The sequence below is a fragment of the Hemitrygon akajei genome, chromosome 2 (genome assembly GCF_048418815.1).
Source record: "Hemitrygon akajei chromosome 2, sHemAka1.3, whole genome shotgun sequence".
NCBI classification, from domain to species: Eukaryota; Metazoa; Chordata; class Chondrichthyes; order Myliobatiformes; family Dasyatidae; genus Hemitrygon; species Hemitrygon akajei.
Genome location: NC_133125.1, coordinates 214,098,278 through 214,240,728, shown reverse-complemented (window position 1 = coordinate 214,240,728; position 142,451 = coordinate 214,098,278). Strand labels below are relative to the sequence as shown.

Here is a 142,451-nt window from a genome sequence, read left to right as displayed (position 1 = left end):
AGCACCCCGCACTTAAAGACAAACCCGCTGAGTTTTTTGAGCGGAGAAAACGTGAGCAAGTGGGACAAAAGCTAAGTGCCGAGAGCCGCAAAAACTAAATTGTGCAATAGACTGGACATAAGGAACCTGCTTCGAGTATTGCTGTATTCTGGTCGTGTTTAATCCCCCCCTCCCCCCCCGCTGGCGGCCGGTCGGCAAGAATATTGTCAATATTAAACCGGTCCGCGGTGCAAAAAGGGTGTGCACCCCTGGAGTTTATACATTATTTCTACTTCCGGGTTGCAGGGTTTTACTTCCGGTCTTTCCTGCCCCAGTGCGCATGTGTGTAACTAATCAATCTGGGGGTCGATGTCGTCTTTGACTGTGGCCGAGGTAGGGTATCTTGGGCTTAAAAAGGTTGGTGACCACTAAAGTAAAGGCTGATGTAGCAGTATTTCAGTGGAGTAAGGCAAATTACAGTGGTATGAGAGAGGAGTTGGCCAAAGTAGATTGGAAAGAGCTGCTGGCAGGGATGTCAGCAGAGCAGCAATGGTGTGTGTTTCTGGGGAAATGAGGAAGCTGCAGGACGTGAGTATGTTTTCATTTCTTCCAAAAGTGAAGAAATACTCAAATTGTAAAATAGTACACCCATGACTGACAAGGGATGTCAAAACTATTGTAAAAGCAAAAGAAAGGACATACAACAAAGCAAAAATTTGTGGGATGATAGTGGATTGGGAAGTTTTTAAAAACCTAAACAGAGCAACTAAAACAATCATTGGAAAGGAAAAGATGAAATGTGAAAGCAAGCGAGCAAATAATATCAAAGTGGATGGTAAAAGTTTTTTCACGTATGTTAAAAATAAAAGAGAAATGAGAGTGCCAGAAATGAGACCGCCAGAAAATGAGGCAGGAAAAATAATAACAGGGGACAAGGAGATGGCGGATGAACTAAATAACTATTTTGCATCAGTCTTCACTGTGGAAGACACTAACAGTATGCCTGATGTTGTCGTGTGTGAAGGAAGAGAAGTGGGTGCAGTTACTATTACAAGAGAGAAGGTGCTCAAAAAGCTGAAAGACCTAAAGGTACATAAGTCACCTGGACCACAGGAACTGCACCCTAGGGTTCTGAAAGATGTAGCATTAAAGATTATGGTGGCATTAGAAATGACCTTTCAAAAATGATTGGAGTCTGGCATGGTGTCAGAGGAGTGGAAAATTCTTTAAGAAAGGAGGAAGGAAATTATAGACCAGTTAGCCTGACCTCAGTGGTTGAGAAGAAGTTTGAGTCAGTTGTTAAGGATGAGGTGATGGAGCACATGGTGACACAGGACGTCGTGATACAGGACAAGATGGTATAAAATCAGCATGATTTCCTTCAGGGAAAATCCTGCCTGACAAACCTGTTGGAATTCTTTGAGCAGATTACAAGTAGGATAGATAAAGGGGATGTAGTGGATGTTGTATATTTGGAGATTCAGAAGGCCTTTGATAAGGTGCCACACATGAGGCTGCTTCCCAAGTTAAGAGCCCGTGGTATTATAGGGAAGTTGCTGACATGGTTAGACATTGGTCCCTCCCAACTAATCAATGCACACCTAAATTATTGGTCACCTTAGTTGGATTATCTCGCCCAGCCCCATGCTTTAAAAGGTGAGATTTGCCCTTAGCTCGCCCTCTCTTACAGGCAACCACATTGGAGGTAAGTGCATTGATTTATGCTTGGTAAGGTCTATCGTTTGTCCTGATAAGGGAGCCACAACTATCCAAGGTCAAGGGGGATAGCTGTTGTAGTGCCTTTCCCTTGTTCTTTGTTTGTGTAACCGTACCCTGTCCCCACACCGCTTCCTGTGTATTGTAGTTGCTTGTGTTGACCCGACTTGCCCTTGTAAATAAATTCCTTAGTATTAAAACTGTGTGTGTCCAGGCCTCTACTGTTGAGACTCAAAGAACCAGTTATTTTCCATCACAACAGCATATAAAACACTTAAGAACCAATGTTTCAGCGCCGGGTTCGATACAGTGACAGACCACTCCCAAGTGTGCTCTTCACCGTGCCGGTTTGATGTGGAGGATCAAAAACCCAAAACCCAATAATTAAACCACTGCGTTGCTTAGTAATCATTGTAGCTTTCATCGGGGCAGAGCCTTTCTCACTTTATCCTTTAAAATTGTTCCGATCGTTGACCGACTGCAGCCTAACGCTTTACAATGACCGATGGCATTTCACCACTTTCTGGGTAAACATGCCCACCTGCAAGGTCATTTCCGAGTAAGAGATCAACATTGTCTATCGGTAGTTCAGATCGCACCCCTATTGTGACTGGTCCAGATACCAAGTCGCATTTCAGAATTATCTTATGCAAAGGCACGGTCTCAGTCCCCTTTCCAATACCTTTGATAATATTCACCACCATATCACCATATAACAATTACAGCACGGAAACAGGCCTTCTCGGCCCTTCTAGTCCGTGCTGAACACTTACTCTCAACGCCCCCGACTTTCAAATCTCCATCTCAGCACCGAACTCCAAAACACTCTTTCATATCAGTGACTGAAAAGCTCCAGTATCGCTCCAGATTCTCACTGGAACCGGAGTTGATCCCTCCTTCACAGACACAAACCCATTTGAAATAAATCTCTCAAATCCCTCTTGAACTCGGTCAGACCCCTCCTTCTTCAGCGGTGTTTCAACCGTCTGAACGCAGGCATTTGGGGTTCTCTCTCTCTGTGTCCTGTTTTCCCTTTTCATAGCAAAACAATTGGATGCCGCATGACCAGGCTTCCCACAAAAGTAACACTTGAAACTGGGAAAATTTTCTTTTGACTGCTTCCCTTCCTCCTGACTTTTATCACTAGTCCCCGGTTTACTCTCTGGTTTAGCCGGTGGGTTATCTTTGTTATCCCTGCTACTCCTTTGGTAGCTCTTGCTCGGGAAAAACTTTACCTTGTGGGTTAAAGCAGACTCGTCTGCTAACTTAGCAGACTCTGACAGGGTATCAGCCTCTCTCTCATTCAGGTACGTCCTTATGTTGTCAGCGACCCGGGTTCATGTCCCGTTACTGCCTGTCAGGAGTTTGTACGTTCTCCCATGACCACGTGGGTTTCTTCCAGGTGCTCTAGTTGCACAGTCCAAACCTGTACTGGTTGGCAGGTTAATTGGTCATTGTAACTTGTCCCATGGTCAGGCTGGGATTAAATCAGGGGTTGCTGGGTGGTGGGGGTCATTGTAACTTGTCCCATGGTCAGGCTCGGATTAAATCAGGGGTTGCTGGGTGGTGGGGGTCATTGTAACTTGTCCCATGGTCAGGCTCGGATTAAATCAGGGGTTGCTGGGTGGTGGGGGTCATTGTAACTTGTCCCATGGTCAGGCTCGGATTAAATCAGGGATTGTTGGGTGGTGATGGATGTCATTGTAACTTGTTCCATGGTCAGGCTCGGATTAAATTGGGTTGCTGGGTGGTGGGGGTCAAAGGGTCGGAAGGGCCTATTCCGTACTGTATCTCAATAAATAAATTACAGCTGATGAAAGTGCAGTAGACATCGTCTCCATGGAGTTTAGCGAGGGATTGGACAAGGTAGCAGAGAGTTAGATGACATGGGATACGGTACGATCTGGAATAGGATACAGAGTTGTCTGGGTGGAGTCCTGTGACCAGTGGTTGTTCTGCAGGGATCGGTGCTGGGTCCACTGTTTTTCATCATTCATATGAATGATTTGGAGAGAATGTAGGTGAAGTGTTTAGTAGGTTTGTGAAGGACTCTAAATTTGGTGGTTTCATGGACAGTGAAGAGGTTATTTATTTATTTAGAGACAGTGTGAAACAGGCCGTCCCAGATCAACGACCCGCTCCACCCAGCACCCCAACTATTTAAAACCAGCCTAATCACGGGGCAATGTACAATGACCATTTAACCTACAAACCGTTATGTCTTTGTACAAGCGTTACAGAGTGATAGAAACTAACAACACAGGCCCTTCAGCCCATCTGGTCTATACTGAAGCATTTAAACTACCTGCTCCCATCGACCTGCACCGAGACCATGGTCCTCCAACTCCGACCATCCATGTACCGTCCAAACTTCACTTAAATGTTTAAATCGAGCTTGCTTGCACCACTTGGGCTGGCAGCTCGTTCCACACTCTCACAACCCTCTGAATGAAGCAGTTTCCCCTCATGTTCCCCTTAAACTTTTCATCTTTCACCTTTAACCCATGACCTCTGGTTGTAATCCCACTCACCCTCTGTGGAAAAAGCCTGCTTGCATTTACCCTATCTATACCCCCTCATTATTTTGTATACCTCTATCAAATCTCCCCTCAGTCTTCTATGTTACAGGAATAAAGTCCTAAACTATTCAATCTTTCCTCATGACTCAGGTCCTCCAGTCCCAGCTACATCCCTGGAAATTTTCTCTGTACTCTTGCAAACTTATTTACATCCTTCCTGTAGGTAGGTGACCAAAACTGTACACAATATCCCAAATTAGGCGGGCCCAGGTCTCAGACAACTTCAACGTAACATCCACCTACCTGTAACATCACTTTCGATGTATTCTGGACCTGTGTTCCCAGATCTGCTGTAGAACAGAGTCCTCAGTGCCCGACCATTCACTGTGAAAGACCTACACTGGGGTCCTACCGAAGAGCAACAGCTCACACTTGTCTGCATTAAATTCCAGCTGACACTTTTCAGCCCATTTTCCCAGCTGCTCCAGATCCCACTGCAAGTAATGATGGGCTTCCTCGCTGTCCACTCCTCCCCAATCTGAGGGATGAATCCGGAGCACCCGGAGGAAATGTACAAGGTGACAGGGAGAATGTACAATCTCCTTACAGATGGTGTTGGAATTGAACTCTGAACTCTGGAATGCCCCAAGGTGCAACAGTATTGTGTTATCCACTACATAACCCTCTTGCTCATGGTTTATCCAAGATTACAACGAGATCTTGATTAATTGGGTCTCTGGGCCATTGGATGGAATTTGATTTTAATTCAGAGAGATGAGGGTGTTGCATTTTGGAAGGTAAACCAGGACAGGATTTACACATCAATCGGGGGCCCTGGAGAGTGTTGTGGAACAGAGAGACCCTGTACAGTTCTGGTTATCTTTCTACAGGAAGGATGTCATTAAACTGAGAGGGTATAAAACAGATTTACAAGGATGTTACTGGGACTGGAGAGTTTGGGTTATAAGGAGAGGCTGAATATTCTGGGTCTCTCTCATACCCGGTTCCACTGCTATCTCCCGTCTTTCTTTCCAATCGAGGAAAGGTCTCGGCTTGAAACAGCGACTGTACATCTCCCTTATCACACGCTGCTTGACCCGCTGAGATTCTCCAGAATTTTGTGTTTGTTGATCGAGGAAAATCCGCTCTCCATGTCGAGGAAAAACCTCGGGACGATGCCGGTTGTCCATCCGCTGTATTTGGGTAAAACCCCAGGAAAGGGTCCTGTACCCCATCCAACTGCGCCTGAGGCCCAGCGGCCACTCCCCACGGTCCCGGGGCCGCGCTGCCCGAGTCTCCCCCCCGGTCCCCGGGGCCGCGCTGCCCGAGTCTCCCCCCGATCCCCGGGGCCGCGCTGCCCGAGTCTCCCCCCCCCCCCCCGATCCCCGGGACCGCGCTGCCCGAGTCTCCCCCCGATCCACGGGGCCGCGCTGCCCGAGTCTCCCCCCCCCCCCCCGATCCCCGGGACCGCGCTGCCCGAGTCTCCCCCCGATCCCAGGGGCCGCGCTGCCCGAGTCTCCCCCCCGGTCCCAGGGGCCGCGCTGCCCGAGTCTCCCCCCCGGTCCCCGGGGCCGCGCTGCCCGAGTCTCCCCCCGATCCACGGGGCCGCGCTGCCCGAGTCTCCCCCCCCCCCCCGATCCCCGGGACCGCGCTGCCCGAGTCTCCCCCCGATCCCCGGGGACTCTCTAATTCTCTGCTTCGCCCCCCAGTCTCTGTCACCCTGGATGTGGAAACGGCGCATCCGTGGCTCGAGGTGTCTGAGGATCGGAAGAGTGTGAGATGGACCGAGACCCGGAGGGATCTCCCTGACACCGGGAAGAGGTTCACAGTCGGGGCTTGTGTGCTGGGATCGGAGGGATTCACATCGGGGAGACATTACTGGGAGGTGGAGGTGACGGGGAATCGGCGCTGGGGTCTGGGAGTCGCCGCAGAGTCTGTGGAGAGGAAGAGACGGGTCACACGGAGTCCGGAGACCGGATTCTGGATCATCGCGCGGGTTGATGACGTGTTACATCGGGATTATGACGTGATGCGGGTTTACACCTCCCCTGAGTCCCGTCTCCCTGCCGGTCCCATCCCCGGGAGGGTGGGAGTTTATCTCAGTTACGAGTCCGGGACAGTTTCATTTTACAACGTGGAGACCAAGTCCCATCTCCACACCTTCACTGGGAATAAATTCACGGGGAAACTTTATCCTTTGTTCTGGCCTTGGAATGAAAACGAGTGGCTGAGAATGTGCTCCGGTTCCGCTCCGGGTCTGTAAACGGGTCGGATCCGGAACCGGCGTCAGGAGTAAGTCAGTGTAAATATAAATGTGCGGAGAGTGAAATAAACACGATTTGAGAATTATCGATCCATTAATTTTAACTCGTTCACCGCATCCGTCAACGGAACAGAAACACTGCGGATTCAGCAGCAGCCGCGGGCGGCGGGTCCTGAGCTCCCCGGCTCCCCCGGGTGCTAAAGTCCACCGGGACTGACAGGGTAACTGGGGCAAGTGGTGGTGGTACTGACTGGGAGAGGGAGGTCAGGGTGAATCTTGGTAACACGGGACATGTAGTGGTGGTAACACACAAAGCGCCAAAGAATTGGTACAGAAAGGTGGAAGGAAGGGGGAGTAAAAGCTGACAGCTGATCCGGATGAGGGAGGGGTGGAGTGTGGAAATGTGTCAGAACCGGGGAGGGGAGAGGTGGGTGGAGTGAAAAATGATGGAATCTGGTTGGAGAGGAAAGTGGAGACTGGACTAAAGGGAGGGAGGTGGGGAGGAGTGTGTGGGGGATGGGAAAATGGACTTACAGAAGAATATACCATCCTCTGAAACACTGGTTGTTTCCAAATTTACATCCCCATCCCCAGTGACATTCTGGCCATCCGATAAAGGGATGAAGGGGGTCGATGTTTCTGAGTCCCATCATCACAGTACCAGAAATACCCGGGGCTGAGGGCTTGGACCAATTAAAGTCACAGTCCATCTCTGTTTTGGTGAAGGACACATCCATTTCTACATGTGCCGGGACAGCCATACACACCCAGCAGCTTGAGTGTTGGTGGCAGGGAAAGGACACGATCTCATCCAACCGCCATGGTTAGACACCGTCTTACAGTGAGAGGTGTGAATCCACGACGGTTTGTCTCTGACCTTGATGGCTGTGTTAGTGACCAGCAAAACCTGAAATGGTCCTTTAAATAGAGGTTGCAAACAGTTCTTTCCTTCAAATGTCCACACCCTCAGGTTCCGTAGCTTATTGATCAGGACCGTAGTAATGATAGTGTTAAACGCTGAGCTACAGTGAATGAACAGCATCCTGACGGAGGTATCTGTGTTGTCCGGGTGATCCAAGGCCATGTGGAGAGCCATTGAGATTGTGGGTGCTGTAGACCTATTGTGGCAATAGGCAAATTACAGCAGGTCCAGGTCCTTGCTGAGGCAGGAGTTGAATCTAGCCACGACCAACCACTCAGTCACTGTCAATGTGATTGCTACTGGACGATCGTCATTAAGGCAGCTCACACTACTCTTCTTGGGCACTGGTATAATTGTTGCCCTTTTGAAGCAGGTGGAAACTTCGCACCATAGCAACGAGAGGTTGAAAATGTACCTGCCAGTTGGTTGGCACAAGTTTTCAGAACATGACCAGGTAGTCCAACAGGGCCTGCTGCCTGGCGAGGGTCCTTGCTCCGGAAAGCCAGCCTGACATCATCCTCCGAGACAGAGATCACAGAGTCACCAGGTGCACCATTCAAAGCGGGCATAGAAGGCGTTGAGCTCATCTGGTAGTGAAGCATCGGTGCCAGTCATACTATGGGGTTTCGCTTTGTAGGAAGTAATGTCCTGCGAACCCTGCCAGAGTTGCCATGCATCCGATGTTGCCTACAACTTTGCTCGGAATTATTTCGTCACTCTTGAAACAGCCCTCCACAAGTCTGACTGGCTTTCTGGTTCAGACCTGGGTTGCCAAGACTCATACCACAGATCTAGCCCTCAGCAGACGACATACCTCCTGGTTCATCCACGGCTTTTGGTTTGGAAATGTACGGCAAATTTTAATAGGCACACACTCATCCACACAGGTTTTAATGAAGCCGGCATTAAACAACTGCGGCAGACTCATCTGGATTCGAAGATGGATCCCTGAATACAGTCCAGTCCACCGATTCAAAGCAGTCCTGTAGGCACTCCTGTGCTTCCCTTGTCCAAACCTTCTTGGTCCTCACTGCTGGTGCTGCAGTCTTCAGTCTCTGCCTGTACTCCGGGAGTAGAAGTACAGACAGGTGATCAGACTTCCCGAAGTGAGGTTCTGCTGTTTCGTGTTTAGCACAGAATTCATTTCCTTCACTTCCACCATTCCCCCCACCCCCCATTAAACTGTTTACTGCCTGGTCTTCTGTTAACTATCCTCTGTTAAACCGTTCATGGTGTGAAACTCCTCCGTTCACTCTCCCCTCGTCCTTTCTAGCAGAATTTAAGTTTTCTGCCATTGTCTGTGCCTGTATTGCTGCTGAAAGTGTTTCATTGCAACACATGAGCTGCTGGAGATGGTGGGGTGTCTGATTCCTCAGCAGGGTTAGGGGTCAGGCAGCATCTATGAAGGGAGATGGACAGTCATCATTTCCCCTCAAAACCCTTCCTCTGAACAGAACTGGACTGCCTGTTTCCCTCCACAGATACCGCCTGGCCCACTGACACTCCTCCAGCATTTTGTGTGTTGCTCTGGATTCCAGCATCTGCAGCCTGTCGTGCCTCCAGACTGTAACGATGCCTTGTACACACCACAATAAATTCGGCAGGACTTCACCTGATCTCTCTTTGCTTGGAGGACAGCCCTCTTCCCTCCTCCCCAGTCTTTTTGCACAATCAAAATCCCTCACTCCACACATGTCCTGTAGGGAGCATTCATTCCAGTCACATACCGACAGTGTGAGGTACCATTGCACGGGATCGGAAACCATCACAGAGGTTTGAAAACTCAGCCGGCTCCATCGTGGCACTAGCCTCCCCACCATTATGGATATCTTCAAATGAGGCTGCCTCCAGAGTGTGGAGTCCATCATTAAAATCCTCGCCATCCAGGACAGGTTCTCCGATGCCATCAGGGGAAGGTACAGGAGCCTGAAGACACATTTGATGTTTTCGGGACACTTTGTTCTTTCCGCCATCACATTTCTGAATGGACCATCAGCAGTCTCACTACTCTGCACCACGGATTTATTTCTTATTGTAACGTACAGTAAAATTATTTACTGCGCTCTCCTTCTGCCGCAGACCAATAAATTTCACAACATATGTCAGCGATAATAAACCTGATTCTGATTCTAGTTCTTGACGCACACTGGGAAATCCTGTCTTCCTAAAGTGCGGTGAGCAGAATTGGAACCAAGTCTCTATCGCTCAGCTGCGGAGACGTTCCCATTGTTTGTCATTTCCCTGCCAGAGTTTCTGTTCACAGCTTTTGCTCTCAGCTTTCCTGCCTTGCTCACCTGTCATCTCTTTCAGAAGAGATATGACTCACCAGTCTCCCCCACCCCCACGCATAGTGCTGATATATTTTTCTCTTGTCCCCTGTCTCACCCAATAACCTGGCATTCCATTTGTTAATCATTACAGCGCCTTGTGTGGGTTAAGTCTGGTAACACACGACTGTAATTCTATCCCGTTGCCTTCTCATTCTGAAACTTGACTTCCTTCAAAACCTGTTGACCTAAATTTGTTCTTCACTCTTTGATAGCCAGTTTCCAGTCAGCTGCTGTTCAAAGTGTCTTACTGTTGTACTCCAGGGACTATCGGTTCCCTTCCCTGGCCCATTTTGTCCCTCATCCTTCACTCCTGGGTCGGGTGGCTTGACGATCAGCGTAGTGGGGGAAACTCTGGGACGGTGATATTGCCAAGAATCTGAAGTCTCGTCCAGTCCAGAGGGGGTAAGGAAGGCAGCTGTCCTCCCTGAACAGCATTTGTGAATTTAAATTGGCTTTGCCTGTCACACTGAAACATACAGTGAAATGGGTCGTTTGTGTCGGTCACCACACATTCTGAGGCTGTGCTCCGGGCGAGAGTCACCACTCTTCTGGCCCCAACACAGCACGTCCACAACTTACTGACCCCAACCTATACATCGTTGGAATGTGGGAGGAAACCGGAGCATCCGGAGGAAACACACACGGTCACAGGAAGAATCTACAAACTCCTTACAGACAGCAGCAGGAATTGACCCCGGGCACAGGCTCTGAAATAGTGTTACGTTAACTACTGGGCTACCGTGACACCCGAATTGGGTGGATTGATATTACATCCTTAGTCAATAGTGATAAGGTTCGAACTCTTGTGAGATGGGTAAGAGTTAACAGGAATCTGAGGGACAGTGTTTTCACCTGGAGGGCAGTCAGCATAAACCATAGGAAGTATTTCCCAGGTCAGCAATGTCTAATACGAGGGGGCATCATTTTAAGAAGAATGGAGGAAGGTCTGGGGGGTTGTCAGCGGTAGATTTTTACACAGAGATTGGTGGGTGCGTGGAACGCTCTGCAAGGGTGGTGGGGGAGGCAGATACATTCGGGGCATTTAAGATACTCAGACAAGCACGAGGATGAAAGAAAAGTGGAGAGCTATGTGGAAGGAAGGGTTATGTTTATGGTAGAGCAGACTAAAATGTCAGCACTCCATCATTAGCTGAAGCGCCTGTACTGTGCTGTATTTATGGAGAGAAATAAATAGTCGCTATTTTGAAAAATAAAGAAAACAATAAAATTTCTGTTGCAGTATTTTGTGTGTGAGTTGTTCTGAATTTCCAGTGTCTCCAGAATCTCTTGTGTCATTGATTGCCCAAGACCTTTTGGAGAAGAGGTACAGAACCCCGAGGATCCACACTCAATGATTCAGATTCTTCCCCTCCTCCATCAGATCTTTGAACGGTCCTATATGGACACAATATCCGTGACCCCATGAACGATTCAGATTCCGATTCTTTTTATCACACCTACATCAAAACGTACAGAGACATGTGTCCTTTGTTTAAAGACCAACACAGCCGAGGATTTGCTGAGGCAGCTCGAAACTATCACCACACATTCCGCCATAGGGTGCCCAGAATGGTCAGAACAACAACAGAACAAAAACAAGACCACAACAGCAAAACAAACCTCTTTCCCACCCTCTCTCTCACACACACTTCCAACCACAGGACAGGGCACCTCTAGGCCTTCAGTCCTTGGCTCTGTTAGGCTCCCTCTAGGCCTTCAGTCCTTGACTACAACCTCACATCCTGGCTCAGACTCGCAGACAACTGACCTCTGACCCCGGACAATCTAACCCATCGGACCTCTGTATTTTCTTCTTTATTCCTTTTTATTACACTGTATTTACTTTTGTAGTTTATAGTGTTTCTATGTCATCACATTTTACCCTTTTCTCGCTGTTGCCATCAGGCAGAAGGTACAAGTGTCACGACTGGCCACTCCACCACATTCAAAACAGCTCCTACCCCTCAACCATCAGTTTCTTTCACAAAAGGGGATAAATACACTCATTCTGCTTCCGGTGTTCCCACAGCCAATTGTCTCACTTTACAAACTCTTTATGTTGTTATTTCATGATCATTATTTATTGCTAGTTATTTATATTTGCGTTGGCACGGTTTGTTGTCCGTTGATCCTGTTTACATACTGTTCTATAGATTTGCTCAGTGTGCCCACAGAAGAAGAATCTCGGGGTTGTGTGTGGAGACGTGTCTGTACTCTGATCATAAAGTTTACTTTCACTTTGAACTTTGCTGCTGCAAAACCACACATGCAAGCGGTGATGATGAGTCTGTGACCCTGAGGATTGGATTCAGTCCTGGGGAGGAGGGCCAGGCTTCAGGGAAAATGTGCAGGATGTAGAGAGAGTGCAGAAATGTTTGACTGGAATTAGTCCGGGGATGAGAGATGGTCGTTCCATGCATAGTCTGGAGACCCTGGGGTTATTCCACATGGAGCAGAAGAGGATCTGATAGGTAAGACCATGAGGGATCGCGGGAAGGGTTTGGAGAGGATGCGGAAGAGGTTTACCAGGTGTTACGAAAACCCCGTAACCAGGTAACTTACCAGCAAAGATAGATGGATCAGCTGAGTCGGATGCTACTATTTTCAAACGTTTTATTCAATAAGGGCACAAACGTATGGTTAATACAAAACATTCAAATCGTCAAAACTCAATCTAAAACACCGGTGTAACCATAATCAATCAGAAATAAGCTCTTTCGTTGTCTAGGGTATATAATACTGAGTCCAATTGGAAATATAAAGAGTCACTCTGAAGTCTGCAGGCTTTTCTCTTTTGGTTTCACGTGTTGGAGAGAGAGAGAGATAAAACGGAAAAACTTGCCCAAAACATCCGTGGAATCAGGGGAGCGATCTTCCCCGTTGTTAGTTAAAAAGCGATCTTCCGTTGGTTCCAGCCACAAACCCCGCATTCGGAATTTAACGCACGTGGCTTATTTCAAAATGGCTTCCCGTTCCCACGGGAAGCGTTATCGTGCTTCTTGGTGTCTCCTTGGTGCGTCTGAGGGTCGTCCTCTTTCAGACCCTTCTTTATACTGCCTCACGGGATCTCAGGTGTCAATCAGGTTGCAGGTGATGCAATCTCTCTCTCAACCAGCCCACTTTGCCCGAGGGCTTTACAATGTCCCTGCGAGTTGGCACGTCTGCAGTTCCCAGGTGTCTCCTGAGAACAATGCCACAGTCACCAGCTTTTGTCCCAGTGGAATGTCTTTCCATTTCCTGTGTCCATTCAGCCTGTCTCTCTCTCTCTCTTGGGTCATTGACCCCCCTTTCACTAGGGCTCTTGCAATTCTCACAAAGGAGGGGGCTGGTATCATAACACCTCCCCTCTTAAAAAGGTTTTTACCAGCGGTTAAAACCCAGAGTGGTACAGTCTTACAGAAATTTTGAATCTAATACAATACAGCTGCTTTTCTTTTCACTACAGAGTAATACAGTTATACATTCAAGTCAGCATCTAAACAGTTAACAAGTACAGTGCCCCTTTTCTTTAATACCTTAACCTCATGTGCCCTACTAACGCCTGGTAGCATCAAACTTCAGCTCAATAACCACCTTATTTATTTGCTTTCTTCGGCAACATAACTAAGGAGGTGTGATCTTAGCTTACATACATCTACAAAGGTTCATGCAAAAGACAAATTTTTATGCTACTTTCAAACTTAACAGTCAAGCTTCCATGGGTGTTGTCTTTATTATTCACATACTTTGTCAAAATCCCTTAAAACCGGCTTCTGCTATTTTAAAAATCGCGCCCCCATTAACCCTCGCCTTTTTTCCGGTTAATTCCCTCGTGGCGATCTTGGGCACCCTGGCGAAATAAGCTTTCGCCCGCTCCTTTCATAGGAGTTATTTTATCAGCGTGTTCCAAACTTAGACCACCCAATTCCTTAATTTTAGGCCATTTGTCGTTTTTCTCTTCAGGACCCGTCATGCTATTAGTTTCCAATTTAAGATCCGCAAGCGATCTCGCTTTGTTCAGACAGCATTTCAAATTCTGCCTTTTCACAGCACCCTCTTGAATAACAATAGCGTGTGGGGCACCTTTACATTCCAAATCAACCTGTAATTGATTCGCAGGCACCGTGTTACCAAGCCATTGTCTCTGCAGCCTGGTTGCTGCTTCTGACATCAATCCAGACATTAAATTTTCTTCCTTTGATTTGGGAATTACAGATTTCCCGTCTCCCTCCACAACAACAGTTATCTCCCCATTCGTAAACTCCACATTAACTCTGAAGACCCCCTTCTGTACAACCCTCTGGGAACTCACACTTCCCAAGGTTAACCCCTTTTTCCCCGAACCAGGTCTATCTGACTCACGAGGACGGCCGCCCCGTTCCCCTGAATCAAATACCTCAGACTTCCCCTGAGCTCCGTTACCAGGGTCAGCACCACGTGCATCCCCATCTTGGACACACTCAAACGGGATATTGGCCTCTTCCAGGCTTTCAACACCCGTACCTTTTTCAAATTCTAACGTCCCCCGATCCTTCCAGTTACTCTCTAGGCAGCCCCCCGTTGGGGAAGGCGCAACCCTGCGAGCTGAAACAACCTCCTCGGCCATTTCAGCTGACTTCTCCACGGCAAGGGTACCCTTCTCCTCTAAGACTGCCCTCATTTCACTCTCGGGACCATCGAGAACATCTTTAGGACTCTCAACTTCTCCAAACAATTCTGCCAAACCAGACAGATCAACCACGTCCAACTCTGGACGTTTTAACAGCTTTATCCGTTTCTCATCTTTATTTCCTACCTCTAGGACCTTTCTCTTCACTAAGGGGAGGGCTATCTCCTTACCCTTACCCCATTTTACTTTACTACCTTCCGTTTTACCACCCTCTGAACCCTCGTGGTGTAGGGTCGGTAAAAACGTCTGGGCCAATTTCAAACTGCGCGCGGTCCCAGTCGCCGCTCTCGACAGGCTGCGAGTTTCCGCGCATGCGCGATAGCTCGGGGACTCCATGGGCGGGGCCTCAACTATCAGGGCGGTTCCCATCTTCCCACCCGCGAGGTCATTACCCAACAGGAGGTCCACGCCCTCCCCCGGTAACTCCGGCAGGACTCCTAGCTCCACAGGTCCCGACACCAACTCGCAATCGAGAAAGACCCTATGCAAAGGCACGACCGTGATCTGGTTCCCGATTCCTCTCAGGGCAACCTCCCCCGTCCGAGGGCCGAAATTTAACACATTACGGCTAATTAACGATAGTTCCGCCCCCGTGTCTCTCCAAATTCGTACAGGGATGGGGGGGTCCCCTTCCCTCAAAGACACGGTTCCTTCGGAACTAAATGTCTCCCGCCCCTCCGGTACTCCATCTACCTGGGGCCCTCTTGTCAACTTCCTGATTACCACTGCACGCCCGATAGGGATCGCTGCTCTCTCCCTCTCTGGCTCCTTTCTCAGAGCAAAGCACTTTGATGCAATATGTCCCACCTTTCCACAATTAAAACAGTTTAAACCAGGAGATCTCCAGGTTTCCTGTCTGTTATCCTCACTTTTTGTGCTAGCTCCCGGTGGAGTTTCTCCCTTAGCCGGCGGACTGTCCCTACCATTCCGACGGTCTCTCGGGTAACTTTTTGGCGAGGAAAACTTTGTCTTGTGGGTTAGGGCATATTCATCTGCGAGCCTAGCCATCTCTGAGATGGACTGATTCGTCCTCTCACTTAAATACATTCGGATCTCTTCCGGAACGCAACTTTTAAATTCCTCAATCAAAACTAGCTCCCTGAGACGCCCATAGTCCTCGGCCACCTTTTCAGCTGTGCACCAACGATTCAAGAGCACACCCTTCTCATGGGCTAGCTCGGTATACGTTTGATTCCACCCTCTTTTTAAATTTCGGAACCTTTGTCTATACGCCTCAGGTACTAACTCGTAACCTCGGAGAATGGCCTCCTTTACTTGATCATAATTCCCGTCCCTTTCTGTGGGCAGCGCGGCATATACCCGCTGTGCTTTTCCTCGTAACACACTTTGTAACAACGCCACCCATTGCTCTCTGGGCCACTGCTGATTCTCTGCCACCTTTTCAAAGAGCAAGAAATAACTATCAACATCCGTCTCCTCGAACGGGGGGACCAACCTCAACGCCCGACTAATATCAAACCCCTCTTTCTCTCCCCCTTGAGTTCTTCGCTCTTGTTTCCGCCTGTCCAGCTCCAATTCATAGTTCCTCTGTTTCTCTCTCTCTTCTGCTTCTAGCTGCTTTAGTTTGAACACCTGCTCTCTTTCCCTCTCGGCTTCTCTTGCCCTCTCGGCTTCTCTTGCCCTCTTGGCTCTCTCGGCTTCTCTCTCTGCAGCCTTCTGAGCTGCGTCTATTTCTAGCTGCTTTATTTTAAACTCATGTTCCAGCCTTGCTTTCTCCAACTCTGCCTGATTTGTCCCACTCACTAATCTCCTTTCGGGAATATTTTCCAAATCCTCAGCTGTAAACACCTTCTTCCCAACGTAATGCTGTTGTATGACCCTTAGCACTTCCTGCTTTTTCATTGCTGGCTTCACCGCTGTGAGGTCTAAGGCCTGCGCCAAACTTACTAAGTCTGATTTTGTAGCCTTCCCTAGCGCCTCTACCGTCGGGTTTCTCCTAAATTCCGACACATCCATCTTTGCTGGTTTCCCGTCTGACTACCTGCGTAACCAGATTTAAGTTTGGACTTACAGCCCGATTCACTGACCCTCCCGTTTGGTTTCAAATCCGGGACGAGCACCCCACTTGTTACGAAAACCCCGTAACCAGGTAACTTACCAGCAAAGATAGATGGATCAGCTGAGTCGGATGCTACTATTTTCAAACGTTTTATTCAATAAGGGCACAAACGTATGGTTAATACAAAACATTCAAATCGTCAAAACTCAATCTAAAACACCGGTGTAACCATAATCAATCAGAAATAAGCTCTTTCGTTGTCTAGGGTATATAATACTGAGTCCAATTGGAAATATAAAGAGTCACTCTGAAGTCTGCAGGCTTTTCTCTTTTGGTTTCACGTGTTGGAGAGAGAGAGAGATAAAACGGAAAAACTTGCCCAAAACATCCGTGGAATCAGGGGAGCGATCTTCCCCGTTGTTAGTTAAAAAGCGATCTTCCGTTGGTTCCAGCCACAAACCCCGCATTCGGAATTTAACGCACTTGGCTTATTTCAAAATGGCTTCCCGTTCCCACGGGAAGCGTTATCGTGCTTCTTGGTGTCTCCTTGGTGCGTCTGAGGGTCGTCCTCTTTCAGACCCTTCTTTATACTGCCTCACGGGATCTCAGGTGTCAATCAGGTTGCAGGTGATGCAATCTCTCTCTCAACCAGCCCACTTTGCCCGAGGGCTTTACAATGTCCCTGCGAGTTGGCACGTCTGCAGTTCCCAGGTGTCTCCTGAGAACAATGCCACAGTCACCAGCTTTTGTCCCAGTGGAATGTCTTTCCATTTCCTGTGTCCATTCAGCCTGTCTCTCTCTCTCTCTTGGGTCATTGACCCCCCTTTCACTAGGGCTCTTGCAATTCTCACAAAGGAGGGGGCTGGTATCATAACACAGGGAACTGCCTGGATTACACAACACGATAACAGGAGGCTGGGTTGTTTTCCCAGGAGCGACGGAGTCTGAGGGGAGATCTGATAGAGATTATGAGAGGAACAGATAGAGTAGACAGACAGTATCTGTTGTCTAGGGTTGAACTCTCTAATACCAGAGGGCATGCAGTTAAGACGAGGGGGGTATTTTCAAAGGAGATGTGAGGGGCAAGTTTTTTCTTACACAGAGAGTGCTGGGTGCCTGGGGTGGTGTGGGTACATATGGAGCTTTTAAGATATGTTCAGATAGGCTAATTTCATTTCAAGATGGCTGGGGTCCTGTCAGTGATCTACAGTTGCAGTTCAGACTATGGTTCTCCACGGGCAGTGGGTTCTCATCGTGTGGTCCCGCGTTTCAGTATCTCCAGGTGTGGCCTGGAAGACGCGCGCCATTGGACGCAGCCCTGTGGACCACGCGGTTCCTCGCTGATGTCACCGACTGCAGCGTTGCAGGAGACTGAAATAGTGGGACGGTGGGCTGTGTGCACTGCTGTCGGAATGAAGAAAAATTACTTGTAAAGAGTTGTTGAAGGTGAGTCTAGGGTGTGGGATCGGTTCAGAGTTGTGGTGAGTGAGTTGTCCAAGCCGGTTCAAGAGGCTGATGGTTGTAGGGTAACAGCTGTCCACGAACTTGGCAGTGTGGGACCTAAGGGTTCTGAACGTCCCGTTCGATGGGAGCAGAGAGAAGAGAGCATGGTGTGGATGGTTGGAGTCCTTGATGACGGTTGCTGCTTTCTTGTGGCAGGGCTCCGTGTAAATGGTCTCATTGCTGAAGATTAGAACATTTGCAGATGATACCAAGATTGGGGGTGTAGTGGACAGCAAGGAGGACTAACAGAGCTTGCAGTGGGATCTGGTCCAGCTGGAAATCGGACTGGAAAATGGCAGATGGAATTTGGTGTGGACAACTGCAAAATGTTGCACTTTGGTAGGGCCTACCTGAGTGAGGAGTGCAGCAGAACCAAGAGATCTGGGAATACAGGTCAAGTATTTTCAGTTTATTTTGAGTTATTTGAGCATCTGATTCAAATAAACAAACAAGCAAACAACAACAAATGGATCTGACAGACGAGAGTCTGCAGATGCTGGAAATCCCGAGCAACACAAAATGCTGGAGGAACTCAGCGGGAACGGCTGCATTTATGGAAGGAATAAACAGACGATGTTTCCCTTCATCGGGACTGGGAAGGAGGGGGTTAAAGTCGGAATAAGGCGGAGGAGGGTAAGGAGTACAAATGACATCTGATAGATACACCAGGTGAGTCTGGGGTGGGAAGAGGTGAAGGGCTGAAGAGAATCTGACTTTCTTTTCCCCTGCACCCCTTGCAGTACCGGTTCCCAGCAGCAGGTGGGGATGTTCACCGTCAAACTGATCCTTGGACAGCTCACTATCCCCATCTCCTGGTTGAAAGCGGTACCGCCATGAACTGAACGTCCAAACGTTTATCAGCTGGATTGGCGGAATCCTGAGTTCAGAGCATTAACACGATGTCTGAGTGTGGGTTTCTTTCTGCCCCTCCTTCACTCACTGTTCCATTGCCCCTTTCGGCCCATCCATCACTCAGCCTCGCTCACATGATCATTTGTCACCCAAGCAAGGATTGTGTCACCCACCCGGTTGGGAAGGTTAAACGGTGGGGGGAGGGAGGGAGAAACACAGAGTGAGAGGTCAAACCGGGAAGGGGGAGGGGTGAAGTGAAGAGTTGGGAAGTTGATTGGTGAAAGAGGTACAGGGCTGGAGAAGGGGAAATCCAATAGGAGAGGACAGAGGGCCGTGGGAAAAAGGAAAGGGGGAGGAGCACCAGAGGGAGGCGATGGGCAGGCAAGGAGATAAATTGAGAGAGGGAGAAGGGGACAGGGAATGGTGAAGGAGGGGGTGAGAAATCGATGTTCATGCCATCAGGTCAGACGATTCCCAAGTAGAATATAAGGTGTTGCTCCTCCAAACTGAGCGTGGCCTCATCGCGACAGTAGAGGAGGCCATGGATTGATGTGTCGGAATGGGAATGGGAAGTGGAATTAAAATGGGTGGCCACTAGGTGATCCTGCTTTCTCTGGCAAATGGAGCATAGGTGCTTGGCGAAGCAGTCTGCCGATCTATGTCAGGTCTCACTGATGTACAGGAGGCCACACCAGGAGCACCGGACACAGTATACGACCCCGACAGACTCACAGGTGAAGTGTCGCCTCACCTGTTTGGGGCCCTGAATGGTAGTGAGGGAGGATGTGTACCAGACGTTCTGTTTGCCAGGAGGGTGATCAGTGAGGGTGGCGAATAGACAAGGGAGTCGTGTAGGGGGAGAACCCTGCAGAGAGCAGAAAGTGAGGGGGAGGGAAAGATGTGCTTGGTGGTGGGATTGTGTTGGAGATAGTGGAAGTTAGTAGAAGTTACAGAGAATTATGTGCTGGACACAGGCTGGTGGGGTGGCAGGTGAGGACCAGAGGAACCCTATCCCTGGTGGGGTGGCAGGTGAGGACAAGAGGAACCCTATCCCTGGTGGGGTGGTAGGTGAGGACCAGAGGAACCCTATCCCTGGTGGGGTGGCAGGTGAGGACAAGGGGAACCCTATCCCTGGTGGGGTGCCAGGTGAGGACAAGAGGAACCCTATCCCTGGTGGGGTGGCAGGTGAGGACCAGAGGAACCCTATCCCTGGTGGGGTGGTGGGTGAGGACAAGAGGAACCCTATCCCTGGTGGGGTGGTAGGTGAGGACAAGAGGAACCCTATCCCTGGTGAGGTGGCAGGTGAGGACAAGGGGAACCCTATCCCTGGTGGGGTGGTGGGTGAGGACAAGAGGAACCCTATCCCTGGTGGGGTGGCAGGTGAGGACAAGGGGAACCCTATCCCTGGTGGGGTGGCAGGTGAGGACCAGAGGAACCCTATCCCTGGTGGGGTGGTAGGTGAGGACAAGAGGAACCCTATCCCTGGTGAGGTGGCAGGTGAGGACAAGGGGAACCCTATCCCTGGTGGGGTGGCAGGTGAGGACCAGAGGAACCCTATCCCTGGTGGGGTGGCAGGTGAGGACCAGAGGAACCCTATCCCTGGTGGGGTGGCAGGTGAGGACCAGAGGAACCCTATCCCTGGTGTGGTGGCAGGTGTGGACAAGTGGAACCCTATCCCTGGTGGGGTGGCAGGTGAGGACCAGAGGAACCCTATCCCTGGTGGGGTGGCAGGTGAGGACAAGGGGAACCCTATCCCTGGTGGGGTGGCAGGTGAGGACAAGGGGAACCCTATCCCTGGTGGGGTGGCAGGTGAGGACCAGAGGAACCCTATCCCTGGTGTGGTGGCAGGTGTGGACAAGCGGAACCCTATCCCTGGTGGGGTGGCAGGTGAGGACCAGAGGAACCCTATCCCTGGTGGGGTGGCAGGTGAGGACAAGGGGAACCCTATCCCTGGTGGGGTGGCAGGTGAGGACCAGAGGAACCCTATCCCTGGTGGGGTGGCAGGTGAGGACAAGGGGAACCCTATCCCTGGTGGGGTGGCAGGTGAGGACCAGAGGATCCCTAAACCTGGTGGGGTGGCAGGTGAGGACCAGAGGAACCCTATCACTGGTGGGGTGGCAGGTGAGGACAAGGGGAACCCTATCCCTGGTGGGGTGGCAGGTGAGGACCAGAGGACCCCTATCCCTGGTGGGGTGGTAGGTGAGGACAAGGGGAACCCTATCCCTGGTGGGGTGGCGGGTGAGGACAAGGGGAACCCTATCCCTGGTGGGGTGGCGGGTGAGGACAAGGGGAACCCTATCCCTGGTGGGGTGGCGGGTGAGGACCAGAGGAACCCTATCCCTGGTGGGGTGGCAGGTGAGGACAAGGGGAACCCTATCCCTGGTGGGGTGGCAGGTGAGGACCAGAGGAACCCTATCCCTGGTGGGGTGGCAGGTGAGGACAAGGGGAACCCTATCCCTGGTGGGTTGGCAGGTGAGGACAAGGGGAACCCTATCCCTGGTGGGGTGGCAGGTGAGGACAAGGGGAACCCTATCCCTGGTGGGGTGGCAGGTGAGGACCAGAGGAACCCTATCCCTGGTGGGGTGGCAGGTGAGGACAAGGGGAACCCTATCCCTGGTGGGGTGGCAGGTGAGGACCAGAGGAACCCTATCCCTGGTGGGGTGGCAGGTGAGGACAAGGGGAACCCTATCCCTGGTGGGGTGGCAGGTGAGGACCAGAGGAACCCTATCCCTGGTGGGGTGGCAGGTGAGGACAAGGGGAACCCTATCCCTGGTGGGGTGGCAGGTGAGGACAAGGGGAACCCTATCCCTGGTGGGCTGGCAGGTGAGGACCAGAGGAACCCTATCCCTGGTGGGGTGGCAGGTGAGGACAAGGGGAACCCTATCCCTGGTGGGTTGGCAGGTGAGGACAAGGGGAACCCTATCCCTGGTGGGGTGGCAGGTGAGGACAAGGGGAACCCTATCCCTGGTGGGGTGGCAGGTGAGGTCCAGAGGAACCCTATCCCTGGTGGGTTGGCAGGTGAGGACAAGAGGAACCCTATCCCTGGTGGGGTGGCAGGTGAGGACAAGAGGAACCCTATCCCTGGTGGGGTGGCAGGTGAGGACCAGAGGAACCCTATCTCTTGTGGGGTGGTAGGTGAGGACCAGAGGAACCCTATCCCTGGTGGGGTGGCAGGTGAGGACAAGGGGAACCCTATCCCTGGTGGGGTGGCAGGTGAGGACCAGAGGAACCCTATCCCTGGTGGGGTGGCAGGTGAGGACAAGGGGAACCCTATCCCTGGTGGGGTGGCAGGTGAGGACCAGAGGAACCCTATCCCTGGTGGGGTGGCAGGTGAGGACAAGGGGAACCCTATCCCTGGTGGGGTGGCAGGTGAGGACAAGGGGAACCCTATCCCTGGTGGGGTGGCAGGTGAGGACCAGAGGAACCCTATCCCTGGTGGGGTGGCAGGTGAGGACAAGGGGAACCCTATCCCTGGTGGGTTGGCAGGTGAGGACAAGGGGAACCCTATCCCTGGTGGGGTGGCAGGTGAGGACCAGAGGAACCCTATCTCTGGTGGGGTGGTAGGTGAGGATCAGAGGAACCCTATCCCTGGTGGGGTGGCAGGTGAGGACAAGGGGAACCCTATCCCTGCTGGGGTGGCAGGTGTGGACAAGCGGAACCCTAAACCTGGTGGGGTGGCAGGTGAGGACCAGAGGAACCCTATCCCTGGTGGGGTGGCAGGTGTGGACAAGCGGAACCCTATCCCTGGTGGGGTGGCAGGTGAGGACCAGAGGAACCCTATCCCTGGTGGGGTGGCAGGTGAGGACAAGGGGAACCCTATCCCTGGTGGGGTGGCAGGTGAGTACAATGGCAACCCTATCCCTGGTGGGGTGGCAGGTGAGGACAAGAGGAACCCTATCCCTGGTGGGGTGGCAGGTGAGGACAAGGGGAACCCTATCCCTGGTGGGGTGGCAGGTGAGGACCAGAGGAACCCTATCTCTGGTGGGGTGGCAGGTGAGGACAAGAGGAACCCTATCCCTGGTGGGGTGGCAGGTGAGGACAAGAGGAACCCTATCCCTGGTGGGGTGGCAGGTGAGGACAAGAGGAATCCTATCCCTGGTGGGGTGGCGGGAGAGGACCAGAGGAACCCTATCCGTGGTGGGGTGGTAGGTGAGGACAAGGGGAACCCTATCCCTGGTGGGGTGGCAGGTGAGGACAAGGGGAACCCTATCCCTGGTGGGGTGGCAGGTGAGTACAATGGCAACCCTATCCTTGGTGGGGTGGCAGGTGAGGACAAGAGGAACCCTATCCCTGGTGGGGTGGCGGGAGAGGACCAGAGGAACCCTATCCGTGGTGGGGTGGTAGGTGAGGACCAGAGGAACCCTATCCCTGGTGGGGTGGTGGGTGAGGACCAGAGGAACCCTATCCCTGGTGGGGTGGTGGGTGAGGACCAGAGGAACCCTATCCCTGGTGGGCTGGCGGGAGAATGGGGTGGGAGCAGACATCGGGAACTGGAAGAGATGTGGTTGAGTGCAGCATTGATGGTGGAGGAAGGGAAGCTCCTTTCTTTGAAGAGTTTCCATCTTTCTGGAATGAAAAGCCTCTTCCTGAGAGTAGATGTGGCAGAGAGGGAGGAATTGAGAGAAGGGGATGTTGTTTTTACAAGTAACAGGGTGGGAAGAGGTATAATCCAGGTAGCTGTGAGAGTCTGTGGGTTTATAATAGGCATCAGTAAATATGCTGTCTCCAGAGAAAGAGACAGTGAGATCGAGAATGGGGAGGGACGTGTCAGAAATGGACCAGGTAAATTTGAGGGCGGGGTGAATGTTGGAGGCAATGTTGATGAAATCGAAGAGCTCAGAATCAGTGCAGGAAACAACACCAATTCAGTCGTCGATGTAGTGTAGGCAAAGTGGGGGACGGACACTAGGGTTGGCTTGTAACATAAACTGTTTCACAAAGCTGACAAAAAGGTACCCGTGACAAAGCTGGGACCCTTGTGAGTGCCCATAGCTACACCTTTGGTTTGAAGGAAGTGGGAGGAGCCAAAGGAGAAATGAGTGAGAATGAGGACCAGTTCTGCCAGACAGAGGAGAGTGGTGATGGAGGGGAGCTGGTTGGGTCTGCTGTTCAGTAGGAAATGGAGAGCTTTGAGGCCTTCCTGGTTGGGGGTGGAGGTGTATAGTCACAGGACATCCAGAGTGAAAATCAGATGATTGGGGCGAGGGATTGTGAAATCATTGAAAAGATCCAGAGAGTGTGAAGTGCCACTGTTGTAGGGAGGAAGAGACTGGACCAGGAGGGATAAAACAGAGTCGAGTTATGTCGATATGAGTTCAGGGGCAGGAACAAGCTGAAACAATGGGTCTGCCTGGAGAGGCAGGTTTGTGGATCTTGGGTAGAAAGGGGAGGTACAGGAACTATGAGGTTGGAGGCAGTGGATAGGAGATCCCCAGAGCTTACAAAGTCGGTGATGGTGTGGGAGGCAGTGGCCTGGTTCTCCTCTGTGAGGTCCTGTTCGTGGGGTAAGTAAGTAGGAGGTGTCTGAGAATTGTCGCTGGGCCTCAGCGGTGGAGGTCAGTACGCCAGACTACTACAGCACCCCACTGATCCGCGGGTTTGAGGGTGAGGTGAGGAATAGTGCTGAGGGAGTGGAGAGCAGGGAGTTTGGAAGTAGTGAGGTTGGAATTGGAGGGAGGAGTGGGGAAGTGGAGACGGTTGATGTCTCGTCGGCAGTTTGCAATGAAAAGATCCAGATCGGGGTGACCAGGGAGAGGAGGAGGGTTGAGGACGGCAGAAAGGGTAATCGGTCCCCATCCTCCCTCGCCCTTCAGTCTGTCGGATTGCACGGGAGAGAGGTGAGAGCACCAGAGATCCATCAGCAGCTCCGGTCTCCCAGCAGCAGGAGGCGGGTTTCGGAGGCAGCTGCGGACAACAGGCCCCGATCCCCGGCGAGGAAAGGCCGGTCACCCTCAGGCAGCTGCGGACAACAGGCCCCGATCCCCGGCGAGGAAAGGCCGGGCACCCTCAGGCAGCTGCAGACAACAGGCCCTGATCCCCGGCGGGGAAAGGCCGGGCACCCTCAGGCAGCTGCGGACAACAGGCCCCGATCCCCGGTGGGGAAAGGCCGGTCACTCTCAGGCAGCTGCGGACAACAGGCCCCGATCCCCGGTGAGGAAGCACCCGCCAGTAACTTTGTTTATCGCTTGTGCATGTGAACTTTGCGTTAATGAACTTGGGCACAGTTCCTCCAGACTAACACCACTGACCACAAGTCACCAGGAAGGACTCGATGTACACGGTTAACACACACAAAATGCTGGAGGAACTCAGTGGGCCAGGCAGCCTCTATGGAAAAAAGTACAATTTGACACTTCGGACCGAAACGCTTCGGCAGGTCTGGGGGGAGAAAGGCTGAGGAGATTTAAAAGGTGGGGAGGGGAGAGAGAAACACTCGGTGAAGGGGGAGAGGTGAAGTAAGGAGCTGGGAAGTTGATTGGTGAAAGAGGTATAAGGCTGGAGAAGGGGGAGTCTGACAGAAGAGGACAGAAAGCCATGGAAGGAAAAAAGAGGGGAGGAGCACCGTAGGGAGGCGATGGGCGGCAAGGAGATAAGGTGGGAGAGGGAAAAGAGGGATGGGGAATGGTGAAGGAGAGCGATTGGGGGCATTACCAGAAGTTCGAGGGATCCAAGGAGACCTTGCTTTTTGGCTTGACCACAGAGGGCAAAGAGTGGTTGTAGATGGTTCCTATCTGTATGGAAGATGGTGACCAGTGGCTTTCCGCAGGGATCTGTTCTGGGATCCCTCCTCTTTGTGGTTTTAATTATTGACCTGGATGAGGAAGCAGAAGGATGAGTTGGTAAATTTGCTGAGGACACAAAGGTTGGGGTGTTGGGGATAGTCTGAAGGGCTGTCAGAGGATACAGCAGGACATCGATAGGATGCAGAACTGGGCTGAGAAGTGGCAGCTGGACTTCAACTGAGGTAAGTGTGAGGTGGTTCATTTTGGTAGGTCAAATTTGAAGACAGAATGTAATATTAATGGTAAGAATATTGGCAGTGTGAAGGATCAGCGAGACCTTGTCCAGGGGACACTCATATCTGCTGCGCAGGTTGACAGAATGGTTAAGAAGGCGTATGTTGTGTTGGCTTTCATCAACTGTGGGATTGAGTTCAAGAGCCGTGAGGTAATGTTACAGGTATATAAGACCTTGGTCAGACCCCACTTGGAATACTGTGTTCAGTTCTGGACACCTCATTACAGGAAGATTGTGGATACTATAGAGAGAGTGCAGAGGAGATTTACAAAGATGTTGCCTGGATTGGAGAGCATACCTTATGAGACAAGTTGAGTAAACTTGGCCTTGAAGTGACGGAGGATGAGAGGAGACGTGATAGAGGTGTATAAGATTATGTGAGGCATTGATCGTGTGGATGGCCAGTGGCTTTTTCCCAGGGCTGAAATGGCTAACATGAGGGGGCATAGTTTTAAGGTGCTTGGAAGGAGGTACAAGGGGATGTCAGAGGTGAATTTTTCACACAAAGAGTGGTGGGTGCATTGAATGTGAAGTGAAGGTGGTAGAGCCGGATACAATAAAAGCTTTTTAGAGACTCTTAGATATGTACATGGAGCTTAGGGAAATAGAGGGCTGTGTGGTTGGGAAATTCTCGGCAGCTTCTGGAGCAGGATTCATGGCTGGCTCATCATTGTGGGCAGAAGGGCCTATAATATGCTGTGGATTTTCTGTGTTCTATGCTGGGAGGAACCGGTCAGACAGGATCTATGGAAATGGGATTTCGGGCTGAGATCCTTCTTCACAACTGGAAAGGAAGTGGAATGTCCCCAGAATAGAAAGGTGGGGGACGGGAGGGAGGATAGCTGGAAAGGGATAGGTGAAGCCAGGTAGGTTGGAAAGGTAAAGGGTTGGAGAAGAAGGAATCTGATACGAGAGCAGAATGGCCCATAGGGGAAATGGAAGGAGGAGGGGACGCACGGGGAGATGATAGTCAGGAAGGTGAAGGTAAGGGGCCAGAGTGGGGGATAGAAGGAGAAGGGAGAGGGAGGGAATTTTTTTTTCGGGAAGGAGAAATCAATATTCATGCCATCTGTTTGGAGGCGACCCAAACATACTACACGGTGTTTTTCCTTCGGCCTGAGGGTAGCTCCGTCGTGGCACAAGAGAAGGCCGTGGACTGTCAGGTCGGAATGGGAATGAGAATTGGAAGTAAAATGTTCCATCTTTGGCAGATGGAGCAGAGGTGCTTGATGAAGCAGAACCCCAGTTTACAACAGGTCTCACCAATGTAGAGGAGGCTGCATTGGGAGCGGCAGACCAAATAAATGACCCAGCAGATGACGTGTTGCCTCACCTGGAAGGACATTTTGGTTCCTCGAATGGAGGTGAGGGAGGAGGTGAATAGGTACTTTGGCCACGTGCAGGGTTAAGTATCAGGAGTGAGACTAGTGGGGAGAGTGAATGGACAAGGGAGTCATGGAGGGAGTGATCCTTGCGGAAAGTAGAGAAGGGAGGAGGTAAAGATGAATTTGGTGATCGGATACCATGACTATGTGGCTAGGCACAGCTCAAATACCATCCATATACCTGCTGATGATATAACTATTGTTGGCAGAATCTCAGGTGGTGACGAGAGGGTGTACAGGAGTGAGATATACCAACTAATGGAGTGGTGTCGCAGCAACAACCTGGCACTCAACGTCAGTAAGACGAAAGAGCTGATTGTGGACTTCAGGAAGGGTAAGACGAAGGAACACAGAGTGAGCAGTTTGAAGTTCCTGAGTGTGAAGATCTCTGAGGACCTAACCTGGTCTCAACATATTGATGCAGTTATAAAGAAGGCAAGACAGCGATTATACTTCATGTCAACAAAAACACTCAAAAACATCTATAGATGTACCGTGGAGAGCATTCTGACAGGCTGCATCACTGTCTGGTATGGGGGGGGGGGTGGGGGGGAGGGTGCTACTGCACAGGACCGAAAAAATCTGCAGAGGGTCATAAATTTAGTCGGCTTCATCTTGGGTACCAGCCTTCAAAGTATCCAAGACGTCTTCAAGGAGCAATGTCTCTGAGTCAGCGTCCTTTATTAACGAGCCCCAGCACCTAGGACATGCCCTTTTCTCACTGTTACCATCAGGGAGGAGGTACAGAAGCCTGAAGGCACACACTCAGCGATTCAGGAACAGCTTCTTCCCCTCTGCATCCGATTCCTAAATGGACATATTGAACCCATTAACACTACCACACGTTGTTAATATATATTTCTGTTTTTGCACAGTTTTTAATCTATTCAACATACATATACTGTAATTGATTTACATATATATATAGATAGATATTGTACTTCTATATTATGTATTGCATTGAACTGTTGCTGCTAAGTTAACAAAATACAGTACATGACACATGACACATGCCGGTGAGAATAAACCTGATTCTGATTCTGAGATGATGGAGGTTTATGGAGGATGATGTGATGGATGCAGACACTTACGTGCTGGTAGGTTAGGACAAGAGGAACTCTATCACTGTTGAGGCAGAGGGAAGATGAGGTGAGTACAGATGTTCGGGAAATGAAGGAGATGCAGGTAAGGGCAACATCAGTAGCGGAGGAAAGGAAACCCTGTTCTTTACAGAGGAGGACATACCTGATGTTCTGGAAGGGAGAACTGCATTCTGGGAACAGATTCAGTGGAAATGAAGGAGTTTAGAAAAGTTACAGGAGACTGGGTGGGAAGAGGTTGATGCACCATCAATAACTCACGCCGAGACTTAGGAAGTGAGAAATCGGCTTTTATTGACTGAAGGACAACACTACATCCTGGGGAAAATGAGCGAGAGCAGCAGGCCACAGTCGCCTTTATACAGGGGTCTGTGGGAGGAGCCACAGGGGTAGTCAGCAGGGTCTTGGGAGGAGCCACAGGAGCAGTCAGACAGGTATATCTAGTTCACCACAGAGGTATAGTCAAGATACCTGTGGGAATCAGTAGCTTTATAAAATATGTCAGTTGACAGTTTGTTTCCAGAGATGGAGGCAGAGAGAAGGGCAAAGGAGAGGGAGGTGTTTGAACTGGACCAAGTGAGTTCAAGTGCAGGGTGGAAGTTAGTGGCAAAGTTGATGAAATTGATAAACTCAGCATGGGTGCATGAAGCAGCACCAATGCAGTCATTAATGTTTCTGAGGAAGATTTGGGGAGCGTTACTGGGGAAGGCCTGGAATATGGGCTGTTCTTCGACAGGCATTACTGGGGCTCATGCAGATACCCGTGGATAGCCCTCGAGTCTGGAGAAGGTGGGAGGAGCGGTAGGAAAATTGGTGAGGGTGAGCACCAGCCCTTCCAGCTGGAGGGGAACTGGTTTGTTCTTTTATTGAGAAAGAAACAGAGAGCTGTAAGGCCTTCTTGATGGGGGATAGAAGTTATAACTGGACATCCATGGTGAAGATGAGGCGGTCAGTGCCTGGGAATTGAAAATTGCTGAGGAGATTGAGGGCATGAGAAGTGTCGCGGATGTGGGTTGGGAGGGATTGACCTGAAGGGTTTAGAATGGAGTCAATGTATGAGGACAAGTTCAGTGGGGCTGGAGCAGGCAGGGACATAGGCCAACTGTCTATCTCGCTTTTCAGGAATTGTCCCTTTCTGTTGTACTTTACACTGAACCAGGCTCCGCGCTCCGGGTTCATTTATATTCAGACCTCTTTAATGTGTTTCTGATCCCACCCTGACGTGGAAATTGCCGCGATTCCTGCCCAGAGAACACTTGGAGCAACGTTGTTCATTCCCGAGACTGCAGCGCGCCTAGTGGACATTCCCGGTACTGCAGGGTTCAGCAGCTCCCGAACGTGAAAGGATCCTGAACCAGGAAGTACCGGGAGTTAACATGGCTTCGAAAGGACAGGTCGAGAGTTGGACCGAGGAGGTAATTTGTCCCATCTGCCTGGATTTCTTCACCGATCCGGTGTCACTGGAGTGTGGTCACTACTTCTGCCGCTCCTGTATCACACGGTGTTGGGAAAGGGAGGAGAGAAACTCCTGCCCGGAATGTAGAGAGGAGTTTGCAGACCGCACCCTCAAGGTCAATCGGGTTTTAGCAAATCTGTCTGAGAAAGCTCGGAAACTAAACCTGAATCCGAAAGAGGAGGAAAGTAAACTTCACTGCGAGAAACATGAGGAAGAACTGAAGCTGTTTTGTGAGACGGACAGGAAACTGATCTGTGTGATCTGTAGAGATGCACTGGAACACAAGTCTCACAACTTCATGCCGGTTAACGAAGCCCTTAAAATTTACCAGGTAAAACTAATCCGCTTTCGATCGTCTGTTTATGTTGTCTTTTTGTTTTGTCTAATCCATTAACTCTTTAATTCCCAGGATCGGGTTAAATCTTCTTTGGACTCTCTCGTAAAAAGGAAATCAGACTTTCAGGAAATGGAGCAGCAGCAGAAAGAGAAGATTTCTGGAGTTCGGGTGAGGCTTCCTGTGCAGAATTTACAATCTTGTAGTGTAGTTTTGTTCCCTTTAATGCAGAATAGCAGAGTATCGCAGCTCCAGTGCCCTGGGCTCGATCCTAACCTCTGGTGCTGTCTCCGTGGAGTTTGCACGTTCTCTCTGTAGCCAGTGCTTTCTTTTAGCCGACAATCAACTCAATGTGGTATTTACAGACACTGTAGTTGTAAACTGATTTAAACCAGATTGGCAACTGTAATTAACCCTGTGAAGGGGTATTGTATGTGAATCAGGTGGGAGTTAATGGGTCAGTTAGGAAGACTGTGTTTGAGGGAAATGTGATTGAATATCTGGGAACCACTCACTTGCTGCCTGTTATGCCACTGGAGTTTGGGACAGCAATGAAGGTCCTCCATCTCCGGCAGTGTTCATGTCTTCATTCAACATGTCAGTAGCTGCTACTCGGTTTTCACTACTGTCAGTCGTGCAGGTCCTGAGTGGAGACTCAGGAATAACATGGCACTCAGATGTAGAAAGACTTTTCATTGTTTCCGTAACAGTTTTGTTTTACCAGTCAGTAATGTTAGCCCTGAGCTGAACCCATGAACCTGGAGGACCAGTGGACCACTCTTACTCTGGCCTCTACCCTTTGACCTGTTTGACACGGGTGACCCTACCAAGGGTCAAAGCATAAAGCCCACATTCCAGCCAACAGAGTTCTTTGGGTCATTGAGGCACACAAGCCTCCAAACCCAACGGCAAGGTTGTGTTCCTCTTGGATGATAATGGGCTGGACAGACCCTTCCATATCATAAGGAAATACATCAGGGCCAAATAATAAACCAGCCTCTCCTTTCATTCGACAGGAACAGTCACAAAGCGTTCAGTCCCACATCACATCCCAGTTTGATGAACTGCGCCGGATTATCACCGAGAAAGAGCAACGTGCACTCCGAGATCTCAGGGAAGAAGAGGAGAGGATTCTAAATCCAATGGAGAAAAATCTTCAGGAGATTCAAGAGAATTTAAATGCCATCTACAAGGAAATCTCAAAGTTACAGGAACAGATGGATCAACAAGACAATATCATATTCCTCATGGTGAGAGATTTCAGTTTGGTCCTGTAAAAGTACATAGGCACAAAATGATGTATTTTAACTCAGTGTGGGATTTACAGATACTGGAGTTGTAAACTGATTGAAACCAGACGGATGTTTTGACTGTTCAGGGTTGTTGTCTCCAAACCGGCCTCTTACAACATCTGTACATCGCTGGACAGTCTGCATCCTTCTCGGGAATGTTTACTCTGATCGTAGCACTGAGCCAGTGATCACTTCTGTGATTCCCACGTATAATATCCCCTGAGACTCAGAGTAACATCCCATTACAGTCACAGAGTGTGAGTCTGTCTGGTGCAGTGGGTGTGAGGGTCTCTCTGTTGATCAGTGGGAACTGAGGTTGAATTCCAGAATGTGACCTGCACATCGGATTTACCATCTATATCTGGTTTGTATCAGGTTCAGTGTTTTGGAGAATTTTGCACTGTCTTTTGTTTTTCAGAAATATTCTTCATCAGATTATATCCCATTTTCATCAGAGACAGGACTTTCAGTCCATTCTCTCCTATCAGTTTCCCTGGTGCACAAGCCTCCTCCCACCTACTCACCACACCCAGTAACAGTGTCCCCAACTCCATGGTCCCTCATGTGATTATCCAGCTTCCCCATTACAATCAATCTCTGCTGTTCCACTTCAGCCACTCCTGTAGCAGTGAGTTCCACATTCTCTTCACTACATTTCTTGTGGGATTTATTAATGACCAACTGATGTTTTATCTTTGACTTATTGTCTCCACACAAGCAGAAATATTTTCGATCAGATACATTCAGAATTTTAAAACCTGTCCAGTCTCTCCTGTAAGTTCCTTCTCTCAGTTATCGTATAATTCTCATAAATATTCCTTGTACTTTCTCCCATGGTTCAATGTCCCTCTTTCTCCATTCGTGTTAGTGGGAATGAGTTCAGTGGGAATTTTCAGCAGTTTTTAATAACTTGTCTCAGATTGCTGCTGTTCGGATGCCGACAGTCATCTCAGTCAATTGAGATCTGTGTATGATTTATTTCAGGAGGAAGCTCGTCGGAAGAGGAGGTAGGACATGGTCTTTACTGAAACTCTGTATGGATTTGTAAAATAGTTCAAATATCACAAACTGAAGCTCAGTTTATAACCATCTGTATAATATTTACAGGATAAGTGATGATACCCAGATATTGTCAGTGACAGATGGTACCCTATTGGTTGAAAAATTCGATCACCCCTATTTGCTCAACATAGCATCGGAAGAAGTGACTTGCGGCATTAAACACGGTAAGACATAAGATTCATTTGTGCTTGTTTATGAGACACTACTAAGTCGTAATTAAATGCCAAATATGGCTTGTCAATGACCTTCTGAAATTCCAAGTACACCACATCAACTGGTTCTCCTTTGTTTATCTGGCTTGTTATTTCTTCAAAGAATTCGAACTGATTTGTCAGGCAAGATTTTCCCTTGAGGAAACCATGGCCTATTTTATCATGTGCCTCCAAGTTCCCTGACAACTCCTCCTTAATAATCAACTTCACCATCTTCCCAGCCACTGAGGTCAGACTAACTGGCCTAGAGTTTTCTTTATTCTGCCTCTCTCTTCTTGAACAGTGGAGTGACATTTTCAAATTTCCAGTCTTCCAGAACCATTGAAGAATCTAGTGATTCTTGAAGGATCATTACAAATGCCTCCATGATCTCTTCAGCCACCTCTTTCTGAACTCTGGCATGTACACTATCTCGTCCAGGTGACAGCTACCTAAAGATCTTTCCGTTTCCCAAGAACCTGTTCTCTAGTAATGCTAACTTCACGCCCGGCACGTCGCCTGACACTTGGAACTTCCACCATACTGCTAGTGTCTTCCACAGTGAAGACTGATGCAAAATACATCTTCAGTTCATCCACCCTTTCGTTGTCCCCCATTACTACCTCTCCAGCATTGTTTTCCAGCAGTCCGATATCCACTCCTGCCTCTCTCTAATCCAGAGATTAGGACCACCTGGGTACTAATTTCTGGATTGCTGCCTGTGCCACGTGCCAGTGAGGGTAGAAACACGATGATCTGGCAGGTAAATGTGTGGCTGAGAAGCTGGTGCAGGGCGGTAGGCTTCAGGTTCTTGGATCATTGGGATCCCCCTGGGGGAGGTATGACCTGATCAGAAGTGATGGGTTGCACCTGAACCCAAGGGGGACCAATATTCTTGCGGGCAGGTTTGTTAGAGCTATTGGGGAGGGTTTAAACTAATTTTGTAGGGGGGTGGGAACTGGAGTGAAGGGACTCAGGATAGGACGGATGGTAAAAATGGTAATGATAGCCTGCAGTCAGACTGTCAGGAAGGGCAGGCAGGTGATGGGACTCAGTTGCAGCCAACAGGCTGAGTATCAAAACTTTAGGGATGCAGAATCAGAAAGGACAGCAAATACAGTACTCAACGTGTTGTATCTAAATGCACGTAGTATAAGAAATAAAGTGGATGATCTTGTTGCACGATTACAAATGGCCAGGTATGATGTTGTGGCCATCACTGAATTGTGGCTGAAGGATGGTTGTAGTTGGAAGCTGAATGTCCAGGGTTACACATTATATCGGAGTGATAGGAAGATAGGCAGAGGGGGTGGTGTGGCTCTACTGGTAAAGAATGGCATCAAATCAGTAGAAGGATGTGACATAGGATCGGAAGATAGTGAATACTTGTGGGTTGAGTTCAGAAACAGCAAGGTTAAAAAGACCTTGATGGCAGTTATACACAGGCCTCCAACAGAGCTGGGCGGTGGACCACAGATTACAACAGGAAATAGAAAAGCTGTGTCAAAAGGGCAATGTTCTGGTAGTCATGGGAGATTTTAACTTGCAGGTTGATTGGGAAAATCAGGTTGATAATGGATCTCAAGAGTGAGTCTGTTGAATCCCTAAGAGATGGCATTTAAAGCAGTTTATCATTGAGCCTACTAGGGGATCAGCTATACTGGATTGGCTGTTACGTAATGAACCAGAGGCGATTAGGGAGCTGAAGGTAAAAAACCCTGAGGAACCAGTGATCACAGTGTGATTGAGTTTAACTTGAAATTTGATAGGGAGAAAGTAAAGTAGCGGTCGATCTTTGAGACTTTCCCAGTAGATCCCGAAAAAAATTCAAAAATAAATACACAAATACCGTTGAAAGATTGATTCCGGGTTGCGGGGTTTTGTTCCGTTCTTTCTGCCCAGTGCGCGTGTGTGTAGCTCCCCCGCATTACACAGTGTAATTCAACATGTACAAACACACTGGATGAACTCAGCAGGTCGGGCAGTGTCCGTTGAAATGAGCAGTCAACCTGCTGACTGCTGAGTTCATCCAGCTTGTTTGTACGTGTTGATGTGACCACAGTATCTGCAGTGTACTTTGTGTTTACACAGTGTAATTCAGTGGTCCCCAACCACCGGGCCGTGAGGAAACGATATGAGTCAGCTGCACCTTTCCTCACTCCCTGTCTTGCCCACTGTTGAACTTGAACCCATGCGAGGTCATCAGTCGCCTAAACGCAGTGATACCCTCGCGCCAGGAATCACTGGTTCACCTCACGCGGCCGGCGAGAAGTGCTGTTGGTACTGGCCTGGAGCGCGGAGAGGTGGGCGCCTCCTCTAAACCTGTTCACCACACCGAATGCTCGTGGGGAACTCAGTGCTAAAATATTCGCAGACGATCTAATTCGGGCTCAGGGTTCCGTAAGTAGCAGAGCAGCTACCGCGCTGCGATCTGCTGATACAAACTTTTGTCGGCTGATAGATCCTACAAGGGGGGGCGGGCGGGCGCCCTGTCACACTCCCCGCTCTGTCGCTTTCTCCGGACTGGAAACGGCACGGGGACCTCCGGCCCTGACCTTGTCCTCTCACCCCACCCACGACCAGCCGCACCCGGCCAGGGTGTCTGGCGGTGGGCGGGCGGGCGGAGGCTGCAGTTTGGGCCTGGAGGCTGTCTAATGAGGCAGTGAAATCCTCAAAACTGCTTCGGTACCTTGAGTCCAAGCACCCCGCACTTAAAGACAAACCCGCTGAGTTTTTTGAGCGGAGAAAACGTGAGCAAGTGGGACAAAAGCTAAGTGCCGAGAGCCGCAAAAACTAAATTGTGCAATAGACTGGACATAAGGAACCTGCTTCGAGTATTGCTGTATTCCGGTCGTGTTTAATCCCCCCCCCCCACCCCCCGCCGTCGGCCGGTCGGCAAGAATATTGTCAATATTAAACTGGTCCGCGGTGTAAAAAAGGGTGTGTACCCCTGGTGTTTGTACATTATTTCTACTTCCGGGTTGCGGGGTTTTACTTCCGATCTTTCCTGCCCCAGTGCGCATGTGTGTAACTAATCAATCTGGGGGTCGATGTCGCCTTTGACTATGACCGAGTTAGGGGAGCTTGGGCTTAAAAAGGTTGGTGATCACTAGAGTAAAGGCTGATGTAGCAGTATTTCAGTGGAGTAAGGCAAATTACAGTGGTGTGAGAGAGGAGTTGGCCAAAGTAGATTGGAAAGAGCTGCTGGCAGGGATGTCAGCAGAGCAGCAATGGTGTGTGTTTCTGGGGAAATGAGGAAGCTGCAGGACGTGAGTATGTTTTCAATTCTTCCAAAAATGAAGAAGTACTCAAATTGTAAAATAGTACAACCATGACTGACAAGGGATGTCAAAACTATTGTAAAAGCAAAAGAAAGGACATACAACAAAGCAAAAATTAGTGGGATGATAGTGGATTGGGAAGTTTTTAAAAACCTACAGAGAGCAACTAGAAAAATCATTGGAAAGGAAAAGATGAAATGTGAAAGCAAGCTAGCAAATAATATCAAAGTGGATGGTAAAAGTTTTTTCACGCATGTTAAAAATAAAAGAGAAATGAGAGTGGATATAGGACCTCCAGAAAATGAGGCAGGAAAAATAATAACAGGGGACAAGGAGATGGCGGATGAACTAAATGACTATTTTGAATCAGTCTTCACTGTGGAAGACACTAACAGTATGCCTGATGTAGTGTGTGAAGGAAGAGAAGTGGGTGCAGTTACTATTACAAGAGAGAAGGTGTTCAAAAAGCTGAAAGACCTAAAGGTACATAAGTCACCTGGACCACAGGAACTGCACCCTAGGGTTCTGAAAGATGTAGTATTAGAGATTATGGTGGCATTAGAAATGACCTTTCAAAAATTATTGGAGTCTGGCATGGTGTCGGGACTGGAAAATTCTTTAAGAAAGGAGAAAGGCAGCAGAAAGGAAATTATAGACCAGTTAGCCTGACCTCAGTGGTTGAGAAGAAGTTTGAGTCAATTGTTAAGGATGAGGTGATGGAGCACATGGTGACACAGGACGTCGTGATACAGGACAAGATGGTATAAAGTCAGCATGGTTTCCTTCAGGGACAATCCTGCCTGACAAACCTGTTGGAATTCTTTGAGCAGATTACAAGTAGGATAGATAAAGGGGATGTAGTGGATGTTGTATATTTGGAGATTCAGAAGGCCTTTGATAAGGTGCCACACATGAGGCTGCTTCCCAAGTTAAGAGCCCGTGGTATTATAGGGAAGTTGCTGACATGGTTAGACATTGGGAGGCACGGCTTCAGGGAGCCTAGAAGCAGCACACATAATTGTTAACAAGTACTGATGACCAGCTGCAGTTTTTGGCAATGGACCTACACAATCCACTATGACCCTGGAAAATGGTTCACCAAACGCAGGTATCGGCCGAAGTGGTGCCTTAGGGATGGCCTGATTAGGTTTTCCCACCACCTGGCACGTATGACACCCTCTACAGTAATTTGCAATATCTTTCCTCACGTTAGGCCAATAAAATTCCCTCATCATCCTGTGCACTGTTTCCTTTACTCCGAAATGTCCACCTAAAGGCATCTTATGGGCCGGGTTTAAAACTTAAGCCCTGTAAACTTTTGGAACCACGACCTGATGCACAATAGCCCAATCCCCACTTGCAGGCACAGTGGCTGATCTCCACTTAATCATCAACACCCCATCTTTAAGGTAATATCCCACTGACTCTTTCTGAATTTCATCCTCAGAGAGAGCTCTCTCTTTTAAAGCCACAATTTCAGGATCTTTAATTTGTTCTTCTATAAATTCCTTCCTCAATAAAGACGTCTTTCTCATCCTCCTTACTCTCCTCAAAGTCCTGTTGGTTTAGGGACAGGAGGAAAGTCTAGATAAATCAATATTAGCATCAGCAGCCTTTTCCGACATGTTTCTAGTTACTACGCAGGGGGGATACACATCAGCATCTATGGGCGGGCCCTCAGCAGCAGCAGGCTCACTGGCTAGCTGAACTGCTGGGTAAACATGCCCACCTGCAAGGTCATTTCCGAGTAAGAGATCAACATTGTCTATCAGTAGTTCAGACCGCACCCCTATTGTGACTGGTCCAGATACCAAGTCGCATTTCAGAATTATCTTATGCAAAGGCACAGTCTCAGTCCCCTTTCCAATACCTTTGATAATATTCATCACCATATAACAATATAACAATTACAGCACGGAAACAGGCCATCTCGGCCCTTCTAGTCCGTGCTGAACACTTACTCTCAACGCCCCCGACTCTCAAATCTCCATCTCAGCACCGAACTCCAAAACACTCTTTAATATCAGTGACTGAAAAGCTCCAGTATCTCTCCAGATTCTCACTGGAACCGGAGGTGATCCCTCCTTCACAGACACAAACCCATTTGAAATAAATCTCTCAAATCCCACTTGAACTCGGTCAGACCCCTCCTTCTTCAGCGGTGTTTTAACCGTCTGAACGCAGGCATTTGGGGTTCTCTCTCTCTCTGTCCCTTTTTCCCTTTTCATAGCAAAACAATTGGATGCCGCATGACCAGGCTTCCCACAGAAGTAACACTTGAAACTGGGAAATTTTTCTTTTGACTGCTTCCCTTCCTCCTGACTTTTATCACTAGTCCCCGGTTTACTCTCTGGTTTAGCCGGTGGGTTATCTTTGTTATCCCTGCTACTCCTTTGGTAGCTCTTGTTCGGGAAAAACTTTACCTTGTGGGTTAAAGCAGACTCGTCTGCTAACTTACCAGACTCTGACAGGGTCTCAGCCTCTCTCTCATTCAGGTACATCCTTATGTTGTCAGCGACCCGGGTTCATGTCCCGTTACTGCCTGTCAGGAGTTTGCACGTTCTCCCATGACCACGTGGGTTTCTTCCAGGTGCTCTAGTTGCACAGTCCAAACCTGTACTGGTTGGCAGGTTAATTGGTCATTGTAACTTGTCCCATGGTCAGGCTCGGATTAAATCAGGGGTTGCTGGGTGGTGGGGGTCATTGTAACTTGTCCCATGGTCAGGCTGGGATTAAATCAGGGGATGCTGGGTGGTGGGGGGTCATTGTAACTTGTCCCATGTTCAGGCTCGGATTAAATCAGGGGTTGCTGGGTGGTGGGGGTCATTGTAACTTGTCCCATGGTCAGGCTCGGATTAAATCAGGGGTTGCTGGGTGGTGGGGGTCATTGTAACTTGTCCCATGGTCAGGCTCGGATTAAATCAGGGGTTGCTGGGTGGTGGGGGTCATTGTAACGTCCCGTGGTCAGGCTCGGATTAAATCAGGGGTTGCTGGGTGGTGGGGGTCATTGTAACTTGTCCCATGGTCAGGCTCGGATTAAATCAGGGGTTGCTGGGTGGTGGGGGGTCATTGTAACTTGTCCCATGGTCAAGCTCGGATTAAATCAGGGGTTGCTGGGTGGTGGGGGTCATTGTAACTTGTCCCATGGTTAGGCTCGGATTAAATCAGGGGTTGCTGGGTGGTGGGGGTCATTGTAACTTGTCCCATGGTCAGGCTCGGATTAAATCAGGGGTTGCTGGGTGGTGGGGGGTCATTGTAACTTGTCCCATGGTCAAGCTCGGATTAAATCAGGGGTTGCTGGGTGGTGGGGGTCATTGTAACTTGTCCCATGGTTAGGCTCGGATTAAATCAGGGGTTGCTGGGTGGTGGGGGTCATTGTAACTTGTCCCATGGTCAGGCTCGGATTAAATCAGGGGTTGCTGGGTGGTGGGGGTCATTGTAACTTGTCCCATGGTCAGGCTCGGATTAAATCAGGGGTTGCTGGGTGGTGGGGGTCATTGTAACTTGTCCCATGGTCAGGCTCGGATTAAATCAGGGGTTTCTGGGTGGTGGGGGTCATTGTAACTTGTCCCATGGTCAGGCTCGGATTAAATCAGGGGTTGCTGGGTGGTGGGGGTCATTGTAACTTGTCCCATGGTCAGGCTCGGGTTAAATCAGGGGTTTCTGGGTGGTGGGGGTCATTGTAACATCCCATGGTCAGACTCGGATTAAATCAGGGGTTGCTGGGTGGTGGGGGTCATTGTAACTTGTCCCGTGGTCAGGCTCGGATTAAATCAGGGGTTGCTGGGTGGTGGGGGTCAAAGGGCCGGAAGGGCCTATTCCGTGCTGTATCTCAATAAATAAATTACAGCTGATGAAAGTGCAGTAGACATCGTCTCCATGGAGTTTAGCGAGGGATTTGACAAGGTAGCAGAGAGTTAGATCACATGGGATACAGTACGATCTGGAATAGGATACAGAGTTGTCTGGGTGGAGTCCTGTGACCAGTGGTTGTTCTGCAGGGATCGGTGCTGGGTCCACTGTTTTTCATCATTCATATGAATGATTTGGAGAGAATGTAGGTGACGTGTTTAGTAGGTTTGTGAAGGACTGTAAAATTGGTGGTTTCATGGACAGTGAAGAGGTTATTTATTTATTTAGAGACAGTGTGAAACAGGCTGTCCCAGACCAACGACCCGCTCCACCCAGCACCCGAACTATTTAAAACCAGCCTAATCACGGGGCAATGTACAATGACCATTTAACCTACAAACCGTTATGTCTTAGTACCAGCATCACAGAGTGATAGAAACGAACAGCACAGGCCCTTCAGCCCACCTGGTCTATACTGAAGCATTTAAACTGCCGACCTGCACCAGGACCATGGTCCTCCAACTCCGACCATCCATGTACCGTCCAAACTTCTCTTAAATGTTGAAATCGAGCTTGCTTGTACCACTTGGGCTGGCAGCTGGTTCCACACTCTCACAACCCTCTGAATGAAGCAGTTTCCCCTCATCTTCCCCTTAAACTTTTCATCTTTCACCTTTAACCCATGACCTCTGGTTGTAATCCCACCCAACCTCTGTGGAAAAAGCCTGCTTGCATTTACCCTATCTATACCCCTCATAATTTTGTATACCTCTATCAAATCTCCCCTCAGTCTTCTATGTTACAGGAATAAAGTCCTAAACTATTCAATCTTTCCTTATGACTCAGGTCCTCCAGTCCCAGTTACATCCCTGGAAATTTTCTCTGTACTCTTTCAAACTTGTTTACATCCTTCCTGTAGGTCGGTGACCAAAACTGTACACAATATCCCAAATTAGGCAGCCCCAGGTCTCATACAACTTCAACATAACATCCATCTACCTGTAACACCACTTTCGATGTATTCTGGACCTGTGTTCCCAGATCTGCTGTAGAACAGAGTCCTCAGTGCCCAACCATTCACTGTGAAAGACCGACACTGGGGTCCTACTGAAGAGCAACAGCTCACACTTGTCTGCATTAAATTCCAGCTGACACTTTTCAGCCCATTTTCCCAGCTGCTCCAGATCCCACTGCAAGTAATGATGGTCTTCCTCACTGTCCACTCCTCCCCAATCTGAGGGATGAATCGGGAGCACCCGGAGGAAATGCACGAGGTCCCGGGGAGAAAGTACAAACTCCTTACAGATGGTGTCGGAATTGAACTCTGAACTCCGGAACGCCCTGAGGTGCAACAGTATTGTGTTATCCACTACATAACCCTGTTGTTCATGGTTTATCCAAGATTACAACGAGATCTTGATTAATTGGGTCTCTGGGCCATTGGATGGAAACTAATTTTAATTCAGAGAGATGTGGGTGTTGTATTTTGGAAGGTAAACCAGGACAGGATTTACACATCAATCGGGGGCCCTGGAGAGTGTTGTGGAACAGAGAGACCAGGAGGTGATTACCTTCATCAGTCAGAATACTGAGTACAGGATCTGGGACGTCACGTTATGAGTGTACAAGACATTGGGAAGGCCACATTTGGAGCAGAGTAACTCACACAAACTGCTGGAGGAACTCAGCAGGTCAGGCAGCATCTATGGATATGAATAAACAGTTGATGATTTGGGCCAAGGTTTTGTGTGTGTTGCTTTGGATTTCCAGCATTTGCAGACTTTCTTGTCTTTATGATTTGGATCACTGTGTACATTTCTGGTGATCTTTCTACAGGAAGAAAGTCATTAAACTGAGAGGGTATGAAACAGATTTACAAGGATGTTACTGGGACTGGAGGGTTTGGGTTATAAGGAGAGGCTGAATATTCTGGGTCTTCCTCATACCCGTTTCCACTGCTATCTCCCATCTTTCTTTCCGTTCGTGAGGTAATGTCTTGGGTTGAAACATCGACTGTACATCTCCCTTATCAAACGCCGCTTAACCCGCTGAGATCCTCCAGAATTCTGTGTGTGTTGATAGGGAAAAATCCACTCTCCAGGTCGAGGAAAAACCTCGGGAAGATGCCGGTTATCCATCCGCTACGTTTGGGTGAAACCCCGGGAAAGGGTCCTGTCGGTCGCGCTTCCCGAGTCTCCCCCCCCCCCATCCCCGGTGCCGCGCTGCCCGAGTCTCCCCCCGATTCCCGGGTCCGCGCTGCCCGAGTCTCCCCCAGGTCCCGGAGCCGCGCTGCCCGATTCTCCCCCCCCGATTCCCGGGTCCGCGCTGCCCGAGTCTCCCCCAGGTCCCGGAGCCGCGCTGCCCGATTCTCCCCCCCCGATCCCCGGGTCCGCGCTGCCCGAGTCTCCCCCAGGTCCCGGAGCCGCGCTGCCCGATTCTCCCCCCCCGATCCCGGGGCCGCGCTGCCCGAGTCTCCCCCCGATCCCCGGGGCCGCGCTGCCCGAGTCTCCCCCCGGTCCTCGAGGCCACGCTGCCCGAGTCTCCCCCCGATCCCCGGGGCCGCGCTGCCCGAGTCTCCCCCCGATCCCCGGGGCCGCGCTGCCCGAGTCTCCCCCCGATCCCCGGGGCCGCGCTGCCCGAATCTCCCCCCGATTCCCGGGGCCGTGCTGCCCGAGTTTCCCCCAGGTCCCGGGGCCACGCTGCCCGAGTCTCCCCCCGATCCCGGGGCCGCGCTGCCCGAGTCTCCCCCAGGTCCCGGGGCCGCGCTGCCCGAGTCTCCCCCGATACCGGGGCCGCGCTGCCCGAGTCTCCCCCCGATCCCCGGGGCCGCGCTGCCCGAATCTCCCCCCGATTCCCGGGGCCGTGCTGCCCGAGTCTCCCCCCCACCCCCGGTCACAGGGCCGCGCTGCCCGAGTCTCCCCCCGGTCCCGGGGCCGCGCTGCCCGAGTCTCCCCCGATCCCCGGGGACTCTAATTCTCTGCTTCTCCCCCCAGTCTCTGTCACCCTGGATGTGGAAACGGCGCATCCGGAGCTCGAGGTGTCTGAGGATCGGAAGAGTGTGAAATCGACCGGGACCCGGAGGGATTTCCCTGACACCGGGAAGAGGTTCACAGACTGGCCTTGTGTGCTGGGATCGGAGGGATTCACATCGGGGAGACATTACTGGGAGGTGGAGGTGACGAGGAATCGGTGGTGGAGTCTGGGAGTCGCCGCAGAGTCTGTGGAGAGGGAGGGAGAGTTCACACTGAGTCCGGAGACCGGATTCTGGATCATCGAGCGGTTTAATAACGAGATGTGGGTTCGCACCGCCCCTGTATCCCGTCTCCCTGCCCGTCCTATCCCCGGGAGGGTGGGAGTTTATCTCAGTTACTGTCCGGGACAGTTTCATTTTACAACGCGGAGACCAAGTCCCATCTCCACACCTTCACTGGGAATAAATTCATTGAGAAACTTTATCCTTTCTTCTGGACTGTCTATAAAAACCAGTGGCTGAGAATCTGCTCCGGTTCCGCTCCGGGTCTGTAAACGAGTCGGGTCCGAGACCGGCGTCAGGTGTAAGTCAGTGTAAATATAAATGTGCGGAGAGTGAAATAAACACGATTTGAGAATTATCGATCCATTAATTTTAACTCGTTCACCGCATCCGTCAATGGAATAGAAACACTGCAGATTCAGCAACAGCCGCGGGCGGCGGGTCCTGAGCTCCCCGGCTCCCCCGGGTGCTAAAGTCCACCGGGACTGCCAGTGTAACTGGGGCAAGTGGTGGTGGTGCTGACAGGGAGAGGGAGGTCAGGGTGAATCTTGGTAACACGGGACATGTAGTGGTGGTAACACATAAAGCGCAGGAGACGCCGAGCGTGTCAGGTAACATCTATGGAGGGAAACTGACAGGTGAGGGGCGGATCCAGGTGAGGGGTAATAGATGAGAGAGGGGTGATAGATAAGGGAGGGGTGGCAATGTGTCAGCTTCTGGGAGGTGAGAGGTGTCAGTGACAAAGGGCTGAAGATTTTGGAATCTGACAGGAGGGGAAAGTGGACCCCGGAGTAAAGGGAGGGAGGTGGGGAGGAGTGTGTGGGAGATGGGCAGATGGAGAGGTGGGGAGGAGTGTGTGGGTGATGGGCAGATGGAGAGGTGGGGAGGAGTGTGTGGGTGATGGGCAGATGGAGAGGGTGGGGAGGAGTGTGTGGGGGATGGGCAGATGGAGAGGGTGCGGAGGAGTGTGTGGGTGATGGGCAGATGGAGAGGGTGGGGAGGAGTGTGTGGGGGATGGGCAGATGGAGAGGGTGGGGAGGAGTGTGTGGGTGATGGGCAGATGGAGAGGTGGGGAGGAGTGTGTGGGGGATGGACAGATGGAGAGAGTGGGGAGGAGTGTGTGGGGGATGGGCAGATGGAGAGGTGGGGAGGAGTGTGTGGGTGATGGGCAGATGGAGAGGGTGGGGAGGAGTGTGTGGGGGATGGGCAGATGGAGAAGGTGGGGAGGAGTGTGTGGGTGGGCAGATGGAGAGGGTGGGGAGGAGTGTGTGGGGGATGGACAGATGGAGAGGGTGGGGAGGAGTGTGGGGGATGGGCAGATGGAGAGGTGGGGAGGAGTGTGTGGGTGATGGGCAGATGGAGAGGGTGGGGAGGAGTGTGTGGGTGATGGGCAGATGGAGAGGGTGGGGAGGAGTGTGAGGGTGATGAGCAGATGGAGAGGGTGGGGAAGGAGGGGAAAGAGAGGGGGTGATGGGGCTGGTGGAGCAGGAGGAGAGAGACAATTAAACAGGAAAAGTGACAGGGAACGACTTCCAGAAGTTTGAAAGTTCGATGTTGATGCTGCCAGGTTGCCAATCACCCTGACGGAAAATGGGGAGCTGTTCCTCTAATTTACGAGACAAATAGAGTCCGGATCTCTACTTTGAATCAGATATTCAGTTTTGGAGCCAGTTTATATGCAGGAAATGCGGGGAAAAAAGCAGGTTGATCAGGATCTGTGGAGAGAGGAACAGGCTTCACGTTCCACGTTGGTGACCTCTCCCGGAATTGATTCAAACACTGCCTGCTCTGTTGTGGGTTTCAAGTAATTTCTGTTTTGTTTTAGTTCTTCCAGCATCTGATTGAAGAAAAAATGGGAGTGCAGCGTAATTTCCTCCGGAAAGGGGGATAAAGGAGGAGGAATGTTAGTGGCGGAGACAGAGAGAGAGTCTGAGATTTACTCCAGACTCCCCAGGTAGATGCAGGGATGATGTTTCTGTTAACGGGGTCGTCAGGATGAGGAGGCTCAGTGAGGGGACGACCATTCAGAGGTGAATAAATGTATTTACACAGCTCACAATCTAACAGGGCTCTGCATATTTACACAGTAACATGTTGAGAGACGTGGACAGAGTTTTGGATACAAAGTGAATCAGTAGAAACAGCATGAGCTCAGGGAAGTGGTATTGATAATGTCTAATGGGAAAGCAGGTGTGAGGGGCTGAATGGCCTCCTTGCTTCTGTTTCTGATGTTCTTCAGAGCAGTGTACAGACTGACCAGAGGGAGGATAGAAGGGTCCGGGGAATAAATAGAGGTGTAAAGCAGGAGGGTGGAAAGGTGATTAAATATCAATTATTTAAATTGTCAGGAAAATATCTTTGACACTGAAATGGGGGATCTTGATGCAGCAGAAGATTGTGAGGTGTTGGATACACTGGGATTACTCAAACACGGATGCAGGAAAACTTCCTGACTTCCCCCCTGTACAGCCCTGCTCTGATGTGAGGTCCCAGTCTTCCTAATGAGACTAATGGAGGTGACAGCACACACACCGGCCCTTCGACGTAACATGTCCCTGACAACCAAGGTGGCTTCCTCAGCACGTCCCACTTGACAGCATTTGGCCAGCATTCCTCTAAACGTTTTCAATCCAAATGTCCTAAAAATGTTTCAATTCTATTGGCCTCTACCATTTCCTCTGGCAGCTCATCCCATTTACCGACCACCGACTGTGTGGAAAATTTGCCACTCAGGTCCCCTGCTAATCTTTATCCTCTGAGCTTAACTCTTTATCCTCTAGTTTTAGACTCCCCTCCCCTGGGGAAAGACTGTGACCATCAACCTCATCACTGCCCTGCAGGATTTCATAAATCACAATAATGTCAACCCTCAGTCTCCTTTGCTTCAGGAAAACAGTCCAGGTCGATCCAGATTCTCCTGAAGCCCTTGAGCCCCGGTAACATTCCTGTGAATCTTGTCCGCACACATTCCAGCTGAATGTCATCCTTTCTACAGCTCGGTGACCAGAACTACACCCAGTACTCTGAGTGTGGTCTCCCCAATGTCTTGTACAGCTGTAACACGACAAACCATCTCATGTACTTAATCCCCGATCGATGAAGGCCAGCGTACCAGACCCCTTCTTCACTACACTGTCTACCTGTGTCTCTACTCTCAGGAACTATGTACTTGTTCCCCTGGGTGTTTCTATTCTATAACACACCTCAGGGCCCTGACATTCACTGTGTACATTCTGTCCTGGTTTTAACTTTCCAAAATGCATCACTTTGCCCATTTCTATTTTGAATTCTTTCTGCCATTCCTTTGCCCATATTCCCAGTTGATTGAGGTCCTGTTGTAACTTTAGACAAACTTCACAGTCCACATCAAAAATTTCAGTTTCTGTGCCTGTTCCTGTGCTGTACTGTTGTATGTTCTCAGAGAACTTAACATTCTCCTGTTTAGAAGAATGAGAGGAGATCTCGGGGAAGAGCAAAATCATTCAGGGCTCAACAGACAGGATGCAGGGAGGATGTTTCCCCTGTCTGAGGAGTTGAGGGTCAGGGGTCACTGTCACAGGATGGAGTGAACCCTCAGTGACTTCGCAGACTCTGGATCTTTCAATGATTTCACGTTCCCTGGCCCCGAGCATCTTATTTTCACTGTGGATGTCCAGTCCCTGTACACCTTCATCCACCAGCAGGAAGGCCTCAGAGCTCTCTCTTTCTTTCTGGACACCTGTCCCAACCAGTTCCCTTCCACCACCACTCTCCTCCGTCTAGCGGAACTTGTCCTCACTCTTAATAATTTCTGTAATTTCCACCGTCTCCAACAGGATCCCACCACCAAGCACATCTTTCCCTCTCCCCCACTTTCTGCTTTCAGCAGGGATCACTCCCTACACGACTCACGTCCATTCGTCCCTTCCCACTGAACTCCCTCCTGGCACTTCCAGGTGGGGCGACACTTCACCTGTGTGTCAGGTGGGGTCATACACTGTGTTTGGTGCCTCTGATGTGGCCTGTACATCGGTGAGACCCGACCTAGATTGGGAGTCTGCTTCACCAGAAAAAGCAGGATCTCCCAGTAGCCGCCCATTTTAATTCCACTGCCTATTCCCATATGTCCATCGAGGGCCTCCTCTACTGTCGTGATGAGGCCACACTCAGTTGGAGGAGCAATATCTCATATTCCGTCTGGGTAGCCTCCAACCTGATGGTATGAACATCGATTTATCGAACTTCCAGTAATGGCCACCCCTCCTTCACCATTCCCTGTGCCCATTTTCCCTCCCTCACTTCATCTCCTCACCTGCCCATCGCCTCCCTCTGGTGCTCCTCCCACTTTTCTTCCATGGCCTCCTGTTCTCTCCTATAGAACTCACCCTTCTCCAGTCCTGTGTCTCTTTCACCCAATCAACTTCCCAGCTTCCGGTTTCACCCATCACCTCGTGTTTCTCCCCCCCCACCCCCACCACCTTTTGACTGATTCCTCATGTTTTTTTCTCCAGTCCTGCTGAAGAGTCTCGGCCCGAAATGTCGACTGTACTTTTTTTCGTAGATGCTGCCTGCCCTGCTGAGTTTCTCCAGCATTTTGTGTGTGTTGCTCGGATTGAATTGAAATGACTTTATTTCTGACATCCTTCACATACATGTGGAGTAAAAATCTCCGTCTCAATGTGCAATCATAGTAATTTATAATGAACAGAACAGTCAGTGTGATGTTTGATGGCCCGATGGGAGAAGCTGCACTGGAGCCTGTTGGTCCTGGGGTTTATGCTGTGGTACCGCTTCCCGGATGGTGGCAGCTGGATTAGATTGTGGTCAGGGTGACTTGTGTCCCCAGTGATCCTACGGGCCCTTTTTACACACCTGTCCTTGTAAATGTCCTGAATCATGGGAAGTTCACAAGTACGGATGTGCTGGGCTGTCGGCACCACTCTCTGCCGAATCCTGCGATTAAGAGAGGTACAGTTCCCATATACCAGTCAGGATGCTCTCAATTGTGCCCCTGCAGAAAGTTCTTAGGATTTGGGGACCCCTACCGAACTCCCTCAACCGTCTGAGGTGAAAGAAGCGCTGTTGTGTACAGATCACGTGTTTTCCCCGGTGACGTGGATGCTGAGGAACTTGAAGCTGTTTACCCTCTCAACCCCAGATCCAGTGATTCAATAGGGGTTAGCCCGTCTCCATCCCTCCTGTAATCCACGACCAGCTCCTTTGTTTTTGTGACATTGAGGGAGAGGTTGTTTTCTTGACACCACTGTGTCAGAGAGATGACTCCTAACCTGTAGGCCACCTCGCTATTGTTTGAGATTAGGCCAATCAATGTCGTGTCGTCAGCAAATTTAATCAGCAGATTGGAGCTGTGGGTGTCGACACAGCCCTGAGGAGCTCGTGTGTTGAGAGTCGGAGGGGTGGAAGTGAGGGAGCTGCTGGCGATCTGACAGGAAGTCGAGGATCCAGATGCACAAGGCAGAGGTTTCTGAGCTGCCTGTCGAGCCTGGAGGGAATTGTGTTGAATGCTGTAGTCCAGGAACAGCATTCTCACATAAGCATCATTCTTCTCCAGATATGTAAGGACGGTATGTCGAGCAGTGGCTATTGCATCATCTGTTGATCGGTTGTGAATTGTAGGGGGTCCGGTGTGGGTGGTAGCAAGCTGTAGATGTAGTCCTTGACCAACCTCTCAAAGCATTTGCTTATCATTGAGGTGAGTGCAACAGGACGTTAGTCGTTCGGGCATGTTACCTTGGTCTTGTTTGGTACAGGGACGATGGAGGATAATTTGAAGGAGGAAGGTGCTCCACACTGGGAGAGGGAGAGGTTAACAATTTCCAGCACTGCGGATTTTCCCTTGTTTCTCGTTTCACGGTGCAGGATCCCCACCTGCTGCTGGGAACCGGTACTGCAGGAAGAGCAGACCACAATGCTGTAACTCGGCTGGAATGTGGGCATTGGTAGCTGGGCCAACATTAACTGCCCACCGACTGCCCAGAAGAAAGTCGAAATGAGGTACTTGTGGCCCACTCATACACAGACAGATCGCTAAACCGAGGAAGGAATCAGAATCAAATCAGGTTTATTATCACCAGCATGTGTTGTGAAATTGTTAACTTAGCAGCAGCAGTTCAGTGCAATAGATAACATAGAAGAACAAAAGCTAATAAGTAAATCAATTACAGTATATGTATAACCAAAAAAACCGTATAACAATTACAGCACGGGAACAGGTCATCTCGGCCCTTCTAGTCCACGCTGACGCTTACTTTCACCTAATCCCACCGACCTGCACTCATCCCATAACCCTCCATTCCTTTCCTGTCCATATTCCTATCCAATTTTACTTTAAATGACAATACCGAACCTGCCTCTACCATTTCTACTGGAAGCTCTTTCCACACAGCTACCACTCTCTGAGTAAAGAAATTCCCCCTCGTGTTACCCTTAAACTTTTGCCTCCTAATTCTCAAATCATGTCCTCTTGTTTGAATCTCCCCTACTCTCAATGGAAAAAGCCTATCCACGTCGACTCTATCTATCCCACTCATAATTTTAAATACCTTTATCAAGTCCCCCCTCAATCTTCTACGCTCCAAAAAATAATGACCTAACTTGTTCAGCCTTTCCCTGTAACTTAGGTGCTGAAACCCAGGTAACATTCTAGTAAATCTTCTCTGTACTCTCTCTATGTTGTTGATAACATTCCTATAATTCGGTGAGCAGAACTGTACACAATACTCCAAATTCGGCCTTACCAATGCCTTGTACAATTTTAACCTTACATCCCTACTCCTATACTCAATGCTCTGATTTATAAAGACCAACATACCAAAAGCTTTCTTCACCACCCTATCCACATGAGATTCCACCTTCAGGGAACTATACACCTTTATTCCTAGATCACTCTGTTCTACTGCATTCTTCAATGCCCTACCATTTACCATGTATGTCCTATTTGGATTATTCCACCAAAATGTAGCACCTCACACTTATCAGCATTAAACTCCATCTGCCATCGTTCAGCCCACTCTTCTAACTGGCCTAAATCTCTCTGCAAGCTTTGAAAACCTACTTCATTATCCACAACGCCACCTACCTTAGTATCATCTGCATACTTTCTAATCCAATTTACCACCCCATCATCCAGATCATTAATGTATATGACAAACAACACTGGACCCAGTACAGATCCCTGAGGCACGCCACTAGTCACCGGCCTCCAACCTGACAAACAGTTATCCGCCACTACTCTCTGGCATCTCCCATCTAGCCACTGTTGAATCCATTTTACTACTTCAATATTAATACCTAACGATTGAACCTTCCTAACTAACCTTCTGTGCGGAACCTTGTCAAAGGCCTTACTGAAGTCCATATAGACAACATCCACTGCTTTACCCTCATCAACTTCCCTCGTAACCTCTTCAAAAAATTCAATAAGATTAGTCAAATGTGACCTTACACGCACAAATCCATGCTGACTATTCCTAATCAGACCCTGTCTATCCAGATAATATTAAGTAGATTAAAAATTGTGCAAAAGCAATTATATTAAAAAGTTGAGGTTGTGTTCACAGGGTCAGTGTCCATTTAGGAATCGAATGGGAGAGGGGCAGAAACTGTTCCTGAATCACTGAGTGTGTGCCCTCATGCTTCCGTACCTCCTTCCTGATGGTAACAAGGAGAAGAGGACATGTCCTGGGTGATGGGGGTCCATAATGATGGACGCTGCCTTTCTGAGGCACCGCTCCTTGAAAATGTTTTGAATACCATGGAGGCTAGTAGCCAAGATGGAGCTGACTAATTCTACAACTTTATGTAGCTGCTTTTGATCCCATGCAGTCACACCGTCCCCAAACCAGACAGTGATGCAGCCCGTCAAAATGCTCTCCATGGTACATCTATAGAAGTTTTCAACTGGTTTAGGTGACAAACCAAATCTCCTCAAAATCCCGATCAAATATAGCTCCTGTTCTGGTTAGACCAGATTAGATCTTCAGAGATCTCGACACCCAGGAACCAATTGCTCACTCTCTCTGCTTCTGATCCCTCTATGAGGATTGGTTCATGTTCCCTCGTCCTACCCTTCCTGAAGTCCACAATCAGTTCTTTGGTCTTACTGACGTTGAGTGAAAGGTTGTTGCTATAACTCCACTCAACTAGCTGGAATATCTCACTCCTGTACTCCCTCTCGTCACCACCTGAGATCCTACCAACAATGGTTCTATCATCAGCAAATTCACAGATGGCATTTGAGCTTTACCCAGCCACACAGAGAAAGTAGAGCTGTGGGTGAGCACATGTCCCTGTTGTGTGCCAGCGTTGATCGTCAGCGAGGTGGAGATATTATTACCAATCCGCACATATTGTGATCTTCCAGTTTGGAAGTCAATGATCCAGATGCAGAGGGAGATACAGAGACTCAGGTTCCATAGCTTATTGATCAGGACTGTAGGAATGATGGTGTTAAACGCTGAGCTACAGTGAATGAACAGCATCCTGACGGAGGTATTTGTATTGTCCGGGTGATCCAAGGCCATGTGGAGAGCCATTGAGATTGTGTCTGCTGTAGATCTATTGTGGTGATAGGCAAATTACAGCAGGTCCAGGTCCTTGCTGAGGCAGGAGTTGAATCTAGCCACGACCAACCACTCAGTCACTGTCGATGTGAGTGCTACTGGACGATAGTCATTGAGACAGCTCACACTACTCTTCTTGGGCATTGGTATAATTGTTGCCCTTTTGAAGCAGGTGGAAACTTCGCACCATAGTAACGAGAGGTTGAAAATGTACCTGCCAGTTGGTTGGCACAAGTTTTCAGAGCATGACCAGGTAGTCCAACAGGGCCTGCTGCCTGGCGAGGGTCCTCGCTCCGGAAAGCCAGCCTGACATCGGCCTCCGAGACAGAGATCACAGAGTCACCAGGTGCACCTTTCAAAGCGGGCATAGAAGGCGTTGAGCTCATCTGGTAGTGAAGCATCGGTGCCAGTCATACTATGGGGTTTCGCTTTGTAGGAAGTAATGTCCTGCGAACCCTGCCAGAGTTGCCATGCATCCGATGTTGCCTACAGCTTTGCTCGGAATTGTTTCGTCACTCTTGAAATAGCCCTCCACAAGTCAGACTGGCTTTCTGGTTCAGACCTGGGTTGCCAAGACTCATACCACAGATCTAGCCCTCAGCAGACGACATACCTCCTGGTTCATCCACGGCTTTTGGTTTGGAAATGTACGGCAAATTTTAATAGGCACACACTCATCCACACAGGTTTTAATGAAGCCGGCATTAAACAACTGCGGCAGACTCATCTGGATTCGAAGATGAATCCCTGAATACAGTCCAGTCCACCGATTCAAAGCAGTCCTGTAGGCACTCCTGTGCTTCCCTTGTCCAAACCTTCTTGGTCCTCACTGCTGGTGCTGCAGTCTTCAGTCTCTGCCTGTACTCCGGGAGTAGAAGTACAGACAGGTGATCAGACTTCCCGAAGTGAGGTTCTGCTGTTTCATGTTTAGCACAGAATTCATTTCCTTCACTTCCACCATTCCCCCCACCCCCATTAAACTGTTTACTGCCTGGTCTTCTGTTAACTATCCTCTGTTAAACCGTTCATGATGTGAAACTCCTCCATTCACTCTCCCCTCGTCCTTTCTAGCAGAATTTAAGTTTTCTGCCATTGTCTGTGCCTGTATTGCTGCTGAAAGTGTTTCATTGCAACACATGAGCTGCTGGAGATGGTGGGGTGTCTGATTCCTCAGCGGGGTTAGGGGTCAGGCAGCATCTATGAAGGGAGATGGACAGTCATCATTTCCCCTCAAAACCCTTCCTCTGAACAGAACTGGACTGCCTGTTTCCCTCCACAGATACCGCCTGGCCCACTGACACTCCTCCAGCATTTTGTGTGTTGCTCTGGATTCCAGCATCTGCAGCCTGTCGTGTCTCCAGACTGTAACGATGCCTTGTACACACCACAATAAATTCGGCAGGACTTCACCTGATCTCTCTTTGCTTGGAGGACAGCCCTCTTCCCTCCTCCCCAGTCTTTTTGCACAATCAAAATCCCTCACTCCACACATGTCCTGTAGGGAGCATTCATTCCAGTCACATACCGACAGTGTGAGGTACCATTGCACGGGATCGGAAACCATCACAGAGGTTTGAAAACTCAGCCGGCTCCATCGTGGCACTAGCCTCCCCACCATTATGGATATCTTCAAATGAGGCTGCCTCCAGAGTGTGGAGTCCATCATTAAAATCCTCGCCATCCAGGACAAGTTCTCCGATGCCATCAGGGGAAGGTACAGGAGCCTGAAGACACATTTGATGTTTTCGGGACACTTTGTTCTTTCCACCATCACATTTCTGAATGGACCATCAGCAGTCTCACTACTCTGCACCACGGATTTATTTCTTATTGTAATGTACAGTAAAATTATTTACTGCGCTCTCCTGCTGCCGCAGACCAATAAATTTCACAACATATGTCAGCGATAATAAACCTGATTCTGATTCTAGTTCTTGACCCACACTGGGAAATCCTGTCTTCCTAAAGTGCGGTGAGCAGAATTGGAACCAAGTCTCTATCGCTCAGCTGCGGAGACGTTCCCATTGTTTGTCATTTCCCTGCCAGAGTTTCTGTTCACAGCTTTTGCTCTCAGCTTTCCTGCCTTGCTCACCTGTCATCTCTTTCGGAAGAGATATGACTCACCAGTCTCCCCCACCCCCACGCATAGTGCTGATATATTTTTCTCTTGTCCCCTGTCTCACCCAATAACCTGGCATTCCATTTGTTAATCATTACAGCGCCTTGTGTGGGTTAAGTCTGGTAACACACGACTGTAATTCTATCCCGTTGCCTTCTCATTCTGAAACTTGACTTCCTTCAAAACCTGTTGACCTAAATTTGCTCTTCACTCTTTGACAGCCAGTTTCCAGTCAGCTGCTTTTCAAAGTGTCTTACTGTTGTACTCCAGGGACGATCGGTTCCCTTCCCTGGCCCATTTTGTCCCTCATCCTTCACTCCTGGGTCGGGTGGCTTGACGATCAGCGTAGCGGGGGAAACTCTGGGACGGTGATATTGCCAAGAATCCGAAGTCTCGTCCAGTCCAGAGGGGATAAGGAAGGCAGCTGTCCTCCCTGAACAGCATTTGTGAATTTAAATTGGCTTTGCCTGTCACACTGAAACATACAGTGAAATGGGTCGTTTGTGTCGGTCACCAACACATTCTGAGGCTGTGCTCCGGGCGAGAGTCACCACTCTTCTGGCCCCAACACAGCACGTCCACAACTTACTGACCCCAACCTATACATCGTTGGAATGTGGGAGGAAACCGGAGCATCCGGAGGAAACACACACGGTCACAGGAAGAATCTACAAACTCCTTACAGACAGCAGCGGGAATTGACCCCGGGCACAGGCTCTGAAATAGTGTTACGTTAACGACTGGGCTACTGTGACACCCGAATTGGGTGGATTTTTACAACAATCCTGTAAAAATGTCACTGTCACCGATGCTAGTGTTTACTTAAGGCAAGATTTAGTTGATATTACATCCTTAGTCAATAGTGATAAGGTTTGAATCCTTGAGAGATGGGTAAGAGTTAACAGGAATCTGAGGGACAGTGTTTTCACCTGGAGGGCAATCAGCATAAACCATAGGAAGTATTTCCCAGGTCAGCAATGGCTAATACGAGGGGGCATCATTTTAAGAAGAATGGAGGAAGGTCTGGGGGGTTGTCAGAGGTAGATTTTTACACAGAGATTGGTGGGTGCGTGGAACGCTCTGCAAGGGTGGTGGGGGAGGCAGATACATTCGGGGCATTTAAGATGCTCAGACAAGCACGAGGATGAAAGAAAAGTGGAGAGCTATGTGGAAGGAAGGGTTATGTTTATGGTAGAGCAGGCTAAAATGTCAGCACTCCATCATTAGCTGAAGCGCCTGTACTGTGTTGTATTTATGGAGAGAAATAAATAGTCGATATTTTGAAAAATAAAGAAAACAATAAAATTTCTGTTGCAGTATTTTGTGTGTGAGTTGTTCTGAATTTCCAGTGTCTCCAGAATCTCTTGTGTCACTGATTGCCCAAGACCTTTTGGAGAAGAGGTACAGAACCCCGAGGATCCACACTCAATGATTCAGAAACAGCTTCTTCCCCTCCTCCATCAGATCTTTGAACGGTCCTATATGGACACAATATCCGTGAGCCCATGAACGATTCAGATTCCGATTCTTTTTATCACACCTACATCAAAACGTACAGAGACATGTGTCCTTTGTTTAAAGACCAACACAGCCGAGGATATGCTGAGGCAGCTCGAAAGTATCACCACACATTCTGCCATAGGGTGCCCAGAACGGTCAGAACAACAACACAACAAAAACAAGACCACAACAGCAAAACAACCTCTTTCCCACCCTCTCTCTCTCTCACACACTTCCAAACACAGGACAGGGCACCTCTAGGCCTTCAGTCCTTGGCTCTGTCAGGCTGCCTCTAGGCCTTCAGTCCTTGGTGTTGGACAGGCTTCCTCTGGGCCAAACACAGGACAGGCCGCCTCTAGGCCTTCAGTCCTTGGTGTTGGACAGGCTTCCTCTAGGCCTGCCACAGGACAGGCCGCCTCTAGGCCTTCAGTCCTTGGCTCTGTCAAGCTCCCTCTAGGCCTTTGGTCCTTGGTGTTGGACAGGCTTCCTCTGGGCCAAACACAGGACAGGCCTTCAGTCCTTGACTGCAACCCCACATCCTGGCTCAGACTCGCAGACAACTGACCTCTGACCCCGGACAATCTAACCCATCGGACCTCTATATTTTCTTCTTTATTCCTTTTTATTACACTGTATTTACTTTTGTAGTTTATAGTGTTCCTATGTCATCACATTTAACCCTTTTCTCGCTGTTGCCATCAGGCAGAAGGTACAAGTGTCACGACTGGCCACTCCACCACATTCAAAACAGCTCCTACCCCTCAACCATCAGTTTCTTTCACAAAAGGGGATAAATACACTCATTCTGCTTCTGGTGTTCCCACAGCCAATTGTCTCACTTTACAAACTCTTTATGTTGTTATTTCATGATCATTATTTATTGCTAGTTATTTATATTTGCATTGGCATGGTTTGTTGTCCGTTGATCCTGTTTACATACTGTTCTATAGATTTGCTCAGTGTGCCCACAGAAGAAGAATCTCGGGGTTGTGTGTGGAGACGTGTCTGTACTCTGATCATAAAGTTTACTTTCACTTTGAACTTTGCTGCTGCAAAACCACACATGCAAGCGGTGATGATGAATCTGTGACCCTGAGGATTGGATTCAGTCCTGGGGAGGAGGGCCAGGCTTCAGGGAAAATGTGCAGGATGTAGAGAGAGTGCAGAAATGTTTGACTGGAATTAGTCCGGGGATGAGAGATGGTCGTTCCATGCATAGTCTGGAGACCCTGGGGTTATTCCACATGGAGCAGAAGAGGATCTGATAGGTAAGACCATGAGGGATCGCGGGAAGGGTTTGGAGAGGATGCGGAAGAGGTTTACCAGGGAACTGCCTGGATTACACAACATGATAATAGGAGGCTGGGTTGTGTTCCCAGGAGCGACGGAGTCTGAGGGGAGATCTGATAGAGATTATGAGAGGAACAGATAGAGTAGACAGACAGTATCTGTTGTCTAGGGTTGAAATCTCTAATACCAGAGGGCATGCAGTTAAGACGAGGGGGGTATTTTCAAAGGAGATGTGAGGGGCAAGTTTTTTCTTACACAGAGAGTGCTGGGTGCCTGGGGTGGTGTGGGTACATATGGAGCTTTTAAGATATGTTCAGATAGGCTAATTTCATTTCAAGATGGCTGGGGTCCTGTCAGTGGTCTACAGTTGAAGTTCAGACTATGGTTCTCCACGGGCAGTGGGTTCTCATCGTGTGGTCCCGCGTTTCAGTATCTCCAGGTGTGGCCTGGAAGACGCGCGCCATTGGACGCGGCCCTGTGGACCACGCGGTTCCTCGCTGATGTCACCGACTGCAGCGTTGCAGGAGACTGAAACAGTGGGACGGTGGGCAGTGTGCACTGCTGTCGGAATGAAGAAAAATTACTTGTAAAGAGTTGTTGAAGGTGAGTCTAGGGTGTGGGATCGGTTCAGAGTTGTGGTGAGTGAGTTGTCCACGCCGGTTCAAGAGCCTGATGGTTGTAGGGTAACAGCTGTCCACGAACTTGGCAGTGTGGGACCTAAGGGTTCTGAACGTCCTGTTCGATGGGAGCGGAGAGAAGAGAGCATGGTGTGGATGGTTGGAGTCCTTGATGACGGTTGCTGCTTTCTTGTGGCAGGGCTCCGTGTAAGTGGTCTCATTGCTGAAGATTAGAACATTTGCAGATGATACCAAGATTGGGCGTGTAGTGGACAGCAAGGAGGACTAACAGAGCTTGCAGTGGGATCTGGTCCAGCTGGAAATCGGACTGGAAAATGGCAGATGGAATTCAGTGTGGACAACTGCAAAATGTTGCACTTTGGTAGGGCCTACCTGAGTGAGGAGTGCAGCAGAACCAAGAGATCTGGGAATACAGGTCAAGTATTTTCAGTTTATTTTGAGTTATTTGAGCATCTGATTCAAATAAACAAACAAGCAAGCAACAACAAATGGATCTGACAGACGAGAGTCTGCAGACGCTTGAAATCCCGAGCAACACAAAATGCTGGAGGAACTCAGCGGGAACGGCTGCATTTATGGAAGGAATAAACAGACGATGTTTCCCTTCATCGGGACTGGGAATGAGAGGGTTAAAGTCGGAATAAGGCGGAGGAGGGTAAGGAGTACAAATGACATGTGATAGATATACCAGGTGAGTCTGGGGTGGGAAGAGGTGAAGAAGGGCTGAAGAGAATCTGACTTTCTTTTTCCCTGCACCCCTTGCAGTACCGGTTCCCAGCAGCAGGTGGGGATGTTCACCGTCAAACTGCTCCTTGGACAGCTCACTATCCCCATCTCCTGGTTGAAAGCGGTACCGCCATGAACTGAACGTCCAAACGTTTATCAGCTGGATTGGCGGAATCCTGAGTTCAGAGCATTAACACGATGTCTGAGTGTGGGATTCTTTCTGCCCCTCCTTCACTCACTGTTCCATTGCCCCTTTCGGCCCATCCATCACTCAGCCTCGCTCACATGATCATTTGTCACCCAAGCAAGGATTGTGTCACCCACCCAGGTGGGAAGGTTAAACGGTGGGGGGAGGGAGGGAGAAACACAGGGTGAGAGGTCAAACCGGGAAGGGGCAGGGGTGAAGTGAAGAGCTGGGAAGTTGATTGGTGAAAGAGGTACAGGGCTGGAGAAGGGGAAATCCAATGGGGGAGGACAGAGGGCCGTGGGAAAAAGGAAAGGGGGAGGAGCACCAGAGGGAGGCGATGGGCAGGCAAGGAGATAAATTGAGAGAGGGAGAAGGGGACAGGGAATGGTGAAGGAGGGGGTGAGAAATCGATGTTCATGCCATCAGGTCAGACGATTCCCAAGTAGAATATAAGGTGTTGCTCCTCCAAACTGAGCGTGGCCTCATCGCGACAGTAGAGGAGGCCATGGATTGACGTGTCGGAATGGGAATGGGAAGTGGAATTAAAATGGGTGGCCACTAGGCGATCCTGCTTTCTCTGGCAAATGGAGCATAGGTGCTTGGCGAAGCAGTCTGCCGATCTATGTCAGGTCTCACTGATGTACAGGAGGCCACACCGGGAGCACCGGACACAGTATACGACCCCGACAGACTCACAGGTGAAGTGTCACCTCACCTGTTTGGGGTCCAGCATGGTAGTGAGGGAGGATGTGTACCACATGTTCTGTTTGCCAGGAGGGTGATCAGTGAGGAGGGGTGAATAGACAAGAGAGTCGTGTAGGGGGAGAAACCTGCAGAGAGCAGAAAGTGAGGGGGAGGGAAAGATGTGCTTGGTAGTGGGATTGTGTTGGAGATAGTGGAAGTTACGGAGAATTATGTGCTGGACACAGAGGCTGGTGGGGGTGGCAGGTGAGGACCAGAGGAACCCTATCCCTGGTGGGGTGGCAGGTGAGGAGAAGAGGAACCCTATCCCTGGTGGGGTGGCAGGTGAGGACCAGAGGAACCCTATCCCTGGTGGGGTGGCAGGTGAGGACAAGGGGAACCCTATCCCTGGTGGGGTGGTAGGTGAGGACAAGGGGAACCCTATCCCTGGTGGGGTGGCAGGTGAGGACAAGGGGAACCCTATCCCTGGTGGGGTGGCAGGTGAGGACAAGGGGAACCCTATCCCTGGTGGGGTGGCAGGTGAGGACAAGAGGAACCCTATCCCTGGTGGGGTGGCAGGTGAGGACCAGAGGAACCCTATCCCTGGTGGGGTGGTAGGTGAGGACAAGGGGAACCCTATCCCTGGTGGGGTGGCAGGTGAGGACCAGAGGAACCATATCCCTGGTGGGGTGGTAGGTGAGGACAAGGGGAACCCTATCCCTGGTGGGGTGGCAGGTGAGGACAAGGGGAACCCTATCCCTGGTGGGGTGGCAGGTGAGGAGAAGAGGAACCCTATCCCTGGTGGGGTGGCAGGTGAGGACCAGAGGAATCCTATCCCTGGTGGGGTGGCAGGTGAGGAGAAGAGGAACCCTATCCCTGGTGGGGTGGCAGGTAAGGACCAGGGGAACCCTATCCCTGGTGGGGTGGCAGGTGAGGACCAGAGGAACCCTATCCCTGGTGGGGTGGCAGGTGAGGACCAGAGGAACCCTATCCCTGGTGGGGTGGCAGGTGAGGACCAGGGGAACCCTATCCCTGGTGGGGTGGCAGGTGAGGACCAGGGGAACCCTATCCCTGGTGGGGTGGCAGGTGAGGACCAGGGGAACCCTATCCCTGGTGGGGTGGCAGGTGAGGACCAGGGGAACCCTATCCCTGGTGGGGTGGCAGGTGAGGACCAGGGGAACCCTATCCCTGGTGGGGTGGTAGGTGAGGACAAGGGGAACCCTATCCCTGGTGGGGTGGCAGGTGAGGACCAGAGGAACCCTATCCCTGGTGGGGTGGCAGGTGAGGACCAGGGGAACCCTATCCCTGGTGGGGTGGCAGGTGATGACAAGAGGAACCCTATCCCTGGTGGGGTGGCAGCTGAGTACAAGGGGAACCCTATCCCTGGTGGGGTGGCAGGTGAGGACAAGGGGAACCCTATCCCTGGTGGGGTGGCAGGTGAGGACAAGGGGAACCCTATCCCTGGTGGGGTGGCAGGTGAGGACCAGGGGAACCCTATCCCTGGTGGGGTGGCAGGTGAGGACAAGGGGAACCCTATCCCTGGTGGGGTGGCAGGTGAGGACAAGGGGAACCCTATCCCTGGTGGGGTGGCAGGTGAGGACAAGAGGAACCCTATCCCTGGTGGGGTGGCAGGTGAGGACCAGAGGAACCCTATCCCTGGTGGGGTGGCAGGTGAGGACAAGGGGAACCCTATCCCTGGTGGGGTGGCAGGTGAGGACCAGTGGAACCCTATCCCTGGTGGGGTGGCAGGTGAGGACAAGGGGAACCCTATCCCTGGTGGGGTGGCAGGTGAGGACCAGAGGAACCCTATCCCTGGTGGGGTGGCAGGTGAGGACCAGTGGAACCCTATCCCTGGTGGGGTGGCAGGTGAGGACAAGAGGAACCCTATCCCTGGTGGGGTGGCAGGTGAGGACCAGAGGAACCCTATCCCTGGTGGGGTGGCAGGTGAGGACAAGGGGAACCCTATCCCTGGTGGGGTGGCAGGTGAGGACCAGAGGAACCCTATCCCTGGTGGGGTGGCAGGTGAGGACAAGGGGAACCCTATCCCTGGTGGGGTGGCAGGTGAGGACCAGTGGAACCCTATCCCTGGTGGGGTGGTAGGTGAGGACAAGGGGAACCCTATCCCTGGTGGGGTGGCAGGTGAGGAGAAGAGGAACCCTATCCCTGGTGGGGTGGCAGGTGAGGACCAGAGGAACCCTATCCCTGGTGGGGTGGCAGGTGAGGAGAAGAGGAACCCTATCCCTGGTGGGGTGGCAGGTGAGGACAAGAGGAACCCTATCCCTGGTGGGGTGGCAGGTGAGGAGAAGAGGAACCCTATCCCTGGTGGGGTGGCAGGTGAGGAGAAGAGGAACCCTATCCCTGGTGGGGTGGCAGGTGAGGACAAGAGGAACCCTATCCCTGGTGGGGTGGCAGGTGAGCAGAAGAGGAACCCTATCCCTGGTGGGGTGGCAGGTGAGGACAAGAGGAACCCTATCCCTGGTGGGGTGGCAGGTGAGGAGAAGAGGAACCCTATCCCTGGTGGGGTGGCAGGTGAGGAGAAGAGGAACCCTATCCCTGGTGGGGTGGCAGGTGAGGACAAGAGGAACCCTATCCCTGGTGGGGTGGCAGGTGAGGAGAAGAGGAACCCTATCCCTGGTGGGGTGGCAGGTGAGGACCAGGGGAACCCTATCCCTGGTGGGGTGGCAGGTGAGGACCAGGGGAACCCTATCCCTGGTGGGGTGGTAGGTGAGGACAAGGGGAACCCTATCCCTGGTGGGGTGGCAGGTGAGGACCAGAGGAACCCTATCCCTGGTGGGGTGGCAGGTGAGGACCAGGGGAACCCTATCCCTGGTGGGGTGGCAGGTGATGACAAGAGGAACCCTATCCCTGGTGGGGTGGCAGGTGAGTACAAGGGGAACCCTATCCCTGGTGGGGTGGCAGGTGAGGACAAGGGGAACCCTATCCCTGGTGGGGTGACAGGTGAGGACAAGGGGAACCCTATCCCTGGTGGGGTGGCAGGTGAGGACCAGAGGAACCCTATCCCTGGTGGGGTGGCAGGTGAGGACCAGAGGAACCCTATCCCTGGTGGGGTGGCAGGTGAGGACAAGGGGAACCCTATCCCTGGTGGGGTGGCAGGTGAGGACAAGGGGAACCCTATCCCTGGTGGGGTGGCAGGTGAGGACAAGGGGAATCCTATCCCTGGTGGAGTGGCAGGTGAGGACAAGGGGAACCCTATCCCTGGTGGGGTGGCGGGTGAGGACAAGGGGAACCCTATCCCTGGTGGGCTGGCGGGAGAATGGGCTGCGAGCAGACATCGTGAACTGGAAGAGATGTGGTTGAGGGTAGCATTGATGGTGGAGGAAGGGAAGCTCCTTTCTTTGAAGAAAGAGGACATCTCCATCTTTCTGGAATGAAAAGCCTCTTCCTGAGAGTAGATGTGGCAGAGACAGAGGAATTGAGAGAAGGCGATGTTGTTTTTACAAGTAACAGGGTGGGAAGAGGTATAATCCAGGTAGCTGTGAGAGTCTGTGGGTTTATAATAGGCATCAGTAAATAAGCTGTCTCCAGAGAAAGAGACAGTGAGATGGAGAATGGGGAGGGAGGTGTCGGAAATGGACCAGGTAAATTTGAGGGCGGGGTGAATGTTGGAGGCAAAGTTGATGAAATCAAAGAGCTCAGAATCAGTGCAGGAAACAACACCAATTCAGTCGTCGATGTAGTGTAGGCAAAGTGGGGGACGGACACTAGGGTTGGCTTGTAACATAAACTGTTTCACAAAGCTGACAAAAAGGTACCCGTGACAAAGCTGGGACCCTTGTGAGTGCCCATAGCTACACCTTTGGTTTGAAGGAAGTGGGAGGAGCCAAAGGAGAAATGAGTGAGAGTGAGGACCAGTTCTGCCAGACAGAGGAGAGTGGTGGTGGAGGGGAACTGGTTGGGTCTGCTGTTCAGTAGGAAATGGAGAGCTTTGAGGCCTTCCTGGTTGGGGTTGGAGGTATATAGGCACAGGACATCCAGAGTGAAAATCAGATGATCGGGGCCAGGGATCGTGAAATCATTGAAAAGATCCAGAGAGTGTGAAGTGCCACTGTTGTAGGGAGGAAGGGACTGGACCAGGAGGGATAAAACAGAGTTGAGATATGTCGATATGAGTTCAGGGGCAGGAACAAGCTGAAACAATGGGTCTGCCTGGAGAGGCAGGTTTGTGGATCTTGGGTAGAAAGGGGAGGTACGGGAACTATGAGGTTGGAGGCAGTGGATGGGAGATCCCCAGAGCTTATAAAGTCGGTGATGGTGAGGGAGACAGTGGCCTGGTTCTCCTCTGTGAGGTCCTGTTCGAGGGGTAAGTAAGTAGGAGATGTCTGAGAATTGTCGCTGGGCCTCAGCGGTGGAGGTCAGTACGCCAGACTACTACAGCACCCCACTGATCCGCGGGTTTGAGGTGAGGTGAGGAATAGTGCTGAGGGAGTGGAGAGCAGGGAGTTTGGAAGTAGTGAGGTTGGAATTGGAGGGAGGAGTGGGGAAGTGGAGACGGTTGATGTCTCGTCGGCAGTTTGCAATGAAAAGATCCAGAGCGGGGTGACCAGGGAGAGGAGGAGGGTTGAGGACGGCAGAAAGGGTCATCGGTCCTTGTCCTCCCTCGCCCTTCAGTCTGTCGTATTGCACGGGAGAGAGGTGAGAGCACCAGAGATCCATCAGCAGCTCCGGTCTCCCAGCAGCAGGAGGCGGGTTTCGGAGGCAGCTGCGGACAACAGGCCCCGATCCTCGGCGAGGAAAGGCCGGTCACCCTCAGGCAGCTGCGGACAACAGGCCCCGATCCCCGGCGGGGAAAGGCCGGTCACCCTCAGGCAGCTGCGGACAACAGGCCCCGATCCCCGGCGGGGAAAGGCCGGGCACCCTCAGACAGCTGCGGACAACAGGCCCCGATCCCCGGCGGGGAAAGGCCGGTCACCCTCAGGCAGCTGCGGACAACAGGCCCCGATCCCCGGTGGGGAAAGGCCGGCCACCCTCAGGCAGCTGCGGACAACAGGCCCCGATCCCCGGCGAGGAAAGGCCGGGCACCCTGAGGCAGCTGCAGACAACAGGCCCCGATCCCCGGCGGGGAAAGGCCGGGCACCCTGAGGCAGCTGCAGACAACAGGCCCCGATCCCCGGCGGGGAAAGGCCATCCACCCTCAGGCAGCTGTGGACAACAGGCCCCGATCCCCGGCGGGGAAAGGCCATCCACCCTCAGGCAGCTGCGGACAACAGGCCCCGATCCCCGGCGAGGAAAGGCCGGACACCCTCAGGCAGCTGCGGACAACAGGCCCCGATCCCCGGCGAGGAAAAGCCGGTCACCCTCAGGCAGCTGCGGACAACAGGCCCCGATCCCCGGCGAGGAAAGGCCGGTCACCCTCAGGCAGCTGCGGACAACAGGCCCCAATCCCCGGTGAGGAAGCACCCGCCAGTAACTTTGTTTATCGCCTGTGCATGTGAACTTTGCGTTAATGAACTTGGGCAGAGTTCCTCCAGACTAACACCACCGACCACAAGTCACCAGGAAGGACTCGATGTACACGGTGAACACACACAAAATGCTGGAGGAACTCAGCGGGCCAGGCAACCTCTATGGAAATAAAGTACAATTGACACTTCGGACCGAAACGCTTCGGCAGGTCTGGTGGGAAAAAGGCTGAGGAGATTTAAAAGGTGGGGAGGGAGAGAGAAACACTCGGTGAGAGGTGAAACCTGAAGGGGGAGAGGTGAAGTAAAGAGCTGGGAAGTTGGTGAAAGAGGTATAAGGCTGGAGAAGGGGGAGTCTGACAGAAGAGGACAGAAAGCCATGGAAGGAAAAAAGAGGGGAGGAGCACCGTAGGGAGGCGATGGGCGGCAAGGAGATAAGGTGGGAGAGGGAAAAGGGGGATGGGGAATGGTGAAGGAGAGGGATTGGGGGCATTACCAGAAGTTCGAGGGATCCAAGGAGACCTTGCTTTTTGGCTTGACCACAGAGGGCAAAGAGTGGTTGTAGATGGTTCCTATCTGTATGGAAGATGGTGACCAGTGGCTTTCCGCAGGGATCTGTTCTGGGATCCCTCCTCTTTGTGGTTTTAATTATTGACCTGGATGAGGAAGCAGTAGGATGGGTTGGTAAATTTGCTGAGGACACAAAGGTTGGGGTGTTGTGGATAGTCTGAAGGGTTGTCAGAGGTTACAGCAGACATCGATAGGATGCAGAACTGGGCTGAGAAGTGGCAGATGGACTTCAGCTGAGGTAAGTGTGAGGTGGTTCATTTTGGTAGGTCAAATTTGAAGACAGAATGTAATATTAATGGTAAGAATATTGGCAGTGTGGAGGATCAGCGAGACCTTGTCCAGGGGACACTCATATCTGCTGCGCAGGTTGACAGTATGGTTAAGAAGGCGTATGTTGTGTTGGCCTTCATCAACTGTGGGATTGAGTTCAAGAGCCGTGAGGTAATGTTACAGGTATATAAGACCTTGGTCAGACCCCACTTGGAGTACTGTGTTCAGTTCTGGTCACCTCACTACAGGAAGATTGTGGATACTATAGAGAGAGTGCAGAGGAGATTTACAAAGATGTTGCCTGGATTGGAGAGCATATCTTATGAGACAAGTTGAGTAAACTTGGCCTTGAAGTGACGGAGGATGAGAGGAGACGTGATAGAGGTGTATAAGATTATGTGAGGCATTGATCGTGTGGATGGCCAGTGGCTTTTTCCCAGGGCTGAAATGGCTAACATGAGGGGGCATAGTTTTAAGGTGCTTGGAAGGAGGTACAAGGGGATGTCAGAGGTGAATTTTTCACACAAAGAGTGGTGGGTGCATTGAATGTGAAGTGAAGGTGGTAGAGCCGGATACAATAAAAGCTTTTTAGAGACTCTTGGATATGTACATGGAGCTTAGGGAAATAGAGGGCTGTGTGGTTGGGAAATTCTCGGCAGCTTCTGGAGCAGGATTCATGGCTGGCTCATCATTGTGGGCGGAAGGGCCTATAATGTGCTGTGGATTTTCTATGTTCTATGCTGGAGGAACCGGTCAGACAGCATCTATGGAAATGGGATTTCGGGCTGAGATCCTTCTTCACAACTGGAAAGGAAGTGGAATGTCCCCAGAATAGAAAGGTGGGGGATGGGAGGGAGGATAGCTGGAAAGGGATAGGTGAAGCCAGGTAGGTTGGAAAGGTAAAGGGTTGGAGAAGAAGGAATCTGATACGAGAGCAGAATGGCCCATAGGGGAAATGGAAGGAGGAGGGGACGCACGGGGAGATGATAGTCAGGAAGGTGAAGGTAAGGGGCCAGAGTGGGGGATAGAAGGAGAAGGGAGAGGGAGGGAATTTTTTTTCGGGAAGGAGAAATCAATATTCATGCCATCTGTTTGGAGGCGACCCAAACATACTACACGGTGTTTTTCCTTCGGCCTGAGGGTAGCTCCGTCGTGGCACAAGAGAAGGCCGTGGACTGTCAGGTCGGAATGGGAATGAGAATTGGAAGTAAAATGTTCCATCTTTGGCAGATGGAGCAGAGGAGTTTGATGAAGCAGAACCCCAGTTTACAACAGGTCTCACCAGTGTGGAGGAGGCTGCATTGGGAGCGGCAGACCAAATAAATGACCCAGCAGATGACGTGTTGCCTCACCTGGAAGGACATTTTGGGTCCTCGAATGGAGGTGAGGGAGGAGGTGAATAGGTACTTTGGCCACGTGCAGGGTTAAGTATCAGGAGTGAGACTAGTAGGGAGAGTGAATGGACAAGGGAGTCATGGAGGGAGTGATCCATGCGGAATGTAGAGAAGGGAGGAGGTAAAGATGAATTTGGTGATCGGATACCATGACTATGTGGCTAGGCACAGCTCAAATACCATCCATATACCCGCTGATGATATAACTATTGTTGGCAGAATCTCAGGTGGTGACGAGAGGGTGTACAGGAGTGAGATATACCAACTAGTGGAGTGGTGTCGCAGCAACAACCTGGCACTCAACGTCAGTAAGACGAAAGAGCTGATTGTGGACTTCAGGAAGGGTAAGACGAAGGAACACGTAGAGTGAGTAGTTTGAAGTTCCTGAGTGTGAAGATCTCTGAGGACCTAACCTGGTCTCAACATATTGATGCAGTTATAAAGAAGGCAAGACAGCGATTATACTTCATGTCAACAAAAACACTCAAAAACATCTATAGATGTACCGTGGCGAGCATTCTGACAGGCTGCATCACTGTCTGGTATGGGGGGTGGGGGTGGGGGGGGGGAGGGTGCTACTGCACAGGACCGAAAAAATCTGCAGAGGGTCATAAATTTAGTCGGCTCCATCTTGGGTACCAGCCTTCAAAGTATCCAAGATGTCTTCAAGGAGCAATGTCTCTGAGTCAGCGTCCTTTATTAACGACCCCCAGCACCTAGGACATGCCCTTTTCTCACTGTTACCATCAGGAAGGAGGTACAGAAGCCTGAAGGCACACACTCTGCAATTCAGGAACAGCTTCTTCCCCTCTGCATCCGATTCCTAAATGCACATATTGAACCCATTAACACTACCACACGTTGTTAATATATATTTCTGTTTTTGCACAGTTTTTAATCTATTCAACATACATATACTGTAATTGATTTACATATATATATAGATAGATATTGTACTTCTATATTATGTATTGCATTGAACTGTTGCTGCTAAGTTAACAAAATACAGTACATGACACATGACACATGCCGGTGAGAATAAACCTGATTCTGATTCTGAGATGGTGGAGGTTTATGGAAGATGAGGTGATGGATGCAGACACTTACGTGCTGGTAGGTTAGGACAAGAGGAACTCTATCACTGTTGAGGCAGAGGGAAGATGAGGTGAGCACAGATGTTCGGGAAATGAAGGAGATGCAGGTAAGGGCAACATCAATAGCGGAGGAAAGGAAACCCTGTTCTTTACAGAGGAGGACATACCTGATGTTCTGGAAGGGGAAACTGCATTCTGGGAACAGATTCAGTGGAAATGAAGGAATTTAGAAAAGTTACAGGAGACTGGGTGGGAAGAGGTATAGTCAAGCTACCTGTGGGAATCAGTAGCTTTATAAAATATGTCGGTTGACAGTTTGTTTCCAGAGATGGAGGCAGAGAGAAGGGCAAAGGGGAGGGAGGTGTTTGAAATGGACCAAGTGAATTCAAGTGCAGGGTGGAAGTTAGTGGCAAAGTTGATGAAATTGATAAACTCAGCATGGGTGCATGAAGCAGCACCAATGCAGTCATTAATGTTTCTGAGGAAGATTTGGGGAGCGTTACTGGGGAAGGCCTGGAATATGGGCTGTTCTTCGACAGGCATTGCTGGGGCTCATGCAGATACCCGTGGATAGCCCTCGAGTCTGGAGAAGGTGGGAGGAGCGGAAGGAAAATTGGTGAGGGTGAGCACCAGTCCTTCCAGATGGAGAGGAACTGGTTTGTTCTTTTATTGAGAAAGAAACAGAGAGCGGTAAGGCCTTCTTGATGGGGGATAGAAGTTATAACTGGACATCCATGGTGAAGATGAGGCAGTCAGTGCCTGGGAATTGAAAATTGCTGAGGAGATTGAGGGCATGAGAAGTGTCGCGGATGTGGGTTGGGAGGGATTGACCTGAAGGGTTTAGAATGGAGTCATTGTACGAGGACAAGTTCAGTGGGGCTGGAGCAGGAATTCCCTTTCAGTTCTACTTTACACTGAACCTGGCTCCGCGCTCCGGGTTCATTTATATTCAGACCTCTTTAATGTGTTTCTGATCCCACCCTGACGTGGAAATTGCCGCGATTCCTGCCCAGAGAACACTTGGAGCAACGTTGTTCATTCCCGAGACTGCAGCGCGCCTAGTGGACATTCCCGGTACTGCAGGGTTCAGCAGCTCCCGAACGTGAAAGGACCTTGAACTGGGAAGTACCGGGAGTTAACATGGCTTCGAAAGGACAGGTCGAGAGTTTAACCGAGGAGGTTATTTGTCCCATCTGCCTGGATTTCTTCACCGATCCGGTGTCACTGGAGTGTGGTCACTACTTCTGCCGCTCCTGTATCACACGGTGTTGGGAAAGGGAGGAGAGAAACTCCTGCCCGGAATGTAGAGAGGAGTTTGCAGACCGCACCCTCAGGGCCAGTTGGGTGTTAGCAAGACTGGCTGAAAAAGCTCGAAAACTGCACCACCTGAAGCCGAAAGGGAAGGAAAGTAAACGTTTCTGCGAGGAACATGAGGAAGAACTGAAGCTGTTTTGTGAGACGGACAGGAAACTGATCTGTCTGATCTGTAGAGATGCACTGGAACACAAGTCTCACAACTTTATGCCGATTAAAGAAGCCGTTAACATTTACCAGGTAAAAATAACCCGCTTTCGATCGTCTGTTTATGTTGTGTCTTTTTTTTGTCTAATCCATTCCTCCTTTAATTCCCAGGATCGGGTTAAATCTTCCTTGGACTCTCTCATAAAAAGACAAGCAGACTTCCAGGAAATTAAGCAGGAACAGAAAGAGAAGATTTCTGGAGTTCGGGTGAGGCTCGTGAGCAGAATTTCCAATATCCTTGTGCAGTCTTGATCCCTTTAATGAAGAATAGCAGAGTATCGCAGCTCCAGTAACCTGGGATGATCTTCTTCTCTTCGGCGGTTGTCACCCAGCTTAATGGTGCATTACCGCCACCTTCTGCTCTGGAGTGCGGATCAGACGATAGACTTAACAGTTGAAATGCCTTCTCTCTCTCTTTCTCTTTCTCTCTCTCTCTCTCTCTCTCTCTCTCTCTCTCTCTCTCTCTCTCTCTCTCTCTCTCTCTCTCTCTCTCTCTCTCTCTCTCTCTCTCTCATACACACACACACACACACACACACACACACACACTCTAAACTACACTTTATCCTTCCTTATTTGGCCATCCTAGTACCCTATTCCTGCTTATCCATCATAATCCTATAAAAAAAAACCCTGTATCCCTTAAGAAAGCTAAAAGTACCCAGACCTGTACCCTCTCACCCATGCCCAGTAACCCTTTTAATGTGAATTCCTGCACCCCCAATTCCCTTAGATTAATTGTCATCATCTCTCTCTGTATCCTAAACTTCCTGCAACTCAGAATTACATGTTCTACTGGCTCCTCTTCCTGACATTCCTCACACAAACCTGTCTGGTGTTTCCCTATCATTTACAATGTTTTGTTTAGTGCACAGTGCCCCAACCTTAACCTAGTCCACAGTTTCCTCTCTTCTGTATCCACTGCCTACCCTAGTACTTGTAACACTCTTTTGTATTTGATATAAATGCCTCCCTTTCCCCCTCTGTCTCATCTTCCTTGCCACATTTGGATGATTTTTCCCCCAGATTACACACTTAGCCTCTGCTTTGCTGATACTAATGTGCATTTCTATATTTTCTTTCTTTAATGCTCTCTTTGCCAACTCATCCACCTTCTCATTCCCCTTCACCCCTACATGAGCTGGAACCCGTAGAAATTTAACCTGACCTCCCTGATTTGTAACTCTTGTGACTGACTGAAGGACTTCATAAAGTACATCTTGCCGGCTGTTTGAGTGAGAAGACTTTAAACTTGCTAGAACTGAGGATGAATCTGAGCATATCAGTTTGGGCTTTGGCTTTGGCTCAATCAGGGTTCGACGAGAACAGGCAAAGGGGAGGTTGAACAGGGCACGACTGCGCAAGCGCGTGAAAGTCGGTCTCTGAGATCAGCGGGGGAATTTAAAAAGCGAGCAGAGGCTGAGTACGAGCTTCACTCCAGGTGAGGTAAGGCCGAGTAAGCTCCTTTAATTAATCTAATTAGCTTAGGAGTAGGTAATGGAGGCAGCAGTTAGGGCAGTTGAGTGCTCCGTTTGCAGTATGTGGGAAGTCAGGGCGAGCTCAGTTGTCCCTGATGACTACACCTGCAAAAGGTGCATCCAGCTGCAGCTCCTGACAAACCGTGTTAGGGAACTGGAGCTGGAGCTGGATGAACTTCCGATCATTTGGCAGGAAAAAAAAACAGGAGTTACAGGGAGATAGTCAACCCTAAGAGTCAGGAGACAGGTAGCTGAGTGACTGTCAGGAGAGGGAAGGGGAATAGACAGAATGAACAGAGCACCCCTGTGGCCGTTCCCATCAACAATAAGTATACTGTTTTGGATTCTGTTGGTGGGGATGATCTACCAGGGACAAGTTGCAGTGGTTGCGTCTCTGGCACCGAGACTGGACCCTCAGCTCAGAAGGGAGGGAGGGAAAAGAGGAGAGCAGTAGTGATAGGGGATTCAATAGTTAGGGGGACAGTTAGGAGGTTCTGTGGAAGAGATCGAGAATCCCGGATGGTCTGTTGCCTCCCTGGTGCCAGGGTGTGCGACATCTTTGATCGACTTCTCAATATTCTCAAGAGGGAGGTTGAACAGCCGGATGACGTGGTCCATGGAGGGACCAATGACGTGGGTAGGAAGAGTGAGGAGGTCCTGAAAGGTGAGTTTAGGGAGTTCAGCACCAAGTTAAAGGACAGGAACTCCAGGAGAGCAATCTCAGGATTGCTACCAGTGCCACGTGCAGGTGGGTTTGGAAATAGTAAGATAGTGCAGATCAACATGTGGCTGAAGACATGGTGCAGGAGGGAGGGCTTCAGATTTATAGATAATTGGGCAGTTTTCCAGGGAAGGTGGGACAGTTTACATCTGAACTGGAGGGGAAACAAATATTCTTGCAGGTAGGTTTGCTAGAGAGGCTCCAGTGGATTTAAACTAGATACAAGAGGGGGGGGGGAGGGGAACCAGAGTGCAGGAACAGATGTATGGGAGAAGGAAGAAAAAGAAGATAGTAAAGTTGTTTGCACTGTCAGAGATAACTAGAGAGGAAGAGGTGGAGAATTTCTTAAATGCATTTATTTTAATGCTAGGAGCATTGTAAGAAAGGAGGATGAGCTTAGAGCATGGATTGATACCTGGAAATATGATGTTGTAGCTATTAGTGAAACATGGTCGCAGGAGGGGTGTGATTGGAAACTAAATATTCCCAGATTTCATTGCTTCAGGTGTGATAGAATCGGAGGGACAACAGGGGGAGGTGATACATTGCTTGTCAGTGAAAATATTACAGCTGTGCTCTGGCAGGATAGATTAGAGGGCTCGTCTAGGGAGACCATTTGGGTGAAATTGAGGAATGGGAAAGGTGTAGTAACACTTATAGGGGTGTTCTATAGACCACCTAATGGGGAGCAAGAATTGGAGGAGCAAATTTGTAAGGAGATAGCAGATATTTGTAGTAAGCACTGGGTTGTGATTGTGGGAGATTTTAATATTCCACACATAGACTGAGATGCCCATACTGTAAAAGGGCTGGATGGTTTGGAGTTTGTAAAATGTGTGCAGGATAGTTTTTTGCAGCAATACATAGAGGTACCGAATAGAGAAGGGGCAGTGTTGGATCTCCTGTTAGGGAATGAGATAGGTGAGGTGACGGAGGTATGTGTTGGGGAGCACTTCGGGTCCAGTGATCACAATGCCATTAGTTTCAATATAATTATGGAGAAGGATAGGACTGGACCCAGGGTTGAGATTTTTAATTGGAGAAAGGCTAACTTTGAGGAGATGCGAAAGGATTTAGAAGGAGTGGATTGGGACAATTTGTTTTATGGGAAGGATGTAATAGAGAAATGGAGGTCATTTAAAGGTGAAATTTTGAGGGTACAGAATCTGTTTGGTTGAAAGGAAAGGTTAGAAGTTTGAGAGAGCCATGGTTTTCAAGGGATATTGGAAACTTGGTTCGGAAAAAGAGAGAGATCTACAATAAATATAGGCAGCATGGAGTAAATGAGGTGCTCGAGGAATATAAAGAATGTAAAAAAAATCTTAAGAAATTAGAAAAGCTAAAAGATATGAGGTTGCTTTGGCAAGTAAGGTGAAAGTAAATCTAAAGGGTTTCTACAGCTATATTAATAGCAAAAGGATAGTGAGGGATAAAATTGGTCCCTTAGAGAATCTGAGTGGACAGCTATGTGTGGAGCCAAAAGAGATGGGGGAGATTTTGAATAATTTCTTTTCTTCGGTATTCACAAAGGAGAAGGATATTGAATTGCATAAGGTAAAGGAAATAAGCAGGGAAGCTATGGAAACTATGACAATTAAAGTGCTGACGCTTTTAAGGAATATAAAAGTGGATAAATCTCCGGGTCCTGACAGGATATTCCTTAGGACCTTGAGGGAAGTTAGTGTAGAAATAGCAGGGGCTCTGACAGAAATATTTTGTCGTTAGAAACGGGGATGGTGCTGGAGGATTGGCGTATTGCTCATGTGGTTCCATTGTTTAAAAAGGGTTCTAAGAGTAAATCTAGCAATTATAGGCCTGTAAGTTTGACGTCAGTGGTGGGAAGTATTCTTGGAGATGCTATATATAATTATCTGGATAGACAGGGTCAGATTAGGAACAGTCAACATGAATTTGTGCGTGGAAGGTCATGTTTGACAAATCTTATTAAATTTTTTGAAGAGGTTACTTGGAAAATTGACGAGGGTAAAGCAGACATTGCCTATATGGACTTCAGTAAGGCCTTTGACAAGGTTCCGCACGGAAGGTTAGTTAGGAAGATTCAATCTTTAGGTGTTAATATTGAAGTAGTAAAATGGATTTAACAGTGGCTGAATGGGAGATGCCAGAGAGTAGTGGTGGATAACTGTTTGTCAGGTTGGAGGCCGGTGACTAGTGGTATGCCTCAGGGATCTGTACTAGGTCCAATGTTGTTTGTCATATACATTAATGATCTGGATGATAGGGTGGTAAATTGGATTAGTAAGTGTGCAGATGATATGGTGTTGTGGATAATGAAGTAGATTTTCAAAGGTTGCAGAGAGATTTAGGCCAGTTAAAAGAGTGGGCTGAACGATGGCAGATGGAGTTTAATGCTGATAAGTGTGAGGTGCTACATTTTGGTAGGAATAATCAAAATAGGACATACATGGTAAATGGTAGGGCATTGAGGAATGCAGTAGAACAGAGTGATCTAGGAATAATGGTGCATAGTTCCCTGAAGGTGGAATCTCATGTGGATAGGGTGGTGAAGAAAGTTTTTGGTATGCTGGCCTTTATAAATCAGAGCATTGAGTATAGGAGTTGGGATGTAATGTTAAAATTGTACAAGGGATTGGTGAGGCCAAATTTGGAGTATTGTGTACAGTTCTGGTCACCGAATTATAGGAAAGATATCAACTAAATAGAGAGAATACAGAGGAGATTTACTAGAATGTTACCTGGGTTTCAACACCTATGTTGCAGAGAAAGGTTGACCAAGTTAGGACTTTATTCTTTGGAATGTAGAAGGTTGAGGGGGGACTTGATAGAGGTATTTAAAAATTATGAGGGGGCTAGATAGAGTTGATGTTGATAGGCTTTTTCCATTGAGAATAGGGGAGATTCATACAAGAGGACGTGAGTTGAGAGTTAGGGGGCAACCCCAATCATAACTCCACTCCACCACGTCATCAATTGTTCCTTGTAGCTTCCTGATTATATGCTCCATGTTCCTAACTCTTTTCCACAAGGCCCCATCGTCCGCAAACAGTGACCTACCTATATCCACTGGTACCTCTATGAAGACATAATGATGAAAAGTATCAGACTAATCACACTACCCTGAGGTGTACCTATGTTATGCTAAAAAAGATCTAGGCTAAGGAGCGCTCTTGAAGTTGCTGCATCTTTACAACAGATTGTGGGAGGAGGTAAGATTACCAAGTGCGTGGAAAGAAGCAGTAGTAATTCCAATAAGGAAACCTGGCAAAGATCCGTCAAAACACACTAGCTACAGGCCAACAGCATTAACGTCAAATATATGCAAGATAATGGAAAATATGATAACAGAAAAGTTATCATATGATCTTGAGAAGAGAGGAATGCTGGCAAGTTATCAGAGTGGTTTTAGGAAAGGAAGGAATTCCATAGACTCAGTGATAAGGTTAGAGACTGAAATAAGAAAGGCTCGGGCAAATAAGAGTCAGTAGTTGCAGTGTTTTTTGACATAGAAAAAGCCCATGACATGATGCACAAACTGCACGAGATGGGGGGTTGGTGGAAGAGTTTTTAATTGGATAAAAGATTTTTTGTTCAGTAGGAAAATTCAAGTTCAGATTGGGTCAGAATGATCAAATCAGTAACCTGGGATCGATCCTGACCTCCAGTGCTGTCTGCGTGGAGTTTGCACGTTCTCTCAGTAACCGGTACCTTCTTTTAGCCGACAATCCACTGGTGTTTGGAACAGCAATGAAGGTCCTCCATCTCCGGCAGTGTTCATGTCTTCATTCAACATGTCAGTAGCTACTTCTCGGTTTTCACTACTGTCAGTCATGCAGGTCCTGAGTGGAGACTCAGGAATAACATGGCACTCAGATGTAGAAAGACTCTTCATTGTTTCCTTAACAATTTTGTTTTACCAGTCAGTATTGTTAGCCCTGAGCTGAACCCATGAACCTGGAGGACCAGTGGACCACTCTTACTCTGGCCCCTACCTTTGATCTGTTTGGCATGGGTGACCCTACCAAGAGTCAAAGCATAAAGCCCACATTCCAGCCAACGGAGTTCTTTGGGCCATTGAGGCACACAAGGTCAATTATGGAAAACTCTGAACATCCTCTACATAGCACCATCCAGAGACAGAGAAGCAGTTTCAGCGACAGGTTACTATCGATGCAATGCTCCTCAGACAGGATGAAGAGGTCAATACTCCCCAATGCCATTAGGCTTTACAATTCAACCGCCAGGACTTAAGAACTTTTTAAAAGCTATTATTAATGCTTTTTGAGATAGTGATTTAGATGCATATCACATTTTTTTACTGAGTTAAGTATTGCATGTAATTAGTTTTGCTACAACAAGTGTATGGGACATTGGAAAAAAAAGTTGAATTTCCCCATGGGGATGAATAAAGTATCTATCTATCTATCTATCTAAACCCAACAGCAAGGTTGTGGTCCTCTTGGATGATAATGGGCTGGACAGACCCTTCCATATCATAAGGAAATACATCAGGGCCAAATAATAAACTAGCCTCTCCTTTCCTTCGACAGGAACAGTCACAAAACGTTCAGTCCCACATCACATCCCAGTTTGATGAACTGCGCCGGATTATCACTGAGAAAGAGCAACGTGCACTCCGAGATGTCAGGGAAGAAGAGGAGAGAATTCTAAATCCAATGGAGAAAAATCTTCAGGAGATTCAAGAGAATTTAAATTCCATCTACGAAGAAATCTCAAAGTTACGGGAACAGATGGATCAACAAGACAATATCATATTCCTCATGGTGAGAGATTTCAGTTTGGTCCTGTAAAAGTACATAGGCACAAAATGATGTATTTTAACTCAGTGTGGGATTTACAGATACTGGAGTTGTAAACTGATTGAAACCAGTCAGATGTTTTGACTGTTCAGAGTTGTTGTCTCCAAACTGGCCTCTCACAACATCTGTACATCACAGGACTGTCTGCACCCTTCTGGGGAATGAGTTACTGTAATCATAGCACTGAGCCAGTAATCGCTTCTGTGATTCCCACGTATAATATCCCCTGAGACTCAGAGTAACATCCCATTACACTAACAGACTGTGAGTGTGTCTGGTGCAGTGGGTGTGAGTCTCTCTCTGTTGATCAGTGGGAACTGAGGTTGAATTCCGGAATGTGACCTACACATTGGATTTACCATCTATATCTGGTTTGTATCAGGTTCAGTGTTTTGGAGAATTTTGCACTGTCTTTTGTTTTTCAGAAATATTCTTCATCAGATTATATCCCATTTTCATCAGAGACAGGACTTTCAGTCCATTCTCTCCTATCAGTTTCCCTGGTGCACAAGCCTCCTCCCACCTACTCACCACACCCAGTAACAGTGTCCCCGACTCCATGGTCCCTCATGTGTTTATCCAGCTTCCCCATTACATTCAATCTCTGCTGTTCCACTTCAGCCACTCCTGTGGCAGTGAGTTCCACATTATTTTCACAACATTTCTTGTGGCATTTATTAACGACCAACTGATGTTTTATCTTTGACTTATGCTCTCCACACAAGCAGAAATATTTTTGATCAAATTCATTCAGAATCTTAAATTCTCCATCTGATCCTCCTTGACATCATGTCCAGATAAAAACAGACAACCTGTCCAGTCTCTCCTGTAAGTTCCTTCTCTCAGTTATGGTATAATTCTCATAATCATTCCTTGTACTGTCTCCCATGGTTTTATGTCCCTCTTTCTCTGTTTCTGTCAGGGGGAATTTTCAGCAGTTTTTAATAACTTGTCTCAGATTCCTGCTGTCGGGATGCCGACAGTCAGTCTCAGTCAATTGAGATCTGTGTTTGATTTCTTTCAGGAGGAAGCTCGTCGGAAGAGGAGGTAGGATGTGGTCCTTATGAAAACTTTGTATGGATTTGTAAAATAGTTCAAATATTACTGATGCTTACTTTATAACCAACTGTGTAATATTTACAGGATTAGTGAGGATACCCAGACATTGTCAGTGACAGATGGTGCCCTATTGGTTGAAAAATTCGATCACCCCTATTTGCTCAACATAGCATCGGAAGAAGTGATTAGCGGCATTAAACAAGGTAAGACATAAGATTCATTTGTCCTTGTTTATGAGACACAACAAATTTATAATCAGATGCAAAATATGGCTGTAATTATAGGCTGAAGGGAAACTATAGACAATAAGACTCAGGAGTAGAATTAGTCTCTTTGGCCCATTGAGTTTCTCTGCCATTTAATCATGGCTGTTCCTTTCTTCCCCTCCTTAGCCCCTCTCCCCGGCCTGCTCCCTGTAACCTTTGATGCCATGTCCAATCAGAAATCTATCAAGCTCTGCCTGAAGTACACCCAATGACCTGGCCTCTACTGCTGCCTGTGGTGATAAATTCCCTAAATTCACCAACATCTGGCTAAAGAAGTTTCTCTGCATCTCTGTTTAAATGGATTTTCCTCTATCCTGAGGCTGTGCCCTCTTGTCCTAGATTCCCCACCATGAGGAACATCCTTTCTACATCTACTCTGTCTAGGCATTTCAGCATTCGAAAGGTTTCAATGACATTCCCCCTCATCCTTCTGAATTCCAGAGAGTACAGACACAGAAATGTCAAATATTCCTTGTATGACAAACATTTCATTCCCAGAATCGTCATTGTGAACCTCCTTTGAACCCTCTCCAATCCCAGCACATCTTTTCTTAGATGAGGAGCCCAAAGCTGTTCACAACACTCAAGGTGAAGCCTCACCAGTGCCTTATAAAGTGTCAGCATCACATCCCTGCTCTTGTCTTCTAGACCTCTTAAATCAAATGCTAACATTACATTTGCCCTCCTCACCACTGACTCAGTCTGCAACTTAACCTTTAGGGTGTTCTGCACAAAGACTCCCAAGTCTCATTGCATCTCAGATTTTTGAATTTTCTCCCCTCTTAGAATACAGTCTGCAGATCTATTTCTACTACCAAAGTGCATGATCATGCATTTTCCAACATGGTGTTTCATTTGCTGCTTTCTTGCCCATTCTCCTAATCTGTCTAAGTCTTTCTGAAGCCTATCTGTTTTCTCAACACTACTTGCCCCTCCACCAATCTTTGCATCAGCTGCAAACTTAGCAACAAAGCCATCCATTGCATCATCTAAGTCATTTATATACAGCATAAATTGAAGTGGTCCCAACACCAACCCCTGCATACACCACCAATTACTGACAACTAACCAGGATGTGATAATTTTATTCTCACTCACTGCCTCCTACCAATCAGCCAAGGCTCTAAACATGCCAGTAACTTTCCTGTAATACCATGGGCTCTTAACTTGGTAAGTAGCCTCATGTGGCAACTTGTCAAAGGCCTTCTGAAAATCCATATATACAACATCCCCTTTATCTTACGCCGAATCTTCACAAAGAATTCCAACAGGTTCATCGGTCAAGATTTTTGCTTAAGGAAACCATGCTGAATTTGTCATAGCTTGTCCTGTGTCACCAAGTACTCCATCACCTCATCTTTAACAATTGACTCAACATCTTCCCAACCACTGAAGTTAGGCTAACTGGTCATAATTCCCTCTCTGCTGCCTCCCTCCTTTCTTAAAGAGTGGAGTGACATTTTCAATATTCCAGTCGTCTGGCACCATGCAAGAGTCAAATGATTTTTGAAAGATCATTACTAATGGCTGCACAATCTGTACCACTATCTCTTTCAGACCCCGAGTGTAGTTCATCTGGTCTGAGTGATTTATGTAACCTTAGGTCTTTCAGTTATTTGAGCACCTTCTCCCTTGGAAAATTAACTGCACTCACTTAGTTCATCTGCCACCTCCTTGTCCCTTGTTATTATTTCTCCGGCATCATTTTCTAGCTATCCTACATCCATTCTCATCTCTCTTTTATTTTCACATATTTGAAAAAGCTTTTACTATCCACTTTGATATCGTCTGCTGGATTGCTTTCATATTTCATCTTTTCCCTGCTAATGATTCTTTCAGTTGCTCTCTGTAGAGTTTTAAAAACTTCTCAATCATCTCTTCCCACTATTTTTTGCTTTGTTGTATGCCCTCTCTTTTGGTTTTACATTAGTTTTGACTTCCCTTGTGCTATTTTACCATTTGAGTATTCCTTTGTTTTTGGAGTACATCCATCCTGCACCTTCTCATTTTTCCCCGAAACTCACTCCATTGCTGCTCTGCTGTCATCCCCGCCAGCATCTCCTTCCAAATTATTTTGGCAACTCCTTTCTCGTACCACTGTAATTTCCTTTACTCCACTGTAATACTTCTGTCAGACTTTACTTTCTCCCTATTGAATTTCAAGTTGAACTCAATCATTTTGTGATCTCTGCGTCCTCGGGTTTCTTTTACCTTAAGCACCCTAATTGCCTCTGGTTCATTACATAACACCAAATCCAGTATAGCTGATCTCCTAGTAAGCTCAACGACAAACTGCTCTAAAAAGCCATCGCTTAGGCATTCAACACTCACTCTCTTGAGATCCATTTCCGACCTGATTTTCCCAATGGATCTGTATGTTAAAATCTCCCATGACTATCATAACATTACCCTTTTGACACGCCTTTTCCATATTAGACCAAATGATATAGGAGCAGAAGTAGGCCATTTGGGCCTTCGAGTCTGTTCCGCTATTCAATCATGGGCTGATCCAATTCTTCCAGTCATCCCCACTCCCCTGCTTTCACCCCATACCCTTTGATGCCCTGGGTAATCAAGAACCTATCTATCTTTGTCCTAAATACACCCAAAACCTGAAACGGCAAGAGAGGGTCGATGTGGAGAGGATGTTCTCTATGGTGAGAGTATTCAGAACTATAGAGCATAGCTTCAAAATTGAGGGGCGACACGATAGAAGAGAGGTAAGTAGGAATTCTTTTGGGCTGAGAGTGGCAAATCTGTGGAATGCTCTGCCACAGACTGTGGTGGAGGCCAAGTCCATGTGTATATTTAAGGTGGAAGTTGATAGTTTCCTGATCGGTCAGGGCATCGAAGGGTCTGGCGAGAAGGCACGTGTTTGTCATGGAGTGAGATCCAGGATCAGCCATGATGGAACGGTGGAGCAGACACGCTGGGCTGAACAGCATAACTCTGCTCCTATGCTTTATGGTCACAGAACCAGACTCAGTGCCAGAGTCCCACCACCATGGCTCTCCTCTGTTCGGTCAACACCCCCAACAGTATCCAAAATGATATAACTGTTGTTGAGGGGGATGGCCACAGGGGCACTCTACAATGGTTCCTTAACCATTTTCCATAAGATGTAGGAGCAGAAGTAGGCCATTCGGCCCATCGAGTCTTCTCTGCTATTCAATCATGGGCTGATCCAATTCTTCCAGTCATCCCCACTCCCCTGCCTTCACCCCATACCCTTTGATGTCCTGGCTGATAAAGAACCTATCTATCTCTGCCTTAAACACACCCAATGACTTGGCTTCCACTTCCACTCGTGACAACAAATTCCACAGATTTACCACCATCCCATGAAAGTAATCTCTCTGCATCTCTGTTGTAAAAGGACGTCCTTTAATCTTGAAGTTGTGCCCTCTTGTCCTAGAATCCCCTACCATGGGAAATAACTTTGCCATATCTAATCTGTTCAGAATTTTAACATTTGAAATATTTCTATGAGATCTTCCCTCTCCTGAACTCCAGGGAATACAGCTGAAGAACTGCCAGATGTTCCTCATACGGTAACCCTTTCATTTCTGGAATCATACTCATGAATCTTCTCTTAACCCTTTCTAAAATAAGGAGCCCAAAATTGCTCACTATATTCCAAGAGTGGTCTCATGAGTGCTCAACATCACATCCCTGTTCTTATATTCTATACCTCCAGAAATGCATGCTAATATTGCATTTGCCTTCTTCACAACCGACTCAACCTAGTGGTTAACCTTTAGGGTATTCTGCACAAGGACTCCCAAGTCCCTTTGCATCTCTGCATTTTGAATTCTCTCCTATGCTCTTGGAGTCTGTGGTCCACATCTCAGCTACTATTGGGAGGCCTGTATATACCGTTGCATTTTCTGCTTCTGCTTGGTACTGCGCAAGCACTGCCGGACGGCTGTTATAACGCGCAGTCGGTGTGAACGGCATGGGAGTTAAGTTGTAAAGTGACCTTTTTTGACTAGATCCCCTAAATTGATTTGATTGAGTCTATCTTTAAAAATATTAATGCCAGAAATATTGAGCAGGTCTGGCAGCAGAAGATTCCACTCTCTTGTTGATCTTGGGTAGAGGGAGTACTGGTAGCAAATCTTGTTGAATGAAAGGGTTTCCAGTATGTCAGGTCCAGTTTGGTGTCGAGTTGAACTGACCCTGTGACGAATTTGGATGTTTGATGGAGTGATGTTGTGAACTTCTTTGAAAATGAAAATTAACAGTAGTTTAATATGTCGGTTTTCAAGTGGTTCCCATTGAAGGTTAGACAGCATGTTGGTGACACTGGATTTCCTGCTGTAATCGTTTAACACAAAGTGAGCAGTGCGGCGTTGGATTTTTTCGATGGACTTCTTATTGTTAGCTTGATGGGGATCCCATTTGGCCGTGCAATACTCAAGCTTTGGACGGACGAGTGTGTTGTATGCCGTGTCCTCGATGGATTCACTACATGGGTGGAGGTTTCATCATAGGATACCCAGCATTTTGTTTGCTTTGGCTGTAATCTGATTGATGTGGCATGTCCAGTTAAGATCCTTGCTAATTTCAACACCAAGATATGGGTGGTGGGTGACTGTTTCAAGAATCTCTCCACTGATGTATGTCATGTTGATTGGTTTAACTTTGTGACTGACATGCATAGTTGAAGGACATTTGCCATGGAGACTCCCATTGACATAATGAATCAACATCGTTTTGCAGCAGCTGAGCATCTTGGTCATTTTTTAATCTCACGGTAGATTATGCAGTCATCTGCAAAGAGTCTGATTTTGGACTTGACTATATTTGACAAGTCGTTGATGTAAATGAGAAAAAGTAAGGGTGCCAAAACGGTCCCCTGGGGCACTCCAGGTGTTACTGGAGATTCAGGGGACTCTGCCCCCTCGAGAAGCACACTTTGCTGTCTGTTGGTAAGGAACATGTTTAACCAATGTAGAAGGCTGTTGTTAATGCCCACGTGTTCAAGCTTACTTAGCAATCTCTGGTGGGGAACCGTGTCTGATGCCTTACTGAAGTCGAGTATGATCAAGTCTTCTTGGCTTCTATTGTCAAGGATCTTTGCTAAGTCATTGATCAACCCGACAAGTTGTGTGTCACAAGATCTGCCCTGTCGGAACCCATGTTGGTGGTGAGGAAGAATATTGTGTCTGTCTAGATGGTCCATAATGTGACGGTGAATAATTTGTTCAAGAATTTTACAAGGGATGGAAGTGAGTGAAACTGGTCTGTAATTTCCCAGATTTATGCGCTCACCCTTCTTATAAATTGGAACGATATTCGCTTTCAACAAATCGTCTGGTAATGTCTCAGTATCAATAGACTTCTGGAATATCTTTTGCAAAACGGGAGCTAGACTGGAAGCACAACTCTTCAGAATCATGGCTGGTATTTGATCAGGTCCTGGTGCTTTCTTGGGCTGTAATTCACCGAGAGGCTTCTTAACGCCTGTTACAGTTATAATGAGATCTGCCAAGTCTGGGGTATTGCGGGGGAGTAAAGTGGGGTGTTCATTCAAAATTTCCTTTGTAAACACAGAGCAAAACTACTGGTTAAGTGTTTGTGCTTTGTCTGCAGCAAGAGATACAATGCGGCCCCCGGTGAGAGAGAAGAAATTCCACAAACTTCTTGCCTTATAGATTTAATAAAACTCCAGAACGGTTGGTGTTGTCACACTTTAAGCTCTCACCTATTACCTCATTAACATACTGATGGTTTTCTTAACTCAACCCACAAGGATTCAACATCTGACATTTCTAATGTCACATCCTTCTACTGATTTGATGTCATTCTTTACCAGTAGAGCCACACCACCACCTCTGTCTACCTTCCTATCACTCCGATATAACATGTAACCTTGGACATTCAGATCCCAACTACAACCATCCTTCAGCCACAATTCAGTGATGGCCACAACTTCATACTTGACAATCTATAATAGTGCAACAAGATCATCCACCTTATTTCTTATCCTCCATGCATTGAGAGATAACACTGAGTACTGCATTTCTACCCTTTTTGATCTGCATCCCTAATTCACTGATACTCACCCTGCTGGCTGCAATTTTGTCCTGTCATCTGCCTGCCCTTCCTGACAGTCTGACTACAGGCTATCTTTGCTTTTTTTACCATCCTGAGCCCCATCACTCCAGTTCCCAACCCCCTGCCTAATTAGTTTAAACCTTCTCCAACAGCTCTAACAAACCTGCCTGCGAGAATATTGGTCCCCCTCTGGTCCAGGTGTAACTTGTCACTTTTGAACAGGTCATACCTCCCCAGAAGAGATCCCAATGATCCAAGAACCTGAAGCCCCCCTTGCACCAGCTTCTCAGCCATGCATTAATTTGCCAAATCATCCTGTTTCTACCCTCACTGGTCCGTGGCACAGGCAACAATCCAGAAACTACTTCCCGGGAGGTCCTGCTTCTCAGCTTTCTTCCTAGCTCTCTAAATTCTCTTTTCAGGACCTCTTTTCACTGCGCTAACTGCCTATTCACATTTCCATTTCTCCTGACAGACTCCCAGATACTGACCTCCTGCTACTTCGTGGTGACTACTTTCCTGTAACTCTGATTGATTATCTCTTCACTCCCCTCTACAATCCGGTCATCCAGCTGCTGCTCCAGATCCCTAATATAATCTTCAAGCAGCTGCAGCTCGATACACTTCACACAGACGGTGTTCACTGGGAGACTCTGGGTCTCCCAGGACTCCAACATGAAGAACACACAACAGCCATTTACCACACTAGGTACAGTAAGAGGAAAAATGGGAAGTTTAACAGAAGCTTACCCAGAGCCAACGCCTCTTTGGAGCTGAAGCCTCCTTCGAGCTGAAGCTTGACACTCCTACTCTCACCACTGACCGAATCCCAACAATGGCCGCTCCGTTTGTCCCTTCTGTACTTTTAAACAAGTGTCGCCAACCTGCGAGGAACCTCGTTGCTGTGGCCTGCTCGTGCCTCCGATTGTTGTCGGAATTGAAGTTAATTCCAGCACCAACCCCACCTGTTGGGAGGTATCACTGTCACATGGTCAGCTGGAGATGTCAGACCCCTGAACAGACCAACACTGGGGCAAAATATAACCAATTCACGGGACTGTTAGATGAACCACTGCATCCTGATCCCATTCATGCTGGGAAAATATGTCAATGCATGCGCTTGAATCCTGCCACAGTAGCTCTGGAATTAACGTTTCATTAATGTCATTAAAGTGGATAAAATCTGGTATCACTGTGGTGACAGGGATTGTCAGAAAAATACACCAGTCCTTCGAGCCACTCACCCTGTCTGACCTGTCCGTGACCGCAGTCTGATTGACTCAGCTCTGCCCCCTGCTGGACTCGCGAGTCTCACTGTTGTTATCAAACCACCACATTGAAGCATCGTCAGACTGAACCCGGACACACCAATCAGCATTGATCTTGGTGAACGACGGGAGAAGCCCACACAGCATAACTGGTCTGGCAAATCTCCCTCACGCACATGCACAAGGACGATTGATAGAGTGTAGACAGAGCCTCAACATTGCACATTGTTAGTTACACACACACACACACACACACACACACACACACACACACACACACACACACACACACACACACACACACACACACACACACACACACACACACACACACACACACACACCACAACAACAACAGTGAACAGAGATAAAGACAGTCAGAGACACAGACACAAATTTACATTTAAGAATTAAATCTGCCACCTTTATCCAATCTGCCTGTTTCTGTGGCACTGAACTGACGTCACACCAACAGTTCACAGACAGACTCCAGGGTGAGATTCCTCAGGAGGATGATCTGGGAAGGGGTTTGGTAGATGTTGAACCCATGGCCCATCTCATCCCTCTGGGCTAAGATGTCTTCTTGAGTAAATCCCATCACCGTGTGTTTGTCCAATATCCCTCTAAACATTTTCTATCCGTGTACTTGTCTAAATTTATTTTAAAACATTTTAATTATACCATAGACCATAAGAGTAAGATATAGGAGCAGGATTAGGCCATTTGGCCCATTGAGTCTGCTCCACCACTTCATCGTAGCTGATCCAATTTTCCTCTTAGCTCGAATCTCCTGCCAGCTCCCCATATCCCTTCATGCCCTGACCAATCAAGAATCTATCAACCTGCCTTAAATGTACATAAAGACTTGGCCTCTACAGCAGTTTGTGGCAAAGAATTCCACAGATTCACCACTCTCTGGCCAAAGAAATTGCTCCACATCTCCTTCCGAAAAGGATGCTTTCCCCATTTTGAGACTGTCCCCTCTGGTCTTAGACTCTCCCACCACAGGAAACATCCTCTCCATATCCACTCTATCAAAGCCTTTCACCATTCAATAGGTTTCAATGAGATCACCCCTCATTCTTCTGAATTCCAGTGAATACGGACCCAGAACCATCAAACGCTCTTCATACGACAAGCCATTCAACCCTGGAATCATTTTCACGAACTTCTTTTGAACTCTGTCCAGTTTCAGCTCATCCTTTCTAAGATAAAGGGTCCAAACCTGCTCACAATACTCCAAATGAGGCCTGACCAATGCTTTATAAAGCTTCAACATTACAACCTTGCTTTTATGTTCTAGTCTTCTTGAAATGAATCCTAAAGTCACATTTACCTTCCCCACCACAGACTCAATCTGCAAATTAACATTTAGGGAATCCTGCACAAGGACTCCCAAGTCCCTTTGCACCTCAGTTTTTCTATATTTTCTCTCCATTTGGAAAATAGTCAGGCCTTACATTTCTTCTACCAAAGTGCATGACCATACACTTCCCGACACTGTATTCCTCTGCCATTTCTTTGTCCATTCTCCAAAACTGTCTAAATCCTTCTGTAGCTTCGCTACTTCCTCAAAAGTACCTGCCCTTCCACCTATCTTCATATCGTCTGCACACTTTTTAACAAAGCCATTAATTCCATCATCCATATCATTGATAGATAATGTAAAAAGAATTGGTCCCAACACAGACCCCTGTGGAACACCAGTAGTCACGGGCAGCCAGCCAGTAAAGGCTCCCTTTGTTCCCACTCTTTGCCTCCTGCCAATCAGCCACAGCTTTGTCTATGCTAGGATCCTTCCAGTAATACCGTGGGCTCGTAGCTTGTCAAGTAGCCTCATGTGTGGCACCTTGTCAAAAGCCTCCTGAAAATCCAAGTACACAACATCAACTGATTCTCCTTTGTTTATCTGGCTTGTTGTTTCTTCAAAGAATTCGAACTGATTTGTCAGGCAAGATTTTCCCTTGAGGAAACCATGGCCTATTTTATCATGTGCCTCCAAGTACCCTGACAACTCCTCCTTAATAATCAACTTCACCATCTTCCCAGTCACTGAGGTCAGACTATCTGGCCTAGAGTTTCCTTTATTCTCTCTCTCTTCTTGAACAGTGGAGTGACATTTTCAACTTTCCAGTCTTCCAGAACCATTGAAGAATCTAGTGATTCTTGAAGGATCGTTACAAATGCCTCCATGATCTCTTCAGCCACCTCTTTCTGAACTCTGGCATGTACACTATCTAGTCCAGGTGACAGCTACCTAAAGATCTTTCCGTTTCCCAAGAACCTGTTCTCTAGTAATGCTAATTTCACGCCCGGCACGTTGCCTGACACTTGGAACTTCCACCATACTGCTAGTGTCTTCCACAGTGAAGACTGATGCAAAATATGTCTTCAGTTCATCCACCCTTTCGTTGTCCCCCATTACTACCTCTCCAGCATTGTTTTCCAGCAGTCCGATATCCACTCCTGCCTCTCTCTAATCCAGAGATTAGGACCACCTGGGTACTAATTTCTGGATTGCTGCCTGTGCCAGGTGCCAGTGAGGGTAGAAACACGATGATCTGGCAGGTAAATGTGTGGCTGAGAAGCTGGTGCAGGGGGCAGGCTTCAGGTTCTTGGATCATTGGGATCCCCCTGGGGGAGGTATGACCTGTTCAGAAGTGATGGGTTGCACCTGAACCCGAGGGGGACCAATATTCTTGCAGGCAGGTTTGTTGGAGCTATTGGGGAGGGTTTAAACTAATTTGGTAGGGGGGTGGGAACTGGAGTGAAGGGACTCAGGATAGGACGGATGGTAAAAATGGTAATGATAGCCTGCAGTCAGACTGTCAGGAAGGACAGGCAGGTGATGGAACTCAGATGCAGCCAACAGGCTGAGTATCAAAACTTTAGGGATGCAGAATCAGAAAGGACAGCAAATACGGTATTCAAGCTGTTGTATCTAAATGCACGTAGTGTAAGAAATAAAGTGGATGATCTTGCTGCACGATTACAGATTGCCAGGTATGATGTTGTGGCCGTCACTGAATTGTGGCTGAAGGATGGTTGTAGTTGGGAGTTGAATGTCCAATGTTACACATTATATCGGAGTGATAGGAAGATAGGCAGAGGGGGTGGTGTGGCTCTACTGGTAAAGAATGGCATCAAATCAGTAGAAGGATGTGACATAGGATCGGAAGATATTGAATCCTTGTGGGTTGAGTTCAGAAACAGCAAGGTTAAAAAGACCTTGATGGCAGTTATACACAGGCCTCCAACAGAGCTGGGCGGTGGACCACAGATTACAACAGGAAATAGAAAAGCTGTGTCAAAAGGGCAATGTTCTGGTAGTCATGGGAGATTTTAACTTGCAGGTTGATTGGGAAAATCAGGTTGATAATGGATCTCAAGAGTGAGTCTGTTGAATCCCTAAGAGATGGCATTTAAAGCAGTTTGTCATTGAGCCTACTAGGGGATCAGCTATACTGGATTGGCTGTTACGTAATGAACCAGAGGCGATTAGGGAGCTGAAGGTAAAAAACCCTGAGGAACCAGTGATCACAGTATGATTGAGTTTAACTTGAAATTTGATAGAGAGAAAGTAAAGTAGCAGTCGCCAGCCCGTTGATCACAATCGACTGGTCGATCTTTGAGACTTTCCCAGTAGATCCCGAAAAAAATTCAAAAATAAATACACAAATACCGTTGAAAGATTGTTTTTGGGTTGCGGGGTTTTGTTCCGTTCTTTCTGCCCAGTTACGCGTGTGTGTAGCTCCCCCGCATTACACAGTGTAATTCAACACGTACAAACACACTGGATGAACTCAGCAGGTCGGGCAGCGTCCGTTGAAATGAGCAGTCAACCTGCTGACTGCTGAGTTCATCCAGCTTGTTTGTACGTGTTGATGTGACCACAGTATCTGCAGTGTACTTTGTGTTTACACAGTGTAATTCAGTGGTCCCCAACCACCGGGCCGCGAGGAAACGATATGAGTCAGCTGCACCTTTCCTCACTCCCTGTCTTGCCCACTGTTCAACTTGAACCCATGCGAGGTCATCAGTCGCCTAAACGCAGTGATACCCTTGTGCCAGGAATCACTGGTTCGCCTCACGCGGCCGGCGAGAAGTGCCGTTGGTACTGGCCTGGAGCACGGAGAGGTGGGCGCCGCCTCTAAACCTGTTCACCACACCGAATGTTCGTGGGGAACCCGGTGCTAAAATATTCACAGACGATCTAATTCGAGCTCAGGGTTCCGTAAGTAGCAGAGCAGCTACCTCGCTGTGATCTGTTGATACAAACTTTTGTCGGCCGATAGATCCTACAAGGTGGGTGGGCACCCTGTCACTCTCCCCGCTCTGTCGCTTTCTCCGGACTGGAACCGGCACCGGTGTTTAATCCCCCCCCCCCCGCCGGCGGCCGGTCGGCAAGAATATTGTCAATATTAAACCGGTCCGCGGTGCAAAAAAGGGTGTGCACCCCTGGAGTTTATACATTATTTCTACTTCCGGGTTGCAGGGTTTTACTTCCGGTCTTTCCTGCCCCAGTGCGCATGTGTTTAACTAATCAATCTGGGGGTCGATGTCTTCTTTGACTGTGGCCGAGGTAGGGGATCTTGGGCTTAAAAAGGTTGGTGACCACTAAAGTAAAGGCTGATGTAGCAGTATTTCAGTGGAGTAAGGGAAATTACAGTGGTATGAGAGAGGAGTTGGCCAAAGTAGATTGGAAAGAGCTGCTGGCAGGGATGTCAGCAGAGCAGCAATGGTGTGTGTTTCTGGGGAAATGAGGAAGCTGCAGGATGTGAGTATGTTTTCATTTCTTCCAAAAACGAAGAACTACACAAATTGTAAAATAGTACAACCATGACTGACAAGGGATGTCAAAACTATTGTAAAAGCAAAAGAAAGGACATACAACAAAGCAAAAATCTGTGGGATGATAGTGGATTGGGAAGTTTTTAAAAACCTAAACAGAGCAACTAAAACAATCATTGGAAAGGAAAAGATGAAATGTGAAAGCAAGCTAGCAAATAATATCAAAGTGGATGGTAAAAGTTTTTTCACGTATGTTAAAAATAAAAGAGAAATGAGAGTGGATATAAGACCGCCAGAAAATGAGGCAGGAAAATTAATAACAGGGGACAAGGAGATGGCGGATGAACTAAATGACTATTTTGCATCAGTCTTCACTGTGGAAGACACTAACAGTATGCCTGATGTAGTGTGTGAAGGAAGAGAAGTGGGTGCAGTTACTGTTACAAGAGGGAAGGTGCTCAAAAAGCTGAAAGACCTAAAGGTACATAAGTCACCTGGACCACAGGAACTGCACCCTAGGGTTCTGAAAGATGTAGCATTAAATATTATGGTGGCATTAGAAATGACCTTTCAAAAATGATTGGAGTCTGGCATGGTGTCAGAGGAGTGGAAAATTCTTTAAGAAAGGAGGAAGGCAGCAGAAAGGAAATTATAGACCAGTTAGCCTGACCTCAGTGGTTGGGAAGAAGTTTGAGTCAGTTGTTAAGGATGAGGTGATGGAGCACATGGTGACACAGGACGTCGTGATACAGGACAAGATGGTATAAAATCAGCATGGTTTCCTTCAGGGAAAATCCTGCCTGACAAACCTGTTGGAATTCTTTGAGCAGATTACAAGTAGGATAGATAAAGGGGATGTAGTGGATGTTGTATATTTGGAGATTCAGAAGGCCTTTGATAAGGTGCCACACATGAGGCTGCTTCCCAAGTTAAGAGCCCGTGGTATTATAGGGAAGTTGCTGACATGGTTAGACATTGGTCCCTCCCAACTAATCAATGCACACCTAAATTATTGGTCACCTTAATTGGATTATTGCGCCCAGCCCCATGCTTTAAAAGGTGAGACTTGCCCTTAGCTTGCCCTCTCTTACAGGCAACCACATTGGAGGTAAGTGCATTGATTTATGCTTGGTAAGGTCTATCGTTTGTCCTGATAAGGGAGCCACAACTATCCAAGGTCAAGGGGGATAGCTGTTGTAGTGCCTTTCCCTTGTTCTTTGTTTGTGTAACCGTACCCTGTCCCCACACCGCTTCCTGTGTATTGTAGTTGCTTGTGTTGACCCGACTTGCCCTTGTAAATAAATTCCTTAGTATTAAAACTGTGTGTGTCCAGGCCTCTACTGTTGAGACTCAAAGAACCAGTTATTTTCCGTCACAACAGCATATAAAACACTTAAGAACCAATGTTTCAGCGCCGGGTTCGATACAGTGACAGACCACTCCCAAGTGTGCTCTTCACCGTGCCGGTTTGATGTGGAGGATCAAAAACCCAAAACCCAATAATTAAACCACTGCGTTGCTTAGTAATCATTGTAGCTTTCATCGGGGCAGAGCCTTTCTCACTTTATCCTTTAAAATTGTTCCGATCGTTGACCGACTGCAGCCTAACGCTTTACAATGACCGATGGCATTTCACCACTTTCTGGGTAAACATGCCCACCTGCAAGGTCATTTCCGAGTAAGAGATCAACATTGTCTATCGGTAGTTCAGATCGCACCCCTATTGTGACTGGTCCAGATACCAAGTCGCATTTCAGAATTATCTTATGCAAAGGCACGGTCTCAGTCCCCTTTCCAATACCTTTGATAATATTCACCACCATATCACCATATAACAATTACAGCACGGAAACAGGCCATCTCGGCCCTTCTAGTCCGTGCTGAACACTTACTCTCAACGCCCCCGACTCTCAAATCTCCATCTCAGCACCGAACTCCAAACCACTCTTTAATATCAGTGACTGAAAAGCTCCAGTATCGCTCCAGATTCTCACTGGAACCGGAGTTGATCCCTCCTTCACAGACACAAACCCATTTGAAATAAATCTCTCAAATCCCTCTTGAACTCGGTCAGACCCCTCCTTCTTCAGCGGTGTTTCAACCGTCTGAACGCAGGCATTTGGGGTTCTCTCTCTCTCTGTCCTGTTTTCCCTTTTCATAGCAAAACAATTGGATGCCGCATGACCAGGCTTCCCACAAAAGTAACACTTGAAACTGGGAAATTTTTCTTTTGACTGCTTCCCTTCCTCCTGACTTTTATCACTAGTCCCCGGTTTACTCTCTGGTTTAGCCGGTGGGTTATCTTTGTTATCCCTGCTACTCCTTTGGTAGCTCTTGCTCGGGAAAAACTTTACCTTGTGGGTTAAAGCAGACTCGTCTGCTAACTTAGCAGACTCTGACAGGGTCTCAGCCTCTCTCTCATTCAGGTACGTCCTTATGTTGTCAGCGACCCGGGTTCATGTCCCGTTACTGCCTGTCAGGAGTTTGTACGTTCTCCCATGACCACGTGGGTTTCTTCCAGGTGCTCTAGTTGCACAGTCCAAACCTGTACTGGTTGGCAGGTTAATTGGTCATTGTAACTTGTCCCATGGTCAGGCTGGGATTAAATCAGGGGTTGCTGGGTGGTGGGGGTCATTGTAACTTGTCCCATGGTCAGGCTCGGATTAAATCAGGGGTTGCTGGGTGGTGGGGGTCATTGTAACTTGTCCCATGGTCAGGCTGGGATTAAATCAGGGGTTGCTGGGTGGTGGGGGTCATTGTAACTTGTCCCATGGTCAGGCTGGGATTAAATCAGCGGTTGCTGGGTGGTGGGGGTCGTTGAAACTTGTCCCATGGTCAGGCTCGGATTAAATCAGGGGTTGCTGGGTGGTGGGGGTCATTGTAACTTGTCCCATGGTCAGGCTCCGATTAAATCAGGGGTTGCTGGGTGGTGGGGGTCATTGTAACTTGTCCCATGGTCAGGCTCGGATTAAATCAGGGGTTGCTGGGTGGTGGGGGTCATTGTAACTTGTCCCATGGTCAGGCTCGGATTAAATCAGGGATTGTTGGGTGGTGATGGATGTCATTGTAACTTGTTCCATGGTCAGGCTCGGATTAAATTGGGTTGCTGGGTGGTGGGGGTCAAAGGGTCGGAAGGGCCTATTACGTACTGTATCTCAATAAATAAATTACAGCTGATGAAAGTGCAGTAGACATCGTCTCCATGGAGTTTAGCGAGGGATTGGACAAGGTAGCAGAGAGTTAGATCACATGGGAGACAGTACGATCTGGAATAGGATACAGAGTTGTCTGGGTGGAGTCCTGTGACTAGTGGTTGTGCTGCAGGGATCGGTGCTGGGTCCACTGTTTTTCATCATTCATATGAATGATTTGGAGAGAATGTAGGTGAAGTGTTTAGTAGGTTTGTGAAGGACTCTAAATTTGGTGGTTTCATGGACAGTGAAGAGGTTATTTATTTATTTAGAGACAGTGTGAAACAGGCCGTCCCAGACCAACGACCCGCTCCACCCAGCACCCCAACTATTTAAAACCAGCCTAATCACGGGGCAATGTACAATGACCATTTAACCTACAAACCGTTATGTCTTTGTACAAGCGTTACAGAGTGATAGAAACTAACAACACAGGCCCTTCAGCCCATCTGGTCTATACTGAAGCATTTAAACTACCTGCTCCCATCGACCTGCACCGAGACCATGGTCCTCCAACTCCGACCATCCATGTACCGTCCAAACTTCACTTAAATGTTTAAATCGAGCTTGCTTGCACCACTTGGGCTGGCAGCTCGTTCCACACTCTCACAACCCTCTGAATGAAGCAGTTTCCCCTCATGTTCCCCTTAAACTTTTCATCTTTCACCTTTAACTCATGACCTCTGGTTGTAATCCCACACACCCTCTGTGGAAAAAGCCTGCTTGCATTTACCCTATCTATACCCCCTCATTATTTTGTATACCTCTATCAAATCTCCCCTCAGTCTTCTATGTTACAGGAATAAAGTCCTAAACTATTAAATCTTTCCTCATGACTCAGGTCCTCCAGTCCCAGCTACATCCCTGGAAATTTTCTCTGTACTCTTGCAAACTTATTTACATCCTTCCTGTAGGTAGGTGACCAAAACTGTACACAATATCCCAAATTAGGCGGCCCCAGGTCTCAGACAACTTCAACGTAACATCCATCTACCTGTAACACCACTTTCGGTGTATTCTGGACCTGTGTTCCCAGATCTGCTGTAGAACAGAGTCCTCAGTGCCCGACCATTCACTGTGAAAGACCGACACTGGGGTCCTACCGAAGAGCAACAGCTCACACTTGTCTGCATTAAATTCCAGCTGACACTTTTCAGCCCATTTTCCCAGCTGCTCCAGATCCCACTGCAAGTAATGATGGTCTTCCTTGCTGTCCACTCCTCCCCAATTTGAGGGATGAATCGGGAGCACCCGGAGGAAATGCACGAGGTCCCGGGGAGAAAGTACAAACTCCTTACAGATGGTGTTGGAATTGAACTCTGAACTCTGGAATGCCCCAAGGTGCAACAGTATTGTGTTATCCACTACATAACCCTCTTGCTCATGGTTTATCCAAGATAACAACGAGATCTTGATTAATTGGGTCTCTGGGCCATTGGATGGAATTTGATTTTAATTCAGAGAGATGAGGGTGTTGCATTTTGGAAGGTAAACCAGGACAGGATTTACACATCAATCGGGGGCCCTGGAGAGTGTTGTGGAACAGAGAGACCAGGAGGTGATTGCCTTCATCAGACAGAATACTGAGTACAGGAACTGGGACGTCACGTTATGAGTGTACAAGACATTGGGAAGGCCACATTTGGAGCAGAGTAACATACAAACTGCTGGAGGAACTCAGCAGGTCAGGCAGCATCTATGGATATGAATAAACAGTTGATGATTTGGGCCAAGGTTTTGTGTGTGTTGCTTTGGATTTCCAGCATCTACAGACTTTCTTGTCTTTATGATTTTGATCACCCTGTACAGTTCTGGTTATCTTTCTACAGGAAGGATGTCATTAAACTGAGAGGGTATAAAACAGATTTACAAGGATGTTACTGGGACTGGAGAGTTTGGGTTATAAGGAGAGGCTGAATATTCTGGGTCTCTCTCATACCCGGTTCCACTGCTATCTCCCGTCTTTCTTTCCAATCGAGGAAAGGTCTCGGCTTGAAACAGCGACTGTACATCTCCCTTATCACACGCTGCTTGACCGGCTGAGATTCTCCAGAATTTTGTGTTTGTTGATCGAGGAAAATCCGCTCTCCATGTCGAGGAAAAACCTCGGGACGATGCCGGTTGTCCATCCGCTGTGTTTGGGTAAAACCCCGGGAAAGGGTCCTGTCGCCCATCCAACTGCGCCTGAGGCCCAGCGGCCTCTCCCCCCGATCCCCGGGGCCGCGCTGCCCGAGTCTCCCACCCCCCCCCCCCCCCCGAGTCTCCCCACGGTCCCGGGGCCGCGCTGCCCGAGTCTCCCCCCCGGTCCCGGGGTCGCGCTGCCCGAGTCTCCCCCCCGGTCCCGGGGCCGCGCTGCCCGAGTCTCCCCCCGATCCCCGGGACCGCGCTGCCCGAGTCTCCCCCCGATTCCCGGGGCCGCGCTGCCCGAGTCTCCCCCCCCCCCCCCCCCACCCCGATCTCCCCCCGATCCCGGGCACTCTCTAATTCTCTGCTTCTCCCCCCAGTCTCTGTCACCCTGGATGTGGAAACGGCGAATCCGTGGCTCGAGGTGTCTGAGGATCGGAAGAGTGTGAGATGGACCGGGACCCGGAGGGATCTCCCTGACACCGGGAAGAGGTTCACATACTTCGCTTGTGTGCTGGGATCGGAGGGATTCACATCGGGGAGACATCACTGGGAGGTGGAGGTGACGGGGAATCGGTGGTGGTATCTGGGAGTCGCCGCAGAGTCTGTGGAGAGGAAGAGAGATGTCACATGGAGTCCGGAGACCGGATTCTGGAGAATCGCGCGGGTTGATGACTGGATGTGGGTTCTCACCTCCCCTCGGTCCCGTCTCCCTGCCGGTCCCATCCCCGGGAGGGTGGGAGTTTATCTCAGTTACGAGTCTGGGACAGTTTCATTTTACAACGCGGAGACCAAGTCCCATCTCCACACCTTCACTGGGAATAAATTCACGGAGAAACTTTATCCTTTCTTCGGGTTTGGATATAAAAACGAGTGGCTGAGAATCTGCTCCGGTTCCGCTCCGGGTCTGTAAACGGGTCGGGTCCGGGACCGGCGTCAGGAGTCAGTCAGTGTAAATATAAATGTGCGGAGAGTGAAATAAACACGGTGTGAGAATTATCAATCCATTAATTTTAACTCGTTCACCGCATCCGTCAACGGAACAGAAACACTGCGGATTCAGCAGCAGCCGCGGGCGGCGGGTCCTGAGCTCCCCGGCTCCCCCGGGTGCTAAAGTCTACCGGGACTGACAGGGTAACTGGGGCAAGTGGTGGTGGTGCTGACTGGCAGAGGGAGGTCAGGGTGAATCTTGGTAACACGGGACATGTGGTGGTGGTAACACACAAAGCGCCGGGGTCTCCCACCGTGTCAGGCAACATCTATGGAGGGAAATGGGCAGGTGAGGGGTGGATCCAGGTGAGGGGTAATACCTGAGGGAGGGGTGATAGATGAGGGACGGGTGGAAATGTGTCAGAAATTGGGAGGTGAGAGGTGTCAGTGACAAAGGGCTGAAGATTTTGGAATCTGACAGGAGGGGAAAGTGACCCCGGAGTAAAGGGAGGGAGGTGGGGAGGAGTGTGTGGGAGATGGGCAGATGGAGAGGGTCAGGAGGAGAGTGGGTGATCGGCAGATGGAGAGGGTGGGGAGGAGTGTGGGGGATGGGTAGATGGAGAGGTGGGGAGGAGTGTGAGGGTGATGAGCAGATGGAGAGGGTGGGGAGGAGGGTGTGGGTGATTGGCAGATGGAGAGGGTGGGGAGGAATGTGTGGGTAATGGGCAGATGGAGAGGTGGGGAGGAGTGTGAGGGTGATGAGCAGATGGAGAGGGTGGGGAGGAGTGTGGGGGATGGGTAGATGGAGAGGGTGGGGGAGGAGTGTGTGGGTGATGGGTAGATGGAGAGGTGGGGAGGAGTGTGAGGGTGATGAGCAGATGGAGAGGGTGGGGAGGAGTGTGTGGGTGATGGGCAGATGGAGAGGGTGGGGGGGAGTGTGTGGTTGATGGACAGATGGAGAGGGTGGGGAAGGAGGGGAAAGAGAGAGGGTGATGGGGCTGGTGGAGCAGGAGGAGAGAGACAATTAAACAGGAAAAGTGACAGGGAACGACTTCCAGAAGTTTGAAAGTTCGATGTTGATGCTGCCAGGTTGCCAATCACCCTGACGGAAAATGGGGAGCTGTTCCTCTAATTTACGAGGCAAATAGAGTCCGGATCTCTACTTTGAATCAGATATTCAGTTTTGGACCCAGTTTATATGCAGGAAATGCTGGAAAAACACAGCAGGTTGGTCAGGATCTGTGGAGAGAGGAACAGGTTTCACGTTCCACGTCGGTGACCTCTCCCGGAATTGATTCAAACACTGCCTGCTCTGTTGTGGGTTTCAAGTAATTTCTGTTTTGTTTTAGTTCTTCCAGCATCTGATTGAAGAAAAAATGGGAGTGCAGTGTAATTTCATCTGGAAGGGGGATAAAGAAGGAGGAATGTGATAGGAGAGGGGAGTGGACCATTAGAGACATCGATGCTCAGGTTGGAACTACCCAGAGAGGTACGGTGAAGGGGAGAGAGACGTGGACATGATATTTTGGAGCCGGAAGTGTGGCAACACATGCAGGCTGATCCCAGCACAATCCTCGGGCAGACTGTGTTGGTCATTGACGCAATGGAGAAATGTAAATGGTGAAGCCCCTGTGTGTATTTGTGTATGATGGAGACAGAGAGAGAGTCTGAGATTTACTCCAGGCTCCCCAGGTTGATGCAGGGATGATGTTTCTGGTAACGGGGGTGTCAGGATGAGGAGACACAGTGAGGGGACGACCATTCAGAGGTGAATAAATGTATTTACACAGCTCACAATCTAACAGGGCTCTGCACATTTACACATTAACTATGTTGAGGAGAGACGTGGATAGAGTTTTGGATACAACGTGAATCAGTAGAAACAGCATGAGCACAGGGAAGTGGTATTGATCATGTCTAATGGGAGAGCAGGTGTGAGGGGCTGAATGGCCTCCTTGCTTCTGTTTCTGATGTTCTTCAGAGCAGTGTACAGACTGACCAGAGGGAGGATAGAAGGGTCCGGGGAATAAATAGAGGTGTAAAGCAGGAGGGTGGAAAGGTGATTAAATATCGATTATTTAAATTGTCAGGAAAATATCTTTGACACTGAAATGGGGGATCTTGATGCAGCAGAAGATTGTGAGGTGTTGGATACACTGGGATTACTCAAACACGGATGCAGGAAAACTTCCTGACTTCCCCCCTGTACAGCCCTGCTCTGATGTGAGGTCCCACTCTTCCTAATGAGACTAATGGAGGTGACAGCACACACACCGGCCCTTCGACGTAACATGTCCCTGACAACCAAGGTGGCTTCCTCAGCACGTCCCATTTGACAGCATTTGGCCAGCATTCCTCTGAACGTTTTCAATCCAAATGTCCTAAAAATGTTTCAATTCTATCGGCCTCTACCATTTCCTCCGGCAGCTCATCCCATTTACCGACCACTGACTGTGTGGAAAATTTGCCACTCAGGTCCCCTGCTAATCTTTACCCTCTGAGCTTAACTCTATATCCTCTAGTTTTAGACTCCCCTCCCCTGGGGAAAGACTGTGACCATCGACCTCATCACTGCCCTGCAGGATTTCATCAATCACAATAATGTCAACCCTCAGTCTCCTTTGCTTCAGGAAAACAGTCCAGGTTGATCCAGATTCTCCTGAAGCCCTTGAGCCCCGGTAACATTCCTGTGAATCTTGTCTGCACACATTCCAGCTGAATGTCATCCTTTCTACAGCTCGGTGACCAGAACTGCACCCAGTACTCTGAGTGTGGTCTCCCCAATGTCTTGTACAGCTGTAACACGACAAACCATCTCATGTACTTAATCCCCGATCGATGAAGGCCAGTGTACCAGACCCCTTCTTCACTACACCATCTACCTGTGTCTCTACTCTCAGGAACTATGTACTTGTTCCCCTGGGTGTTTCTATTCTACAACACTCCCCAGGGCCCTGACATTCACTGTGTATATTCTGAAAATTTCAGTTTCTGTGCCTGTTCCTGTGCTGTAATGTACTGTTGTCACTTTGCCCATTTCTATTTTGAATTCTTTCTGCCATTCCTTTGCCCATATTCCCAGTTGATTGAGGTCCTGTTGTAACTTTAGACAAACTTCACAGTCCACATCAGAAATTTCAGTTTCTGTGCCTGTTCCGTACTGTTGTATGTTCTCAGAGAACATAACATTCTCCTGTTTAGAAGAATGAGAGGAGATCTCGGGGAAGTGCAAAATCGTTCAGGGCTCAACAGACAGGATGCAGGGAGGATTTTCCCCTGTCTGAGGAGTTGAGGGTCAGGGGTCACTGTCACAGGATGGAGTGAACCCTCAGTGACTTCGCACACTCTGGATCTTTCAATGATTTCACGTTCCCTGGCCCCGAGCATCTTATTTTCACTGTGGATGTCCAGTCCCTGTACACCTTCATCCACCAGCAGGAAGGTCTCAGAGCTCTCTTTCTTTCTGGACACCCGTCCCAACCAGTTCCCTTCCACCACCACTCTCCTCCGTCTAACGGAACTTGTCCTCACTCTTAATAATTTCTGTAATTTCCACCGTCTCCAACAGGATCCCACCACCAAGCACATCTTTCCCTCTCCCCCACTTTCTGCTTTCAGCAGGGATCACTCCCTACACGACTCACATCCATTCGTCCCTTCCCACTGAACTCCCTCCTGGCACTTCCAGGTGGGGCGACACTTCACCTGTGTGTCAGGTGGGGTCATACACTGTGTTTGGTGCCTCTGGTGTGGCCTGTACATCGGTGAGACCCGACATAGATTGGGAACATAGTTTCACCCATCACCTCGTGTTTCTCCCCCCTCCCCCACCACCTTTTGACTGATTCCTCATGTTTTTTTCTCCAGTCCTGCTGAAGAGTCTCGGCCCGAAATGTCGACTGTACTTTTTTTCGTAGATGCTGCCTGCCCTGCTGAGTTTCTCCAGCATTTTGTGTGTGTTGCTCGGATTGAATTGAAATGACTTTATTTCTTACATCCTTCACATACATGTGGAGTAAAAATCTCCGTCTAAATGTGCGATCATAGTAATTTATAATGAACAGAACAGTCAGTGTGATGTTTGATGGCCCGATGGGAGAAGCTGCACTGGAGCCTGTTGGTCCTGGGGTTTATGCTGTGGTACCGCTTCCCGGATGGTGGCAGCTGGATTAGATTGTGGTCAGGGTGACTTGTGTCCCCAGTGATCCTACGGGCCCTTTTTACACACCTGTCCTTGTAAATGTCCTGAATCATGGGAAGTTCACAAGTACGGATGTGCTGGGCTGTCGGCACCACTCTCTGCCGAATCCTGCGATTAAGAGAGGTACAGTTCCCATATACCAGTCAGGATGCTCTCAATTGTGCCCCTGCAGAAAGTTCTTAGGATTTGGGGACCCCTACCGAACTTCCTCAACCGTCTGAGGTAAAAGAGGCGCTGTTGTGTACAGACCACGTGAGTTCCTCGGTGACGTGGATGCTGAGGAACTTGAAGCTGTTTACCCTCTCAACCCCAGATCCAGTGATTCAATAGGGGTTAGCCCGTCTCCATCCCTCCTGTAATCCACAACCAGCTCCTTTGTTTTTGTGACATTAAGGGAGAGGTTGTTTTCTTGACACCACTGTATCAGAGAGATGACTCCTACCCTGTAGGTCACCTCGCTATTGTTTGAGATTAGGCCAATCAATGTCGTGTCGTCAGCAAATTTAATCAGCAGATTGGAGCTGTGGGTGTCGACACAGCCCTGAGGAGCTCGTGTGTTGAGAGTCGGAGGGGTGGAGGTGAGGGAGCTGCTGGCGATCTGACAGGAAGTCCAGGATCCAGATGCACAAGGCAGAGGTTTCTGAGCTGCCTGTCGAGCCTGGAGGGAATTGTGTTGAATGCTGTAGTCCAAGAACAGCATTCTCACATAAGCATCATTCTTCTCCAGATACGTAAGGACGGTATGTCGAGCAGTGGCTATTGCATCATCTGTTGATCGGTTGTGAATTGTAGGGGGTCCGGTGGGTGGTAGCAAGCTGTAGATGTAGTCCTTGAGCAAACTCTCAAAGCATTTGCTTATCATTGAGGTGAGTGCAACAGGACGTTAGTCGTTCGGGCTTGTTACCTTGGTCTTGTTTGGTACAGGGACGATGGAGGATAATTTGAAGCAGGAAGGTGCTCCACACTGGGACAGGGAGAGGTTAACAATTTCCAGCACTGCGGATTTTCCCTTGTTTCTCGTTTCACGGTGCAGGACCCCCACCTGCTGCTGGGAACCGGTACTGCAGGAAGAGCAGAACACAATGCTGTAACTCGGCTGGAATGTGGGCATTGGTAGCTGGGCCAACATTAACTGCCCACCGACTGCCCAGAAGAAAGTCGAAATGAGGTACTTGTGGCCCACTCATACACAGACAGATCGCTAAACCGAGGAAGGAATCAGAATCAAATCAGGTTTATTATCACCGGCATGTGTTGTGAAATTGTTAACTTAGCAGCAGCAGTTCAATGCAATAGATCATACAGAAGAACAAAAGCTAATAAGTAAATAAATAAGTAAATCAATTACAGTATACGTATAACCAAAAAACCGTATAACAATTATAGCACGGGAACAGGTCATCTCGGCCCTTCTCGCTTACTTTCACCTAATCCTACCGACCTGCACTCATCCCATAACCCTCCATTCCTTTCCTGTCCATATTCCTATCCAATTTTACTTTAAATGACAATACCGAACCTGCCTCTACAATTTCTACTGGAAGCTCGTTCCACACAGCTACCACTCTCTGAGTAAAGAAATTCCCCCTCGTGTTACCCTTAAACTTCTGTCCCCTAATTCTCAGATCATGTCCTCTTGTTTCAATCTCCCCTACTCTCAGTGGAAAATGCCTTACCACATCAACTCTATCTAACCCCCTCATAATTTTAAATTCCTCTATCAAGTCCCCCCTCAACCTTCTACACTCCAAAGAATAAAGAACTAACTTGTTCAGCCTTTCCCTGTAACTTAGGTGCTGAAACCCAGGTAACATTCTAGTAAATCTTCTCTGTACTCTCTCTATTTTGTTGATATCTTTCCTATAATTCGGTGACCAGAACTGTACACAACACTCCAAATTCGGCCTTACCACTGCCTTGTACAATTTTAACATTATATCCCAACTCCTATACTCAATGCACTGATTCATAAAGGCCAGCATACCAAAAGCTTTCATCACCACCCTATCCACATGAGATTCCACCTTCAGGGAACTATGCCACATTATTCCTAGATCACTCTGTTCTACTGCATTCTTCAATGCCCTACCATTTACAATGTATGTCCTATTTGGATTATTCCTACCAAAATGTAGGACCTCACACTTATCAGCATTAAACTCCATCTGCCATCGTTCAGCCCACTCTTCTAACTGGCCTAAATCTCTCTGCAAGCTTTGAAAACCTACTTCATTATCCAGAACACCACCTACCTTAGTATCATCTGCATACTTACTAATCCAATTTACCACCCCATCATCCAGATCATTAATGTATATGACAAACAACATTGGACCCAGTACAGATCCCTGAGGCACACCACTAGTCACCAGCCTCCAACCTGACAAACAGTTATCCACCACTACTCTGTGGCATCTCCCATCCAGCCACTGTTGAATCCATTTCACTACTTCAATATCAATACCTAACGATTGAATCTTCCTAAATAACCTTCTGTGCGGAACCTTGTCAAAGGCCTTACTGAAGTCCATATAGACAACATCCATTGCTTTACCCTCGTCAACTTTCTTCGTAACCTCTTCAAAAAATTCAATAAGATTATTCAAACATGACCTTCCATGCACAAATCCATGCTGACTATTCCTAATCAGACCCTGTCTATCCAGATAATATTGACGAGATTAAAAATTGTGCAAAAGCAATTATATTAAAAAGTTGAGGTAGTGTTCACAGGGTCAGTGTCCATTTAGGAATCGAATGGGAGAGGGTCAGAAACTGTTCCTGAATCACTGAGTGTGTGCCCTCATGCTTCCGTACCTCCTTCCTGATGGTAACAAGGAGAAGAGGACATGTCCTGGGTGATGGGGGTCCATAATGATGGACGCTGCCTTTCTGAGGCACCGCTCCTTGAAAATGTTTTGAATACCATGGAGACTCGTAGCCAAGATGGAGCTGACTAATTCTACAACTTTATGTTGCTGCTTTTGATCCCATGCAGTCACACCGTCCCCAAACCAGACAGTGATGCAGCCCGTCAAAATGCTCTCCATGGTACATCGATAGAAGTTTTCAACTGGTTTAGGTGACAAACAAAATCTCCTCAAAATCCCACTGAAAAATAGCTCCTGTTCTGGTTAGACCAGATTAGATCTTCAGAGATCTCGACACCCAGGAGCCAATTGCTCACTCTCTCCACTTCTGATCCCTCTATGAGGATTGGTTCATGTTCCCTCGTCCTACCCTTTCTGAAGACAACAATCAGTTCTTTGGTCTTACTGACGTTGAGTGCAAGGTTGTTGCTATAACTCCACTCAACTAGCTGGAATATCTCTCTCCTGTACTCCCTCTCGTCACCACCTGAGATCCTACCAACAATGGTTCTATCATCAGCAAATTCACAGATGGCATTTGAGCTTTACCCAGCCACACAGAGAAAGTAGAGCTGTGGGTGAGCACACGTCCCTGTTGTGTGCCAGCGTTGATCGTCAGCGAGGTGGAGATATTATTACCAATCCGCACATATTGTGGTCTTCCAGTTTGGAAGTCAATGATCCAGATGCAGAGGGAGATACAGAGACTCAGGTTCCATAGCTTATTGATCAGGACTGTAGGAATGATGGTGTTAAACGCTGAGCTACAGTGAATGAACAGCATCCTGACGGAGGTATTTGTATTGTCTGGGTGATCCAAGGCCATGTGGAGAGCCATTGAGATTGTGTCTGCTGTAGACCTATTAGGCAAATTATAGCAGGTCCAGGTCCTTGCTGAGGTGGGAGTTGAATCTAGCCACGACCAACCACTCAGTCACTGTCGATGTGAGTGCTACTGGACGATAGTCATTAAGGCAGCTCACACTACTCTTCTTGGGCACTGGGATAATTGTTGCCCTTTTGAAGCAGGTGGAAACTTCGCACCATAGCAATGAGAGGTTGAAAATGTACCTGCCAGTTGGTTGGCACAAGTTTTCAGAGCATGACCAGGTAGTCCAACAGGGCCTGCTGCCTGGCGAGGGTTCTCCCTCCGGAAAGCCAGCCTGACATCGGCCTCCGAGACAGAGATCACAGAGTCACCAGGTGCACCTTTCAAAGCGGGCATAGAAGGTGTTGAGCTCATCTGGTAGTGAAGCATCGGTGCCAGTCATACTATGGGGTTTCACTTTGTAGGAAGTAATGTCCTGCGAACCCTGCCAGAGTTGCCATGCATCCGATGTTGCCTACAGCTTTGCTCGGAATTGTTTCGTCACTCTTGAAATAGCCCTCCACAAGTCTGACTGGCTTTCTGGTTCAGACCTGGGCTGCCAAGACTCATACCACAGATCTAGCCCTCAGCAGACGACATACCTCCTGGTTCATCCACGGCTTTTGGTTTGGAAATGTACGGCAAATTTTAATAGGCACACACTCATCCACACAGGTTTTAATGAAGCCGGCATTAAACAACTGCGGCAGACTCATCTGGATTCGAAGATGGATCCCTGAATACAGTCCAGTCCACCGATTCAAAGCAGTCCTGTAGGTGCTCCTGTGCTTCCCTTGTCCAAACCTTCTTGGTCCTCACTGCTGGTGCTGCAGTCTTCAGTCTCTGCCTGTACTCGGGGAGTAGAAGTACAGACAGGTGATCAGACTTCCCGAAGTGAGGTTCTGCTGTTTCATGTTTAGCACAGAATTCATTTCCTTCACTTCCACCATTCCCCCCACCCCCCATTAAACTGTTTACTGCCTGGTCTTCTGTTAACTATCCTCTGTTAAACCGTTCATGATGGGAAACTCCTCCGTTCACTCTCCCCTCGTCCTTTCTAGCTCACTTCCTTCACTGCTTTGTAAACCTGATGCAGAATTTAAGTTTTCTGCCATTGTCTGTGCCTGTATTGCTGCTGAAAGTGTTTCATTGCAACACATGAGCTGCTGGAGATGGTGGGGTGTCTGATTCCTCAGCGGGGTTAGGGGTCAGGCAGCATCTATGGAGGGAGATGGACAGTCATCATTTCCCCTCAAAACCCTTCCTCTGAACAGAACTGGACTGCCTGTTTCCCTCCACAGATACCGCCTGGCCCACTGACACTCCTCCAGCATTTTGTGTGTTGCTCTGGATTCCAGCATCTGCAGCCTGTCGTGCCTCCAGACTGTAACGATGCCTTGTACACACCACAATAAATTCGGCAGGACTTCACCTGATCTCTCTTTGCTTGGAGAACAGCCCTCTTCCCTCCTCCCCAGTCTTTTTGCACAATCAAAATCCCTCACTCCACACATGTCCTGTAGGGAGCATTCATTCCAGTCACATACCGACAGTGTGAGGTACCATTACACGGGATCGGAAACCATCACAGAGGTTTGAAAACTCAGCCGGCTCCATCGTGGCACTAGCCTCCCCACCATTATGGATATCTTCAAATGAGGCTGCCTCCAGAGTGTGGAGTCCATCATTAAAATCCTCGCCATCCAGGACAAGTTCTCCGATGCCATCAGGGGAAGGTACAGGAGCCTGAAGACACATTTGATGTTTTCGGGACACTTTGTTCTTTCCACCATCACATTTCTGAATGGACCATCAGCAGTCTCACTACTCTGCACCACGGATTTATTTCTTATTGTAATGTACAGTAAAATTATTTACTGCGCTCTCCTGCTGCCGCAGACCAATAAATTTCACAACATATGTCAGCGATAATAAACCTGATTCTGATTCTAGTTCTTGACCCACACTGGGAAATCCTGTCTTCCTAAAGTGCGGTGAGCAGAATTGGAACCAAGTCTCTATCGCTCAGCTGCGGAGACGTTCCCATTGTTTGTCATTTCCCTGCCAGAGTTTCTGTTCACAGCTTTTGCTCTCAGCTTTCCTGCCTTGCTCACCTGTCATCTCTTTCGGAAGAGATATGACTCACCAGTCTCCCCCACCCCCACGCATAGTGCTGATATATTTTTCTCTTGTCCCCTGTCTCACCCAATAACCTGGCATTCCATTTGTTAATCATTACAGCGCCTTGTGTGGGTTAAGTCTGGTAACACACGACTGTAATTCTATCCCGTTGCCTTCTCATTCTGAAACTTGACTTCCTTCAAAACCTGTTGACCTAAATTTGCTCTTCACTCTTTGACAGCCAGTTTCCAGTCAGCTGCTTTTCAAAGTGTCTTACTGTTGTACTCCAGGGACGATCGGTTCCCTTCCCTGGCCCATTTTGTCCCTCATCCTTCACTCCTGGGTCGGGTGGCTTGACGATCAGCGTAGCGGGGGAAACTCTGGGACGGTGATATTGCCAAGAATCCGAAGTCTCGTCCAGTCCAGAGGGGATAAGGAAGGCAGCTGTCCTCCCTGAACAGCATTTGTGAATTTAAATTGGCTTTGCCTGTCACACTGAAACATACAGTGAAATGGGTCGTTTGTGTCGGTCACCAACACATTCTGAGGCTGTGCTCCGGGCGAGAGTCACCACTCTTCTGGCCCCAACACAGCACGTCCACAACTTACTGACCCCAACCTATACATCGTTGGAATGTGGGAGGAAACCGGAGCATCCGGAGGAAACACACACGGTCACAGGAAGAATCTACAAACTCCTTACAGACAGCAGCGGGAATTGACCCCGGGCACAGGCTCTGAAATAGTGTTACGTTAACGACTGGGCTACTGTGACACCCGAATTGGGTGGATTTTTACAACAATCCTGTAAAAATGTCACTGTCACCGATGCTAGTGTTTACTTAAGGCAAGATTTAGTTGATATTACATCCTTAGTCAATAGTGATAAGGTTTGAATCCTTGAGAGATGGGTAAGAGTTAACAGGAATCTGAGGGACAGTGTTTTCACCTGGAGGGCAATCAGCATAAACCATAGGAAGTATTTCCCAGGTCAGCAATGGCTAATACGAGGGGGCATCATTTTAAGAAGAATGGAGGAAGGTCTGGGGGGTTGTCAGAGGTAGATTTTTACACAGAGATTGGTGGGTGCGTGGAACGCTCTGCAAGGGTGGTGGGGGAGGCAGATACATTCGGGGCATTTAAGATGCTCAGACAAGCACGAGGATGAAAGAAAAGTGGAGAGCTATGTGGAAGGAAGGGTTATGTTTATGGTAGAGCAGGCTAAAATGTCAGCACTCCATCATTAGCCAAAGCGCCTGTACTGTGTTGTATTTATGGAGAGAAATAAATAGTCGATATTTTGAAAAATAAAGAAAACAATAAAATTTCTGTTGCAGTATTTTGTGTGTGAGTTGTTCTGAATTTCCAGTGTCTCCAGAATCTCTTGTGTCACTGATTGCCCAAGACCTTTTGGAGAAGAGGTACAGAACCCCGAGGATCCACACTCAATGATTCAGAAACAGCTTCTTCCCCTCCTCCATCAGATCTTTGAACGGTCCTATATGGACACAATATCCGTGAGCCCATGAACGATTCAGATTCCGATTCTTTTTATCACACCTACATCAAAACGTACAGAGACATGTGTCCTTTGTTTAAAGACCAACACAGCCGAGGATTTGCTGAGGCAGCTCGAAAGTATCACCACACATTCTGCCATAGGGTGCCCAGAACGGTCAGAACAACAACACAACAAAAACAAGACCACAACAGCAAAACAACCTCTTTCCCACCCTCTCTCTCTCTCACACACTTCCAAACACAGGACAGGGCACCTCTAGGCCTTCAGTCCTTGGCTCTGTCAGGCTGCCTCTAGGCCTTCAGTCCTTGGTGTTGGACAGGCTTCCTCTGGGCCAAACACAGGACAGGCCGCCTCTAGGCCTTCAGTCCTTGGTGTTGGACAGGCTTCCTCTAGGCCTGCCACAGGACAGGCCGCCTCTAGGCCTTCAGTCCTTGGCTCTGTCAAGCTCCCTCTAGGCCTTTGGTCCTTGGTGTTGGACAGGCTTCCTCTGGGCCAAACACAGGACAGGCCTTCAGTCCTTGACTGCAACCCCACATCCTGGCTCACACTCGCAGACAACTGACCTCTGACCCCGGACAATCTAACCCATCGGACCTCTATATTTTCTTCTTTATTCCTTTTTATTACACTGTATTTACTTTTGTAGTTTATAGTGTTCCTATGTCATCACATTTAACCCTTTTCTCGCTGTTGCCATCAGGCAGAAGGTACAAGTGTCACGACTGGCCACTCCACCACATTCAAAACAGCTCCTACCCCTCAACCATCAGTTTCTTTCACAAAAGGGGATAAATACACTCATTCTGCTTCTGGTGTTCCCACAGCCAATTGTCTCACTTTACAAACTCTTTATGTTGTTATTTCATGATCATTATTTATTGCTAGTTATTTATATTTGCATTGGCATGGTTTGTTGTCCGTTGATCCTGTTTACATACTGTTCTATAGATTTGCTCAGTGTGCCCACAGAAGAAGAATCTCGGGGTTGTGTGTGGAGACGTGTCTGTACTCTGATCATAAAGTTTACTTTCACTTTGAACTTTGCTGCTGCAAAACCACACATGCAAGCGGTGATGATGAATCTGTGACCCTGAGGATTGGATTCAGTCCTGGGGAGGAGGGCCAGGCTTCAGGGAAAATGTGCAGGATGTAGAGAGAGTGCAGAAATGTTTGACTGGAATTAGTCCGGGGATGAGAGATGGTCGTTCCATGCATAGTCTGGAGACCCTGGGGTTATTCCACATGGAGCAGAAGAGGATCTGATAGGTAAGACCATGAGGGATCGCGGGAAGGGTTTGGAGAGGATGCGGAAGAGGTTTACCAGGGAACTGCCTGGATTACACAACATGATAATAGGAGGCTGGGTTGTGTTCCCAGGAGCGACGGAGTCTGAGGGGAGATCTGATAGAGATTATGAGAGGAACAGATAGAGTAGACAGACAGTATCTGTTGTCTAGGGTTGAAATCTCTAATACCAGAGGGCATGCAGTTAAGACGAGGGGGGTATTTTCAAAGGAGATGTGAGGGGCAAGTTTTTTCTTACACAGAGAGTGCTGGGTGCCTGGGGTGGTGTGGGTACATATGGAGCTTTTAAGATATGTTCAGATAGGCTAATTTCATTTCAAGATGGCTGGGGTCCTGTCAGTGGTCTACAGTTGAAGTTCAGACTATGGTTCTCCACGGGCAGTGGGTTCTCATCGTGTGGTCCCGCGTTTCAGTATCTCCAGGTGTGGCCTGGAAGACGCGCGCCATTGGACGCGGCCCTGTGGACCACGCGGTTCCTCGCTGATGTCACCGACTGCAGCGTTGCAGGAGACTGAAATAGTGGGACGGTGGGCAGTGTGCACTGCTGTCAGAATGAAGAAAAATTACTTGTAAAGAGTTGTTGAAGGTGAGTCTAGGGTGTGGGATCGGTTCAGAGTTGTGGTGAGTGAGTTGTCCAAGCCGGTTCAAGAGCCTGATGGTTGTAGGGTAACAGCTGTCCACGAACTTGGCAGTGTGGGACCTAAGGGTTCTGAACGTCCCGTTCGATGGGAGCGGAGAGAAGAGAGCATGGTGTGGATGGTTGGAGTCCTTGATGACGGTTGCTGCTTTCTTGTGGCAGGGCTCCGTGTAAATGGTCTCATTGCTGAAGATTAGAACATTTGCAGATGATACCAAGATTGGGCGTGTAGTGGACAGCAAGGAGGACTAACAGAGTTTGCAGTGGGATCTGGTCCAGCTGGAAATCGGACTGGAAAATGGCAGATGGAATTCAGTGTGGACAACTGCAAAATGTTGCACTTTGGTAGGGCCTACCTGAGTGAGGAGTGCAGCAGAACCAAGAGATCTGGGAATACAGGTCAAGTATTTTCAGTTTATTTTGAGTTATTTGAGCATCTGATTCAAATAAACAAACAAGCAAGCAACAACAAATGGATCTGACAGACGAGAGTCTGCAGACGCTTGAAATCCCGAGCAACACAAAATGCTGGAGGAACTCAGCGGGAACGGCTGCATTTATGGAAGGAATAAACAGACGATGTTTCCCTTCATCGGGACTGGGAATGAGAGGGTTAAAGTCGGAATAAGGCGGAGGAGGGTAAGGAGTACAAATGACATGTGATAGATATACCAGGTGAGTCTGGGGTGGGAAGAGGTGAAGAAGGGCTGAAGAGAATCTGACTTTCTTTTTCCCTGCACCCCTTGCAGTACCGGTTCCCAGCAGCAGGTGGGGATGTTCACCGTCAAACTGATCCTTGGACAGCTCACTATCCCCATCTCCTGGCTGAAAGCGGTACCGCCATGAACTGAACGTCCAAACGTTTATCAGCTGGATTGGCGGAATCCTGAGTTCAGAGCATTAACACGATGTCTGAGTGTGGGATTCTTTCTGCCCCTCCTTCACTCACTGTTCCATTGCCCCTTTCGGCCCATCCATCACTCAGCCTCGCTCACATGATCATTTGTCACCCAAGCAAGGATTGTGTCACCCACCCAGGTGGGAAGGTTAAACGGTGGGGGGAGGGAGGGAGAAACACAGGGTGAGAGGTCAAACCGGGAAGGGGCAGGGGTGAAGTGAAGAGCTGGGAAGTTGATTGGTGAAAGAGGTACAGGGCTGGAGAAGGGGAAATCCAATGGGGGAGGACAGAGGGCCGTGGGAAAAAGGAAAGGGGGAGGAGCACCAGAGGGAGGCGATGGGCAGGCAAGGAGATAAATTGAGAGAGGGAGAAGGGGACAGGGAATGGTGAAGGAGGGGGTGAGAAATCGATGTTCATGCCATCAGGTCAGACGATTCCCAAGTAGAATATAAGGTGTTGCTCCTCCAAACTGAGCGTGGCCTCATCGCGACAGTAGAGGAGGCCATGGATTGATGTGTCGGAATGGGAATGGGAAGTGGAATTAAAATGGGTGGCCACTAGGCGATCCTGCTTTCTCTGGCAAATGGAGCATAGGTGCTTGGCGAAGCAGTCTGCCGATCTATGTCAGGTCTCACTGATGTACAGGAGGCCACACCGGGAGCACCGGACACAGTATACGACCCCGACAGACTCACAGGTGAAGTGTCACCTCACCTGTTTGGGGTCCAGCATGGTAGTGAGGGAGGATGTGTACCACATGTTCTGTTTGCCAGGAGGGTGATCAGTGAGGAGGGGTGAATAGACAAGAGAGTCGTGTAGGGGGAGAAACCTGCAGAGAGCAGAAAGTGAGGGGGAGGGAAAGATGTGCTTGGTAGTGGGATTGTGTTGGAGATAGTGGAAGTTACGGAGAATTATGTGCTGGACACAGAGGCTGGTGGGGTGGCAGGTGAGGACCAGAGGAACCCTATCCCTGGTGGGGTGGCAGGTGAGGAGAAGAGGAACCCTATCCCTGGTGGGGTGGCAGGTGAGGACCAGAGGAACCCTATCCCTGGTGGGGTGGCAGGTGAGGACAAGGGGAACCCTATCCCTGGTGGGGTGGTAGGTGAGGACAAGGGGAACCCTATCCCTGGTGGGGTGGCAGGTGAGGACAAGGGGAACCCTATCCCTGGTGGGGTGGCAGGTGAGGACAAGGGGAACCCTATCCCTGGTGGGGTGGCAGGTGAGGACAAGAGGAACCCTATCCCTGGTGGGGTGGCAGGTGAGGACCAGAGGAACCCTATCCCTGGTGGGGTGGTAGGTGAGGACAAGGGGAACCCTATCCCTGGTGGGGTGGCAGGTGAGGACCAGAGGAACCATATCCCTGGTGGGGTGGTAGGTGAGGACAAGGGGAACCCTATCCCTGGTGGGGTGGCAGGTGAGGACAAGGGGAACCCTATCCCTGGTGGGGTGGCAGGTGAGGAGAAGAGGAACCCTATCCCTGGTGGGGTGGCAGGTGAGGACCAGAGGAACCCTATCCCTGGTGGGGTGGCAGGTGAGGAGAAGAGGAACCCTATCCCTGGTGGGGTGGCAGGTAAGGACCAGGGGAACCCTATCCCTGGTGGGGTGGCAGGTGAGGACCAGAGGAACCCTATCCCTGGTGGGGTGGCAGGTGAGGACCAGAGGAACCCTATCCCTGGTGGGGTGGCAGGTGAGGACCAGGGGAACCCTATCCCTGGTGTGGTGGCAGGTGAGGACCAGGGGAACCCTATCCCTGGTGGGGTGGCAGGTGAGGACCAGGGGAACCCTATCCCTGGTGGGGTGGCAGGTGAGGACCAGGGGAACCCTATCCCTGGTGGGGTGGCAGGTGAGGACCAGGGGAACCCTATCCCTGGTGGGGTGGTAGGTGAGGACAAGGGGAACCCTATCCCTGGTGGGGTGGCAGGTGAGGACCAGAGGAACCCTATCCCTGGTGGGGTGGCAGGTGAGGACCAGGGGAACCCTATCCCTGGTGGGGTGGCAGGTGATGACAAGAGGAACCCTATCCCTGGTGGGGTGGCAGCTGAGTACAAGGGGAACCCTATCCCTGGTGGGGTGGCAGGTGAGGACAAGGGGAACCCTATCCCTGGTGGGGTGGCAGGTGAGGACAAGGGGAACCCTATCCCTGGTGGGGTGGCAGGTGAGGACCAGGGGAACCCTATCCCTGGTGGGGTGGCAGGTGAGGACAAGGGGAACCCTATCCCTGGTGGGGTGGCAGGTGAGGACAAGGGGAACCCTATCCCTGGTGGGGTGGCAGGTGAGGACAAGAGGAACCCTATCCCTGGTGGGGTGGCAGGTGAGGACCAGAGGAACCCTATCCCTGGTGGGGTGGCAGGTGAGGACAAGGGGAACCCTATCCCTGGTGGGGTGGCAGGTGAGGACCAGTGGAACCCTATCCCTGGTGGGGTGGCAGGTGAGGACAAGGGGAACCCTATCCCTGGTGGGGTGGCAGGTGAGGACCAGAGGAACCCTATCCCTGGTGGGGTGGCAGGTGAGGACCAGTGGAACCCTATCCCTGGTGGGGTGGCAGGTGAGGACAAGAGGAACCCTATCCCTGGTGGGGTGGCAGGTGAGGACCAGAGGAACCCTATCCCTGGTGGGGTGGCAGGTGAGGACAAGGGGAACCCTATCCCTGGTGGGGTGGCAGGTGAGGACCAGAGGAACCCTATCCCTGGTGGGGTGGCAGGTGAGGACAAGGGGAACCCTATCCCTGGTGGGGTGGCAGGTGAGGACCAGTGGAACCCTATCCCTGGTGGGGTGGTAGGTGAGGACAAGGGGAACCCTATCCCTGGTGGGGTGGCAGGTGAGGAGAAGAGGAACCCTATCCCTGGTGGGGTGGCAGGTGAGGACCAGAGGAACCCTATCCCTGGTGGGGTGGCAGGTGAGGAGAAGAGGAACCCTATCCCTGGTGGGGTGGCAGGTGAGGACAAGAGGAACCCTATCCCTGGTGGGATGGCAGGTGAGGAGAAGAGGAACCCTATCCCTGGTGGGGTGGCAGGTGAGGAGAAGAGGAACCCTATCCCTGGTGGGGTGGCAGGTGAGGACAAGAGGAACCCTATCCCTGGTGGGGTGGCAGGTGAGCAGAAGAGGAACCCTATCCCTGGTGGGGTGGCAGGTGAGGACAAGAGGAACCCTATCCCTGGTGGGGTGGCAGGTGAGGAGAAGAGGAACCCTATCCCTGGTGGGGTGGCAGGTGAGGAGAAGAGGAACCCTATCCCTGGTGGGGTGGCAGGTGAGGACAAGAGGAACCCTATCCCTGGTGGGGTGGCAGGTGAGGAGAAGAGGAACCCTATCCCTGGTGGGGTGGCAGGTGAGGACCAGGGGAACCCTATCCCTGGTGGGGTGGCAGGTGAGGACCAGGGGAACCCTATCCCTGGTGGGGTGGTAGGTGAGGACAAGGGGAACCCTATCCCTGGTGGGGTGGCAGGTGAGGACCAGAGGAACCCTATCCCTGGTGGGGTGGCAGGTGAGGACCAGGGGAACCCTATCCCTGGTGGGGTGGCAGGTGATGACAAGAGGAACCCTATCCCTGGTGGGGTGGCAGGTGAGTACAAGGGGAACCCTATCCCTGGTGGGGTGGCAGGTGAGGACAAGGGGAACCCTATCCCTGGTGGGGTGACAGGTGAGGACAAGGGGAACCCTATCCCTGGTGGGGTGGCAGGTGAGGACCAGAGGAACCCTATCCCTGGTGGGGTGGCAGGTGAGGACCAGAGGAACCCTATCCCTGGTGGGGTGGCAGGTGAGGACAAGGGGAACCCTATCCCTGGTGGGGTGGCAGGTGAGGACAAGGGGAACCCTATCCCTGGTGGGGTGGCAGGTGAGGACAAGGGGAATCCTATCCCTGGTGGAGTGGCAGGTGAGGACAAGGGGAACCCTATCCCTGGTGGGGTGGCGGGTGAGGACAAGGGGAACCCTATCCCTGGTGGGCTGGCGGGAGAATGGGCTGCGAGCAGACATCGTGAACTGGAAGAGATGTGGTTGAGGGTAGCATTGATGGTGGAGGAAGGGAAGCTCCTTTCTTTGAAGAAAGAGGACATCTCCATCTTTCTGGAATGAAAAGCCTCTTCCTGAGAGTAGATGTGGCAGAGACAGAGGAATTGAGAGAAGGCGATGTTGTTTTTACAAGTAACAGGGTGGGAAGAGGTATAATCCAGGTAGCTGTGAGAGTCTGTGGGTTTATAATAGGCATCAGTAAATAAGCTGTCTCCAGAGAAAGAGACAGTGAGATCGAGAATGGGGAGGGAGGTGTCGGAAATGGACCAGGTAAATTTGAGGGCGGGGTGAATGTTGGAGGCAAAGTTGATGAAATCAAAGAGCTCAGAATCAGTGCAGGAAACAACACCAATTCAGTCGTCGATGTAGTGTAGGCAAAGTGGGGGACGGACACTAGGGTTGGCTTGTAACATAAGCTGTTTCACAAAGCTGACAAAAAGGTACCCGTGACAAAGCTGGGACCCTTGTGAGTGCCCATAGCTACACCTTTGGTTTGAAAGAAGTGGGAGGAGCCAAAGGAGAAATGAATGAGAGTGAGGACCAGTTCTGCCAGACAGAGGAGAGTGGTGGTGGAGGGGAACTGGTTGGGTCTGCTGTTCAGTAGGAAATGGAGAGCTTTGAGGCCTTCCTGGTTGGGGTTGGAGGTATATAGGCACAGGACATCCAGAGTGAAAATCAGATGATCGGGGCCAGGGATCGTGAAATCATTGAAAAGATCCAGAGAGTGTGAAGTGCCACTGTTGTAGGGAGGAAGGGACTGGACCAGGAGGGATAAAACAGAGTCGAGATATGTCGATATGAGTTCAGGGGCAGGAACAAGCTGAAACAATGGGTCTGCCTGGAGAGGCAGGTTTGTGGATCTTGGGTAGAAAGGGGAGGTACAGGAACTATGAGGTTGGAGGCAGTGGATAGGAGATCCCCAGAGCTTATAAAGTCGGTGATGGTGAGGGAGACAGTGGCCTGGTTCTCCTCTGTGAGGTCCTGTTCGAGGGGTAAGTAAGTAGGAGATGTCTGAGAATTGTCACTGGGCCTCAGCGGTGGAGGTCAGTACGCCAGACTACTACAGCACCCCACTGATCCGCGGGTTTGAGGGTGAGGTGAGGATTAGTGCTGAGGGAGTGGAGAGCAGGGAGTTTGGAAGTAGTGAGGTTGGAATTGGAGGGAGGAGTGGGGAAGTGGAGACGGTTGATGTCTCGTCGGCAGTTTGCAATGAAAAGATCCAGAGCGGGGTGACCAGGGAGAGGAGGAGGGTTGAGGACGGCAGAAAGGGTCATCGGTCCTTGTCCTCCCTCGCCCTTCAGTCTGTCGTATTGCACGGGAGAGAGGTGAGAGCACCAGAGATCCATCAGCAGCTCCGGTCTCCCAGCAGCAGGAGGCGGGTTTCGGAGGCAGCTGCGGACAACAGGCCCCGATCCTCGGCGAGGAAAGGCCGGTCACCCTCAGGCAGCTGCGGACAACAGGCCCCGATCCCCGGCGGGGAAAGGCCGGTCACCCTCAGGCAGCTGCGGACAACAGGCCCCGATCCCCGGCGGGGAAAGGCCGGGCACCCTCAGGCAGCTGCGGACAACAGGCCCCGATCCCCGGCGAGGAAAGGCCGGGCACCCTGAGGCAGCTGCAGACAACAGGCCCCGATCCCCGGCGGGGAAAGGCCGGGCACCCTGAGGCAGCTGCAGACAACAGGCCCCGATCCCCGGCGGGGAAAGGCCATCCACCCTCAGGCAGCTGCGGACAACAGGCCCCGATCCCCGGCGGGGAAAGGCCATCCACCCTCAGGCAGCTGCGGACAACAGGCCCCGATCCCCGGCGAGGAAAGGCCGGACACCCTCAGGCAGCTGCGGACAACAGGCCCCGATCCCCGGCGAGGAAAAGCCGGTCACCCTCAGGCAGCTGCGGACAACAGGCCCCGATCCCCGGCGAGGAAAGGCCGGTCACCCTCAGGCAGCTGCGGACAACAGGCCCCAATCCCCGGTGAGGAAGCACCCGCCAGTAACTTTGTTTATCGCCTGTGCATGTGAACTTTGCGTTAATGAACTTGGGCAGAGTTCCTCCAGACTAACACCACCGACCACAAGTCACCAGGAAGGACTCGATGTACACGGTGAACACACACAAAATGCTGGAGGAACTCAGCGGGCCAGGCAGCCTCTATGGAAATAAAGTACAATTGACACTTCGGACCGAAACGCTTCGGCAGGTCTGGTGGGAAAAAGGCTGAGGAGATTTAAAAGGTGGGGAGGGGAGAGAGAAACACTCGGTGAGAGGTGAAACCTGAAGGGGGAGAGGTGAAGTAAGGAGGTGGGAAGTTGATTGGTGAAAGAGGTATAAGGCTGGAGAAGGGGGAGTCTGACAGAAGAGGACAGAAAGCCAAGGAAGGAAAAAAGAGGGGAGGAGCACCGTAGGGAGGCGATGGGCGGCAAGGAGATAAGGTGGGAGAGGGAAAAGGGGGATGGGGAATGGTGAAGGAGAGGGATTGGGGGCGTTACCAGAAGTTCGAGGGATCCAAGGAGACCTTGCTTTTTGGCTTGACCACAGAGGGCAAAGAGTGGTTGTAGATGGTTCCTATCTGTATGGAAGATGGTGACCAGTGGCTTTCCGCAGGGATCTGTTCTGGGATCCCTCCTCTTTGTGGTTTTAATTATTGACCTGGATGAGGAAGCAGTAGGATGGGTTGGTAAATTTGCTGAGGACACAAAGGTTGGGGTGTTGTGGATAGTCTGAAGGGTTGTCAGAGGTTACAGCAGACATCGATAGGATGCAGAACTGGGCTGAGAAGTGGCAGATGGACTTCAGCTGAGGTAAGTGTGAGGTGGTTCATTTTGGTGGGTCAAATTTGAAGACAGAATGTAATATTAATGGTAAGAATATTGGCAGTGTGGAGGATCAGCGAGACCTTGTCCAGGGGACACTCATATCTGCTGCGCAGGTTGACAGTATGGTTAAGAAGGCGTATGTTGTGTTGGCCTTCATCAACTGTGGGATTGAGTTCAAGAGCCGTGAGGTAATGTTACAGGTATATAAGACCTTGGTCAGACCCCACTTGGAGTACTGTGTTCAGTTCTGGTCACCTCACTACAGGAAGATTGTGGATACTATAGAGAGAGTGCAGAGGAGATTTACAAAGATGTTGCCTGGATTGGAGAGCATATCTTATGAGACAAGTTGAGTAAACTTGGCCTTGAAGTGACGGAGGATGAGAGGAGACGTGATAGAGGTGTATAAGATTATGTGAGGCATTGATCGTGTGGATGGCCAGTGGCTTTTTCCCAGGGCTGAAATGGCTAACATGAGGGGGCATAGTTTTAAGGTGCTTGGAAGGAGGTACAAGGGGATGTCAGAGGTGAATTTTTCACACAAAGAGTGGTGGGTGCATTGAATGTGAAGTGAAGGTGGTAGAGCCGGATACAATAAAAGCTTTTTAGAGACTCTTAGATATGTACATGGAGCTTAGGGAAATAGAGGGCTGTGTGGTTGGGAAATTCTCGGCAGCTTCTGGAGCAGGATTCATGGCTGGCTCATCATTGTGGGCGGAAGGGCCTATAATGTGCTGTGGATTTTCTATGTTCTATGCTGGAGGAACCGGTCAGACAGCATCTATGGAAATGGGATTTCGGGCTGAGATCCTTCTTCACAACGGGAAAGGAAGTGGGAAGTCCCCAGAATAGAAAGGTGGGGGACGGGAGGGAGGATAGCTGGAAAGGGATAGGTGAAGCCAGGTAGGTTGGAAAGGTAAAGGGTTGGAGAAGAAGGAATCTGATACGAGAGCAGAATGGCCCATAGGGGAAATGGAAGGAGGAGGGGACGCACGGGGAGATGATAGTCAGGAAGGTGAAGGTAAGGGGCCAGAGTGGGGGATAGAAGAAGAAGGGAGAGGGAGGGAATTTTTTTTCGGGAAGGAGAAATCAATATTCATGCCATCTGTTTGGAGGCGACCCAAACATACTACACGGTGTTTTTCCTTCGGCCTGAGGGTAGCTCCGTCGTGGCACAAGAGAAGGCCGTGGACTGTCAGGTCGGAATGGGAATGAGAATTGGAAGTAAAATGTTCCATCTTTGGCAGATGGAGCAGAGGAGTTTGATGAAGCAGAACCCCAGTTTACAACAGGTCTCACCAGTGTAGAGGAGGCTGCATTGGGAGCGGCAGACCAAATAAATGACCCAGCAGATGACGTGTTGCCTCACCTGGAAGGACATTTTGGGTCCTCGAATGGAGGTGAGGGAGGAGGTGAATAGGTACTTTGGCCACGTGCAGGGTTAAGTATCAGGAGTGAGACTAGTAGGGAGAGTGAATGGACAAGGGAGTCATGGAGGGAGTGATCCATGCGGAATGTAGAGAAGGGAGGAGGTAAAGATGAATTTGGTGATCGGATACCATGACTATGTGGCTAGGCACAGCTCAAATACCATCCATATACCCGCTGATGATATAACTATTGTTGGCAGAATCTCAGGTGGTGACGAGAGGGTGTACAGGAGTGAGATATACCAACTAGTGGAGTGGTGTCGCAGCAACAACCTGGCACTCAACGTCAGTAAGACGAAAGAGCTGATTGTGGACTTCAGGAAGGGTAAGACGAAGGAACACAGAGTGAGCAGTTTGAAGTTCCTGAGTGTGAAGATCTCTGAGGACCTAACCTGGTCTCAACATATTGATGCAGTTATAAAGAAGGCAAGACAGCGATTATACTTCATGTCAACAAAAACACTCAAAAACATCTATAGATGTACCGTGGAGAGCATTCTGACAGGCTGCATCACTGTCTGGTATGGGGGGTGGGGGTGGGGGGGGGAGGGTGCTACTGCACAGGACCGAAAAAATCTGCAGAGGGTCATAAATTTAGTCGGCTCCATCTTGGGTACCAGCCTTCAAAGTATCCAAGATGTCTTCAAGGAGCAATGTCTCTGAGTCAGCGTCCTTTATTAACGACCCCCAGCACCTAGGACATGCCCTTTTCTCACTGTTACCATCAGGAAGGAGGTACAGAAGCCTGAAGGCACACACTCTGCAATTCAGGAACAGCTTCTTCCCCTCTGCATCCGATTCCTAAATGCACATATTGAACCCATTAACACTACCACACGTTGTTAATATATATTTCTGTTTTTGCACAGTTTTTAATCTATTCAACATACATATACTGTAATTGATTTACATATATATATAGATAGATATTGTACTTCTATATCATGTATTGCATTGAACTGTTGCTGCTAAGTTAACAAAATACAGTACATGACACATGACACATACCGGTGAGAATAAACCTGATTCTGATTCTGAGATGGTGGAGGTTTATGGAGGATGAGGTGATGGATGCAGACACTTACGTGCTGGTAGGTTAGGACAAGAGGAACTCTATCACTGTTGAGGCAGAGGGAAGATGAGGTGAGCACAGATGTTCAGGAAATGAAGGAGATGCAGGTAAGGGCAACATCAGTAGCGGAGGAAAGGAAACCCTGTTCTTTACAGAGGAGGACATACCTGATGTTCTGGAAGGGGAAACTGCATTCTGGGAACAGATACAGTGGAAATGAAGGAATTTAGAAAAGTTACAGGAGACTGGGTGGGAAGAGGTATAGTCAAGCTACCTGTGGGAATCAGTAGCTTTATAAAATATGTCAGTTGACAGTTTGTTTCCAGAGATGGAGGCAGAGAGAAGGGCAAAGGGGAGGGAGGTGTTTGAAATGGACCAAGTGAGTTCAAGTGCAGGGTGGAGGTTAGTGGCAAAGTTGATGAAATTGATAAACTCAGCATGGGTGCATGAAGCAGCACCAATGCAGTCATTAATGTTTCTGAGGAAGATTTGGGGAGCGTTACTGGGGAAGGACTGGAACATAGGCTGTTCTTCGACAGGCATTACTGGGGCTCATGCGGATAACCGTGGATAGCCCTCGAGTCTGGAGAAGGTGGGAGGAGCTGAAGGAAAATTGGTGAGGGTGAGCACCAGTCCTTCCAGATGGAGAGGAACTGGTTTGTTCTTTTATTGAGAAAGAAACAGAGAGCTGTAAGGCCATCTTGATGGGGGATAGAAGTTATAACTGGACATCCATGGTGAAGATGAGGCGGTCAGTGCCTGGGAATTGAAAATTGCTGAGGAGATTGAGGGCATGAGAAGTGTCGCGGATGTGGGTTGGGAGGGATTGACCTGAAGGGTTTAGAATGGAGTCAATGTATGAGGACAAGTTCAGTGGGGCTGGAGCAGGCAGGGACATAGGCCAACTGTCTGTCTCGCTTTTCAGGAATTGTCCCTTTCACTTGTACTTTATACTGATCCAGGCTCCGCGCTCCGGGTTCATTTATATTCAGACCTCTTTAATGTGTTTCTGATCCCACCCTGACGTGGAAATTGCCGCGATTCCTGCCCAGAGAACACTTGGAGCAACGTTGTTCATTCCCGAGACTGCAGCGCCCCTAGTGGACATTCCCGGCACTGCCGGGTTCAGCAGCTCCCCGAAAGTGAAGGATCCTGAACCCGGAAGTACCGGGAGTTAACATGGCTTCGAAAGGACGGGTCGAGAGTTGGACCGAGGAGGTAATTTGTCCCATCTGCCTGGATTTCTTCACCGATCCGGTGTCACTGGAGTGTGGTCACTACTTCTGCCGCTCCTGTATCACACGGTGTTGGGAAAGGGAGAAGAGAAACTCCTGCCCGGAATGTAGAGAGGAGTTTGCAGACCGCAGCCTCAAGGTCAATCGGGTTTTAGCAAATCTGTCTGAGAAAGCTCGAAAACTAAACCTGAATCCGAAAGGGAAGGAAAGTAAACGTTACTGCGAGGAACATGGGGAAGAACTGAAGCCGTTTTGTGAGACGGACAAGACACTGATCTGCCTGATCTGTGCGACTGCGCGGGAACACAAGCCTCACAACTTCATGCCGGTTAACGAAGCCGTTAAAATTTACAAGGTAAAAATAACTCGCTTTCGATTGTCTGTTTATGTTGTCTTTTTGTTTTGACTAATCCATTAACTCTTTAATTCCCAGGATCGGGTTAAATCTTCCTTGGACTCTCTCGCAAAAAAGAAATCAGACTTTCAGGAAATGGAGCAGCAACAGAAAGAGAAGATTTCTGGAGTTCGGGTGAGGCATTTCTGAGCAGAATTTACAATCTTGTTGTGTAGTTTTGTTCCCTTTAATGCAGAATAGCAGAGTATCGCAGCTCAGTAACCTGGGCTCGATCCTAACCTCTGGTGCTGTCTCCGTGGAGTTTGCACGTTCTCTCTGTAACCAGTACCTTCTTTTAGCCGACAATCAACTCAATGTGGGATTTACAGATACTGTAGTTGTAAACTGATTTAAACCAGACGGATGTTTTGATTGTTCAGTAAATTGGCTACTGTAATTAACCCCGTGAAGGGGTATTGTATGTGAATCAGGTGGGAGTTAATAGGTCAGTGAGGAAGACTGGGTTTCAGGGAAATGTGATTGAATATCTGGGAACCACTCACTTGCTGCCTGTTATGCCACTGGAGTTTGGGACAGCAATGAAGGTCCTCCATCTCCGGCAGTGTTCATGTCTTCATTCAACATGTCAGTAGCTGCTTCTCGGTTTTCACTACTGTCAGTCATGCAGATCCTGAGTGGAGAGTCAGGAATAACATGGCACTCAGATGTAGAAAGACTCTTCATTGTTTCCGTAACAATTTTGTTTTACCAGTCAGTATTGTTAGCCCTGAGCTGAACCCATGAACCTGGAGGACCAGTGGACCACTCTTACTCTGGCCTCTACCCTTTGACCTGTTTGACATGGGTGACCCCACCAAGAGTCAAAGCATAAAGCCCACATTCCAGCCAACAGTGTTCTTTGGGTCATTGAGGCACACAAGCCTCCAAACCCAACGGCAAGGTTGTGGTCCTCTTGGATGATAATGGGCTGGACAGACCCTTCCATATCATAAGGAAATACATCAGGGCCAAATAATAAACCAGCCTCTCCTTTCATTCGACAGGAACAGTCACAAAATGTTCAGTCCCACATCACATCCCAGTTTGATGAACTGCGCCGGATTATCACCAAGAAAGAGCAGCGCGCACTCCGAGATCTCAGGGAAGAAGAGGAGAGGATTCTAAATCCAATGGAGAAAAATCTTTGTGAGATTCAAGAGAAGTTAAATTCTATTCAGGAGGAAATCTCTGAGTTACAGACACGGATGGATCAGAAAGACAATGTGATATTCCTCATGGTGAGAGATTTCAGTTTGGTTCTGTAAAAGTACATAGTCACAAAATGATGTATTTTAACTCAGTGTGGGATTTACAGATACTGGAGTTGTAAACTGATTGAAACCAGACGGATGTTTTGACTGTTCAGGGTTGTTGTCTCCAAACCGGCCTCTCACAACATCTGTACATCGCTGAACAGTCTGCATCCTTCTCGGGAATGTTTACTCTGATCGTAGCACTGAGCCAGTGATCACTTCTGTGATTCCCACGTATAATATCCACTGAGACTCAGAATAACATCCCATTACAGTCACAGACAGTGAGTGTGTCTGGTGCAGTGGGTGTGAGTCCCTCTCTGTTGATCGGTGGGAACTGAGGTTGAATTCCAGAATGTGACCTACACATCGGATTTACCATCTATATCTGGTTTGTATCAGGTTCATTGTTCTGGAGAATTTTGCACTGTCTTTTGTTTTTCAGAAATATTCTTCATCAGATTATATCCCATTTTCATCAGAGACAGGACTTTCAGTCCATTCTCTCCTATCAGTTTCCCTGGTGCACAAGCCTCCTCCCACCTACTCACCACACCCAGTAACAGTGTCCCCAACTCCATGGTCCCTCATGTGATTATCCAGCTTCCCCATTACATTCAATCTCTGATGTTCCACTTCAGCCACTCCTGTAGCAGTGAGTTCCACATTCTCTTCACTACATTTCTTGTGGGAGTTATTAACAACCAACTGATGTTTTATCTTTGACTTATTGTCTCCACACAAGCAGAAATATTTTCAATCAAATACATTCAGAATCTTAAAACCTGTCCAGTCTCTCCTGTAAGTTCCTTCTCCCTGTTATCGTATAATTCTCATAAATATTCCTTGTACTTTCTCCCATGGTTCAATGTCCCTCTTTCTCTGTTCGTGTTAGTGGGAATGAGTTCAGTGGGAATTTTCAGCAGTTTTTAATAACTTGTCTCAGATTCCTGCTGTTCGGATGCCGATGGTCAGTCTCAGTCAATTGAGATCTGTGTTTGATTTATTTCAGGAGGAAGCTCGTCGGAAGAGGAGGTAGGACATGGTCTTGACCGAAACTCTGTATGGATTTGTAAAATAGTTCAAATATTACTGATGCTCAGTTTATAACCATCTGTATAATATTTACAGGATTAGTGTGGATACCCACACATTGTCAGTGACAGATGGTGCCCTATTGGTTGAAAAATTCCATCACCCCTATTTGCTCGACATAGCATCGGAAGAAGTGATTGGCGGCATTAAACACGGTAAAACATAAGATTCACTTGTGCTTGTTTATGAGACACTACTAAGTCGTAATTAGATGCCAAATATGGCTTGTCAATGACCTTCTGAAAATCCAAGTACACAACATCAACTGGTTCTCCTTTGTTTATCTGGCTTGTTATTTCAGACTAACTGGCCTAGAGTTTCCTTTATTGTCTCTCTCTTCTTGAACAGTGGAGTGACATTTGCAAATTTCCAGTCTTCCAGAACCATTGAAGAATCCAGTGATTCTTGAAGGATCGTTACAAATGCCTCCATGATCTCTTCAGCCACCTCTTTCTGAACTCTGGCATGTACACTGTCTAGTCCAGGTGACAGCTACCTAAAGATCTTTCCGTTTCCCAAGAACCTGTTCTCTAGTAATGCTGTGCTGCCTTTATGGCAGTTATTTAGTTTATAATATTTTTGCGTAGTAATTTGTTAGCTTTTTTTTTAGTTAAAGTTAGGATTGTTTAAATCAATCGATTTGTCTGTAATACATCGCGGCTGCGATGACGTCACATCCGGGTTCGCCGCGTCTTGTGGGGAATTACCGGTTTGAGATTCACGCAAGGGTGGGGGTCACTCACATGTGCCACCATAACGCTGACTAGGGTCTCTCTATGCACCAAAGACACAGTGAAAGCAACGCTTTTTCACCATGCGTTAATGTGAAGAGTGAACAGTAAATGGTTAATCTTACTGCGGTCTCGTTTGCATTGATTCTGGTTTATCTCGACGTTTACCTCGGCGTTACTTCACACCCGAGCGAGAACGTTACAAATGCTAACTTCACGCCCGGCACGTCGCCTGACACTTGGAATTTCCACCATACTGCTGGTGTCTTCCACAGTGAAGACTGATGCAAAATACGTCTTCAGTTCATCCACCCTTTCGTTGTCCCCCATTACTACCTCTCCAGCATTGTTTTCCAGCAGTCCGATATCCACTCTTGCCTCTCTCTAATCCAGAGATTAGGACCTCCTGGGTACTAATTTCTGGATTGCTGCTGTGCCAGGTGCCAGTGAGGGTAGAAACACGATGATCTGGCAGGTAAATGTGTGGCTGAGAAGCTGGTGCAGGGGGGGGCAGGCTTCAGGTTCTTGGATCATTGGGATCCCCCTGGGGGAGGTGTGACCTGATCAGAAGTGATGGGTTGCACCTGAACCCAAGGGGGACCAATATTCTTGCGGGCAGGTTTGTTAGAGCTATTGGGGAGGGTTTAAACTAATTTTGTAGGGGGGTGGGAACTGGAGTGAAGGGACTCAGGATAGGACGGATGGTAAAAATGGTAATGATAGCCTGCAGTCAGACTGTCAGGAAGGACAGGCAGGTGATGGAACTCAGTTGCAGCCAACAGGCTGAGTATCAAACCTTTAGGGATGCAGAATCAGAAAGGACAGCAAATACGGTACTCAATGTGTTGTATCTAAATGCACGTAGTGTAAGAAATAAAGTGGATGATCTTGTTGCACGATTACAAATGGCCAGGTATGATGTTGTGGCCGTCACTGAATTGTGGCTGAAGGATGGTTGTAGTTGGAAGCTGAATGTCCAGGGTTACATATTTTATCGGAGTGATAGGAAGGTAGGCAGAGGGGGTGGTGTGGCTCTACTGGTAAAGATTGCATCAAATCAGTAGAAGGATGTGACATAGGATTGGAAGATATTGAATCCTTGTGGGTTGAGTTCAGAAACAGCAAGGGTAAAAGGACGTTGATGGCAGTTATACACAGGCCTCCAACAGAGCTGGGTGGTGGACCACAGATTACAACAGGAAATAGAAAAGCTGTGTCAAAAGGGCAATGTTCTGGTAGTCATGGGAGATTTTAACATGCAGGTTGATTGGGAAAATCAGGTTGATAATGGATCTCAAGAGTGATTCTGTTGAATCCCTAAGAGATGGCATTTAAACCAGTTTGTCATTGAGCCTACTAGGGGATCAGCTATACTGGATTGGCTGTTACGTAATGAACCAGAGGCGATTAGGGAGCTGAAGGTAAAAAACCCTGAGGAACCAGTGATCACAGTATGATTGAGTTTAACTTGAAATTTGATAGAGAGAAAGTAAAGTAGCAGTCGCCAACCCGTTAATCACAATCGACTGGTCGATCTTTGAGACTTTCCCAGTAGATCCCGAAAAAAATTCAAAAATAAATACACACATACTGTTGAAAGATTGATTCCGGGTTGCAGGGTTTTGTTCCGTTCTTTCTGCCCAGTACGCGTGTGTGTAGCTCCCCCGCATTACACAGTGTAATTCAACACGTACAAACACACTGGATGAACTCAGCAGGTCGGGCAGCGTCCGTTGAAATGAACAGTCAACCTGCTGATTGCTGAGTTCATCCAGCTTGTTTGTACATGTTGATGTGACCACAGCATCTGCAGTGTACTTTGTGTTTACACAGTGTAATTCAGTGGTCCCCAACCACCGGGCCGCGAGGAAACGATACGAGTCAGCTGCACCTTTCCTCATTCCCTGTCTTGCCCACTGTTAAACTTGAACCCACGCGAGGTCATCAGTTGCCTAAACGCAGTGATACCCTTGTGCCAGGAATCACTGGTTCGCCTCACGCGGCCGGCGAGAAGTGCCGTTGGTACTGGCCTGGAGCGCGGAGAGGTGGGCGCCGCCTCTAAACCTGTTCACCACACCGAATGCTCGTGGGGAACCCAGTGCTAAAATATTCAGACGATCTAATTCGGGCTCAGGGTTCCGTAAGTAGCAGAGCAGCTACCGCGCTGCGATCTACTGAAACAAACTTTTGTCGGCCGATAGATCCTACAAGGGGGGCGGGCAGGCGTCCTGTCACACTCCCCGCTTTGTCGCATTCTCCGGACTGGAACCGGCACGGGGACCTCCGGCCCTGACCTTGTCCTCTCACCCCACCCACGACCAGCCGCACCCGGCCAGGGTGTCTGGCGGAGGGCGGGCGGGCGGAGGCTGCAGTTTGGGCCTGGAGGCTGTCTAATGAGGCAGTGAAATCCTCAAAACTGCTTCGGTACCTTGAGTCCAAGCACCCTGCACTTAAAGACAAACCCGCTGAGTTTTTTGAGTGGAGAAAACGTGAGCAAGTGGGACAGAATCTAAGTGCCAAGAGCCGCGAAAACTAATTTGTGGAGTAGACTGGACATAAGGAACCTGTATCGAGTATCGCTGTATTCCAGTCGTGTTTAATCCCCAACCCCACCACCCCCCCGTCGGCCGGTCGGCAAGAATATTGTCAATATTAAACCAGTCCGCGATGCAAAAAAGGGTGTGTACCCCTGGTGCTTAAACAATATTTCTACTTCCAGGTTGCGGGGTTTTACTTCCGGTCTTTTCTGCCCCAGTGCGCATGTGTGTAACTAATCAATCTGGGGGTCGATGTCAGCTTTGACTATGACCGAGGTAGGGGATCTTGGGCTTAAAAAGTTTGGTGATCACTAAAGTAAAGGCTGATGTAGCAGTATTTCAGTGGAGTAAGGGAAATGACAGTGGTATGAGACAGGAGTTGGCCAAAGTAGATTGGAAAGAGCTGCTGGCAGGGATGTCAGCAGAGCAGCAATGGTGTGTGTTTCTGGGGAAATGAGGAAGCTGCAGGACGTGAGTATGTTTTCATCTCTTCCAAAAACGAAGAAATACTCAAATTGTAAAATAGTATAACCATGACTGACAAGGGATGTCAAAACTATTGTAAAAGCAAAAGAAAAGACATACAACAAAGCAAAAATTAGTGGGATGATAGTGGATTGGGAAGTTTTTAAAAACCTAAACAGAGCAACTAAAACAATCATTAGAAAGGAAAAGATGAAATGTGAAAGCAAGCGAGCAAATAATATCAAAGTGGATGGTAAAAGTTTTTTCACGTATGTTAAAAATAAAAGAGAAATGAGAGTGGATATGGGACCGCCAGAAAATGAGGCAGGAAAATTAATAACAGGGGACAAGGAGATGGCGGATGAACTAAATGACTATTTTGCATCAGTCTTCACTGTGGAAGACACTAACAGTATGCCTGATGTAGTGTGTGAAGGAAGAGAAGTGGGTGCAGTTACTATTACAAGAGAGAAGGTGCTCAAAAAGCTGAAAGACCTAAAGGTACATAAGTCACCTGGACCACAGGAACTGCACCCTAGGGTTCTGAAAGATGTAGTATTAGAGATTATGGTGGCATTAGAAATGACCTTTCAAAAATGATTGGAGTCTGGCATGGTGTCAGAGGAGTGGAAAATTCTTTAAGAAAGGAGGAAGGCAGCAGAAAGGAAATTATAGACCAGTTAGCCTGACCTCAGTGGTTGAGAAGAAGTTTGAGTCAGTTGTTAAGGATGAGGTGATGGAGCACATGGTGACACAGGACAAGATGGTATAAAGTCAGCATGGTTTCCTTCAGGGAAAATCCTGCCTGACAAACCTGTTGGAATTCTTTGAGCAGATTACAAGTAGGATGGATAAAGGGGATGTAGTGGATGTTGTATATTTGGAGATTCAGAAGGCCTTTGATAAGGTGCCACACATGAGGCTGCTTCCCAAGTTAAGAGCCCGTGGTATTATAGGGAAGTTGCTGACATGGTTAGACATTGGGAGGCAGGGCTTCAGGGAGCGTAGATGCAGCACACGTAATTGTTCACAAGTACTGATGACCAGCTGCAGTTTTTGGAAATGGACCTACACAATCCACTATGACCCTGGAAAATGGTTCACCAAACGCAGGTATCGGCTGAAGTGGTGCCTTAGGGATGGCCTGATTAGGTTTTCCCACCACCTGGCATGTATGACACCTTCTACAGTAATTTACAATATCTTTCCTCACGTTAGGCCAATAAAATTCCCTCATCATCCTGTGCACTGTTTTCTTTACTCCGAAATGTCCACCTAAAGGCATCTTATGGGCCGGGTTTAAAACTTAAGCCCTGTAAACTTTTGGAACCACTACCTGATGCACAATAGCCCAATCCTCACTTGCAGGCACAGTGGCTGATCTCCACTTCCTCATCAACACCCCATCTTTAAGGTAATATCCCACTGACTTTCTGAATTTCATCCTCAGAGAGAGCTCTCTCTTTTAAAGCCATAATTTCAGGATCTTTATTTAGTTCTTCTATAAATTCCCTCCTCAATAAAGACGTCTTTCTCATCCTACTTACTCTCCTCAGCCTTACTACCCTCTAAGTCCTGTTGGTTTAGGGACAGTAGGAAAGTCTAGATAAATCAATATTCGCATCAGCAGCCTTTTCCGACATGCTTCTAGTTACTACGCAGGGGGGATACACATCAGCATCTATGGGCGGGCCCTCAGCAGCAGCAGGCTCACTGGCTAGCTGAACTGCTGCGTAAACATCCCCACCTGCAAGGTCATTTCCGAGTAAGAGATCAACATTGTCTATCAGTAGTTCAGACCGCACCCCTATTGTGACTGGTCCAGATACCAAGTCGCATTTCAGAATTATCTTATGCAAAGGCACGGTTTCAGTCCCCTTTCCAATACCTTTGATAATATTCACCACCATATAACCATATAACAATTACAGCATGGAAACAGGCCATCTCGGCCCTTCTAGTCCGTGCTGAACACTTACTCTCACCTAGTCCCACTGACCCGCACTCAGCCAATAACCCTCCGTTCCTTTCCTGTCCATATACCTATCCAATTTTACTTTAAATGACAATACCGAACCTGCCTTTACCACTTCTACTGGAAGCTCATTCCACACAGCTACCACTCTCTGAGTAAAGAAATTCCCCGTTGTGTTACCCTTAAACTTTTGCCCCCTAACTCTCAAATCTCGATCTCAGCACCGAACTCCAAAACACTCTTTAATATCAGTGACTGAAAAGCTCCAGTATCGCTCCAGATTCTCACTGGAACCGGAGTTGATCCCTCCTTCACAGACACAAACCCATTTGAAATAAATCTCTCAAATCCCTCTTGAACTCGGTCAGACCCCTCCTTCTTCAGCGGTGTTTTAACCGTCTGAACGCAGGCATTTGGGGTTTTCTCTCTCTCTGTCCCTTTTTCCCTTTTCATAGCAAAACAATTGGATGCCGCATGACCAGGCTTCCCACAAAAGTAACACTTGAAACTGGGAAATTTTTCTTTTGACTGCTTCCCTTCCTCCTGACTTTTATCACTAGTCCCCGGTTTACTCTCTGGTTTAGCCGGTGGGTTATCTTTGTTATCCCTGCTACTCCTTTGGTAGCTCTTGCTCGGGAAAAACTTTACCTTGTGGGTTAAAGCATACTCGTCTGCTAACTTAGCAGACTCTGACAGAATCTCAGCCTCTCTCTCATTCAGGTACGTCATTATGTTGTCAGCGACCCGGGTTCATGTCCCGTTACTGCCTGTCAGGAGTTTGTACGTTCTCCCATGACCACGTGGGTTTCTTCCAGGTGTTCTAGTTGCACAGTCCAAACCTGTACTGGTTGGCAGGTTAATTGGTCATTGTAACTTGTCCCATGGTCAGGCTCGGATTAAATCAGGGGTTGCTGGGTGGTAGGGGTCATTGTAACTTGTCCCATGGTCAGGCTCGGATTAAATCAGGGGTTGCTGGGTGGTGGGTGTCATTGTAACTTGTCCCATGGTCAGGCTCGGATTAAATCAGGGGTTGCTGGGTGGTAGGGGTCATTGTAACTTGTCCCATGGTCAGGCTCGGATTAAATCAGGGGTTGCTGGGTGGTGGGGGTCATTGTAACTTGTCCCATGGTCAGGCTCGGATTAAATCAGGGGTTGCTGAGTGGTGGGGGTCATTGTAACTTGTCCCATGGTCAGGCTCGGATTAAATCGGGTTGCTGGGTGGTGGGGGTCATTGTAACTGGTCCCATGGTCAGGCTCGGATTAAATCAGGGGTTGCTGGGTGGTGGGGGTCATTGTAACTTGTCCCATGGTCAGGCTCGGATTAAATCGGGGGTGCTGGGTGGTGGGGGTCATTGTAACTTGTCCCATGGTCAGGCTCGGATTAAATCAGGGGTTGCTGGGTGGTGGGGGTCATTGTAACTTGTCCCATGGTCAGGCTCGGATTAAATCAGGGATTGCTGGGTGGTGGGGGTCATTGTAACTTGTCCCATGGTCAGGCTCGGATTAAATCAGGGGTTGCTGGGTGGTGGGGGTCATTGTAACTTGTCCCATGGTCAGGCTCGGATTAAATCAGGGGTTTCTGGGTGGTGGGGGTCATTGTAACTTGTCCCATGGTCAGGCTCGGTTAAATCAGGGGTTGCCGGGTGGTGTGTGTCATTGTAACTTGTCCCATGGTCCGGCTTGGATTAAATCGGGGTTGCTGGGTGGTGGGGGTCATTGTAACTTGTCCCATGGTCAGGCTCGGATTAAATCAGGGGTTACTGGGTGGTGGGGGTCCTTGTAACTTGTCCCATGGTCAGGCTGGGATTAAATCAGAGATTGCTGGGTGGTGGGAGTCATTGTAACTTGTCCCATGGTCAGGCTCGGATTAAATCAGGGGTTGCTCGGTAGTGGGGGTCATTGTAACTTGTCCCATGGTCAGGCTCGGATTAAATCAGGGGTTGCTGGGTGGTGGGGGTCATTGTAACTTGTTCAATGGTCGGGCTCTGATTAAATCAGGGATTGCTGGGTGGTGGGGGTCATTGTAACTTGTCCCATGGTCGGGCTCGGATTAAATCAGGGGTTGTTGGGTGGTGGGGGTCATTGTAACTTGTTCCATGGTCAGGCTCGGATTAAATCAGGGGTTGCTGGGTGGTGGGGGTCATTGTAACTTGTCCCATGGTCAGGCTCTGATTAAATCAGGGATTGCTGGGTGGTGGGGGTCATTGTAACGTCCCATGGTCAGGCTCTGATTAAATCAGGGATTGCTGGGTGGTGGGGGTCATTGTAACTTGTCCCATGGTCGGGCTCGGATTAAATCAGGGGTTGCTGGGTGGTGGGGGTCATTGTAACTTGTCCCATGGTTAGGCTCGGATTAAATCAGGGGTTGCTGGGTGGTGGGGGTCATTGTAACTTGTCCCATGGTTAGGCTCGGATTAAATCAGGGGTTGCTGGGTGGTGGGGGTCATTGTAACTTGTCCCATGGTCAGGCTCGGATTAAATCAGGGATTGCTGGGTGGTGGGGGTCATTGTAACTTGTCCCATGGTCAGGCTCGGATTAAATCAGGGGTTGCTGGGTGGTGGGGGTCATTGTAATTTGTCCCATGGTCAGGCTCGGTTAAATCAGGGGTTGCCGGGTGGTGTGTGTCATTGTAACTTGTCCCATGGTCCGGCTTGGATTAAATCGGGGTTGCTGGGTGGTGGGGGTCATTGTAACTTGTCCCATGGTCAGGCTCGGATTAAATCAGGGGTTACTGGGTGGTGGGGGTCATTGTAACTTGTCCCATGGTCAGGCTGGGATTAAATCAGAGATTGCTGGGTGGTGGGAGTCATTGTAACTTGTCCCATGGTCAGGCTCGGATTAAATCAGGGGTTGCTAGGTAGTGGGGGTCATTGTAACTTGTCCCATGGTCAGGCTCGGATTAAATCAGGGGTTGCTGGGTGGTGGGGGTCATTGTAACTTGTTCAATGGTCGGGCTCTGATTAAATCAGGGATTGCTGGGTGGTGGGGGTCATTGTAACTTGTCCCATGGTCGGGCTCGGATTAAATCAGGGGTTGTTGGGTGGTGGGGGTCATTGTAACTTGTCCCATGGTCGGGCTCGGATTAAATCAGGGGTTGCTAGGTAGTGGGGGTCATTGTAACTTGTCCCATGGTCAGGCTCTGATTAAATCAGGGATTGCTGGGTGGTGGGGGTCATTGTAACTTGTCCCATGGTCAGGCTCTGATTAAATCAGGGATTGCTGGGTGGTGGGGGTCATTGTAACTTGTCCCATGGTCGGGCTCGGATTAAATCAGGGGTTGCTGGGTGGTGGGGGTTATTGTAACTTGTCCCATGGTCGGGCTCGGATTAAATCAGGGGTTGCTGGGTGGTGGGGGTCATTGTAACTTGTCCCATGGTCGGGCTCGGATTAAATCAGGGGTTGTTGGGTGGTGGGGGTCATTGTAACTTGTTCCATGGTCAGGCTCGGATTAAATCAGGGGTTGCTGGGTGGTGGGGGTCATTGTAACTTGTCCCATGGTCGGGCTCTGATTAAATCAGGGATTGCTGGGTGGTGGGGGTCATTGTAACTTGTCCCATGGTCGGGCTCTGATTAAATCAGGGATTGCTGGGTGGTGGGGGTCATTGTAACCTGTCCCATGGTCGGGCTCGGATTAAATCAGGGGTTGCTGGGTGGTGGGGGTCATTGTAACTTGTCCCATGGTTAGGCTCGGATTAAATCAGGGGTTGCTGGGTGGTGGGGGTCATTGTAACTTGTCCCATGGTTAGGCTCGGATTAAATCAGGGGTTGCTGGGTGGTGGGGGTCATTGTAACTTGTCCCATGGTTAGGCTCGGATTAAATCAGGGGTTGCTGGGTGGTGGGGGTCATTGTAACTTGTCCCATGGTCAGGCTTGGATTAAATCAGGGGTTGCTGGGCGGTGGGGGTCATTGTAACTTGTCCCATGGTCAGGCTCGGATTAAATCAGGAGTTGCTGGGTGGTGGGGGTCATTGTCTCCCCCGGTCCCGGGCACTCTCTAATTCTCTGCTTCTCCCCCCAGTCTCTGTCACCTTGGATGTGGAAACGGCAAATTCGCTGCTCGAGGTGTCTGAGGATCGGAAGAGTGTGAGACGGACCGAGACCCGGAGGAATCTCCCTGACACCAGGAAGAGGTTCACAGACTGGCTTTGTGTGCTGGGATCGAAGGGATTCACATCGGGGAGACATTACTGGGAGGTGGAGGTGACGGGGAATCGGCGCTGGGGTCTGGGAGTCGCCGCAGAGTCTGTGGAGAGGAAGGGAGGGGTCACAGTGAGTCCGGAGACCGGATTCTGGATCATCGGGCGGCTTGATGACGAGATGTGGGTTCTCACCTCCCCTGAATCCCGACTCCCTGCCGGTCCCATCCCCAGGAGGGTGGGAGTTTATCTCAGTTACGAGTCCGGGACAGTTTCATTTTACAACGCAGAGACCAAGTCCCATCTCCTCACCTTCACTGGGAATAAATTCACGGAGAAACTTTATCCTTCCTTCGGGCCTTGGGATAAAAACCAGTGGCTGAGAATCTGCTCCGGTTCCGCTCCGGGTCTGTAAACGGGTCGGGTCCAGGACCGGCATCAGGAGTAAGTCTGTTGAAATATAAATGTGCGGAGAGTGAAATAAACACGATGTGAGAATTATCAGTCCATTAATTTTAACACGTTCACCGCATCCGTCAACGGAACAGAAACACTGCGGATTCAGCAGCAGCCGCGGGCGGCGGGTCCTGAGCTCCCCGGCTCCCCCGGGTGCTAAAGTCCACCATGACTGACAGGGTAACTGGGACAAGTGGTGGTGGTGCTGACTGGGAGAGGGAGATCAGGGTGAATCTTGGTAACACGGGACATGTAGTGGTGGTAACACACAAAGCGCCTGGGTCTCCCAACGTGTCGGGAAACATCTGTGGAGGGAAATGGGCAGGTGAGGGGTGGATCCAGGTGAGGGGTAATAGCTGAGGGAGGGTTGATAGATAAGGGAGGGGTGGAGTGTGGAAATCTGTCAGAAACTGGGAGGTGAGAGGTGTCAGGGACAAAGGGCTGAAGATTTTGGAATCTGACAGGAGGGGAAAGTGGACCCCGGAGTAAAGGGATGGAAGTGGGGAGGAGTGCGTGGGTGATGGACAGATGGAGAGGGTGGGGAGGAGTGTGTGGGTGATGGGCAGATGGAGAGGGTGGGGAAGGAGTGTGTGGGTGATGGACAGATGGAGAGGTGGGGAGGAGTGTGTGGGTGATGGGCAGATGGAGAGTGTGGGGAGGAGTGTGTAGGTGATGGGAAGAAGGAGAGGGTGGGGAGGAGTGTGTGGGTGATGGGCAGATGGAGAGGGTGGGGAGGAGTGTGGGTGATGGGCAGATGGAGAGGGTGGGGAGGAGTGTGTGGGTGATGGGCAGTTGGAGAGGGTGGGGAGGAGTGTGGGTGATGGGCAGATGGAGAGGGTGGGGAGGAGTGTGTGGGTGATGGGCAGATAGAGTGTGGGGAGGAGTGTGTAGGTGATGGGAAGAAGGAGAGGGTGGGGAGGAGTGTGTGGGTGATGGGCAGATGGAGAGGGTGGGGAGGAGTGTGGGTGATGGGCAGATGGAGAGGGTGGGGAGGAGTGTGTGGGTGATGGGCAGTTGGAGAGGGTGGGGAGGAGTGTGGGTGATGGGCAGATGGAGAGGGTGGGGAGGAGTGTGTGGGTGATGGGCAGATAGAGTGTGGGGAGGAGTGTGTGAGTGATGGGCAGATGGAGAGGGTGGGGAGGAGTGTGTGGGTGATGGGCAGATGGAGAGGGTGGGGAGGAGTGTGAGGGTGATGAGCAGATGGAGAGAGTGGGGAGGAGTGTGGGTGATGGGCAGATGGAGAGGGTGGGGAGGAGTGTGTGGGTGATGGGCAGATGGAGAGGGTGGGGAGGAGTGTGTCGGTGATGGGCAGATGGAGAGGGTGTGGCGTAGTGTGGGTGATGGGCAGATGGAGAGGGTGGGGAGGAGTGTGTAGGTGATGGTAAGTTGGAGAGAGTGGGGGAGGACTGTGGGTGATGGGCAGATGGAGAGGGTGGGGAGGAGTGTGTGGGTGGTGGGCAGATGGAGAGGGTGTGGAGTAGTGTGTGGGTGATGGGCAGATGGAGAGGGTGTGGAGTAGTGTGGGTGATGGGCAGATGGAGAGGGTGGGGGAGGAGTGTGTGGGTGGTGGGCAGATGGAGAGGGTCGGGGAGGAGTGTGTGGGTGGTGGGCAGATGGAGAGGGTGGGGGAGGAGTGTGAGGGTGACGGGCAGATGGAGAGGGTGGGGAGGAGTGTGTGGGTGATGGGCAGATGGAGACGGTGGGGAGGGGTGTGTGGGTGATGGGCAGATGGAAAGAGTGGGAGGAGTGTGTGAGTGATGGGCAGATGGAGAGGGTGGGGGAGGAGTGTGTGGGTGATGGGCAGATGGAGAGGGTGGGGTGGAGTGTGTGGGTGATGGGCAGTTGGAGAGGGTTGGGGAGGAGTGTGTAGGTGATGGGCAGATGGTGAGGGGGGGGAGGAGTGTGTAGGTGATGGGCAGATGGAGAAGGTGGGGAGGAGTGTGTAGGTGATGGGCTGATGGGGAGGGTGAGGAGGAGTGTGTGGGTGATGGGCAGATGGAGAGGGTGGGGAGGAGTTTGTGGGTGATGGGCAGAATGGGAGGGTGGGGAGGAGTGTGGGTGATGGGCAGATGGAGAGGGTGGGGAGGAGTGTGTGGGTGATGGGCAGATGGAGAGGGTGGGGAGGAGTGTGTGGGTGTTGGGCAGATGGAGACAGTGGGGAGGAGTTTGTGGGTGATGGGCAGAATGGGAGGGTGGGGAGGAGTGTGGGTGATGGGCAGATGGAGAGGGTGGGGAGGAGTGTGTGGGTGATGGGCAGATGGAGAGGGTGGGGAGGAGTGTGTGGGTGATGCCAGATGGAGAGGGTGGGTAGGAGTGTGGGTGATGGGCAGATGGAGAGGGTGGGGAGGAGTGTGTGGGTGATGGGCAGATGGAGAGGGTGGGGAGGAGTGTGTGGGTGATGGGCTGATGGAGAGGGTGGGGAGGAGTGTGTGGGTGATGGGCAGATGGAGAGGGTGGGGAGGAGTGTGTGGGTGATGGGAAGATGGAGAGGATGGGGAGGAGTGTGTGGGGGATGGGCAGATAGAGAGGGTCAGGAGGAGTGTGGGTGATGGGCAGATGCAGAGGGTGGGGAGGAGTGTGAGTGATGGACAGATGGAGAGGTGGGGAGGAGTGTGTGGGTGATGGGCAGATGGAGAGGGTCAGGAGGAGTGTGTGGGTGATGGGCAGATTGAGAGGGTGGGAGGAGTGTGTGGGTGATGGGCAGATGGAGAGGGTGGAGAGGAGTGTGTGGGTGATGGGCAGATGGAGAGGGTGGGGAGGAGTGTGTGGGTGATGGGCAGATTGAGAGGGTGGGAGGAGTGTGTGGGTGATGGGCAGATGGAGAGGGTGGGGAGGAGTGTGTGGGTGATGGGCAGATGGAGAGGGTGGGGAGGAGTGTGTGGGGGATGGGCAGATAGAGAGGGTCAGGAGGAGTGTGTGGGTGATGGGCAGATGGAGAGGGTGGGAGGAGTGTGTGGGTGATGGGCAGATGGAGAGGGTGGAGAGGAGTGTGTGGTGATGGGCAGATGGAGAGAGTGGGGAGGAGTGTGTGTGTGATGGGCAGATAGAGAGGGTGGGGGAGGAGTGTGTGGGTGATGGGCAGTTGGAGAGGTGGGGAGGAGTGTGTGGGTGATGGGCAGATGGAGAGTGTGGGGAGGAGTGTGTGGGTAATGGGCAGATGGAGAGGGTGGCGAGGAGTGTGTGGGTGATGGGAAGATGGAGAGGATGGGGAGGAGTGTGTGGGTGATGGGCAGATGGAGAGGTGGGGAGGAGTGTGGGTGATGGACAGGAGTGGGAAGGAGTGTGTGGGTGATGGACAGATGGAGTGGGTGGGGAGGAGTGTGTGGGTGGTGGGCAGATGGAGAGGGTGTGGAGTAGTGTGTGGGTGATGGGCAGATGGAGAGGGTGTGGAGTAGTGTGGGTGATGGGCAGATGGAGAGGGTGGGGGAGGAGTGTGTGGGTGGTGGGCAGATGGAGTGGGTGGGGAGGAGTGTGTGGGTGGTGGGCAGATGGAGAGGGTGTGGAGTAGTGTGTGGGTGATGGGCAGATGGAGAGGGTGTGGAGTAGTGTGGGTGATGGGCAGATGGAGAGGGTGGGGAGGAGTGTGTGGGTGATGGGCTGATGGAGAGGGTGGGGAGGAGTGTGTGGGTGATGGGAAGATGGAGAGGGTGGGGAGGAGTGTGAGTGATGGACAGATGGAGAGGATGGGGAGGAGTGTGTGGGGGATGGGCAGATAGAGAGGGTGAGGAGGAGTGTGGGTGATGGGCAGATGCAGAGGGTGGGGAGGAGTGTGAGTGATGGACAGATGGAGAGGTGGGGAGGAGTGTGTGGGTGATGGGCAGATAGAGAGGGTGAGGAGGAGTGTGGGTGATGGGCAGATGCAGAGGGTGGGGAGGAGTGTGAGTGATGGACAGATGGAGAGGGTCAGGAGGAGTGTGTGGGTGATGGACAGATGGAGAGGGTGGGGAGGAGTGTGGGTGATGGGCAGATGGAGAGGGTCAGGAGGAATGTGTGGGTGATGGGCAGATGGAGAGGGTGGGAGGAGTGTGTGGGTGATGGGCAGATGGAGAGGGTGGAGAGGAGTGTGTGGTGATGGGCAGATGGAGAGGGTGGGGGAGGAGTGTGTGGGTGATGGGCAGTTGGAGAGGTGGGGAGGAGTGTGTGGGTGATGGGCAGATGGAGAGTGTGGGGAGGAGTGTGTGGGTGATGGGAAGATGGAGAGGGTGGGGAGGAGTGTGTGGGTGATGGGCAGTTGGAGAGGGTGGGAGGAGTGTGTGGGTGATGGGCAGATGGAGAGGTGGGGAGGAGTGTGGGTGAAGGAGTGTGTGGGTGATGGACAGATGGAGTGGGTGGGGAGGAGTGTGTGGGTGGTGGGCAGATGGAGAGGGTGTGGAGTAGTGTGTGGGTGATGGGCAGATGGAGAGGGTGTGGAGTAGTGTGGGTGATGGGCAGATGGAGAGGGTGGGGGAGGAGTGTGTGGGTGGTGGGCAGATGGAGTGGGTGGGGAGGAGTGTGTGGGTGGTGGGCAGATGGAGAGGGTGTGGAGTAGTGTGTGGGTGATGGGCAGATGGAGAGGGTGGGGAGGAGTGTGTGGGTGATGCCAGATGGAGAGGGTGGGTAGGAGTGTGGGTGATGGGCAGATGGAGAGGGTGGGGAGGAGTGTGTGGGTGATGGGCAGATGGAGAGGGTGGGGAGGAGTGTGTGGGTGATGGGCTGATGGAGAGGGTGGGGAGGAGTGTGTGGGTGATGGGCAGATGGAGAGGGTGGGGAGGAGTGTGTGGGTGATGGGAAGATGGAGAGGATGGGGAGGAGTGTGTGGGGGATGGGCAGATAGAGAGGGTGAGGAGGAGTGTGGGTGATGGGCAGATGCAGAGGGTGGGGAGGAGTGTGAGTGATGGACAGATGGAGAGGTGGGGAGGAGTGTGTGGGTGATGGGCAGATGGAGAGGGTCAGGAGGAGTGTGTGGGTGATGGGCAGATTGAGAGGGTGGGAGGAGTGTGTGGGTGATGGGCAGATGGAGAGGGTGGAGAGGAGTGTGTGGGTGATGGGCAGATGGAGAGGGTGGGGAGGAGTGTGTGGGTGATGGGCAGATTGAGAGGGTGGGAGGAGTGTGTGGGTGATGGGCAGATGGAGAGGGTGGGGAGGAGTGTGTGGGTGATGGGCAGATGGAGAGGGTGGGGAGGAGTGTGTGGGGGATGGGCAGATAGAGAGGGTCAGGAGGAGTGTGTGGGTGATGGGCAGATGGAGAGGGTGGGAGGAGTGTGTGGGTGATGGGCAGATGGAGAGGGTGGAGAGGAGTGTGTGGTGATGGGCAGATGGAGAGAGTGGGGAGGAGTGTGTGTGTGATGGGCAGATAGAGAGGGTGGGGGAGGAGTGTGTGGGTGATGGGCAGTTGGAGAGGTGGGGAGGAGTGTGTGGGTGATGGGCAGATGGAGAGTGTGGGGAGGAGTGTGTGGGTAATGGGCAGATGGAGAGGGTGGCGAGGAGTGTGTGGGTGATGGGAAGATGGAGAGGATGGGGAGGAGTGTGTGGGTGATGGGCAGATGGAGAGGTGGGGAGGAGTGTGGGTGATGGACAGGAGTGGGAAGGAGTGTGTGGGTGATGGACAGATGGAGTGGGTGGGGAGGAGTGTGTGGGTGGTGGGCAGATGGAGAGGGTGTGGAGTAGTGTGTGGGTGATGGGCAGATGGAGAGGGTGTGGAGTAGTGTGGGTGATGGGCAGATGGAGAGGGTGGGGGAGGAGTGTGTGGGTGGTGGGCAGATGGAGTGGGTGGGGAGGAGTGTGTGGGTGGTGGGCAGATGGAGAGGGTGTGGAGTAGTGTGTGGGTGATGGGCAGATGGAGAGGGTGTGGAGTAGTGTGGGTGATGGGCAGATGGAGAGGGTGGGGAGGAGTGTGTGGGTGATGGGCTGATGGAGAGGGTGGGGAGGAGTGTGTGGGTGATGGGAAGATGGAGAGGGTGGGGAGGAGTGTGAGTGATGGACAGATGGAGAGGATGGGGAGGAGTGTGTGGGGGATGGGCAGATAGAGAGGGTGAGGAGGAGTGTGGGTGATGGGCAGATGCAGAGGGTGGGGAGGAGTGTGAGTGATGGACAGATGGAGAGGTGGGGAGGAGTGTGTGGGTGATGGGCAGATAGAGAGGGTGAGGAGGAGTGTGGGTGATGGGCAGATGCAGAGGGTGGGGAGGAGTGTGAGTGATGGACAGATGGAGAGGGTCAGGAGGAGTGTGTGGGTGATGGACAGATGGAGAGGGTGGGGAGGTGTGTGGGTGATGGGCAGATGGAGAGGGTCAGGAGGAATGTGTGGGTGATGGGCAGATGGAGAGGGTGGGAGGAGTGTGTGGGTGATGGGCAGATGGAGAGGGTGGAGAGGAGTGTGTGGTGATGGGCAGATGGAGAGGGTGGGGGAGGAGTGTGTGGGTGATGGGCAGTTGGAGAGGTGGGGAGGAGTGTGTGGGTGATGGGCAGATGGAGAGTGTGGGGAGGAGTGTGTGGGTGATGGGAAGATGGAGAGGGTGGGGAGGAGTGTGTGGGTGATGGGCAGTTGGAGAGGGTGGGGAGGAGTGTGTGGGTGATGGGCAGTTGGAGAGGTGGGGAGGAGTGTGTGGGTGATGGGCAGATGGAGAGTGTGGGGAGGAGTGTGTGGGTGATGGGAAGATGGAGAGTGTGGGGAGGAGTGTGTGGGTGATGGGCAGATGGAGAGGGTGGGGAGGAGTGTGTGGGTGATGGGCAGTTGGAGAGGGTGGGAGGAGTGTGTGGGTGATGGGCAGATGGAGAGGTGGGGAGGAGTGTGGGTGAAGGAGTGTGTGGGTGATGGACAGATGGAGTGGGTGGGGAGGAGTGTGTGGGTGGTGGGCAGATGGAGAGGGTGTGGAGTAGTGTGTGGGTGATGGGCAGATGGAGAGGGTGTGGAGTAGTGTGGGTGATGGGCAGATGGAGAGGGTGGGGGAGGAGTGTGTGGGTGGTGGGCAGATGGAGTGGGTGGGGAGGAGTGTGTGGGTGGTGGGCAGATGGAGAGGGTGTGGAGTAGTGTGTGGGTGATGGGCAGATGGAGAGGGTGTGGAGTAGTGTGGGTGATGGGCAGATGGAGAGGGTGGGGGAGGAGTGTGTGGGTGGTGGGCAGATGGAGAGGGTCGGGGAGGAGTGTGTGGGTGGTGGGCAGATGGAGAGGGTGGGGGAGGAGTGTGAGGGTGACGGGCAGATGGAGAGGGTGGGGAGGAGTGTGTGGGTGATGGGCAGATGGAGACGGTGGGGAGGGGTGTGTGGGTGATGGGCAGATGGAAAGAGTGGGAGGAGTGTGTGAGTGATGGGCAGATGGAGAGGGTGGGGGAGGAGTGTGTGGGTGATGGGCAGATGGAGAGGGTGGGGAGGAGTGTGTAGGTGATGGGCAGATGGTGAGGGTGGGGAGGAGTGTGTAGGTGATGGGCAGATGGAGAAGGTGGGGAGGAGTGTGTGTGTGATGGGCAGATGGAGAGGGTGGGGAGGAGTTTGTGGGTGATGGGCAGAATGGGAGGGTGGGGAGGAGTGTGGGTGATGGGCAGATGGAGAGGGTGGGGAGGAGTGTGTGGGTGTTGGGCAGATGGAGAGGGTGGGGAGGAGTGTGTGGGTGATGGGCAGATGGAGAGGGTGGGGAGGAGTGTGTGGGTGATGGGCAGATGGAGAGGGTGGGGGAGGAGTGTGCGGGTGATGCCAGATGGAGAGGGTGGGTAGGAGTGTGGGTGATGGGCAGATGGAGAGGGTGGGGAGGAGTGTGTGGGTGATGGGCTGATGGAGAGGGTGGGGAGGAGTGTGTGGGTGATGGGAAGATGGAGAGGATGGGGAGGAGTGTGTGGGGGATGGGCAGATAGAGAGGGTGGGGAGGAGTGTGGGTGATGGGCAGATGCAGAGGGTGGGGAGGAGTGTGGGTGATGGGCAGATGCAGAGGTGGGGGAGGAGTGTGTGGGTGATGGACAGATGGAGAGGGTGGGGAGGAGTGTGTGGGTGATGGGCAGATGGAGAGGGTGGGGAGGAGTGTGTGGGTGATGGGCAGATGGAGAGGGTGGGAGGAGAGTGTGGGTGATGGACAGATGGAGAGGGTGGGGAGGAGTGTGTGGGTGATGGGCAGATGGAGAGGTGGGGAGGAGTGTGTGGGTGATGGGCAGATGGAGAGGGTGGGGGAGGAGTGTGTGGGTGATGGGAAGATGGAGAGGTGGGGAGGAGTGTGTGGGTGATGGGCAGATGGAGAGGGTGGGGGAGGAGTGTGTGGGTGATGGGCAGATGGAGAGGTGGGGAGGAGTGTGGGTGAAGGAGTGTGTGGGTGATGGACAGGAGTGGGAAGGAGTGTGTGGGTGATGGACAGATGGAGAGGGTGGGGAGGAGTGTGTGGGTGACGGGCAGATGGAGTGGGTGGGGAGGAGTGTGTGGGTGGTGGGCAGATGGAGAGGGTGTGGAGTAGTGTGTGGGTGATGGGCAGATGGAGAGGTGGGGAGGAGTGTGTGGGTGACGGGCAGATGGAGTGGGTGGGGAGGAGTGTGTGGGTGGTGGGCAGATGGAGAGGGTGTGGAGTAGTGTGGGTGATGGGCAGATGGAGAGGGTGGGGGAGGAGTGTGTGGGTGGTGGGCAGATGGAGAGGGTCGGGGAGGAGTGTGTGGGTGGTGGGCAGATGGAGAGGGTGGGGGAGGAGTGTGAGGGTGACGGGCAGATGGAGAGGGTGGGGAGGAGTGTGTGGGTGATGGGCAGATGGAGACGGTGGGGAGGGGTGTGTGGGTGATGGGCAGTTGGAGAGGGTTGGGGAGGAGTGTGTGGGTGATGGGCAGATGGAAAGAGTGGGAGGGGTGTGTGAG

At 49.9% G+C, this 142,451-nt stretch overlaps 4 protein-coding genes across 6 annotated transcripts in view; all 4 read left to right on the top strand.

Annotated features, from left to right (window-relative positions):
- The window catches only part of LOC140722270 (zinc-binding protein A33-like), a 12,265-nt gene extending 5,702 nt beyond the window's left edge, over positions 1 to 6,563 (top strand). The window contains exon 6 of the mRNA XM_073037073.1: positions 5,924 to 6,563. Within this exon, the coding sequence (XP_072893174.1) occupies positions 5,924 to 6,477 (554 nt within the window). The 3' untranslated portion in view covers positions 6,478 to 6,563. The remainder of the gene's footprint in view (positions 1 to 5,923) is intronic.
- A 22,861-nt stretch (positions 6,564 to 29,424) lies between these two features.
- Positions 29,425 to 43,330, top strand: LOC140738273 (nuclear factor 7, brain-like). Of its 2 annotated transcripts, none has more exons than XM_073065443.1 (6): positions 29,425 to 30,041; positions 30,120 to 30,215; positions 31,061 to 31,294; positions 32,321 to 32,343; positions 32,444 to 32,562; positions 42,716 to 43,330. In XM_073065443.1, the coding sequence occupies exons 1-6, from the start codon at positions 29,631 to 29,633 to the stop codon at positions 43,213 to 43,215; spliced, it is 1,383 nt and encodes a 460-aa protein (XP_072921544.1). In that variant the 5' UTR covers positions 29,425 to 29,630; the 3' UTR covers positions 43,216 to 43,330. The 2 variants fall into 2 exon arrangements, with proteins under 2 accessions (XP_072921544.1, XP_072921550.1); XM_073065449.1 differs by lacking the exon at positions 42,716 to 43,330 and adding an exon at positions 41,216 to 41,799.
- A 25,029-nt stretch (positions 43,331 to 68,359) lies between these two features.
- Positions 68,360 to 95,706, top strand: LOC140720618 (zinc-binding protein A33-like). 2 transcript variants are annotated; one of them, XM_073035452.1, is made up of 6 exons: positions 68,360 to 68,979; positions 69,058 to 69,153; positions 75,675 to 75,908; positions 76,969 to 76,991; positions 77,088 to 77,206; positions 95,084 to 95,706. In XM_073035452.1, the coding sequence occupies exons 1-6, from the start codon at positions 68,566 to 68,568 to the stop codon at positions 95,614 to 95,616; spliced, it is 1,419 nt and encodes a 472-aa protein (XP_072891553.1). In that variant the 5' UTR covers positions 68,360 to 68,565; the 3' UTR covers positions 95,617 to 95,706. The 2 variants fall into 2 exon arrangements, with proteins under 2 accessions (XP_072891553.1, XP_072891560.1); XM_073035459.1 differs by lacking the exon at positions 95,084 to 95,706 and adding an exon at positions 82,865 to 82,943.
- Positions 95,707 to 120,279: 24,573 nt separating this feature from the next.
- Positions 120,280 to 133,695, top strand: LOC140720609 (zinc-binding protein A33-like). Its single transcript, XM_073035441.1, has 6 exons — positions 120,280 to 120,965; positions 121,044 to 121,139; positions 122,009 to 122,242; positions 123,270 to 123,292; positions 123,389 to 123,507; positions 133,080 to 133,695. Exons 1-6 carry the CDS (start codon positions 120,555 to 120,557, stop codon positions 133,610 to 133,612), a joined length of 1,416 nt encoding a protein of 471 aa, XP_072891542.1. The 5' UTR covers positions 120,280 to 120,554; the 3' UTR covers positions 133,613 to 133,695.
- Positions 133,696 to 142,451: the final 8,756 nt, after the last annotated feature.

Excerpts from the sequence above, each read along its gene's own strand:
- LOC140738273 (XM_073065443.1), top strand. The coding sequence starts at position 29,631 with ATGGCTTCGAAAGGACAGGTCGAGAGTTGGACCGAGGAGGTAATTTGT. Across the intron at positions 31,295-32,320 it reads ACAATATCATATTCCTCATG|GAGGAAGCTCGTCGGAAGAG; the intron begins GTGAGAGATTTC and ends GATTTATTTCAG. Across the intron at positions 32,344-32,443 it reads GAAGCTCGTCGGAAGAGGAG|GATAAGTGATGATACCCAGA; the intron begins GTAGGACATGGT and ends TAATATTTACAG.
- LOC140720618 (XM_073035452.1), top strand. The coding sequence starts at position 68,566 with ATGGCTTCGAAAGGACAGGTCGAGAGTTTAACCGAGGAGGTTATTTGT. Across the intron at positions 68,980-69,057 it reads AAGCCGTTAACATTTACCAG|GATCGGGTTAAATCTTCCTT; the intron begins GTAAAAATAACC and ends TTTAATTCCCAG. Across the intron at positions 76,992-77,087 it reads GAAGCTCGTCGGAAGAGGAG|GATTAGTGAGGATACCCAGA; the intron begins GTAGGATGTGGT and ends TAATATTTACAG.
- LOC140720609 (XM_073035441.1), top strand. The coding sequence starts at position 120,555 with ATGGCTTCGAAAGGACGGGTCGAGAGTTGGACCGAGGAGGTAATTTGT. Across the intron at positions 123,293-123,388 it reads GAAGCTCGTCGGAAGAGGAG|GATTAGTGTGGATACCCACA; the intron begins GTAGGACATGGT and ends TAATATTTACAG. Across the intron at positions 123,508-133,079 it reads GATTGGCGGCATTAAACACG|TCTCTGTCACCTTGGATGTG; the intron begins GTAAAACATAAG and ends TTCTCCCCCCAG.